This window comes from Hyperoodon ampullatus, assembly GCF_949752795.1.
Source record: "Hyperoodon ampullatus genome assembly, chromosome: 9".
Classification (NCBI taxonomy): domain Eukaryota; kingdom Metazoa; phylum Chordata; class Mammalia; order Artiodactyla; family Ziphiidae; genus Hyperoodon; species Hyperoodon ampullatus.
The window spans coordinates 102,976,746-103,111,963 of record NC_136922.1 but is presented as its reverse complement, the minus strand read 5'-3'; the positions used below and the strand labels follow the sequence as shown (position 1 = coordinate 103,111,963).

The window sequence follows — 135,218 nt, the reverse complement described above, 5'->3', positions numbered from 1 at the left end:
CCACGGCAGACAGGATCTGCCTTAGAAAATAGATTGGCCTGTCACTATCCCTGAACCTCCCTCAGACCCAGACGGCCTACCTCCCGTTCTGCCAAGAGCAGCTTCGAGGGAGAATCGAGGATTTCAATTGCCTGGTGGCCATCACCTCGACTCTAAGAGTTCAAGTTGAGTGAAATTTTTTAAATGATGTTCCTTCCCAGTTAAAATTTCACAGGGCCATTTCTAACATTTAGGGAAATGTTATTGAGTCTATTGATAAAATATAATATTGCTTTGTAACTGATTTTTTTAATGAAAAATTATGTTTTTAAAATATGCCATTATGGACTTCCCTGGTGGCACAGTGGTTTGAGAATCCACCTGCCAATGCAGGGGACACCGGTTCGAGCCCTGGTCCAGGAAGATCCCACATGCCGCGGAGCAACTAAGCCCGTGTGCCACAATACTGAGCCTGTGCTCTAGAGCCTGCAAGCCACAACTGCTGAGCCTGCATGCCACAACTACTGAAGCCGTGTGCCTAGAGCCCGTGCTCCGCAACAAAGGAAGCCACCTCAATGAGAAGCCAGCACACCTCAACCGAGAGTAGCCCCTGGTTGCCGCAACTAGAGAAAGCCTGCGTGCAGCAATGAAGGCCCAACGTGGCCAACAATTAATTTTTAAAAAAAGAATATCCCGTTATTTTGAATCTTTATAGTGTCTCTGTCTTATCATTCCAGGATGAAATTTGAGCCTTAGAAGACCTCCACCAAATACTTTTTAAATAAAAATAAGTTTTAGCAATGTAGTATCATTACTTATTAACAGGGTTTATTCTTATTAGGCCTAATATGTGTCAGTACTCACTGGATGGAACCACATTAAACCTGGATTCAGTTCATCCAGGCAGCATTTTACATCTGATAAGTTACTTCTGTGTAAATGGAATCTTGGGGCAGCCTGTTCTTGCAGCTACAGTTTGACCCTCACAGAATGTCCTCTAGGCCTAGCTGCCCTGTTTGGAGGTGACGTGGATCTCTTTACATGGTGTGGCTCAGCTGTTCATTCAGACGTTTTCTGAGCACCTGCTGTGTGCTGCACACCGTTCTAAGTGCCATGAACACAACAGAACTCTGCAACCTGTAGAACTTAGTCTGACCTTGCCCCTTGAATAGCACAGGGTGGGCAGTCCCGCTTCCCAGTGCGGTGACCCATCCACAGGACGGTTGATTGGATTACCTGATGGGCTGAGCCTGTGATGTGTTCCGGGTGTGATGTTGCCGAGAGGTGCTCTGCGGTGGCGGGGAGCACGTGACCTGGAGGTGGTGGTGGAAGGCGGTCAGCAGGTCAGCAGTACCTCTTCGGGTTTGCTTCACGTCCACCCTGTGAAGCAGGTGCTGCCCTATTTACAGTGAGGAAACTGCCTTCGAGGTGTCAGCGACAGTCATTAACCACATTCATTGTGTCAGCGATGCTAATGATGTGTTATCTGAGCCTTCTGAAGAAATTCTTAGAACTGCCGGGTTTGACTTAAATGTCATGATTTAATAGTGTATTTCATCACTCCTAAGACCTTTCCTTACATTTTAGCATTTTTCTTTTTTTTCTGATTTGAAATTTTCTTTAAAATTCGGATGGAAAATGAAGAACACTTCCGGGACTTCCCTAGTGGCACAGTGCTTAAGAATCCGCCTGCCAACGCAGGGGAGACGTGTTCAGTCCCTGGTCCGGGAAGATCCCACACGCTGCGGAGCAACTAAGCCCGTGCGCCACAACTACTGAGTACACATGCCACAGCTACTGAAGGCCGCGGGCCTAGAGCCCATGCTCCGCAACAAGAGAAGCCACCGTGATGAGAAGCCTGCGCACTGTGATGAAGAGTAGCCCCCGCTCGCCGCAACTAGGGAAAGCCCGCGCACCGCAACTAGGGAAGGCCCACGCGCAGCAACGAAGACCCAACACAGCCAAAAATAAATAAATAAATATGCTTCAAAAAAAAAAAAAAAACTAAAAAAGAACACTTCCAATTCAAAGTTCTAAGCACAAAATTCAAGTATGTCATGTGGTGGACTTCCTTCAACTGGAGGTGAACTTGGCAGCCGATGGAAAGAATCCACACTAACAAACAGCAAACTGCAAAGTGATTGTCCCTGTGAAGAAGCCAGTGACTTTGCATTTGATTTTTCCAGCTTGGCTCATCCCCCAAAGTTTAGGTTCTGGAGTCCTAAGTCTTCAGCATTTAACTAGTTTTTTGGGGGGGGGAAGGGGCTGGGACTGTCCCTCCACATGTAAACTGATCTTTGTCATAAATCACTTTTATAATGAGAGAGCAGCCAGGGCGCGTTGCCACGTCTTCCCCATTCTCCATATGTTCCTTGGTGATGCAGAAGTTATCCCCACACGGGCAGGCGTAGACGTACATCTCCGAGTCCTCGTCATATTGGAAGTCCTTGATCTCCACCTCATGAAACACTGCCATCGTCACTGGGGCCAGGAGAGGTCTTGTCACCTCCGCCATTTTAGCATTTTTCTTAGTGGGACATACAATGCAGTCTTAGACTCATTGAAGTACAGTAGGTGCGAATACAAAACTCAGTGTATATCCAAGGCTGTTTTGCAGCCCATAATACAAAGTGTAAAATCACAGGACAAATTCAAATTAATGTGATGGAATTCTGCTAAAACTGAATTGTTCACTCCCCGCCCTCTCTAGACTGCCCTGTCTCCCCGCCGTGTCACTGATGGTGCTCTTGCCTGAATTGCTCATCACCTCCTTGTCACCAAGTCCAGTAGGTATCTCCTGGCCTCTTTCCTGGCCCTCCAGCAGCACTGCACGCAGTGGTGGCTTCTCTTTGAAGGTCTCTGTTTCCGCCTTCTGGTCTACCTCCCATCAGCTCACTGCTGCTGCCTTAGTCTCCTTGGCTGTCTCCTCCTCCGTTAACCTCTCAATGGGCCATTTTTCCTTCTCCCCTTCCTCGATTTCATCCTGTCACATAGCTCTCACTGCCGTGTCTCCTGAAGACCAAAATTCGTTTCTCCCACCCTGACCTCTGTGGGTTCCAGGCTTGTCTTCTCTTAGATGTCTCATAGGCATCTGAAGTTTGTCATGCCCCAATTCTTGATTTTCCCTAAAAACGTCGTCTCCCCTGGACCCTGCTTCAGGAAATGGCACCATTATCCACTAGATACTAAAGCTGGGAGTTTGGGAGCCATCCGCTACCTCTTCCCTTGTGTCCCCTCCCAGCCAATCCGTCAGCAAATCCTAAGGGCCCTGCCTTCAAAAATCTTATATTTTGCCCACTTTTCTCCATCTTCACTGCATACTAATCTCACACCACGCCCTCCAAATCATTTACTGCAGCCCAAGTCAACTTTTTTTTTTTTTTTTTTGCCACACCGCATCACTTGTGGGATCTTAGTTCCCCGACCAGGGGTCAAACCTGGGTCCACGGCAGTGAGAGCCCAAGTCTTAACCCCTGGACCACCAGGGAATTCCCCAAGTCAACTTGTTTAAAACATAAATTGTTCTGTTACCCCCTTGCTTAAAATCCTTTAGTAATAATTGTGCCTGCTCAGGGTCTCCAGGGCATCTCATTCTCCAGCCTTTCTTGTTAAAAAAAAAGAAGAGGTTTTTTGTTAGTTTGTCAGTTGCCTCAATGTCAAATAAATTGCCACTGATTGTTTTTGACAAACACCCCCAGGGAAAAAAGGCAGGTCAAAGACAAGCCTTGCAGATGGGGTTTTCCAGGGAACTACCAGACACTGCAGATGATGACAGTTTTCTGATCAGGGGGCTGAGAAAGCACCAGCCCCATCTTGACCCTACATGCAGCTGCTAAGGAGGGATCTGGCAATAGGGCAAGTGACAGTGCCACAAATCTCGCTGTGCTGAGAAGCAGCCGGTTTCCTTAAACACCCTTGGATTGGTGCAAGCCCTTAATCTCCAGACCTATGAAAAAGTGATACATTTGGACAGTTTTTTGCCAGTGTTCTCACTGAGTTCTTGAAGGGTCTTCCTGCGCTCTCCCCGATGGCGACCCTCCAGGGTCTCCGCAGTAGCTGTTTGTTGAATGGATGAGTAGCTGAGCCCTCCCATGGGCTGCTTCCTAGACGGGTTCCGTGGAACTTGGCCCATGTCTGCTGCAGGGTAGGGGAAGTCCTCACCATTCACACAGCGCACCGGGATGACCTTTAATCTTGGGTCCACCCCTCCTCCGCTCCTAACAAGGAAGGAGTGAAGCTACCGGGCACCCCTCCCATTGTTGGTGCAGCCAACCTCGGACTCAGACGGCAGCAGTCTTCGTTAACGGTAAGTCAGAGGACGCAGAATAGCCGCTGCGTTTTACGTTTTATTTTTTGATTTATTTATTTATTTTTGGCTGCGTTGAGTCTCCGTTGCTGCGCGCGGGCTTTCTCTAGTTGTGGGGAGCGGGGGCTGCTCTTCGTCACGGTGCGTGGGCTTCTCATCGTGGTGGCTTCTCTTGTTGTGGAGCACGGGCTCTAGGCGCGTGGGCTTCAGTAGTTGTGGCACGTGTACTCAGTGGTTGTGGCTCGCGGGCTCTAGAACGCAGGCTCAGTAGTTGTGGCGCACGGCTTAGCTGCTCCGCGGCATGTGGGATCTTCCTGGGCTAGGGCTTGAACCCGTGTCCCCTTCATTGCAGGCTGATTCTTAACCACTGCGCCACCAGGGAAGCCCCATGCCCGCTGCCTTTTAGATGATCAGCTAAATGGAAACAAGGTTTAACAATTCTTGGAGAAGTCTAGACTCCAGAGAAAAATATCTCCAGCTCCTGCGGGCTGCAGCCACATGTGAGAGGCTTGCTTGCAGAAGGCTTCTGGCTGCCCTGGTGACTCCAGTTGACCGAGACTGTTGTGCAGGTGAACAGAGGCTGCCACGAAGGCTGTGTCAGCAGGAAACCAGGGCGCCTTCAGAAGCATTCTCAGAAAATTCCAGAATCACCCCACTCCCTCACCTCCCCAAGAGCGGACAGTTTTACATTAGGCCAGAAAACTTTACATTGAGTAACGTTTTTGTGTCACACATCCTTATTACCTTTCCGTACCTTTGATTGCTTCCTAGAATGACCTGGGGAAGTCAGCTCTGGAGTTAGGACTGCAAAGATGCTGAGAGCTAACTTAGCATCTGTTTTCAGAGGAGGGGCCTGATCCCAGAGAGACCCCCCCCCAACTCTTAGTTCATTGTTCACACTACTGCACGTGTGAACGCAACCCCAATACCCACAGGGAACCCCAAATAAATGCAGCCTCGGACTAAGACTCAGGACGTAGCCGTTGTGGTCCCATCTCTGCAGCTAGTGTGTATCTTTGGGTAACTTCTTTATGTCTCTGGTCTTGATTCCTGCACCTTTGTCAGGGATTGTTGTAATGGACCCAAGTATGAAAACCTTCACTGTTCCCAAAGCCCAAATACAAGTGCAGACCATTGTCCTGTGGATGACGAGCTGACCCAGACCCCCCGCCTGAGTTTTCCACCTGATGGCAGGGCCTCCACCGCTTTCTGAAGCTCCCGAGGTTCCCAATGGTGCGTCTCCCGCCATAGTCGGTGACTCCAAATTCCAGCAGTGCTGCCGTATCATCACAGGGCTGCACATCCAAAAAGGCAAGATGGAGAATCACAAATTACTTCCACAAGCAAGTTTACCACACACACAAAAAAGTTTCCTTCCGGTCTGGCCCAAGATATCAAGAACACATGATAATAAAAGACATGCGGGTCTGCCACAGTTCACGGTCACATGCACTGAAGGTCCCTCTGGACCCGCAGGGCTCAGTCGCACACCCACCCCGTTGAACCCTGTGGCCGGGCAGTGGATGAGCCCTGGTCGGGGGACAGACAGCTTGTTCCTTCAGATTCCAAGTGGGGACCTCGGTCCTTCCCCTGAGGACGTCATCACGCTCAAAGGCGCCTCCAGCTCCCACGTTCTATTACAACCTGGGAAATGGCCTTGGCTCATTTTTTTCTTCTTCTTTTTTTTTTTTTTGGCTGCGCCATGCAGCTTGCAGGATCTTAGTTCACCAACCAGGGATCGAACCCATGCCCTCGGCAGCGAAAGCACAGAGTCCTAACCACTGGACCGCCAGGGAATTCCCAGCTCATCTTTTTAAGTTATGAATTTTCTCAAGAAATAGCATAGGATTCTGGAAATATTATGGCCTCAGCAATCAAGACCTTTCACCCAGTTCTTACTGCTGCCCAAGAAAGGCCCGGGCAGAGCTTTGATTTATTTCTTCCAAAAACAAAGCAGCCCCTTCCCGGCTGCCGCTCCCACAGGGAGAGCCGCCCTCTGCAAGAGTCGCTGGCTTCCTAGTGTTTTATCATTTTAGTCCCTCCTCCTTCTCCCATCATTACCAGGTCAACGAAGAATCCAAGTAAATCCATACGGTAATCTCTGGCTTTTCTATGGGCATCACTGTGAGGTTGACATGTCCTGAAATTTACCCTAAAAGGCTTAAGCAGAGTGCCAGCCTGGTGTTGACAGCTGGTGCAGCTGGAAAGGTTACATTCCTCGGCCCTGACGTGTGGATTTGTATTATCCCAGAGCAGAAATCATTTCAGAGGCACAACCTTTTCTGTGTCTGTAACTGGAGCATTGCGTGACGTTGTAAAATAATGGAAACAGCTCCAAGTCGGCCACCGACTCCCCTGTGATGCCTGCGGGGGCGGCTTATCTGCTGGCCACTGGTTCTCAAACTCTGAGACGTTCCAGAGCCACCTGGAAGGCTCGGGAAGGCACAAGGGGTGGGGTAGGGTGGGGGGCTCGTGCCCAGAGTTTCTGATTCCGCGAAGACATCTGGATTTCTGGCCAAGTTCCAGGGCTGCTATTACTAGTGGTTCAGGGACCACATTTTGAGAACCGCTTAGGCAATGATACCTAAGAATGAGGGGGGACCACAGGGAGGAGTTCTATGACTGCAGGACGTCAGAGCATGCCGAGTGACCAACCGCCCCGGTTTGCCTGGGGCTTGAGGGGCATTGAATTCTGTCCTCTAAAAATCTGTGTTGTAGCTGATCCCCAGCACCTGTGAATGTGACCTCATCTGGAAATGGGGTCTTTGCAGACGTAGTTAGTTAGGATGAGGTCATACTAGAGTAGCGTGGGTCCTGAGCCAATGACTAGTGTCCTTATAAAAAGCGGAAATCTGGACTCAGAGAGACAGATACACAGAAGGAAGAACGCCATATGAGGACAGAGGCAGAGACTGGAGTGATGCAGCTACGTGCCAAGGGATGCCAAGGATTGCCAGCCACCACCAGAAGCTGGGGGAACATGGAACTGATTCCCCTCTGAGCCTCCAGAGAGGAACCAAGCCTGCCAACATCTGGATTTCAGACTTGGCCTCCGTATCTGGGGGGGAATACATTTCTGTTGTTCTAAGCCACCCCATTTGTGGCACTTGTTGTGGCCACCCTCGGAGGTCCCACAAGGTCAGACTTTCACTTTGGAAACCAGGACAGTCCCTGGCAAACCAGAATGAGCTGGTCACTGTAAGCATGATCAAGCGAAGTTCACACGGCTGGAACTCTCAAGTTTACAGAGGAGGAAGCTGATGCTCCGAGAAGTCGTGACCTGCTGTCCTTGGTCCACTCGGGCCATGCTCACAGAACACCACAGACTGGGTGGCCCATAACAACGGAGGTTTCTCTCTCATCGTTGGAGGCTGGGAAGTCCAAGATCAAGGCGCCGGCAGACTGGGTGTCGGAGAAGCCTGCCTCCTGGCTTACAGGCATGGTCCTCACGTGCTGGGAGGGATGAGGGAGCTCTCCGGGGCCTTCATTAGGCACAGGCCCATTCGTGAGGCTCCACTCTTATCACTGCGCACCTCCCAGAGACCCCAGCACCTAACGCCACCACACTGGGGCTTAGGATTTCAACCTATGAATTTGGGGGACGCAAACATTCAGTCTGTGACGCCTGCCAAGGGTCACCTCGCATTCGTGTGAGAACCAAGACTAGAACACGAGCCTTCTAAGAGTGGACCACGGCCACCAGATGCTTCACGTACACATGAATGCGTACACACGTGTGCACTGTTGGGCCGCACCCCGCAGGCCTACAAGACCGAAGAAAGAGCCCAGAGTCAGCAACAGAGACATCAGTGGTCTGATGGATGGGGGAGCTTACACGTCTGAAGCAAGGTCCCGGAGCGACACCCCACCGTGTGAGGCCGACAGTGGGCAGGACGCGGCAGCAGACTTCGCTTCCAGTGGGGAAGGGGAGATGACCAGTTATGGGGGGAATTGACGTCAGGTTGGCTCATTAGTTACCAGGGAAACCAGCAGAAGGGCACACCCCTCACCGCCCCTTTGATAAGAACAATCACCAGCTGGGGCCTCGGGCACGTACATAGGAAGCTCAGTCTTGTGCACAGGGTATAGGTGAAGCAGGCCCTAGTCCGGAAGGGGATGTACAGAGAGCAAGAGAACTGCCATCACGAGAGGCCTGACCATACGGCACATACGTGAGCGTGTGAGCCACACTGCAGCCTCAGGCTGGGGGTGGGGGGCTTCGTGCAGAGTCAGACTGAGTGGGTAACGGGGAGAGAGACCTAGAGTTTGCATTTCTGACGAGTGCAACGTGATGCCGATGCTGCTGGAAGCTGCCTGGGTTATATAACCCCCTCGGGAAGATGCAGCCCCTGGAATAAAGAAGTGACCTTGGGCTGACTGCTGGGGAGGGTGGAGGACCCACGTTCTCGCCCTGGCTCTGCCACTGGGGGGACAATCCACATTTCTGGATTCACCTTTTTCCGTCTGCAAAATGAAGAAGCAGTTGAACCCAATCGGTTGTTTCCACTTATGCCTGTTTCTCGAGCTGGATGCTCGTGTTCCACTACAAAATGCAAATTGTTTTAGACAAAAATTTTATTTCAATCTCGAGGTTGTTTTTCCCAACGATTTTTCTTAAACAGGTGACACCTGCAGCCAGTTATCCAAGTGACTCAACCCCAAATAACACATCTATTTTAATGGCTGCCAGTGCGTCCTGGGGTGAGGGTGAGGGTGAGGGTGAGGGTGGGGCGAGGTGGGTCTCTCTAAGTTGAGAGCAACTGGGGCGGAGCCTGAGCCCCCGCCCCGCCCCCAGGCCGCGTTTGCTCTGTCGCCCCCTGGAGTCCGAGGAAGGCACGGACTCTGCGCCCTTTTTCTCCGCATTCCTGGCCCGCCGCAGCCCGTACTGGGGTGTAGGTTCCCGAGGCCCTGCCCTAGTGACCTGCAAGCTTGTCCATGGTTTCTTCTCTCACCTTCCGAGATTCCGTTTCGGGTGTTCGGGGTGAAGGGCGATCGGAAAGCGGGGGACTCCGCAGGAGAGGGAGGGGAGCCCGACTCCGGAGGGGGGGGGGGAGGGGGAGGCCCGGTGCTCCGTGTGTTAACATCTCAAAGCTCCGCAAGGAAGGGGGTGTGAGAGGTGTCACGCGGTTGTCCCGGGCCCCAAGTCCGCGCGCACGCGCCACGGCCCCCGGCGAGAAGGGCGGCCCTTCCTCTCTCCCCCAGATCCCGGCGGCGCCGAGGGCGCGACGGGCTGCATCTTCCTCGCAGGCTCCCCGCCCGTCCCGCCACCCGCCCCTGATGGGTAACTGGCCACCAACAGCTCCTGTGTCACCTTTCCGGAGGCGCCAGTGCTGCCTGGCCGGTGGGCTGCCCACCTCCTCGAGATGCCAAGAGTAACCAGGCGCCCGGAGCCGGTTCTGGCCTCTCAGGGGAGATGCAATTCCATCCCTCTGTCTACTGGCGGCTCTGTGATGAGTTTCCAGAGCGGGGAGAAGCCCGGTGAAAACTCTGTTTGGGGAAGACTGATCTGCTGATGGGCGCCCCGGCTTCCTTTTCTGGGATGAGGTGAGGGAGGCCAAGGAAACAGAAGGAACCACGGAGGAGAGCATCTGCTGCTTAAACTTCTCTACTCCCACCTCACCCCCAGCCCGGCCTGGGCGATGCTGTCTGTTGAGGGAAAGTGGACAGCACCAGCTCTTCCCACGATGGGAACACACTCCAGTCTTGGGAAGCCGGGAAAGGGCGCCCGGAGGCTGGCCTCCTCTTAGCGTTTCCCCCTCAGATGAGGGCACCTCTGGGAGGGCGGGGGCGCAGGACGGGAAGCAGGTTAGGGGCAGGGGACTCAGATTCAACACATAGGGAACGGACCGAGGGCCACATGCAAATGTTCCATAAACTCGGATTCGAATATTAGCAGTGGAAAAAGGGTATCAGCAGATACAAACATTTAAAAATTTTAAATGGACACTATGAACATCTATATGCCAGTAAATCTGAAAACTTAGATGGATGGTCAGTGGAATGGAAGACTATAAATGACCAATAAGGACTCGAGAAAAAATACAACGCCCAAATAGAACTATAAGTGTTAAAGGAATTGAATCCGTAGTCAAAAAATCTGACCATATATAAAGCACTAAGGGGGCTTCCCTTGTGGCGCAGTGGTTAAGAATCCACCTGCCAATGCAGGGGACACGTGTTCACGCCCTGGTCCAGGAAGATCCCACATGCCGCGGAGCACCTAAGCCCGTGCACCACAACTACTGAGCCTGCGCTCTAGAGCCTGCGAGCCACAACTACTGTGCCCACGTGCCACAACTACTGAATCCCACACGCCTAAGGCCTATGCTCCGCAACAAGAGAAGCCACTGAAATGAGAAGCCCACGCACTGCAACAAAAAGTAGCCAGCCCCTGTTCACCACAACTAGAGAAAGCCTGCACAGAGCAACAAAGACCCAACACAGCCAAAAATTAATTAATTAATTTAAAAAAATTTTAAAGCACTAGGCCTAGACTATTTTAAAGGCCAGTTTTACCAAAACCTTCAAGGAACAAACTCCTCCAGAGAATGGAAATAAACAGTCCCCCATCATCTTTTATGAAACCAGCATAATTTGATGCCCAAACTAGAGACAGCCAAAGGTGACAAAGAAAAATTATAGGTCAACCTCCTGCTGAGGGAAGGGGACAAAAAAAAATCCGACACTGCAAGGACAGGTGACAAAGAGAGGAAGACCTACAGCAGCAGGCTGATCCTCATCCCTAGGGGACATGGCAGGAAAAGCCAGTAGGAGGTACATCTGCCCCTCAGGTGTCCCAGGGCCTGGAAGGGACAAAGCCAGTCCTCCCTCCGGAGCCACTCACAGCTCATGAGGGCACTCTGTCCTCACCAGCCACCCCACCCAGAGGGTGCTGGGCAGGGGCTCCACCAGTACCCCCCCTCTCCGCGGGGAATTGCCCCAGCCCAGGGCCCTTGGGGGTCTCTGCCGCTGCAGCCAGTCTCCCTGTCTGCCAAAGCCAGCCAGCCTGCACCCTGGGCTCTCAGATGAGCCCTCTGCCACCCACTGTCCTGTGACCTGTCATTCTGCTCTTCTGGGACCTGGGTTGCTCATCTGTAAAATGGAATAACTGTACAGAACCCTAGCGACATGGAGATCTGTTATGAGTGGTCACCAATTAAACAATAAGAATTTATTAAACACCAAAAAAAAAGGAAAAGGGGGGAGAGAGACTTCTCTGGTGGCGCAGTGGTTAAGAATCTGCCTGCCAACGTTCGAGCCCTGGTCTGGGAAGATCCCACATGCCGCGGAGCAACTAAGCCTGTGAGCCACAACTACTGAGTCTGCACCCTAGAGCCCGCGAGCCACAACTACTGAGCCCGCGAGCCACAACTACTGGACACCGCGCACCTAGAGCCCGTGCTGCACAAGAGAAGCCACAGCAATGAGAGGCCCGCGCACCGCAACGAAGAGTAGCCCCCGCTCGCCGCAACTAGAGAAAGCCCACGTGCAGCAACCAAGACCCAGCGCAGCCAAAAAATAAGTTAATTACTTTTCAAAAAAGAAAAAAAAAAGGAAAGAGAAAGGAGGAGAGTGGAGATCGCAGCCGGGCCCTAACTGCTCACTCTCACCTGCTGTTGAAGCCTCATAGCAGGGCTGTAGGGGAGGAGTTTCTTTGTCCCTCTCCCAGCTTAGGCGACTGGGACTCAGGGCCAAAAGCCAAGACCACAGTGGGTGTGACTCGGTGGGGTGCTCCTTCCTGCCGTCACAGCAGGCCCGGGGCTTGTGGATCTCGGGACACCTGAGCCCTGCTCCGGGGGGACAGTGGCGGGTGACACAGGGAGAGACAACACAAGCTGCCCTCTGCCCGGGATGGAGCAGACACCAGCCCTCTCCCGTCCCAAGTGGCCAGGACATCCCCTGTGGTGACATCCATCTGCGCTAATGCACAAGAGGGGACCAACGCTTCTCCCCTTGGACAGCACGCAGTAGCCACATAACTAATTCCTCGCAGGCCGGGACCCGCTGTGACAGCCAGGCTGCGTGACTCCTGTTGGATCTTCCCACGTCACCCTCACTCTTGTGGGGGCCACCCTGACCGGTACTAAGGGGCAGAGAAGGACAGTAAGGAAGGAAGAGTGGGGAGGGGGAAGCCAGGCCTGCAGGGCCCTGAGGCTCTTGGGGTGAGGGTGACACAAAGGGAGGAGAGGTTGCAGGGGGCAGCCAGGTTCCGGACTCGGGTCGCTGGGCAGGGCATGGAGTGGGTATCAGGGGAAGAAGATGGATCACGTTTTAAACATCTTGACCTTGAAGGACCGTGGCATCTGGGTGGGCGGAGATGCCCGGGAGGCAGTTGGATCCTCAGCTATGGAGCTCGGCAGAGCAGTCTGGGCTGGAGATCATGACTTGGGGGTCATGGGGGCTGCTGCCCCCTGGGGAGAGGCTATAGAAGGAGGAGGTGTGTGAGGGTGGGCCTGAAGTGGGAGGGAGGTGCAGGTGAGTTTCCAGACAATCCCTAGTGTCCCTGCTATGTGGAGAGGCACGGTACCACCCCTTCGGTCCAGCCCCTGGGGTGAGGTGGGTCCCCCTTTGAGAGGACAGTTTCCTTGGTGGGGGAGAGGGTGGTTACTGAAGCCAGAGGGGGTGGACTATTTTTGTGACAGGTGACGAATGAAAATATAAGAGAGGGTTGCAGTGTTGGGATGAAAGGGGACTCTTTCAATACAGTTGTTATTTTTTAGGTATAATTTACACACAAGAATAATTTACATACCTCTGGACCATGCACTCTCCGACCTGCCCGTCACTGAAGATTTGTTCTACCTTGTCCAAATTTCAAATAGAATCATCCAATGTGCAGTCGTTTCTGTCTGCCTCCTTCAGCTCAGTGTAATGTTTTTGAGACTTTTCTTTGCTGTTTTCTTTGCTTTTCTATGTGTATCAGTAGTTTGTCCCTTTTTCCTGCTGAGGGATGTTCCCCTGTCTGGGTGGACTGTGACTTCTTTACCTGTTGAAGGAGGCCTGGCGCTTCCACGTTGGGGTTACCAGGAGCGAGCTGCTGTGAGCAGCGTGGGCTAGTCTTTGGCGAACGTTCTCATTGCTCGCGGGTGAGCACCAGGTCACACGGTAGGTGTATCTTAACTTTATAAAATTATGTTTCTGCAAGTGGCCGCAGGATTTTACATCCCTGCCGGCAGCTCAGGAGTGTCCACCTGCCCTGCGTCCTCACCAAGACTTATAATTGGCTGTCTCTTTAAATGTCTGCCATTCTAGTGAGATATAGTGATGTCTCATTGTGCTTTGAATTTGCATTTGAGGGGGAGTTTTTAAAGGATGGGCATATTCTTGGCCTTTGAGGCATTAGATCAGGAAATGTTGAAGACTTAGGTGAAGAAGGGAGAACTGGAGGAGCAAAGTCCAAAACAAGAACAGGAATAGACAAGCTGGGCATCCTTGGAAAACTGCCAAATGCTGAAGGAATGTTAAAATTGTATATCTGTAGGGGTTAAAGGCATGGATTCTGGATTCAAATCCCAACTCCACTGCTTACTTGTTGTGTGACCTTGGGCAAGTTACTTATTCACTCTGTGCCTCACTTTCCACATCTATGAAATGGGGGTAATAATACCTACCTCTTAAGATTGTTGAGAAAATTAAATGATATAATAAGTCTTCGTTGGTGCCTTACTGTGTAAACACTATGAGAGTCATTATTACTGTCCCCATTTTTTTTTTTTTTTTTTGCGGTATGTGGGCCTCTCACTGCTGTGGCCTCTCCCGTTGCAGAGCACAGGCTCCGGACGCACAGGCCCAGCGGCCATGGCTCACGGGCCCAGCCGCTCCGCGGCATGTGGGATCCTCCCAGACCGGGGCACGAACCCGTTTCCCCTGCATCGGCAGGTGGACTCTCAACCACTGCGCCACCAGGGAAGCCCCCCCATTTTTTAATTTATTATAATTCTATGTCTTCCCACTACCTGGCCCCTAGCAATTTCCCTGGGAGGGAGGGGGAGGTGTAGTTACTGTAACCACCTCTAGGGGTCAGGCTTCAGCGCCTTTCACTTACCTAAGCGGCACAGTATTTGGGGATAGGATATGGGGGACAAGGGGATTCTTTCCAGGACCCAGGCGTCCAGCCTTTGCACTACCACCCTTTTCTTCCCTACCCCAATCCAATGTTCCCCCTTGGAGACCTCTGGCCCCTCTTTTGGGAGGGAGATGTCTTCTCATCATCTCCTAGAAGTGGATTTGAACTCGGGCAGAGCAGGGAACCCCTGGTCCGTGGGACCTCACACTGAGCAAGCCAGAGGATGTTTTCACCCCTCAACCCAGAAGGTTGAGGTCCCAGCTAGTCCACAGACAGGGCACAGATTCTGGCTAAAGGTGTTCCCTCCCTCCCTGTCCAACAAAAATGGGTCCCAGTCCAGTGGTTCAAGCCACAAACTGGGAAAGGTCTTCAGATAATAGGTTAGATTACAGGTTAAAACACACATGGACACAACAAAGGAACAGATGGCAGGTTAACACACACAAAAACAAAGGAACATATAACAGGCTAATAGACATACCACAAAGGAATAGATAACAGGTTAACACACACACCTCAGGAAGGACTCTGGAGAAATGAGCAAAGGATATGAATAAGCAGTAAACAGCAGAGCAAATGTGATGTACGTATGGGCGACGTTGAGCAGCTGAACGCTAATGCATGGGTCTGGGGGGCCTTTGCTTCATCCTGTGGAGTTGAAGGTGTGCTCATGCTTCCCCTGGCAATTTTACTAAAGGTGTGGACCCCAAAGGGGGCGAGATTGGCCCCTGGGATCTTTTGAAAATTTGAAGGTGTTTCTGTTTGTCAGAATGACAGAGGAAGGGTAGCCTTCAGTAGGCAGGGCCCAAGGATACTTGATACCCTGCAACATGCAATGAGCAATTGTCCCGCAGTTTCACCCATAAATGCAGCATTCTTGGGAATTCCCTGGTGGCCCAGTGGTTAGGACTCCGTGCTTCCACTGCAGGGGTTCGATCCCTGGTTGGAGAAGTAAGATCCAACCAGCCTTGTGGCACGGCCAAAAGAAAAAAAAAAAAAAAAGACAGTATTCTTTGCCTGATTTTAATATACACCGAATTTTCCCAGCATGCAATTTACTAACTAGATGGGAGATTTTACTTAGTTTTCTGAGGGACTTTTCCAAGAGTTATTCATTCACTGTTTCAGAAAGTGGGGTCACTAACAACAAAATAACTAATTGCAGAAGGATGCATATACAATATTGCCACATTGTAAAAATGTGTTTATTTCCCGGTATACAAACAGACAGTAAAGATGTGAAAACATGCAAAGAAATGATAAACACAAAAATCAGGGTAGTGGGGCTTCCCTGGTGGCGCAGTGGTTGAGAGTCCGCCTGCCGATGCAGGGGACACGGGTTCGTGCCCCGGTCTGGGAGGGTCCCACATGCCGCGGAGCGGCTGGGCCCGTGGGCCATGGCCGTTGGGCCTGCGCGTCCGGAGCCTGTGCTCCGCAACGGGGGAGGCCACAACAGTGAGAGGCCCACATACCGCAAAAAAAAAAAAAAAAAAAAAAAAAAATCAGGGTAGTGGGTATATGTGGGGAGGAAAAGCTTCTGAGGACTTCTTTCTTTAAAGAAAATAAATCAACCTGACATAAACATGGCAACACATTAATATTTGACAAACCTGGGTAGTGGGTGTGTCATTGTTCCTTATTCTCTAGAGCTCTCTGTGCTCTAAATTGCCCAAAAGGGAGAGAGACTTGACAAAAACAAGAGGCAGGAGGATGGAGGCAGGCAGGTGGGCACTGAATCAGCACACATTTTGCAACTTTCTGACACTGAGCAGCTACTAACAGCTTTTAAGTTTGCATGTTACTGAGATTTTCTAAAAATCAAGATAGCATCCTCAGCCTTGCTCCTTCCACTGTCACCACACTTCTGCTGAGCCCATTCCCCCAGTATTTTGTCCTCAACTAGCTGTCATATGTGGCTTAAGGTCTCACCTATTTCAAAGTACATTTTAACAATGCTTTGAAGATGATTCACTCAAAGAAATGACTCTCTACTGGTGAGGTTTTGCCAGTCTTGCATTTGCATATGTATGTATTGATAGCTATTTAGGGGAGGACCTCTTCTCAGGCACACATAGATCATGTGAGTCTTGGCAGACCTGACCTCCTTATAATGAAAATCCTGAGTGAGAATTGAAATGTTGCATTGGGAATGGGGAATGGAGGTTAAAATTGCAGAAATCTTATCAACAGGTTCATTTTTTACCAATTCTCTGAGGCTTGTGACTGGTCATTTTTCAGTATTCTTTGCAGAAAATACCCCAAATCACTGCACTGTTTTGAATTCTGCCCACATCACCTGTGTGCATTGTCTGCGGGCTCTGGCCCTGGCATAGTAACGGCAAATACAAATTAAAGATAAGACACTCTGAAAATAATGAGATCCCACTACACACCTATCAGAATGGCTAAAATCCAAAACACTGACACCACCAAATGCTGACAAGATTGCGGAGTAACAGGAGCTCTCGTTCATCGCTGGCAGGAATGCAAGATGGTACAGCCATTCTAGAAGACAGTCTGGCAGTTTCTTCAAAATTAAACATACTCTTACCATATGATCCAGAATCGCTGGATCATATTGCTGATATTTACCCAAAGGAGCTGAAAACTTATCTCCATGCAAAAACCTGCACATGAATGTTTATAGCAGCTTTATTCATAATTGCCAAAACTTGGAAGCAATCAAGATGTCGTTCAGTAGGTGAGTGGATAAACTGTGATGCATCCAAACAATGAAATATTATTCAGTGCTAAAAGGAAGTGAGCTATCAGGCCATGAAAAGACATAGAGGAGGGCTTCCCTGGTGGCGCAGTGGCCTGCCGATGCAGGGGACGCGAGTTTGTGCCCCGGTCCGGGTGGATCCCACATGCCGCGGAGCGGCTGGGCCCATGAGCCATGGCCGCTGAGCCTGCGCGTCCGGAGCCTGTGCTCCGCAACGGGAGAGGCCACAACAGTGAGAGGCCCGCGTACCACAAAAAAAAAAAAAGACATAGAGGAAATGTAAAGGCATATTACTAATTAAAAGAAGCCAATCTGAAAAGATGACATACTGTATGATTCCAACTATGGACAAGGCAAAACTATGGAGACAATGAAAGGATCAGTGGTTGCCAGGGGTTGGGGCTGGGGGAGAGGGATCAATAGGCAGAGCACAGAGGATTTTTAGGGCAGTGAAAATACTCTGTGTGTATGATGCTATAATGATGGATACATGTCATTATACAGTGGTCAAAACTCGACACCAAGAGTGAACTGTAATGTAAACTGTGGACTTAGGGTGACAGCGATGTGTCAATAGAGGCTCATCAGCTACAAGAAATGTACCATCTGGGTGGGGTGCTGATGGTGGGGGAGAGGGTATACGTGGAGGTGGGGAGGGTATGGGACCCTGCTATACTTTTATTCAATTTTGCTATGAACCTAAAACTGCTCTGAAAAATAAAGCCTATATTTAAAAAAATAATAAGGGGCTTAATTTTCCCAGGTGAATACAAGGGAAGAGACTTCCCCTTTTTCTTCCAGAATTTCTTTGTCTTTTTCACATGTATGAGCACCATTTTTTTTTAACATCTTTATTGGAGTATATAATTGCTTTACAATGGTGTGTTATGTGCACCTTTTTAATGGCTAAAGAAACCTCTTGCCAATCTAATACTCTGAAGGTTTCCTCTAGCAGCTGGGAGCTATATCTTTGAAACAATGTCCCACCTCCCAGTCTCCTGGGAGGAGAGGGGCTTAACTTCAGCTGTCACCTTACTCTGAACTGCAAAGTCTATTTTATTGCAAAGCCTGATTTTCTTGTATCTGGGCATAAAGATACGAGAAAATTAGCAATTTTATCTTGAGAACATGTACCTAATGAATATGTCTTCCTGAGTCTACGAAAGGCTGAGCTTCCTCTGTCTTGGCAGTCACTGTATCAGATCGCCTGGGACGCATCATCTCTTGGTTTAATACTTAGTCAGTAATACCACTGTTCTTTCTCTTCAACCTATATGGACAGGCTCTCTGGGTTGGGAGATTCTGTTTTCATTTCCATTTCCCCAACAGGGCCCATGTCCGAAAGCAAACGTTAGAATATGTGGTTTGGCCAGTGTGGATGCCTGTGGGGACGGCAGTCAGGCCAGGCCCCCTGGGAGGTCTGTCCTTGGATGCAAGGGTGACATGCAGGTGGTAGTGTCTGCACTACACGTGCCAGCCTCCCAGAGCAGGGACAAGGTCACCCCTGTGCCTCCACAGTCCATGACCTCCTTTTCCTGGACCTGAAGTGTCTCATCCGTGAAACGGTGATAAAAATCTTTCCTGAGAACAGCTCAGACTGCTCCCGGCACCCGCGTCCCCTCTGCCCTGTCCTCTGTGAAGCCCCCTGGGGTCACCATGGCTTGGATGAGCTCTCTCTCCTTCGAGCTCAGGTCTGGCCCCACGCCCCAGCTAACCGCCCTGCGTTGTTCTCCGCGTGCACGTCTCATCTCCCCGGCAGTTTGGGGGTGCGCATCTTGTGGCCTCAGTGCTGACTCTGTTCCTTCCACAGACAATCTGTGAGCCTCTGTTATGTGCCAAGAACGTCTGTGCCCTGAGAAAGTCCCACACTGGGGTGAGGCTGCGTGTTTCTGTAAACCCGTCCTTGCCGTCCAGGGTGGCCTCGGTGCAGAGAACTGTGGCCCACCGGCGAGTGGGGTTTGAGTCGGGGCGGGTGACACCACAACCGATCAAGGGTGCGCACGGACTAGGCAGAGAGGGGCAGAGGTAGAGAGACAGCCTTCTGGGGGGCAAAACAGCAGAAGTGGAGTCTGCAGGACCACAGCCTGGCATAGAGATGTAGGGGCAGCCCAGGGTGCTGCTGGAGCAGAAATTTTAAGGTGGGGCTGGGAGCTAAGACCAAAGTGTAACAGAGCAGGACGCTATGGGACCTTCCTGACAGACCCCTCCCCCCCATGTCTCTGCCTGGCTCTTGTCTGTAGAAAAGCTGTAGTCTCCCAGGCCTCCCCTGAGTCACAAAAGCCTGGCTCAAGAATTAATGAGTGGGGCTTCCCTGGTGGCGCAGTGGTTGAGAGTCCGCCTGCCGATGCAGAGGACACGGGTTCGTGCCCCGGTCTGGGAAGATCTCCCACGTGCCGCGGAGTGGCTGGGCCCGTGAGCCATGGCCGCTGAGCCTGCGCGTCCGGAGCCTGTGCTCCACAACGGGAGAGGCCACAACAGTGAGAGGCCCGCGTATCAAAGGAAAAAAAAAAAAGAATTAATGAGTGGAAGGATGTGAACATGTAGTGATAAAAAGAGCAGTGGGGCCAGGAGAACTGGTAAGAATTTGAAAGGTCAATCAGCCATGTGGCGTCACAGAATCCTTACTTCCTCCCTGAAGTGTCTAGATAACAGTATCTGATGCACATTTCCTGAGTTGTTTTACAGATGCTAAAATCCCCACCAAATGGAAGAAGTTAACTACTTGATGACCATGAGCACTGTAGCCCCCAGGCCTACTGGAGCCCGACGATTGATCACCGTTAACCCCTGTGACACCACCCCACTACCTCACCGCCAGCCAAGCAGAGACTTGTGCGGGAGCCGGATCACTTCGCACCCTGCCACTCCCCTCCCTCGCCCTGCCTATGAAAAAACCGTCCCTGAAACCCGTCAGGGAGTTGCAGCCTTTTGAGCACGACCCAGCCGGCTCTCCTTTCATGCCCCTGGCAAGAAACCCTTCTCTGTGCTAAACTCCAACATTTCGGCCTGTCTGGCCTCACTGTGGGTGGGGTACACCACCTTGGGATGGACAAGAGCAGCGGGCAGGGCGGCGGGCAGGGGCTGTCTTTGCCCTCTGGAGCAGGGGCCCATCCTTCTCCCTCGAAGAGAAAGCGAACTCCGTAGCAAGGTGAGCCTGGGTCCCCGGGTGGGAGAGCGCGCGACCGGAGGTCTGGGAAGGCTCTGTGGGGAGGAGGGAGGGGGAGGGGAGCCTGAGGAACCCCACCCCAGGGCAGAGGCGTCAGGGGCGGGGCGGGGCCCACCCGGGGCCCACCCGTCCTGACTCAGCAGGGCCGGCAGGCCGGCTGGGTCGGCGAGAGAGGAGGCCTTGGGGGCTGGCGGGGCTCGCGGGCGCGGTAGCACCAGGGAGACCCCCGGGCGGGGGCGGGGGCGGGGGCGGGTTGGGTCCCACGGGCCGGGCGGCCCCTCGCGGGCTTAGCACGCCCGACAGCACTAACGCGCCGGCCCAGCAAATCTTTTGTCGGGGCGGCGCTGAGCCAGCAGGGCGCCGCCCGCTATATCTGGGGCCCCCGCGGGCCGGTGGGACCGCGCACCAGGCGCACCATGGCGCAGCGCTCGGGGAAGGTGAGTGCCCACTCTAAGCTCCCGCGTCCGTCCGCCGCCGCCCAGGGTGACCGCAGGGCGGGGCCCAGACACCCGCTGTCATTGCTGTTTGTGCTCAGGATGGGGGCTGGGGACAGGGGCGGCCAACCCGCTTGAGGCCCTTTGCATCTGACAGCCCCGAGCAGAGTGGGCTAAATTTCTGAACAAAACGGGGTGCCTGGCCCCGGCTGAGGGCCTCTGTGATGTGGGTGGGGAGTTCTTCCGCCCAGTCCCTCCAGCACTGGCTCTGCGGCGCCAAGCCCCTGCCCCAGAGCCCGGCGCAGGGACGGTGCTCAGACCTAAGGGGTGCCGGGGTTGGAGTGGGGATCCTTGACTTGCCCTGCAGCCCCTGGGCCCCGCTTCTTTGCCTGAGGCTGCTCCTTCCTCGGGATCCGCTCAGGGGCACTTGGGGCAGTTCTCTGCAAAATGTTGAAATTTGAGGGCCCTTTGAATGCTGTGGGTGACCAGTTGTCCTTGAATATCTGGGGGCGGGGGGAGCCCTCCATCAGACCTGCCTTGTGCAGGAAGAGTGGCAAACTTGGATCTCTACCCCCTTGCCTGGTTCCCTATTCTAGCTAATCTGAGACTGCCTTTGGTTTCCAGGGGTACATTCGAGGTTAGTGGCTGAGAGCATTACTGTATCTGTCTGCAGGGGCTAAGTTATGCCTCAGCAGCAACCCCAAGAGCTCACCTCCACTGTGGTCTGCACACCCTCCTCTGTGCTGCAGAGGGACACCTTGATATCAGCAGAGGGAAAGGGAGAGACGAGAAATGGTGCGTGGTTTTCAAAGCTTCCACGTCCACACATCCCTTTGGCCAAAGCATCTGGCCTCGCCTAACTCCGAGGGGCCCAGAGGAGCAGTTCTACCATCAGTGACAGTACACATACATCACGGCCACAGTTACTGGGCCCCAGGTAACATTACTTTGCCAGGGCCCTTCTAGGAGCACAATTCTTGAAACCCAAAGAGTTATAGAGAGTTGGAATTTTAGGTTCCTCTGCAAAAAGTGAGTGAGTTTTGGGGTTGGTATGGTTCTTTTGTTTGTTTGTTTTTGTTTTGTTTTGTTTTGTTTTTATTGAAGTACAATTGACTAACAAGATTGTATTAGTTTCAGGTGTATAACACAGTGATTGTATATTTTTTATACATTATCAAAATATCACCACAGCAAGTCTAGTTACCATCTGGTTCATGTTTAGTTTGGGAACAGGGACCACCTATCAGTGCTACATCAACATAGGACACAGTGTCTGAACTGACCGCTGGGTTAGAAAGCTCCAGATCTGACACATGCATGTCACCCAAAGGAGAGGCCTAGGACACAAAGGGACGGGGTTACATTGAAAAAGCCCTCTTTTGAGCCGTTAATCCCGTGCCAGGCCCTGACTTCGCTTGTTGGATTCAATATCTCCTGTTAAGGGGCCCAGTCTCGGAAACCTGACTTTCTGGAAAGTGAATATTCAGTTATAGGGTTGTAGGTGAAGTGTTTTCTTTTGAAACATTTCGTTGGATGTTAATGTTTCAACAGTAAACAAAAATTGAGTTTAAAAAATGCAGTGGGAGTTTGAAGAGACCCTGTTTTCAAACGGGTCCCTGGACAAAGGGGAATCCCTGTCCCCTCATATCTTCTGAGATCTGTCTGCTCAACCATGGCCTCCTGGGGTGGGGCGAGCCGGGTGCTAGGTCTGACCTCAACCCACCATCCAGGCATTCTCTCACCCAGGCAACAGACAGTGTTGAGTGCCTACTGTATGCCGCAGGTCGGGGCTTCAGGGCCTGGGAACTGGGGTTCAGTGGTGGATGTTGGGCCCCATGTGTCCATTCCCAAAACTGACAGGAGAGAAACCCCTGACTCCTGGCTCCTCTAACCTGGGTCCTCTAACCTGGCCTTTCTAGATTACTCTCTACGAGGGCAAGCACTTCACGGGGCGGAAGCTGGAGGTCTTCGGGGACTGTGACAACTTACAAGACCGAGGCTTTATGAACCGGGTGAATTCTGTCCGCGTGGAGAGTGGGGCCTGGGTCTGCTTCGATCACCCCGACTTCCGGGGCCAGCAGTTCGTCCTGGAGCACGGCGACTACCCTGACTTCTACCGCTGGAACAGACACAACGACCACATGGGCTCCTGTCGGCCTGTTGGAATGGTGAGTGGGCCTGGGCCACTCCACTTGGCCGGGATGGGGGTTTTCCTGCTGGAGTGACCCAGGGCCCGGTTAGGCCTGGTCAGACGTGGGATGAGTAATCGGGGAGTGGGGGTGGGCAGGGCCCTCCCAGCTTTAGGAATGGATGAGACCGTGGGATCTTTAAGCCTGAGAGATGTCCGCACACAGACCCAGCCACTGCTGTGCGTGGGGACCCAATTGGAAAACCCCTGGGAGTTTTCACACTTGCGTTTTCAGCCATGTATCAGGAAACCACTTACAATTTCTGATGCCAAAATCTTGCTGAATTTTCCACTTAAAATGCTATTGAAAACATTAGAGGTTTGGATCGGCAACCAGATGGGGGAGCATTCAGCTAAAGTGAGGCTGATGTGGTCCTGGTGCGTCCACCCAGGCAGGTCATCTTCTAGTGCTTTTCAGGAGCCTTCGATGGAGTGACCGACGGAGGAAGCTTAGGTATCAATGGCCAGGCAGCGGGAATTTGGGGGCAGGAGCCAGCAGGTGGCTGCCTTTTCACAGGGCCGCCCGGTATGTGTGGGAGAGCCAATGAGACGTGTCACTCCCCCATGGCGAAGTTGCCCTGAGGGTAGGGTTTGAGGACTGGGCATCCCCATTCTTTAGGATTTTTCCACTTTAAAGTCCTAACTTTAGGACTTTAGTTAGCTCTGGAAGCTAGGGTGGGGAATGGCTGGTTCCCGAGACCAGGGGTGCACAACTTATCAGAGTGTCTCGGCCCTGTGTCTGCAGGAGGACCCTCTCCTGGACGGACATCTGAGGACCCCCAGGGGAGGGGCCTCCTGTGTGGAAACCCCTCTCTCTTCTACATGGGTTGCAAAACCAGCTGGGCATTGGCCTCTCAAATTGTAAGAATGCTTTCTTAAGATTTCCACCGGGTCACGGACATTTGGAAAAAGGAATTAACATGGCTGGCCCTGGGTCTTGCATAATGCTATTTATATGAAAACTATCCTGGGTATCTTTCGAATGCTGTTCTCGTAAGAGCTATCCTTGGGGCCAGCTGTGGCGCAGACCCAGCCCCTGCCGGCGCCAGAGCCGGTGGGGAGCTGGCCCACCTCGGTCTTTGGAAATACAGGGAATCTTATGGGGAGATGTATGTCCTCGTCCCAGGGAGCCAGCAGGGATTTCAGCAAATGAGATCCCTGTTATTTGTTTTAGCTTTTTGGCTTCGTGTTTTAATAAACGTTCTATTACAGTTTGTAAAATATTATCATTTAAAGGCTGCCAGTGGCCTGTGGCCCAGGAGGGGGTGAAGGGTAGAGGAATGTGGTGGTATGTCTGGGGCAGGAGGAAGCCCAGTGGCCCGGGCCGGTCCGAGGGCGGCCGCTGTCCCAGGAGGTCTGGCCCTCTCTGGACCTTGGGTCCTGCAGTTGAAGAAAGAAGCGACTGGACTGGTTCAGGGGCTCTGAATCTTTTTAAACTAATAGACCCCTTTCATCCAACCAAATCTCATAGACAAGAATGAGCGGCAGTTCTGGTCTGAGGGGCGTGCGTTGAGGTCAGGGTACTCACCGGCCCCCCAGCCCAGGAGCTCACGGGTGCCCTGGGTGCTGGGTGGGGCCAAGCTCCTGCCCACACGGGCTCTTGTTTATGACGGGAAACGTCACCACTGTTCACCCTCTTTCCTTCCTCCACTTGCGGGGGGCCCACAGCATGGGGAGCATTTCCGCCTAGAAATCTTCGAGGGCTGCAACTTCACGGGCCAGTGCCTGGAGTTCAAGGACGACTGTCCCTTCCTTCAGAGTCAGGGCTGGACCAAGAACTGGGTCAACGCCATCAAGGTGTACGGGGACGGAGCGTGAGTAGAACCCGCGTGGCCGCTGACCACAGTTCCCCGCCTGCCGGGCTGGGTCAGACCCCAGCAGGGGGGCAGCCTGTCCCCTGCCCAGAGACCTTTTCCCTCCCTCATCTGTCCCCCTGGCCCAGGAAGGCCATGGAGAGGGGACGCAGGAGGGCACTTTGCAGCCCTAGCCATTTTCTATGACTAGGCTGAGCTCATGGACTGCGCTTTGGTTTTCTCGAGCTGGGAGAAGTCTGCTCTGGCGAGGGTGGCCCTGCCCACATGCACACCCCTTATTTACCCCGAACTGGACCTCTCCTACCACACGCCCAGCCCTGCCACGCTGGCCTCCCGGGGAGATGATGTCACAGTGGCTCACTTCTGGGGGATGGAGAGTGGCTGGGAGGCTTTTCCCCAGGCCCAGGGGGGCTCGTCCGCCCTAGCCCAAGAGAGCCATCAGAACCCTGTGCTTCCGTCGATTCCTGCACACCCGGTTCCTTCCACCAGCTGAGGGCATCTGAATGCCCGTTGTGCACACCCTCTGTGCCAGTTTCACAGCCCCTGCTCACACCCCATCCGCCCAGCTGGGTGGAGAGCGTTTTCCCATTTTACAGAGAAGCAAGCTGAGATCCAGAAAGTTACCCCACCCCGCTGGGAGTGGCCCCGCTGGGATTGCAGCCAGGCCTTTGGCTTCAAGTCAGACTGTCCCTGATCTAGAGCTGGGTGTCTCCCCAGATCTCAGCCCCACGTCCCAGGAGAAGAGACCCGAAACGTGGGTCCCAGGAGGCTGGCTCTTCTCTCAGCAGCTACGGGATCCCTTTGCTGTCTATGTTTCTGAGGCACGGGATCAGGGTGCAAGCGAGTGGTCGTGGGAGGGACTGAAGGAAGACGTGGCTGAGCTGGAGGAAGACCTCTCCCCACCTTCCCCTGCGAGGTCAGATGTTGGCTGCTGGGCCCTGGGCCCCTGACCCAAAGGGCTTCCAGAAATTCCAGGTTTGCCCTAAGTTGATGGCACCTGGGAATCCGGGGGTAGAATTCCCAAACAACCATTTGCTGGCTAAGTTGTGTCTTGTGAGGCCAGAGTCGAACATTTGCGTAGAAGGTGTCCTGAGCCCCAAGGCCCAGTCCCCCTCCACCCACCCCCGGGACTCCAGGGGCTTGTTTAGAGAAAAAGGCAGGAAGGTAGGAGCTAAGATTTGACTGTAGGGACTTCATCCGCCACTTCACCTAAGAGGAGATGATGCCCAGAGGTGCGAGGACTCTGCGAGGGACTCCCCACAGTGGACCCGGGCTCTGGACCGCCCACGTCTGGACCCGGGTTCTGCCCCGCTCCCCATGGAGCCCTCACCCTTGGCCTCCTGTGATTTTAACTTGTAAAAAAAAAAATGTAAGCCCTTGGCAAGGAAAAGCTGCCCAGTGGTGCCCCCCAGGATCCCCTAGTGTGGACGTGACCTCCTTCGAGGGCTTTCCTGGCATCTGAGGTTGGGGGTGCAAGGTGGGTCTCCCCACCACCTCCTACCTGCCAGGAGTCATTTTCTTTGGGTCCCAAGTCGCTCAGGAATGGCCTGTCCCCACAGTCCTGTGTCCTGAAGGGCACCTGGAAGAGATGTGCCAGCATCCCGGGGCCCGCTTCCCAAGGGCGCAGTCCTGGTGCCGATGGCGGACGGCGTGCCCTTCCCTCCCTCCTTCTGCCTTCTGGCCGCCCCAAGGCAGGAAGCAGGGGAGGGTGAGGGGTTCCTGCGGAGGCCTAGCTGGTCCCTTCCTCGTCTTCCTTTTGGGGACGCCCAACTGCTCCAGGGCAGCCCAGGACACTGCTGGGGGTCCTTCCCAGCTCCTCCAGGGAGGGAGGGAGGGGCTGACTCCCTTGGAGGTGCCTCAGGCCAGGGCCTCAGCGTGTGGGCGGGAGTGTGGGGAGGTCATGGGCAGGGTGGGGGGATGCGGTGGGCACGGGGAGGCCGGTGGGGCGGGAGAGGTGGGGGGAGAGGCCAGATTGGCGCCGGCCCGCCCGGTGTTCCCCGGTGGGTGCTCCCCACTCACTCCCACTCTCCGCCTCTCTCCCCTCATGCCCGACCCCTGACCCTCAGCGGACTGTGCCAGGCTCCGGATGTGGGGTTGGGACGGGGGAGGAGAGGGACGGCGGTGGCAGGTGAGTGGCAGCTGGCCTTGTGCTGGATGGGCCCACAGATTCTGAGGATGTGTCTCCTGGGGAGAAACCTCCTTCAGCACCAGAGTGCTTTGGGGTCCGTGGACAAGAACCCTTAGGTCAGAGCACCCCATGGCCTGGGCCAGAAGGGACCCCAGCAGCCAGACCTGTGTATGTAGCCCCTTTGTCGGGGGCCTGGAGACTGAGGCCTGCTTTGCTTCCCAAGGCCCCCAGCCCCTCCGTGACTGACAGAGAAAAACGCTGTGTTCTATCAGTGGTCAAAGAGAAAGAGGCCAGAGTGAGGTGGAGAGGGCCTCCCTGGACAAAGAGCGGGTGTGGACCAGGTTGGCTTTGAGGCCCGCCGTGCTCCCCGCCGCCGCCCCCTCAACCCTCAGCAAAGGCTCCAGAGCCCGGCTCAGTGGCGGGGGGGTCCCCCTGGCCCTCCCAGCTGCCTGCTTGTCTCAGGGACAGTGAAGGGACGGGGCTGCGACAGCCACGCTCCTCACGTGTCCGGAGGCCTCTCCTCAGATCACACTCCCTCCCCTCCGTCCTCAGGCAGAGACAACTTTCAGGGTGGGGGCCCCATCCCCCCACCGCCCCTTCCGAGAGAGAAACCTCCCCGATTACCTGGGCCCTGGGGCCCTTCCCCTGCAGCCCCATAGCCTCTGGTGATGAGGGGCCCTGTTCTCTCCTGCCCTGGCCCAGAGCCCAGCCATAGGTGCTCCTAGACCAGTCCGTATCCTTGTCGGCCGGTCTCTGTTCCCTGGCCCGTTAGCAGCTGCCCCTGCCCCGGAGCTGGGAGCTGTGATGGGGAGGGGAAGGGTCCCTCCACCGTGCAGCTGCCTCCCTCACCCCTCACCCCACCGCAGGAACCTGTGCGTCTGACTGATGTGAGACTCGCCAGGGCCTGAAGCAGGGCTGGGCGCACACGTGGACCCAGGAGCACATTTGCTGAACGATGGAACGAATGAATAGTAATCGGGTCCCATTCTGTGCCAGGCCCGCTGCCATGTGCTGGGCACTGCCTGAGCAAACAGCCCTTTCCAGGAGCAGGAAGGAGTGGGGGTGGGAGGGTGGGAGGAGTGGGGGGATGAGAGTGGACGTGCCTCCTGGAACCACTCCTGGCCCTTGTGATGAACATTCTGGACTGGTCAGTTTCAAATGTCCACTGAGCACCCCTGGGTGCAAAGTGTCTCACCGAGCACTGGCCCGGACACACGGGGCAGTGAACGGACGGGCGGGAGGTGGGGGGAGAAATAAGCCAAGAACGGGGATGGGGTCACGGGCGTGAAGGGCTGGCCTGGGGCGGAGGGGCGCGGGGCGGCGGCTGCGGTGCCAGGACAGGAGCGGCCGGGCCCTGCGCTGCTCAGCACCGGGCCCCTGACCTCCGCCGCCCTCTGGCCTAGGTGGGTCCTGTACGAGGAGCCCAACTACCGCGGCCGCATGTACCTGGTGGAGCGGGGCGACTTCCGCAGCTTCTCCGACTGGGAGGCCCAGAGCGCGCGCGTCCAGTCCCTTCGCCGGGTGGCCAACTTCTTCTAACAGCCCGCCCGCCGGTGTCTGGCTGCGACCAGGAGCGGCCCGGAGAGAGGGACAGTCCCCTCAGCCCGCCCGGGACTCGGACCGTGGAAAATAAACATCATAAAAGCCAAGCGCTGAGTGATTCCTCTGCCCTTCTGACCAAGGGACAGCCGGGCGGGGGGCCCCCAGGCCCTGGGCAGGGGGCTGGCAGGACCCCCCGGCGTGGGAGGGACCGACCAGGAAGGGTGGAGGGGGGCGTTGTGAGGCACCCGCTTGGGGAGCATTAGGGCTGGAAGGGACCTACAGGTCATGGAGTTCAATCCTGTCACTTCACACGTGAAAAGCCAACGTCCTACATGGGGGTCCCAGAGCAGCTCCCAGTGGAACCAGGATGGGGCCAGGGCGCTTCCCTTTTCCAGGAACCCCACCCCCCGGCCAGTTAGGGGAGAAAGAGGGGGCGGGGAAGGCGTGATGGGGGCGGGGCAAGGATGTGATGGAGATGCAGCGGGGCAGGGGACCGAGGGGGTCTGCTGCGAGGTGAGGGCTCCCTCTGGGCTGTAGTCTCCCTGATCAGGGACGGGGGCTGCCAGGCCGCGTGGTCTGGTCCACTCCACAGCCAGGCCTGACCCAGGGTTCCTGAGTCTGCATCTCTGGGGGATCTTGTAGTTTATAGGGGAGGATCTTCTGAAAGGATTGGCTGGATCCCAGGGACACATCACCCCTTGTATCCTGTAAGGAGAGAGAAGCTGGGGGGCTTGGAAGACGAGGGGGAGTTGCTGCCTGAACAGGTGGGCTCTGGGGGGATGGAGGGGTAGGAGACTTAGAGGAAACTTTCAGGGCTGAAGGGAGCAGAGAGCATCTGCTCACCCGCAGCTGCTCACAGGGCTGCACCACCCAGGGCCCAGGCTCTCTTCATCCCGAGGGTGAATCCACGGAGCTTCTTTGTGGCCCCGGCCCTCTGCAGGACACTGGGCCCACCTTGCTGGGGTGGGTTTGATAGGGGGTCACAGCCCCAGGAGAGAGTGGGGAAGGAGCCTGGCCTGGGAGGTAGTGGGATTTCTGGGAATAAGACGCCCCCAGTGCCTCCCACCCATAGTTCAGTGTCCAGCCTCCCGTCCCCAGTGAGAGAGGGCCTGCTGGATCCTGGGAGTGGCCCAGGTAACTCCGCGCTCCCCACGTACAGCTGCCCACCAGAATCCAGAGCAGCGGCGCTCACCGTCCAAACCAACAACCGAAAACCACCACATAGCTGATGGAAAGCCGTAGTTTGGAGTAAAAATAGGCCTTTATCTGTCATATATTGCAATTACTTATTCCCAATTTATCTTTATCTGTTATTGTATGCTTTACACATACACATTTTCAGGGCTAAGGAAAATGATTTATTGATTTTTCTTGACTTTTCTTTCTTTTTATTATTAGGAACGCTTTCCAATTTCATTTTATTCAAGTTATTCTATGCTTTCCTTTTTTCCACACGTATCACTTGAATCCTTCTGAAATTTGCATCTAACTTTGACTGGCTTATTGTGTAAATGATAGATAACTACCACCACGCACCAAGCAAAAAAAGAAAGAAAGAAACCACCACAAAACTAACGGCAAACCAGTCAGATCTCTGAGCCCGGAGTACCTCGCCTTGTGTGAGTCGAGAAGAGGGTTTGTGGAAAACCACGCTCTTGTTTTCCCTTTCTCTGCCAGTTTATTCGGGGATGTGGCGCTTTCCGTGTGACCTCAGCTACACTCGTCCCCACGTGTGGGAGGCCCTGCCCACAGCCATGACCTTGTCCCTGCCTCAGCTGCTCTTTCCTCCACATCAGGCCTGGGAGGGGAGGGGTCCGCGGGTCCGGCTGGCCCCAGGCTTCCAGGACCTCACACCCCTTTCCCTGTTGTTGATGTTAATTACTACTGAGCTTTTATTTTATGCTCTGACTTGATGCCAGGCTCTGTACTTGTGGAACCTGTGTAGTTTTACTTACTGTGTGCAATAACACGAAGATGGTGATATGCTTATTAGCACCCCTGTGAACGAGAGCTAGACACAGACAGGTTAAGCAACTTGCCCAAGGTCACACAGCAGTCAGGATTCAAACCAGGTCTGGCTGATACCTTTGCTCCCAACCACCCTACTGCACACACATTTGCATATAGAGGTGTATTTTATCGTTACAATAGTTACAATAACCGTAGTCCACCCAGTAGCAATCACATACTCAAAAGCATAGTCCCCTGCCTCACCTCATTCAAACTCCCCATGGTGCATGAGGAAGGGAATCCAGACGTCCTTATCCTGGTCAGCAGGCGTCACGGGGAGAAGCAGGGCCTGGCGCGAACCGGGTGCAAAGTGTATCAGTCAGCACGGGGCTCAGATAATGGAAATGTTTTCTCTCACAGTTCTGGAGGCCAGAAGTCTAAGATCAAGGTGCTGGCAAGTGTAGTTTCTCCTGAGGCCTCTCTCCCTGGCTTGCAGGCGGCCGTCCTCTCCCTGTGTCCTCACACGGCCTTTCCCCTGTGCGTGTCTGTGTCCTAATCTCTTCTTATAAGGACACCAGTCATATTGGATTCGAGTCCAACCGAACGACCTCATTTTAACTTAATCACCTCTTGAAAGACCCTGTATCTCCAGATACAGTCACATTCTGAGGTTCTGAGGGTTAGGACTTCAACGTACGAATTTGGGAGGGACACGTTTCAGCCTATGACATGAACCAAATGGTCTCTCCAGGCCTCAGTCTCCTGCTCTGTGAAATGAGCGTGATCATGTCTGTTGTTCCAGCTGTACACAGCTGTAAAGGCCAAACAAGTAACCCTGAGAAGGTGCCGTAGGAATACTGGCGCTCAGTAGTAAGTGAGGCACTGGACGTCACCCAGAACGCGGGGGGAGCAGCGTGAAGGGCCAGCTCTGGGTCTCCGCCCCAATCCTCTCTCTGTTACTCGCTAGGATGTGTCCTTGGACAAGTCACTGCCCTGTGCCTCAGTTTGTACAGTGAAGGTAAGCCCCTCCTAGGGAATTAAGGAAGAATCCCCCTGGCTGAGGAGCTCGGTCCAGTCCCCGGTAGCCAGGGGAGAAGCCAGCCTGGCACGCAGCCCTTCCCGCATTCCAGAGGTTTCTCTAACCTCATCCAGGTCCCCAGCACCTCATTGACTGGTAATTTGTGTGTCCCCAATAGGCTTGTGCTCCCAGGTGACCTCTCCCTCACCCCAGCCCTCTGCTCTGTAATCTGTCAGCAAATCTGCTTTTTGTCTCAGGAAGAAAAACAAGAGTCCCAGCAAAGTGCTTGTGGGCAGACTTGTAATTTGTCTGATGTCGGTCCAGGGGGTCGGTGGACCGAGGGCCAGCGCCTTCTAAAGAGACTCACACATGCTTCACATACTTCTGTCTCAGCTCTGCGGTTTGGAGAGCCGGGGCGCTCCCAGAGCCATCCTCGTGTCCTCAGCCCGCAGTCCTCCCACCCACCGCTCCACGCCCCCTCCACCCGGCCCACGCCCCCTGCAGACCAGGGACGCGCATGCGCTGTTTATCAGGCCCGTCCGATCACAGGAAAAACATTCCCTTTGAAAACCCCACAGATGTTCCCACGACCTCACTGCCGCTGCCCCGCCCCCCCGTGAGCTCGGTGTCCCCTGCGCCCCTGAGGACCCCCTATGTTCCCTGACACGGCCCCCTGTCTCCACCTCCAGAGCCCTACAGACCTGTGTTCCCTCAAGAAACCACAGGGATGGCCTTCCCTGGTGGTGCAGTAGTTGAGAGTCCGCCTGGCAATGCAGCGGACACGGGTTCGAGCCCTGGTCCGGGAAGATCCCGTATGCTGTGGAGCAACTAAGCCCGTGCGCCACAACTACTGAGCCCGCACGCCTAGAGCCCGTGCTCTGCAACAAGAGAAGCCACCGCAATGAGAAGCCCGCGCACCTCAACGAAGAGTAGCCCATGCTCGCCGCAACTAGAGAAAGCCCGCGCACAGCAACGAAGACCCAACGCAGCCAAAAATAAATAAACAAATAAATTTATTTTAAGAAAAAGAAAGAAACCACAGGGATTTTCAATAAAAACCTGTTGAATGAGAGACCTTAAAAATGTAGCTCCAGGGCTTCCCTGGTGGCGCAGTGGTTGAGAGTCCGCCTGCCGATGCAGGGGACACGGGTTCGTGCCCCGGTCTGGGAGGATCCCACATGCCGCGGAGCGACTGGGCCCGTGAGCCATGGCCGCTGAGCCTGTGCATCTAGAGCCTGTGCTCTGCAATGGGAGAGGCCACAACAGTGAGAGGCCCGCGTACCGCAAAAAAAAAAAAAAAAAAAAAAAAATGTAGCTCCAGAGTTTCCGTTTGGGAAGATGAGAAAGTTCTGGAGATGATGGTGGTGATGGTTGCCCAACGACGTGAAGGTGTTTAATGAACTGTGCGCTGGAAAGTCGTTTGGATGGTAAATCGTCTGTCCCATATATGTCACCACTATAAAGACAAAGTCTGGCTTCTCATTGCTCGGGGGCTGAGGGCTGTCGAAGAGCCTCCCCAGATTCTGGAGGACAGCGTGGGTTCCACCTGCCCGCACCTGCCCGTACCTGGGGAATCTCTCACTTGCACCCTCACCCCCCATCCAGTGCTGTGCGACGGCTGCCGAGGGAATGGAGAGTGCACAAGGGGTCGCTCCTCCCACAGGGGGGCTCAGAGAGCCGGGCTGAGGACCTGGGCCGAGCCCTGACCTCCTGACCCCCAGTCCCTGCCCAGCCACACAAATGTCGGGGAGAGCCCGATGACACCGAGGGAGTGCCTTGCACTGGGGCCCGTGAAGCCTGGACCTGTAAAATGAGCTCTTTTGTAAATAGGCTCTTGGCTTCCCTGCTGCCAGAGGCTAAGCCCCTCTTTGGAATCAGTGGTTGAAAACATCCCTAAGAGTCCAGCGGACACTGTGCCCTGGCATGGCTCTGCGGGGAGGGGGCTGGGCGGCAGCTGCCCTGGACGGGCCTGTGGGTTTGGAGCCGGCCTCACTGGACGCTGAGACCAGCCCCTCGGTCAGGGTATGTGGCAGGAGCAGGTTGAGTGGTCAGAGGTGAGAACCCCGCTCCTGGCCATGCAGCCCCCAGGACTATGCACCCTGGGTGGGGGGCGGGGCCAGGTGAGCTATCAGTCATGTGGCAGGGTCCCACTTCAGCAAGAGGGGGAGGGCGTTTGTGGTGGTGCGGGCTGCCTGATTTGGGGACCAAAGTCTGGGGAGTGGACAGGAAGACAAAGCCACGCCCTCTCTCGCCGACCCCAGAGTCCACGACAGCCAGGGCAGAGACCCCAGCAGTGGGACTGAGAAGGTTTTCTCCCGGGTCCCTTTCCCTTCGAGGACTGGGGAGGCTGCCCCTGAGTGCCTGGCCTGGGGAGCAAGGCAGCGTGTCCACTTCACAGCTGGGCCCAGGCCACCCTGGGCCCCGGGGCTCCTGGATCACGTGGACAGAGAGGGCAGCAGGAATGGGGCGCCCCCCAAACGGGGCGGCTGGTGGAAATCCTTTCCTGGGGCCTGCCAGAGAGGAGCCTCTGAGACGGCAGAGCCCTTCACACAGAGAGGCGTGGGGCTCAAGCGCCACGGCACCACATGGGGGCTGGCTGCCAGGGCCAGGGAGAGTGTCCACCTTCCTCAACAAATAAGATGGAAGAGGTATATGAAGGAATCATTGGACTTTTGAAAAAGAAGAAAAAAGGTGAGGCCATGGTAAGGTTAGCGTCCACAATGCTCTATGTAGCAAGCAAACTCCAGATTCTTTGCTGGAGAGGGACCCCTGATTGGGCCAAAGCAAGCAGGGAAACAAGATCGATTCCATAAGGCCAAGTCCAAGAGATAAACCCATTTCCCCGGAGAAGCACAGCGATTCCTGGGACTCCGGCCAGAAAGGAATTTCTTCCCTGGGTCCTCAGGACCCATGCTGATCATCACAAGCTGCGTCCTCAGCAGATCCCTCCCGCAAAGAAAAGAACAAGTTTCTTAGGATTTTTTGCTAATCACATCCCATAGGGGTAGGCCAGTGGCATCATGCCAAAGTAAACTTTCTGTGGGGGAGAAGATTTTAACATCACTTGTTTACATAGGAACATTTAGCAAATTCTAAGCGAATCTAATCGGGCTGTTGAAGCAGGGCCTGGCCATACTTGGTTATCAGTAAATACTGGTAACGACAACACAGCTAACATTTATTGAGCAACTACTATGCCCAAAACACTGTGCTAAACTATTTTTTACTCATAATGAGGTGGGTATGTGACTCTTGTCTCTTTTACAGCTAAAGAAGTAGACTTAACAAGGTAGCAGTAACTTGTCCAGAGCTGCACCAGAAGTGGCAAAAGAAACAAAGAGCTCCAGCCAGCCGACTCCAGAGCCCGTACCTAACTCCTGCCATCAACCACAGCAGAGGTTTTCCCAGATTTCAGACCCAGACACGCACATCTTAAAAATATTCTTTGTTAAGTAGTGTAGGGTTTTGGTATCTGATTTATCATTTAGTCCATAGATTATAGAATATAAGACAGTATCTCAAAACAGAGTGACAGACTGAGAGAACGACCTTACGGTTACCGGGGGTAAAGGTGGAGGGAAGGGATAGTTAGGGTGGGATTGACACGTACCCACTGCTATATTTAAAATGGATAACCAACAAGGACCTACCGTATAGCACAGGGAACTCTGTTCAATGTTCCGTGGCAGCCTGGATGGGAGGGGAGAATGGATACATGTATACGGATGGCTGAGTCCCTTTGCTGTGCACCTGAAACTGTCACAACATTGGTAATCGGCTATATTCCAATATAAAATAAAAAGTTAAAAAAAAAAAAGAAAGACTATCTCGATGAGAGTGAACATGCCTCATGCTCTTAGACTCAGAGACCAGCCACACTATCACACCACTTAGGGGCATGGGAAGCCGGGTTGGCGGGGGCTCTTTGGATTGTCACCCATTGGGAGTGGGGTGATGCATGTGAGGTTCACACAGGGCGGTCCCTGGGAGGCAGAGGCCTTTTTCGTCAGTGACCATGGAGAGAAGGGTGTTTGTGTATGAGCACTGGGCAGCAGTCACAGGGTCCTGCCAGAGGGTCGCCGGCAGGGAGCGACTTGGATCTACTACAGCTGCTGCGATTCTGCTGAGGCAGCAGTCACAGGGTCCTGCTCCCAACCAAATGAAACTCGAGGTGGGGCAATTAATTCTCTCTCCTTGGAAATGAAATCTGGTACCAAATCACCCCGGGAGAGAGGAGGGCTGGAGCCAAGTAAACTCATAGCCACATCCCAGAGATGCATTCCTCAAGTTCTGGCTGCTGAGACGTTGGCTTTTCCCAAGTTCTTGACCTTCTTTAATCTGGGTGTTCATCTCTCCTTCACTCACTATCCTTCCAACAAATCCCCCTTTCTTGCTTAAACTCCCCAAACTCAGTTTCTTTCGTTTCAGCCAAAGAATGCTGACTGACACCCCTGGTCGACCTCCCTTTCTGCTCCCAGCAAAATACAGGCAGGTGTGGAGTTAGGGGTGAGCTGGCCCTGGTCTCCGCTCGAAAGAACCCGAAACTCATGTAACTACCCTTTGTAGGATTAACAACCCCGGTACGAATTACACTTGGCTTCAGAATCCACACAGAGAGCAAGCAAATGCGTGGTTTTGAGGGAAGCTAGAAATCTTCTGGAATGAGTGAAAACAGATGTTGCTAAAGCAGGCTCCCTCATTGTCCCTCCGAGTCACACACACACACACACACACACGCACGCACGCACGCACACACACTCTAACCAGGCTGCCAGTGTGTCAGGATGAAGAGCACGGGGGCCCACGTGCAGAAGCTCTGAGGTCTCTGACAGGGGAAGTGTGTCCGCCAGGAAACTGACTGTCGCCTTGCTGATCTCATCCTCAGAGAAATGCTCTTAGGGCAGCACCCACAGATCCTCATCTAAATATTCGGGGAAAGGCACTGTTGCCAGATCTTTGCCCAAGATCTCTCTAGGAAAAGTCAGCAGGACTGGAGCGCAAGGCAGTACCACAGCCTTCTATGTGGTAGCACAGAGGGTGAGCCTGTTCCTTCCAAGCCACTGACTCTGTCGTTTGGTGGACACGCCCCCAGACTTGGCGATAGGAGATATGCAGTCTCCACTCACCAGCTGAGCAACTTTGCTTAACCTCTCCAGGCTTCAGTTTCCTCATCAGTAAAATCAGGAAGATAATAATTATCCTGAGAAGTCGTTATGGAAGCCAAAAGTTATTACCCAACGTGTGATTGTGCCTGCCTTATGATTGCCACTCGATTATAGTGGAATAAAATAAAGATTACAAAAGCACAGGAATTTTTGTTTGTTTAGTGTTGTTTGGGGGGGGCGGGGAAGATGTCGGAAAGTTTCTACCACCCTTGTAAATCGTCACTTTCCCATTGGCCGGCAGATACAGAGACCTGGTTTTACCTCTTCGTAAGCTGGTGCAAGCAAGATGCTGGTGAAGAGTATGAATGATGGGTTAGTGTCAGGTAATTACTTGCAAGGAGTTGGCGAAGTTGGTCTGAAACCATAAACCAAAGACGGCTGCCACCTGCACAGGGAAAAATCAGGATGCTTGGGAAAGTCTCTCTGTCTCAACTATTTCTCCTTCTGAGGCTGAAATCTGGAATGTAGGGGAAGAGCTCCCTTGGCCCCCTTAACAGCAAATGGAAGCCTAGTAATTCCACTTCAAGACTAATTGTGCTATATTTAATTGTTGAGTAATGGGAGGGACCCTGGGCTGGGGCCGGAGAGGGTAGAAGGGATCAGACCAGGACCCTGAGGGAAGGAGAGACGGGCCCCCTGGAAGAGCAGGAAGGTCCCGGAGGGCCCCCGGCCAAAAAAATGGATGCTGAGGCAGCATTAGCTCAGCTAAACTCTTGACTTGACATCTGGGGGTGTTTCCAGTTTTGACTATTGGAAATAAAGCTGCTATGAAAATTCATGTGTAAGTCTTCACATGGACAGATGCTTTCGTGCTCTTGGCTAAAGAGGAATGGATGAGTCATATGGTAGGTGTATGTTTAACTCTCTAGGAAATTGGAAAACTGTTTTCCGAAGTGGTTGTACTGTTTTATATTCTCATCAGATGTGCAGGCACGCCTCGGAGATGTGGGCTCAGTTCCAGATCACTGCAATAAAGTAAATATAACAATAGAGTCACACAAATTTTAGGGTTTCCCAGTGCATATAAAAGTTATGTTCACACTATATTGTAGTGTATTGTGTGCAATAGCATTATGTCTAAAAAAAAAGTACATACCTTAATTTTAAAATATTTTGTTGCTAAAAAATGCTAACCATCATCTGAGCCTTCAGCAAGTCATAGTAACATCAAAGGTCACTGATCACAGATCAGTGTAATAAATATAATAACAATGAAAAAGTTTGAAATATTTCAAGAATTACCAAAATGTGACACACAGGCACAAAGTGAACAGATGCTGTTGGAAAAATGGTGCCGACAGACTTGCTTGACACAGGGTTGCCACAAACCTTCAGTTTGTAAAAGAAAATATCTGTGAAGTGCAATAGAGCAAGGTGAGCCTGTATATGAAAGTTCCAGTCGTTTTATGTTCTTGCCAACAAGAATTCTTGAAATGATCAGACTTGTTCATTTTAATCATTCTAATGGGTGTAGTGGTATCTCATTGTGGTTTTAATTTGAATTTCTCTAATGACTAGTTTATGTTGAGCATCTTTTCATGTGTTCATTGGTTATTTTGTATTCTTCTTTGGAGAAATGTTATTCAAATCCTTTCCTCATTTTTATTATTATTTTTTATTATTATTATTTTTTTTGCGGTACGCGGGCCTCTCACTGTTGTGGCCTCTCCCGTTGCGGAGCACAGGCTCTGGACGCGCAGGCTCAGCGGCCATGGCTCACAGGCCCAGCCGCTCCGCGGCATGTGGGATCCTCCCGGACTGGGGCACGAACCCGTGTCCCCTGCATCAGCAGGCGGGCTCTCAACCACTGAGCCACCAGGGAAGCCCCCTTTCCTCATTTTTAAATTGGGTTATTTGTGTTTTTATTGTTGAGTTGTTAAGATTTTTAAAAAATACATTCTGAATACTAAAGCCTTGTCAGAGATATGATTTGCAAATATTTTCTCCCATTCTGTAGACTGATTTTTCACTTTCTTAATAGTATACTTTGAAGCACAATAGTTTGTTTTTGGCTGGGTCTGGTCTTCCTTGCTGCGCGCGGGCTTTCTCTAGTTGCGGCAAGCAGGGGCTACTCTTCGTTGAGGTGCACAGGCTTCTCATTGCGGTGGCTTCTCTTGCTGCAGAGCACGGGCTCTAGGCGTGCAGGATTCAGTAGTTGTGGCACGCGGGCTCAGTAGTTGTGGCTCGCGGGCTCTAGAGCACAGGCTCTGTAGTTGTGGCGCATGGGCTTAGCTGCTCCGCGGCATGTGGGATCTTCCTGGACCAGGGTTCGAACCCATGTCCCCGGCATTGGCAGGCAGATTCTTTTTTTTTTTTTTTTCCGGTACACGGACCTTTCACTGATGTGGTCTTTCCCGTTGCGGAGCACAGGCTCCGGACGCGCAGGCTCAGTGGCCATGGCTCACGGGCCCAACCACTCTGTGGCATGTGGGATCTTCCCAGACTGGGGCATGAACCCGTGTCCCCTGCATTGGCAGGCAGACTCTCAACCACTGCGCCACCAGGGAAGCCCTTATATATTCTTCTTGATGAAGCTGTGTCTTTTGTGTTTCTTACGTTTAGGGTTTGATGAGTTCCTTGGATCTGTGAATTTATAACTTTCATCAAATTTGGAAACTTTCAGCCCTTATTTCTTCAAATATTTTTTTCTGTTCCCTCCTTTCTCCCCACTTCTTCAGGGACTCCAATTACTCACATATTAGGCTGCGTGAAGTTGTCCCACAGTTTACTGATGCTTTTTCCGTTTTTTAAATTCTTTTTTTCTCTGCTTTTTGTTTTGGATAGTTTCTACTGCTATGTCTTCAAGTTTACTAATATTTTATTCTGAAATGCCTCATCTGCTGTTAACTCCATCCAGTGTTGCTGTTGTTTAATATCAGACATTGCTTTCATCTCTAGAAGTTCAGTTGGGACTCCTTGATTCTACATCACCTTTTGAACACATGGAATACAGTTACAATAACTGTTTTCATGTCCTTGGTGCACTACTCTCAACCCCGTGTGGGGTTGGGCAGTAATCCTTTTCCCACCTTGGGTAGTTTCCTCCCATGCACGTGTTAATCTGTCTCCAGCTGCATACTGGAGAGAGACCTTCCATAGGTCTCCAGGGGTCTCTGCTCTCTGGTACTTTATCCGACCAACTCTAGGCACTTTGTTTGTCCTGGTCATTCAGCTGTTTCTGAAACTCAGGGAGTCCAGTGGGCTCCATCCAAGCTCCCCCTTCCTGCTCTGAGGTCTGGAAATTCTCTCAGGGCAGTAAGTTGGCCTCTCATAGGACTCACCTCATTTGTCCCTGTCTCTCAGGAACTGCTGTCCTTTGTTGCCAGATGCCCAGTGTCTTAAAAACCGTTTCACATATTTTATGTGTCTGGTTTTTGGTTGTTTCAGGTAGGAAGCAGGAGGGTAAATCCAATCCCTATTACTTCACATTGGCCAGACTTGAAGTCAAAGCTAGTGAATTCTGAAAGCTGTTGAAAAACTGCCTTTCCTTTGTCTAGTTAGCCTCTGATATTTCTCCAAAGCTGCCAGGAAGAGTCTGTGGGGGAGATAAAATGAAATTTGGAGGGACGGGATGTTTACCAGCTGGCTTTAATACTACAGAATAGCCATGTCTTTACTAACACTGCCCTGGTCAGACACCCAGGAAAGGCCCAGACATTCCAGTGCCGGATGTGGGGTGAACTTGGAGAGCCATGTGCGTGTTGAGTCTGTGAACCTTCCTCTGGGCCAGTCTCTGAGTGGCAACTCTCTTGTCCAGAGGGCCTGACTCCTGACTTTGGGGGCCAGCAGCGAGACAGTGGCTGGTAAAAGAGATTTTCTTGTCATGAGAGGGAGATGTGGTTTTCTAAGCCTGCTTGTTTTTAAATCTTGACCCTTTTTAGAATGGACAGTGACTCCTTGGAGCAGATTGAGATCATGTCATCCTGGGAATGAGGGGGGTGGGGGGGTGGGGAGACCTGAGCCCAGTGGTCCAGCGCATTCTGGTTCAGGACCCTTGCTCAGAGACTAGGGGACTCTCTGATATCTAATGCTGGTCCCATCCTTCTCTGGACCCTGGCAACACTCACAGTGTGGGACGCGTATATACAGGGTGCTAAGGGTATATGGCCACGTATTATTCCCCAAACAATCATTTTAATTCTCTGATAATCATCCTCCAAACATTAATTATAATAGTAATAATACTGAGGTTTCACAAAGCCCTCTTTTTTCTTCCAATAATACAATATGTTTTGTGTTTGTGTGTGGTAAAATACACATAACAAAATTTACCATTGTAACTACTTTAAATGGTACACTTCAGTGACATTATGTACATTCTCAGTGTTGTGCAACTATCACCACTATCTAGTCATACTTTTTTCATCACCCCAAATAAAAACCCAGTACCTGGGACTTCCCTGGTGGCCCAGTGGTTAAGACTCCACGCTCCCAATGCAGGAGGGCACGGGTTCGATCCCTGGTCAGGGAACTGGATCCCACATGCAGGCCACAACTCAGAGTTTGCATGCCACAACTAAGGAGCCCGCCTGCCGCAACTGAGACCCAGCGAAACCCAACAAATAAATAAATAAATAGAAGAAACTCAGTACCCATCTGCCTTTCTTGATGCCCTGCAGAGAGGCCCCTGCAGCAGTCATTCTTTCTAGCAGGTGGAATTGTGGCTATTTGTGTGGCATGTGTCTGAGCACTCCCTGGCACAAAATGGTCTCCTCCATTGCTGTTGGCGTCAGGAGTCTCCCCTGCCAACCTTCAGTCAAACATTGCCCCTTTCCTGCTTCTCCCATGAGGGATCTGGGCCCTTGGAGGAGTCTCTGGAAGATAGTTAAGTGCATGACGTGGGGGAGGGAGACCAGTGTTTGCTGATTGCACAGTTTTGCTGGCAGACCTAGCTTGGCTCCTGGGTCTCTACAGTTCTGTTTTTCTCAAGGTGGGAGGCGGGAGACCCCAGTTTCAGAGGAATTAGGTGCTGTTTTCCAACTTTCCCACCTTCTTGCACCCACCCCTGTTAGATTTGGGTGAAGTTCACCAAAGCAGTCTGTAATGCTTGACCTGGGAAGAGAAGCAGGCTCAAGATAGCACCTTTACTGCACACGCAGACACCGAGACACCCCACACCATCGCACACACACTCTCCCCACACACATAAGGAAACAGACCGGCTGGCTCACTCCCCACCAGGGGATCACTTTGGCCAAACCAATGTGGGGGAAGAAGAATAAAGGAGAAGGGCAAGATGAACAAAAACTGTATCAAGTTGGAAAGAGGAAGACAGTGGGGGTGAGCAGCACTGGACCTCGGCTGATTGACGTTGCGGCAGCGCTTCTGAATCCGCTCCGTGTGCTGGGAGCTGAGAAGGGGGCAGGTTTGTGTTGGTGGCGACTGAGGAACAGAAAAGTATGCCTCCCATCTTGCTTACTTCAATTGTGTGGGCTCCTTGGAAGTTCAACTTTTCTCATAGTGTAGCTGTCCTTTTTCAAACACTAGTAGGCAGGCTCCTTGAGGGTATGGCCATGGTCATCTCACCCTGCCTTGGACCTCCCCACTTCTTGAATACCCTCTCTTCTTGGTGTCCAAGATAACACATGCCTGTTCAGAACATTTGGGTCTCCTCTGGCTCTGAGACAAGCCTGGGACCTTGGACCCTTTGCAGTGCTGCAATGCTCGCATCTGGACACACCTCTCCTCAAGCAACAAAATACAAAGAGACTATATGGGACTAAAAATAACTGCATGCACGAGCAATTGGGGCAAACTATGGGCAAAAAGCTACAAAAGACCAAAAAAACCCCTACTGCCACTTTTGAAGAGCCCGGAGCAAAAGATGGGTGTCAGGAGCAAAAGCAGGGTGCTTATGCCACCCCTCCAGCCTGACCCCCAGACCCCTACCCTCACCCCATATAAGGAACAAGCTCACCCCCACACACAGGGAGTGAGAGGTCAAGGGAACCTGTTGTGTGTTCTCGCTCCCCCCGGCTGCAGCAGGGGCCCCAATAAAGCCTTGCCTGAATTTCTTGTCTGGCCTCTAGTCAACTTCTATTGACTGGGGAAGGTCAAGAACCCTGGTCGGTATCAGCTGTTCTCTGTGTAAACTCTTCCTCTGTCTTCTCACTATTCACCTCACCTTCCCCAAGGGCTGCAGCTCCCAGGCATGCTCATGACTCCCACCCTCTCTGCCTGGCCTCAGCTGTAGGCTACACCTGTATGGCCAGATGCCCATCAGTCTTCACATCTGGATGTTGCAATGGCCCCTTTAAGTACACAGGTCCGAAAATGTACTCATGACCAGCCTGTAGAAGCATCCTCTGAACAGGTGTCATCAGCCACCATCTACCCAGTCTCTGGGCACCGTGGGGACTCCCAGAGTCCCTCCTTCCTCCCAGCAGGCATCTAGTTTCTGAAGAGTCCACCTCTGGAATATCCCTGCCCTTTCTGCCTTCCTCTCTCCTGCTGGATCCCAGCAGCCCCCTCCTGCCTCCTTTCAACCCACCTCCACCAGTCTTTTTCCAAACGTCTCCAAACGTCTAACCCACCCCAAACCCTTCAGTGGTCCCCATCGCCTACGAAGTTAAGTGCCCACTCCTTAAGCGGAGCTGCAAGGTGATTCACAAATTTGGGGAAAGAAAGAATGGGTTTCTCTAGTTTTGACCACTTGGAGAATAAATGGCCCAATGCCCCATGGGACCCCATTATGGGCTTTTTTTTCGGAGTCTGGACATGGTCAACCGTTAGAAGGTCCGGTCGTCGTGATGAGGGCTAGCTTTCCAAAGCCACCCTGCTCCCCGCCCCCCAAAACACAGAGACACAAATCCGATCTGAGATCGCCCGGCTAGCTTCTCTAAAGAGCCCTGGAGGGTTCGGGGAAATCCTGCTACCTTTAGGACCTGGAGGATCCGAGTAGGGGGTCACCCCGCCCCCCCCACCCCCGGCCGCCGAGCCGGCACCGGAACTGCCTGATGGGAACACGCAGACCCGCGCTCCAGGAGGTCTCGCTGCTCCAGGAGGTCTCGCTGCCCGGGGAGTCGGATTCCCGCAGAGATCTCGGTGGACAGTCAGAGGTGCGCGCCGAGCCTGGGAGCGCGGGGGTGGGGGAGGTCCCCCTCCTCTTGCGGGACTTATTTAGGATTCGGGGTGTGCACGTGATTCCCCAGCGAGGGCGGACTAAGGGCGCTCTCCAACAAGCAGGGCCGACCCCAAGTGCCCCGAGAGCCCCTCTGGCAGGGTCCTTAGGACTGGAAGCCTGGAAGGAGCTGACTTGCCTGGTGGTGGCGCGCAGCCGGGGGCCCGAGTGAGTTCCCGGCGTGAGCGTCTCCCCAACCCAGACCCTGCAGTCCACCTCCTTCTCCTCCTTCTCCTCGTCCCAGCCTTTGGTCCTGGCGGGGGTGGCAGGGGGCGGGAGCCCAGAGGCGCAGGCCGGGCAGCCGGAACCGTCGCACGCCGAGCGGTCCGCAGCGTCCCCGGGGCGGGCGCGGGGACCGCGGGCTGAGGTCTGTCCCGAAAGGGCGAGGGCGGGGGCGAGGGCGGGGGCGGGGGCGGGAGCGCAGGCCAGGAAAGTGGGAGGGGACAGGTTGAGGGGTGGTCTCTGAGGAGGAGCCAGGCTGAACTGTATTGTTCGCCTCGGCCGCCCGGAGCGCGCGGAGCGGGCCGGGGAGCGTACGCGGGGCGCTCCGCTTCCCGTGTTCCCCCCGTCCGCGGCGCCCCGAGAAGAGACCCGGGCTTTCCCGAGCGCCCCGGGACGCCTCTTCTCAGGTGGGGTGCGGGTCTTCCCTGGGGGCGCGGGCAAGGGAGGCGTTCCGGGAGTCCCGAGTGGGCCGCCCCGCGCAGCGCAGCCCCCGCCGGCTCCGCGGGCCGGGAGGCCGGGTGGGCGCACGGGAGCGAGCGTCCGCCGCTTCACCCGCGCCGCGTGCTTCCGCAGGAGCCGGGGGCCGGGGGCCCCGCGATGGCCGCGGGACGCAGCCACAGGGAGCCGCGGCGAGGATACCCGGGCGCCCCTCCCTAGCGGCGCGCAGCCTCCTCCTAAGTCCGTCGCCCGACCGGCGGGATGGGGGGCGGAGGGTCTGCCCTGAGGGTCTGCGCGGACCACCGCGGGGGCATCAACTGGCTCAGCCTGAGCCCCGACGGGCAGCGCCTGCTGACGGGCAGCGAGGACGGCACGGCCCGACTCTGGAGCACCGCGGACGGGCAGTGCTGCGCCCTCCTGCAAGGTAGACCCGCTTGGCCGCGTCCTCCGACCTCTCTCTCTGTCCTCCTCTCTGCCGCTCGCCTGCCTCAGACCTGGGCGCTTTTGTCCGCAGACCCCCTTCCCCAAAGTCCAGCCCGCGCCCATCGCGCTGGGTGGGGTGGGAGTGGGGGAGGGGGCTACGATACGGGCCAGTGAGCCGAGGGGCGAGGCTGCGAGGGCGCAGATCACCTGTCAACCGCCGGGTGAAACCCCTTCCGTCACCGCAGTTTTAACAAACAAAAAGAAATCGCAGCTCTGCCGCTTTCAGCTTCCCTCGTCTCTCACTGGCCTTGTGACCTTTGGCTGAACATTTCCTCTCTCGGGGCCTTTGTAGTCACGACGGTGGCTTGTTAATCGGCCGCCTGGGCACTACGGAGTGCACTCCGCATGGTGTGGTACTGTTTTCCCACCACTCGTGCAGGCAGGGGAACTGAGGCACGGAGTTAAGTAGTTGACCAGCGGTTTACACAGCCCATGGGGGAGCAGAGTCGAAAACCCCCTCCCTCATTCGACCCCCCTGCCCTGCTCTCTCGCTGCCTCATTTCACCCGCAATTTGGCATGTTTGGAAACTCCATGAAATAGCAGGAGGTACACACAGGCGTAACTATTGTTTTATGAAACAGCCCTACCAGTCTACCCACACCGATTTATATTTGTGGCTTACTCAAGGGGAGGTGGATGTTTTTCTTACCTCGGGTCCCTGTCACATGCCTGCAGCACAGGACTGTGAGGTCCCTCTGTTATCTGAGTGGCTCCTATAGCCCCTTGTGGAAGCACCAGGCTGCCTGCACTGTGTGCACAGTTATTTTTCACTGTTGGTTTTTCCACCATAATCAGCAAATCCTGGGTGGCCTGCCCCAGGCCTCCTGGCTCATCTAGGCACAGGGAGTAAATTAGCTTCCACAGGGAGTAAATTAGCTTCCGTATTGGCTGATCCTGACCCTGCTGGTTTTCTTTTTTTCATTTTATTTTATTTATTTATTTATCTTTGGCTGGGCCATGAGGCTCGTGGGATCTTAGCTCCCCCCGACCGAGGAGCGAACCTGTGCCCCCTGCAGTGGAAGCACGGAGTCTTAACCACTGGACCGCTAGGGAAGTCCCACCCGGTTGGTTTTATTTTTATTTTTTATTTATTTATTTTTTGGCTGCGTTGGGTCTTCACTGCTGTGTGTGGGCTTTCTCTAGTTGCGGCGAGCGGGGGCTACTCTTCGTTGCAGTGCGCGGGCTTCTCATTGCGATGGCTTCTCTTGTTGCGGAGCACGGGCTTTAGGTGTGCAGGCTTCAGTAGTTGTGGCATGTGGGCTTCAGTAGTTGTGGCGCGTGGGCTTAGTTGCTCCGTGGCATGTGGGATCTTCCCAGACCAGGGCTCGACCCCGTGTCCCCTACTTTGTCAGGCGGATCTTAACCACTGGACCGCTAGGGAAGTCCCACCCTGTTGGTTTTACATCAAGGCAGTTATGGTAGGTATGTCAAAGCTCAGTAGGGATGCATTTTGGACTGCCTGCTATTTGGGAGCTGGTATAGATAATGGGGGGTTGGCCACCACACACAGATAGTCACACACACACCAAGGCATAGATCTGTTAGAAAATTTCAATCCAGTGTGTATTGCTTTCCAAACATGGGAACAGTATCTGGAGGGCTTTCAGAGATGCAGGTTCCTAGGTCTGGGTTTCACTGAGCCTTTGGGGGTAGGACTCCAGAGTTGGCATTTCTAACAAGCTGTGAGGTGACTCTGATGATCGGCTGGTCCGGGGAGCCCTGGGCCTGGGACCCCTTGTGGGAGCTCAATTTGTAGGCCAGTTTCTGCCTCAGGAAGCTCCAGTCCTTTCCAGGGTGGTTCTGGCCTGGTGGGCACCTGGCTCTGTCCCCAGGGCCCATAGCCCTGCCCAGCCCTGCCCTGCCATCCTCACCCGGCTCTGTGCCTGGCAAGGCCCCTTCACACCCACTTTAGTGACCCTCACAGCGGCTCGTCCCCACGGGACACCAGAACCTGCTTCCTAGCAAGGCCACGCTGGACCCTCTGTTGCCCTAGTTGGAGGCCTTCCCACTCCACGGGAAAACGCTATCAAACAGAAAAACTGCTGACAGGGTTGTTTCTTTTATAAGGGTTTGCACTTTAAGAACTGTCAAGGACAGAGGGGACAAAAGTAACCTTTCCTTATCCTGAAATTGCACTAATAGACTTGTGAGAGAGTCATTTTGGGTGTGTGATAATCCTTGTGTGGCCCCCATGGTAAGCAAGGACCTGCCAACTGCTCCTCTGTGGGATTTGTTTTTATTGGCTGCGTTGGGTCTTCGTTGCTGCACGTGGGCTTTCTGTAGTTGCGGCGAGCGGGGGCTACTCTTCATTGCGGTGCGCGGGCTTCTCATTGCGGTGGCTTCTCTTGTTGCAGAGCTCGGGCTCTAGGCGCGCGGGCTTCAGTAGCTGTGGCTCATGGGTTCAGTAGTTGTGGCGCACGGGCTTAGTTGCTCTGTGGCGTGTGGGATCTTCCCAGACCAGGGATCAAACTCGTGTCCCGTGCATTGGCAGGTGGATTCTTAACCACTGCGCCACCAGGGAAGTCCATAGGATTTTTTTTGTATCAGTGAAATATTAATAAAAATGTCTTGACATTTTAGTGCCCTATATTTTATAAATACCCTTCTAAGTACATATTTCTTATGTTATTAACCCTTGCAACTGTGAGGTGGATAGAATTGACAGCAGTTTAGGGACTTCCCTGGCAGTCCAGTGGTTAGGACTCTGCGCTTTCACTGCTGAGGGTCTGGGTTCAGTCCCTGGTTGGGGAACTAAGACAAGCTGCGTGGCATGGCCAAAAAAAAAAAAAAATTAAGAACAATTGACAGCAGTTTGTTTATTTATTTTAAAAATTTTATTGAAGTATAGTTGACTTACAATGTTGTGTTAATTTCTTCTGTACAGCAAAGTGACTCAGTTATACATATATATTTATATATATTCTTTTCCATTAGGGTTTGTCACAGAATATTGAATATAGTTCCCTGTACTCTACAGTAGGACCTTGTTGTTTATCCATTCTATATATAATAGTTTGCCTCTGCTAATCCCAAACTCCCATTCCTTCCCTCCCCACCCCTGGCAACCACAAGTCTGTTCTCTATGTCTGTGAGTCTGTTTTTGTTTCGTAGATATGTTGATTTGTATCGTATTTTAGATTGCACATATAAGTGATATCATATGGTATTTGTCTTTCTCTTTCTGACTTACTTCGCTTAGTATGGTAATCTCTGGGTCCATCCATGTTGCTGCAAATGGCATTATTCCATTCTTTTTGATGGCTGAGTAGTATTCCATTGTGTGTATGTGTGTGTGAGTGTGTGTGTGTGTACACACCACATCTTCTTTATCCATTTATCTGTCGGTGGACATTCAGGTTGCTTCCATGTCTTGGCTATTGTGAATAATGCTGCTATGATAACACCAGTTTATAGATGAGAACAGGAGATGCAGATATTTACCAACATGCAGCATGTTCTAAGTGTCTCCTAGACACTCACATCGTGCGGCAGGTGCTGTTGTCAGCACGCCCGATGCATAGTGTGGTTGCAGGGCTTGTCCAGGGTCTCGTGGCTGGTCGGCGGCAGAGAGGCTTGTCGCCCACTGTGTGGCCCCTGCTCTGGGCAGGACAGAGTTGCGGGGAAGCTGTGCTCCCCCGGGGCCACACGGCTGATCAGCGGCAGACCCTGCAGGTCCCCTGACTCCAAATCCAGGCTCTTCCCACTGCCGTCTTAGAAACTGCCACCTCGGGGTGAGTGCCAGCTCCTTGCATAGCTTGGGGCCCACAGAAGGCTTCAAAGGAGAGCCTGTTGGTGGGTCAGGCCTGGATTTCTCGGGCAGAGCGGCCTGGGTTGGCAGCTCCTGCCATGCGTTTTCCTTCTGCAGACGAGCTCACGGTGCAGAAGCAGTTGGGGGCCAGAGGATCTTCCCAGATCTTCCCGGACCAGGGCTCGAACCCATGTTCCCTGCATTGGCAGGTGGATTCTTGAACACTGCACCCCCAGGGAAGCCCTATTTATTTATTTATTTTGGCTGCGCCAAGTCTTAGTTGCAGCACGCGGGATCCTCAGTTGCAGCATGAGGGCTTCTTAGTTGCGGCATGCATGTGGGATCTAGTTCCCAGACCAGGGATCGAACCTGGGTCCCCCGCACTGGGAGCGTGGAGTCTTACCCACTGGACCACCAGGGAAGTCCCGTGCCTCAGTTTCTTTATCTGTGAATTGGGGGTGATAACAAGAGGAACCTAATCTCATAAGGTCATGGTGGGCATCAAGCCAGTTAATAAAGAGTTCTTAGCTCATTGTATTCGCTGTCTTATCCTTCATCCCCGAAGTGAGTAACAGCATCCCTTGGCACTGTGCCATGCCAGCTCCAAAGCTCTTCTTCGTTTGCCTCCCTTTTTTTTTTTTTTTTTTTGCTGTACGCGGGCCTCTCATCATAGTGGCCTCTCCCGTTGCGGAGCACAGGCACCGGACGCGCAAGCTCAGTGGCCATGGCTCACAGGCCCAGCCGCTCTGTGGCATGTGGGATCTTCCCGGACCGGGGCACGAACTCGTGTCCCCTGCATCGGCAGGTGGACTCTTAACCACTGCGCCACCAGGGAAGCCCCCACAACTCTTTATCATCCCGTTTTGTAGATGAGGAAACTGAGGCTTGCCAGCCCTCTGCGCTCCTCCCTCTGGGTCCAGAGCCCTTTCCCCCTCAGCTGCCTGTTGGCTTGACTGCTCTGGGTGCCTGTGTCGGATTCAAAGGTGCAAGAGTCTCGGATCCCGCCCCGGGAATTTGCAGACTGGATTGAGAGAAAGATTGCTTAACTAAGGGGCTGTGTGCACTTCAGAAGAGCAGGAACTTGGTGGGCTGGGGTGGTCAGGGTTCACCTCTTGGCCCAGGAGGGCCTGGAACTGAGACAATTTTTAATTGTTATAAAAAGCACACAGCATAATATTTACCATCTTAGCCATTTTTAATATACAGTTCGGAGACATCAAACGTTCAGAATGTTGTGCAGCCATCACCACCATCACCTCCAGGATTTCTTCCTCTTGTAAGACTGAAACCGTCCCCTCTGAACAATAACAATAACAATAACAATAACCTCATTCCTCCCTCCCCCAGCCCCTGGCACCCACTGTTCTACTTGCTGCCTCTAGGAACCTGACTCCTCTGGGTGCCTTGTATAAGTGGAATCACATATTAGTTGTCTTTTTGTGACTGGCTCATTTCATTCAGCACAAGGTCCCCAAGGCTGTAGCATGGGCCAGAATGTCCTTCCTTTTGAAAGCCGAATGCTGTTCTGCCGTGTGGATCTCATACATCTTCTTTATCCATCATCCATCGGTGGACACTTGGGCTGCTTCCACTTTCTGACCATTGTGCGTGATGCTGCTGTGAACATGGGTGTGCAAATATCTCTTCCAGGCCCTGCTTTCCATTCTTTTGGGTATAGACCCAGAAGTGGGATTGCTGAATCATCTCAGACATATTTTGAAACAGGCACGTGGAAGCACAGGGAAGGTTCTCAGACATAAACAAATCGTTATTAACTTTGTCCTGGTCAAGGAAAAATTCCATCAAAAAACAGTTTGTTTTGCGCTTCCCTGGTGGCGCAGTGGTTGAGAGTCCGCCTGCCGACGCAGGGGACATGGGTTCGTGCCCCGGTCTGGGAAGATCCCACATGCCACGGAGCGGCTGGGCCCGTGAGCCATGGCCACTGAGCCTGCGCATCCGGAGCCTGTGCTCCGCAAAGGGAGAGGCCACAACAGTGAGAGGCCCGCGTACCGCAAAAAAAAAAACAAAAAACCCCCAAAAACAACAGTTTTAAGTACGGATGTGAAGGAGGCCCACACTGGCAATTCACTGTAAAGCTCTGCAGAGACCACGGTCTGGGGCAGCTGAGCTCCCCTGTGGGTGTGGATTAAGGAGAACGGGATGGAGGCGGGAGAGAGTTTGGTCAAGGTTGTGGAGCGGGTGAAGCTGGGCTGAGGACAGGCCCTGCGGCGGCAGCAGTGAGCAGAGCATCAGCCCGGGCGGGGGGCTTGGGGGCGGGTGGCCCAAGCCTGCGTCCTCAGTGGCTTTGTCGGACCCTGTCCATTCCAGCCAGGGCTCCCGCGCTCAGACAACGGCAGGAAACAACTGGCACCTCAGAATGGTAACTCAGGGAGAGTCTAATAAAGGGACGCTTGTAAAATGTGGGCAGCGTGTGGGGAACCACTGTACCTATGGCGAGTACCAGAGGAGCTGTCACCATCCCCAGGCCTGAAGGAGGGAGGGTGGGAGCAGTCACGGCTGCCTGGAAACGGCTGGGGAGGGGGCTCCCTCCGGGGAGGCGTGACCGTGGTGTGAGGGCCTCGGCCAGCGCATCCCGAGCTAGAGACCCCTCCTGGGGGTCCTGACTGTCTGACCCCTGCGGGCAGCAGAGGAGACCAGGAGCCCACAGCAGGTGGGGGGCGCTGCAGGGCGCAGGCTGGAGAAGACGAGGACCCGCGGGGGCAGACGGAAGACTCCAGGGGCAGCAGGGCGAGAGGAGGCCCCGCTCTTCATGCTGAGTTGAAGGCGTGTTCAGCTGGGCCGTGCCCACTCCAGGCCCCTCTGCCCCTGCAGACCCTGGTCTCCAGCGCGGCGAGCTGCTGCTGCATGGGGAGGGGGCACTTGGACTCTAAACCTCCGGCAAGGCCAAGGGCGTGCAAGCCGGGAGACAGGGCCGGCTACCTTGGCAGGAAACCCTGAGCCTCAGCATATTCTTTTGAACATCATAACCGCATTTTATCTGCATTCTACGTCCCTTCAAAAATATTTATTTTTAGTTTGGCTTTCTTGCTTATTCTGCACAATTCCAACAGCTTGTGGCCGAGGCGCTGCGGTCCCTGGAGACGTGACGAGCCCTCCCTTCTCCGAGCCCTCACTCCTCCACCCCTGGTGATCCTGCCGGGGCGGTGGAGCCCTGTCATTGGTCTGTGGATTATAGTCTGTGGTTTATAGTCAGGGGCGCGCTCCACAGCCCCCAGGGCCCCTGTACTGCAAGGGCTCTGAGCCCGGATCGCTTGCTCCCTTGGGTTGTCAGATGTGAGATGGGCGTCTTGTGCTGGAGAAGGGGCTTGTGTGGGGGAGAGCCTTGATCGATGCAGGGACCTCCGCCAGCTTGGCCAGGCCCCTGAGGGGCCGGAGGGTCAGCCTGGCCCAGCTTCGGAGATGTTTTTTTACATTGAAAAACTTCTTTTTGTTATCACCTCTTTTCTTCAAGTCTGTTTATATTTCTGTTGATTTGCAATCCGTGTATATATCCTTTTTTTAATTTCTACGTATCAGAAAAGCTGTCCCACTCTCACGGTCTTGGTTAATGGCTGCAGTTTCACCGAGTCTAGGTGCCACGCTTGGATTTTCAGTGTTTTTCTTGGCCTGATTGACGGGTTCATGTGACACTCTGCCTTCCTGCTGTCAGATGCTGCTGAGATGGCACAGAAGGAGCTGGAATGGGAGTGACACCCGAGGGAGCCTCTCCTGGCCTTGGTTAGCACTGGGGACTCCTCTCACGGTGCTGAGCCCTCCCGACCCCTCCTGATGGCTGATCTGGTCTCGGGGAAAGATCGTTGAGAATCCTCAAATATTTATAAACATTTTGGGGTTGGCAAAAAGCTGGGCTGTGTTTTGCCAAACACATTTGCCCTCGACTTTTTTTTTTTTTTTTTTTTTTTTTGCGGTACGCGGGCCTCTCACTGTTGTGGCCTCTCCCGTTGCGGAGCACAGGCTCTGGATGCACAGGCTCAGCGGCCATGGCTCACGGGCCCAGCCGCTCCGTGGCATGTGGGATCTTCCCAGACCGGGGCACGAACCCGTGTCCCCTGCATCGGCAGGCGGACTCTCAACCACTGCGCCACCAAAGAAGCCCTGCCCTGGACTTTTAAACTGATGTGCACTTTGAGGGAAACAGTCTGCAGCCTCTTCCCGTGTTTACTTAATTTACGCAAATGTTGTTTTCCTAGAGGCCTGGTATGTGCTATCCAAGAAGATGGGAAAACGTTTCTTTCTTACTTTAAAAAAAATTCTGTTTCTTAGAACCCAGGAAGTTGGATTCTTCCAAGAGAAACTAAGCTTGACCCCAGGGCCAAAAAAAAAAAAAAAAAAAAAAAAATGTGTGAATCAGCTTGAAACTACCCAGGAGATTCTAAATCCCCATCTACAAGATACCAGACATCTAGATGAAATTTTAAAATCTGATCGAAATCCTTAAAGTAATAAATATGACGCTCCCATGTGTTATTATTTGAATTCATCAGTCTCCTCGTCTGTGAAATGGCTCTTAGGTCTAACATTCCTCTGCTTCCGTTGATTTTCTGGTCCCTGAATTCTTCTCCAATAGAGTCAGCTTCAGTTTGCTGTTGCAAGTGCTTATATCCGAGATGGAAACACTTTTACCTGAAAAACAGGCCCTACCGTGTCCAAGGATGGAGGACTCGTGGGCTGCTTAAGAATGGTCGAGGGGTAAACATCGCCCCCACAGCCAGGGTGATAGTCAAAAGATCTGACAACTGCCCCGTAAGAGGATGACAAGGTGCACTTGGCCGAGACCCCAGACTGCGGGGCCCTCCCTCCGTCCCAGACCTGCACCCTCACTGTGTCTACTTAATCCACCGTTTCTGCCACATGCCTGAATTCTGGCCCCAGGGGCCCCTCCTGCTTTGGTGTGTGCTAGCTTCTCTCCCAGATGCTCTTCCTGTTCTCCCGGCAGACACGGGTACTGCGTAGACCCCTCCTTGCCTGCCACACCCAGGCTCCTGCTCTGTCGACCCTCGTCATGCTCTGTCCCAGCACGTATCAAGCTCGGCTGACGGTCCCTCTTTCTGGGCTGGCTGCTCTGTTTGAAGGCAGGGAATGTGTTTTAATTATCTCTGTTTCTGTATTTGTGTCCTGCGGCCGCTGTGACCGATGATCGCACTGGGTATCCTTAAAACAAGTTTATTCTGGCACAAGTCTGGAGGCCCAAAGTCCAAAATCAGTGTCACTGGGATGAAATCAAGGGGTTGGCAGGGCTGGGTTCCTTCTGCAACCTGTAGGAGAGAATGCCGTTGCCTTTCCAGCTTCTGATGGCTGCTGCACCCCTTGTCTTGTGGCCCCATCACTTCCATCTTCAGGGCCAGCACCTGAAAATCTCTGCTCTGTCTTCACGGTGCCTTCTCTGTGTCCTCTGACTCCTCTATGTGTGTATGTATTTAATTTATTTATTTGGCTGTGCCGGGTCTTAGGTGCGGCATGAGGGATCTTTAGTTGCGGCATGAGGGATCTTTAGTTGCGGCATATGGGCTCTTAGTTGCAACGTGCAGGATCCAGTTCCCGGTCGAACCTGGGCCCCCTGCATTGGGAACATGGAGTCTTAACCACTGGACCACGAGGGAAGTCCGTCTGCCTCCTTCTTATAAGGATGCTTGTGATGGCGTGTAGGGCCCACCCTGATATCCAGGACAATCGCCCCGTCTCAAGATCCTTAATTAATTGCATCTATAAATGTGTCTTCTTCCAAGAAAGGTAACATTTCTGGGTTCCAGCAATTAGGACCTGCTCTCTTTGGGGCCAGAATTCTGCCTACCACAGTATCTCTCCCCAAATGTAAGAACAACTCACGCCCAGCATTTACACAGCCGGCACAGGAACACCATGAGATAGGCATTGTCACTCTCCCCATTTCAGGTGAGGAAATCGAGGCACAGAGAGGTGAAATAACTGGCCCATGGGCAGCCAGTAGCAGCACCAGGCTGCTAGCCCAGGCATTCTGGTTCCGAAGACCATGCCCTTGGCCTCTGCACTTCCTGCCTCTGTAACATGGGGTTTGTTGCATGACTGAGTGAAGACAAATAGCTGAAAAGTTTGAAGACTAAAAGGAGATGACTAAGAAGGGGGAGGGAGGAGAGGAGGGAGGAAGGATTCCAGGGCAGGCCAAGTGCCCCCTGAATTGCTCCTGGCTCCCACGATTCCTGAGATTCTACCAGACTTAAAGCACCATTTCAACACGCTAGTCGCTACTGGACTTGCTGCAAACACTCGCTGCCCCCTGCTTTCTTCCCTTCCTCCCCATCTCAAACATTCTCGAAGAAAAACAGGAGCTGGCATGCCCTGCTGTGCTCACGTCTCCCCCCCTCATCTGCAGGGCACGAAAGCTACGTGACCTTCTGCCAGCTGGAGGACGAAGCCGCCTTCACGTGCAGTGCTGACTGCACCATCAGGAAGTGGGACGTGCTGACCGGGCAGTGTCTGCAGGTGTTCCGGGGACACACGTCCATTGTGAACAGGTCGGTGTGCCTGCCAGGCGGGGAGGACTCGGCCTCTCCTCATGGTACCCGGCCGAGTCCCAGGGGACAGAGATGTAGGCTGTGGGGCCCCTGCCCTGGAGGATCTTAGCTTCCCTGGGGAACACGTGTGGACGTGCGGGGAGGTGGTCCGGAGCAACAGCAGTGGAAGGACAGCAGTGTCCCCAGCGCAGCGAGCGCTAACTGCCCAGGGCTGCAGGTGGGGCAGGGAGGCGCCACCAACACTTAGACCAGAGCCTGAAAGCCCTCCCAGGGCCCTGGCAGCACAGCTGCCCCCAGCTGGGCGCAGGGAAAGGGGCTGGAGGCCACAGCTCCCACCGAGGGAACAAATTCCAGAGGAAATGGCTTAATTGGTACCTGATGGTGGACTGGGGGCTCGGAGGAGGGGCCGAATGGGGGTTGCTCTGGAGAGGGTGTTTTTAAACCTCTGCTTTCCGTGTTGCCGTTGACGATATCCCAGACCCTCCGTCTCATGGAGGTTTGAATTTTTGCAAAAACGTATTGAGTTTGGGTCTGAGCTGAGCCGTGGAAATTCCTTGGTGATCAGATCAATGGGACACTATCTCTGCAACTTGGGGCCGTCGCAAACTCCCGAGGGAATGCCCGGTATGAGTAGGAGTCTGGGCACCGGGGCCCTCGTGACCTCACTGGCCAGGAAGGTCAGCTGCCCGGGCAGCGAACTAAGCAGGGAAAGGGCCCAGTGCAGGCGGGCGCTTGGCGGGGTCAGGGTCAGGGACGGAAGGATGTTCTCAGCCAGAGGGGATGCTGGCGGCGTGAGCTTTGTGGAGCCTGGGTCCGAGTGGGACCCGTCTGGCCTAATGTTCCAGTGCACGGTGGGTGGAAGCGGTGGGTCAGCCCGATGGATCATTAACTGCCCGGAGTACCAGCTGCCTGCAGACGGAATGGTGCTCCCACAGGGCGGGGACGGGAGCATCCCTGAGCAGAAAGGCAGAAGGGTCATGTTGGCTCAGGATGGTCCTGAGTGGGGAAGGACCCCAGTGGGGACCCCATAGAGCTCTGCCCCGGCCCCCGCCTCCTGCAGCTGAGCTTTTATCCCCCCTCCACCCCCTAGATAGAGCAGGCGGGGCCCGGGGACCTGGGAGACCAGCCAGCACCCCACAGGCCGGGGCGGAGGAGGGCTGGGAGGGGGACCCGGAGTTCAGCTCTTGCTGGCCTCTTCCACACTCTTTCTTGAGAAAAGTTTGTGACTGAGGAAAAGTGTGGGCCTGGGGCGCCTCCTCTAGTGGGGCTGTGAGCGGCTGGAAGGGCTGACAGAGGATGGGGTGGGTGGAAGCAGGCCACATCTCAGGTGACCAGCCGGCCCCCCGGTTGTACCTGGAAACGAATCAGTGGCTCCTCAAAAGTAAATCTGGACAATTAAGGCTAGAAGTGATGCTCTGCCAGGTGTAGACTCTCCCGAGTGCACACATGTTCACACACAAGTACACATATGCGCTCATGCACACACACACACACACACACACACACACACACACACACTGCTTTTGAGCAGTTGGCTGTTCTAAACATCTCTGGGTGCATATTTGCATTATTAAGTAACTGTGCTCACAGATGTGTGATGGCCCTGACATGAGGACGTGGACTACACTTCTCGTGTTTTCAGAGCCGGGCCAGGTGTGTGAGCTTCTGGGGGCACCGGCCCGGCCTGGCGTCCCTGCCGTCACAGGCCACACCCGGCAGGACTCGGGCCGCCAGAACATCACCCGAGGCACCACGTCGTCACTTTCCTTTAGAAACACACATGTGGTGAAACCCGTACCTCCTGGCATTAGGGAAGAAGCCATCAGTAGAGGGTGTGCTTTTCTTGTGCTGCATCCTTGATGACTTGTGGGAAGTGAGAACCGCCCAGAGGTGAGAGGCTGCGGAAGGAAGTTCTGCTCTGTTCCGTGTCCATCTTTCCTCCTGCCCGTGCTAGGCTCCCAGGCAAGACCTTGTAAAAGAGGGGGGCACCAGGTGCCTCTGAGACCGAGATGGGGGTCCTGACCCCTCTGTGGCCACACAGACGACACGCCCCATTCCAGGTTCAGGCCGCAGCCCTTTGGGGGTGGTGTGTAAATTAGGGTCCACCCTCATGCCCTTTGAAGTTATACACAGAGTTCTATGCTAGAGACAGATGTGCATTTTCTGCAGAGAAAGTCTTAGCATACATCAAAATGAGACTAGGAGTCATGAATAGTTACTGCCTGGCAGGTTCTGCTCCCCCGCCCCCCACCCCTCTGGGGGCTCTCCTGGCTCCCTCACTGTCCCTCTGCTGCAGGGGGCCTGAGATTCCTCAGCCTTGAGATTTTCTCAGACTCGGGTGTCCCAGTCACTGGGACCATTCATTCTTCTCACCCATCATGTGGGCTCGTTGAACACGTAAGACGCCAGCCTGCCAGGCAGCCCTGCGCGCTCTGACCCCTGACCCTTCCCCTCTTGCCACCAGGATCCTGGTCGCCAACAACCAGCTCTTCAGCAGCTCCTACGACCGGACAGCTCGAGCCTGGAGTGTGGACAAGGGGCAGGTGGCCCGGGAGTTCCGGGGCCACCGCAACTGTGTGCTGACTCTAGCCTACTCTGCCCCCCAGGACCTCCCTGGAGCTCCGTGCACGGAGGAGGCCGTGGCCAGGGGGCTCCTGGTGACCGGCAGCACGGATGGCACGGCCAAGGTCTGGCAGGTGGCCAGCGGCTGCTGCCACCAGACACTGCGGGGCCACACAGGTGCCGTGCTCTGCCTGGTGCTGGCCACGCCCGGCCACACGGCCTTCACTGGCAGCACGGATGCCACCGTCCGAGCCTGGGACATCCTGAGTGGGCAGCAGCTGCGTGTGTTCCAGGAGCACCAGGGCTCCGTCATCTGTTTGGAGGTGAGGTCGGCCTGGCTGCCAGGGAGGCCCCTGGCTCCTCCTCTGAGCTGCCGCCCCACCCAGTGTACCAGTCAGCTCAGGCTGTGGAACAAAGTACCACTGACTGGGCAGCTTAAACGACAGAGATTGATTGGCTCACAGGTCTGGAGGCCGGAAGTCCGAGATCAAGGTGTCAGCAGGGCTGGTTTCCTCTGAGGCCTCTCCCCTCGGCTTGTAGACGGCCATTCCCCCGGTGTCCTCACACCGTCTTCCCTCTGCTTCCAGATTCCCTCTTCTCGTAAGGACACCAGTCATACTGGATGAGGTTCCACTCCAGTGCCCTCATTTTAACTGAATTACGTCCTTAAAGGCCCTATTTCCAAAATACAGTCACATTCACAGATACCAGGGTTAGGGCTGTTGCCAGCACACGAATTTTGGTTTCCGTCCATGTGAAGTGAGGATTACGTCTACGCACAAACCGTGGTCCATAATTCCTAAATCCAAAAGTTGAAAAAAACGAAGGTTTTTTCTTAGGCTTGGCATCAAAACTCATTTTGATATGAGGCTGGTTGTAGTGAAGTTTAATCTCACTTCCTGGGCCTGCGTGTACCTTCGCTGTGGAAACACAAGTGTGTTCCTCAAATCCAAAGACTCCTGGAACACATCGGCCGAGGTTTGGATTAGGGATTACGGACGTGGAGCTGTGCCCACCCCGTGTTGTCGTGAGGATTTAGTGAGTTGACGGTGGACGCAGTGGCTGCTGCAGAGCCTGTTCTTGACGCCCGTCAGCCTGTGATACTGTTGCTATGAAGCATGTGTTGCTATGAGGATGCGTGGCCTGCACTTGGCCGGCATGTCTGCAGGATGTGGCCCCTCCCTCTATCTAGATATTAGGGTCTGGGTGTTCCTGGCCCGGGTCGTGGCCACAGCCCTTTCCCTTCTCCAGGCCAGTTCCCACACCCGAGGTGAGCAGGTTGGGGTGCAGTGCTCGGAGGCACCGAGCCTCTGGGGAGCCACCCATGAAGCGATGGGGGTGGCCTCAAGGCGACAGGAAGCAGTGTGGCCGTCCCCTGGAGAGCCAGGCCAGGAGGCCCATTTGGGGTCCTCGAGGTGAGGGGCAGCCCTGGGGCCCCAGGACCAGTGGAGCAGAGAAGGGCTCCGCTTGGCTTGCACAGAATGACCTCTGGCCCCTGGTGAGCTCCAGATGGCCCGTGTTTGTTAGGTTGGATGAATTGCATTTTTCTAGTGATGGTGGCAGGGCGGGGGATTGGTTGTTACTGAGCTGAGAGTTGGCCACCTGGTTTCTTTTTCTTTTTTTTTTTTGTGGTACACGGGCCTCTCACTGTTGTGGCCTCTCCCGTTGCGGAGCACAGGCTCCGGACGCGCAGGCTCAGCGGCCATGGCTCACGGGCCCAGCCGCTCCGCGGCATGTGGGATCTTCCCGGACCGGGGCACGAACCCGTGTCCCCTGCATCGGCAGGCGGACTCTCAACCACTGCGCCACCAGGGAAGCCCCTCTTTTTTTTTTTTTTTTAACTTTCATTTTTTAAAAAAATTTTTATTGGAGTATAGTTGATTTACAATATTGTGTTCGTTTCAAGTGTACAGCAAAGTGAATCAGTTATGCATACACATATATCCACTCTTTTTTGGATTCTTTTCCCATCTAGGCCATTACAGAGTACTGAGTAGAGTTCCTCGTGCTGTACAGCAGGTCCCTAAGCCACCCAGTATCTGATCCCGGGATTTGGGGAGGCAAAGGGAGGACCGGCAGGCACCTGGGAGGCAGCACTGTGTGTGATGGGGAGAGGTGTGCAGGGCAGTGGGGATGCGTCCTGGGCGGGGCATGGAGGTACGGGCTCTGGGTTCCTGAGGACAGTCGGGGTCTCTGGGTTCCTGAGGACAGTCGGGGTCTCTGGGCTGAGTCTCCTGGTACCGCCCAGGGGCAAGTCCATCTCCCATGTTGGAGTCAGCCTGCAGGGCGCGGAGCCCCGTGTTGGGCACAGCAGTGGGAGTGTATGTGCCCGGAAGCAGAGCTGGTGGAGCCCGGACCTCTGCAGGAGGGTGCTCAGGAGACCGTGAGAAGCACGAAGGCCAGGCCAACTTGTAGTGCGGGGTGCCACTGGGGTGGGGTGCTCCTAGTATGGGGTGCTCCCAGGGTGGGTGCCCCGCTGTGAGGTGCTCCTGGGGTGAGGCGTTCCTAATGTGGAATACTCCTGGGGTAGGATGGAGTGCTCCCAGTGTGGGGTGCCCCAGGGTAAGGTGCCCTAGTGTGGGGTGCTCCTGGGGTGGGGTGGGGAGCTCCCAGAGTGAAGTCAGTGTTGTTCCCATGAGCACACACCAGGGTCTGTCCAGGATGGGTCCCAGGCGGGGGTGGGGGGCTGGGCATGGGGGGAGGGCCCTGCTGGGCGGTGGGATGGGGACGGGGCGGGGTGAGGGTGGGCACAGTGCAGTGTGTGGAGGCCCCTGGGGTCAGAGTTGGAAGGAGGCAGGGCCCACGCTGTTGGCTTGGGCAGGGAGGGTCGCCCCCAGCGTCAGGAGCAGCGGGCCCCGTTGTAGAGGCCGGTCCTAAAACAGAGCCTGAAGGGACGGGCGCAAAGGCAGCACACGCGCTGGTGCCACAGCAGCAGTGGCGCTTGACTCAGGAAACGCGGTTATTTGGTTTGTTGGTTTGTTACTTCATTAGCTGTTAAGTCACAGCCTGCTTCGCCCCACGGTGGGACTGAGGCAGAAAAGCCCCCGTTTTTCAGAGTAGTTGGGGGATAAGATTCTGCTCGATAAGGTCCAGGGCCACCATCTCCACAGTAGATGGCCTGGCGCCTTCCCGAGAAACGGAGGACCTGCCGACCCCCGGTCATCCAGGCTTCCTTTGCTTTGATATGACATCCCCTCAGAGGGGGCCACAAGGGCCCCTGTAGCTTGGATGCTGTATCGTCGCGTCTCCCTGCTGTGTTTCCCCTGTACAAACTCAGGTCTAGGTGTACCGCGACTTGGGAGACGCATGTGCAGGTGACCTTTGGGTGTGCTGGCTTTGCCCGCTTTCCAGGCTCCCTCCTTCTCCCCACCGTCGGGTCGGGGAAGACCCTTTCCCTCCCGTCCTGATCTGCCTCTTTAATAAAAGGGCTTCCCCACGTCCCCCCTGCCATCAGAAACTTGCAGGGCCACCTGCCAGTCTCGGCCCCAGCCCGTGAGACCCTGGCCATGTGGGGCCGTCCCTGGGACCCTGCCGTCACCTCTGGGCTGAGTGTGAAGCACAGCACAGCGTCGGGGGCGCCACCCCCCGCCCCTGCTCACCTTACCTCCTCCAAGTAGATGACCCTCGGTTCACGTCTGCACGTCTCTTTCCTTCCTGTGTCCCTTCCCTGCACGTCCACATGCAGGTTGAGCCACCTACGCCAGGGAAGGATCTCTCCTTGGGGACCTCCCAGAATTCCGACCCCCGCAGCTCGGAGAGCGGTGGGCTGCCTTCCCAGACGCCCTGCAGAGGCAGGCAGGGTTCCCGGGGGTCTGGAGACCCGGGATGGTTCTGTGAGCCCTGCGGCCTGGCCTCTGGCATTGAGGAAGCACTCGTGCCGGCAGGTGGAGAGGGAGGGAGTTGTCATCCGTGGCTTCCCGTTAGGCTGAGTGTGAGGTGTCCGCTGGGATCCCGGGGGGCCTGTTCCGTGGAGCTGCGGTGTTTACACCGTCCACACCGTCCCTGGGAAACAGGTCGGGCCCTTTTGTGTGTTGAGATAAACTTGGGGGCCACCTTTTCAGAGGTTAGGGAGAAGAGAGGAAGCTCACAGAGCTATGCAGCCTCCTATGCCCGTCTCTGAACCATCGGCCCGTGTGGATGAGGTACCCACTGCAGCATCCTGCCTCCTCCTTGCAGGCCTGCTGCCCACTCTGAACATTCCGGGAGCTGAGGCGAGGCCCAAGAAATCGGCCAAGCCCTGGGGGGCCTCTGCCTTTCCTCTTCACTGTGGGATGTGTATCCAGGGTCAAGCACGCCAACCCCAGAGGGTTCCAGAAGCCAGGTGGGGGCAGAGCGGGAGTGCACAGGCCTCCTACGGAGAAGGTGGGCCAGAGCAGAGGTGAGGGCTCGCTTCCAAGTAACAAACTCAAGGTCAAGCCCGCTGACCACCGAGGGGGACCGCTCCTTTACCCCTGCTCTTCGGAGGGGCTCCCAGGGTCTGGGCTCAGCCGGCTGGTCCTTGTGAAGAAGGAGAAAGTGGAGACTCTTTCCTGTGCCTTCATATTTTTTAATTTTTAGTTATGAAACATTTCAAACATAAAGTATAGCAAACGGTAAAAGGGACAACTATGTACCCACCTTTGAAATGAGATATTAAACATTTCCAGTACAGCCAGAGAGGGACAGGAAAGGCTCTGCCAGGTGTGGGGCAGCCCAAGGGCTCGGGGCAGGCACCTGCCTGTCTGCAGCATCGTCAGGCCCTCCGTTCCTTTCCTACAAAACACTGTCCTGCCAAAGCCCGAGGGGCTGGAGCAGAGATTGCTGTTGCCTTTTAGGGATACGTACCGGCTCCCGGGTTAGATCAGGCCGCGTGCATTATTGAATTTACCCTCACGGCCACCTGTAAGGGTGTTTATTTTTTCTCATTTTGTATATGAGAAGACGGAGGCTCAGAGTGGGCAAGCAATTTGCCCAAGGTCTCACAGCTGGTAAAGGACAGAGACAGGATTTGAACCCAGGACTGAACATGCAACCTGTGCTTTTTTTTTTTTTTTTTTTTTTTTGCGGTACTTGGGTCTCTCACTGCTGTGGCCTCTCCTGTTGTGGAGCACAGGCTCCGGACGCGCAGGCTCAGCAGCCATGGCTCACGGGCCCAGCCGCTCCGGCATGTGGGATCCTAACCGGGGCACGAACCCACGTCCCCCTGCATCGGCAGGCGGACTCTCAACCACTGCGCCACCAGGGAAGCCCCAACCTGTGCTTTTAACAAGCAGCTTTCAAAAGGTGTGTCTGGGCCCATCCGTGCTGGAGCCGGGGAGCCTCTTCCGACAGGAGGCTGAGTGCCCGGAGCCTGGCTGTGCTCACCACCTGGCCCAGCTGCTGCTTTCCCGCTGGCCTGTCGTGAGTGGAGGGGAGGGCGAGGCCGCACCCCTGGGGCCGCAGCAGCAGAGCCCCAGGCCTGCCCTCTGCTTGGGTGGATCACACGCAGGGAGATGGCCCATAAGCCCCATCGCGTCTTCTCGGAGCTGCCTTGGCTGCTGGGAGGGAGTCCTGCTGGACTGGCCTTTGTGACTCGCCCTGTCAGGGTCTGTCCTGCTTTCCCCACCTGCCTTGAGCCTTTCTGGTCTCCGCGGGCTGCCCTGCTGCTCCCCGTGGGTGTCCTTTCAGGAAACCAGCCAAAGCAAGCAGTGAGGCGTCCGCCTGCGTATCAGCCTCGGGGCTCAGGATCTGTGCTTTGAAAGTGTGCTGCTTTTTAAGCACATGCGCCAGGCCCTGCGTTGTCGGGACACCCGCTATGAGCAGGAGGCGTCTTCCCTTTGTCTCGGCCGCTGTGGACGCTCAGTGCCTCCTTCACGGGGCCGGGCAGACAGAGCTGCAGAGGCCGAGTGGCCTACATGTGCCACTAGGGTCTCCATCTCACAGGCTGCCCATACCCACTCCCCTTATTATAGGTCTGGGAGCCTCAGTGGGTAGTTTGGAGAGTGTGGTCCCTGGAGGTCTGGGGCTGCCTCTGGGAGTGACACTTGGTGGGGGGACACTCGAAACACTGGGGGCCAGTGACAATCGGCCTGGGGGGGCAGGATGCAGACAGTGCTGGGCAGCCTGAGGAGGGATCCTGGAGGGCGGCTTTCCCCCCAAAGATGAGGGGGGATCAGCACAGAGAAGACTTGTAAAGGGGAGCGTGGGGGGCTTCCCTGGTGGCGCAGTGGTTGAGAGTCTGCCTGCCAATGCAGGGGACGTGGGTTCATGCCCCGGTCCAGGAAGATCCCACATGCCGCGGAGCGGCTGGGCCCGTGAGCCATGGCCACTGAGCCTGCGCGTCCGGAGCCTGTGCTCGGCAACGGGAGAGGCCACGACAGTGAGAGACCCGCGTACCGCAAAAAAACAAAAAGGGGGGGGCACGGTGTGTGCCCGGGGATCTCAGGGCACAGCAAGGACACGTGCACCTGGGGAAGCCGGGCCACATTCAGGCTCCAGGCACAGGGCTGAAGCGGGGGCCCTGAAGGCCAAGAGCAGGTGGGGATGCCAGGCAGGTTCCCCTGCCCTTCTCGATGGTGGTGCAGACGGAGGGAGGACTGGGCGATGTTTTGGACCCTGCTGGAGCCCTCGGGTGTGCGGACATCGCACGCGGCCCTGTCCTCAGGGAGTGGACCGCCAACGGGAGAGGCCAGAAGCCAGGCTCCATTGGCTGGGCCAGTCGTAACCCCAGTAGGACCGGAGGGCAGGGCCTGAGAGACGCAGGCCAGGCCTGTCGCCCACTTGGTCCACCCTCAGCCTCTGCCTCCAAGAGGTATATGTGTCCCTCGAGATTCCACCCCCTCTGCCGTAGCGATTGGCCCAAGGCCAAGTTTGACCTGCGCTGTGGCTGTGGGGTGGAAAGATGCACTGGGCCAGAGTCCTATTCTCCGGGATTTAAACTGGGAAGTATTATGGGGAAACTGAGTCAGCTGTGGGAATTGGAGCGGAAAGTGGCCAAGATGGGTAGGTAGTGTGTGCTCGAGCTAGGAGGACTCGGGATGAGTTAAGGATTCCCATTCCAGGGATTTCCCTGGCAGTCCAGGGGTTAGGACTCCACGCTTCCACTGCAGGGGGCACGGGTTCGACCCCTGGTCCGGGAACTAAGATCCCGCAGAACAAACTAGGCCCACCGCCTGCTGCCCCTGGGAGAAGGACCTCATCTTTCCTAAGCCTCCAGCGGCCCCTGGGCCCCAGCGGCGTCCTGGATGGCTGTCTCGGGGGCTTGTAGCCTGCCCTCCTCTTCCTGGGCCCTGCAAAGTGGGAGGAGGCCTGGTGCCATCAGCCAGCTAAAGGCAGCTGAGTACCCCACTCGGCCAGCCTTCGGTTCTCGTCCGTGTCTCCAATAGCCAGAGGTGCTGTGCTGGCCGGGAGCTCTCTGGGCCGCGTGGTGTTTGCTGTAGGGAAATTTGCAGAATTATTTCAATTGTCTTTGGGCTTCCCTCGCGCTAGTACCCTGTCCCTCTTGGCAGGGGTGCTCCTGGGAGGGGGGCTTCCTCATGCCCTTCCCTTGTCTCCCAGGCCCTTTCCTAACCTCCTGCAACGCCAAGAAGGGGTGTGAATGCCACTCCAGCTGGCAGCGGCGAGCAGGAAGTGGGGGAACCTGTGTCCGGGGTCAGGGGGGCAGGACCCCATGATGGCTCCTGGGTGTCCAGCTCCGGTCCCAGCAGAGGGCTACCTTACGCACACCGTGGTCAGTCAGGTTACTTCTAGAGCTTTCTCCTATCTCCCTTCCCCAAGCAGAAGTCCAGTGTGAAAGCCCTGCCCTGGGTGCCGTTTTCTCAGCTGGAACAGTACTGGGGAACAGAAGTAGCTACAGGTGGAGTCACATTGACCTTCCCGGGGGCCAAGCTGTAGGAAACTGCTAAAGAGAGACACCTGGCAGTAGTAGCAGCAGTGCTGGCCGACATTTTCTGGTCCTTGCTCTTAGGGTGCTGAGTGCTGTACGGTCATGTCTGAGCAGCCCAAGGAAGGGTCTGGCGTGATCCTTGTCTGCGGGTGAAGCCGCTGAGAGCAGAGTCACTGACATGGCCAAGGGCCGGTCAGGATCTGAAGCCGGGTCTGCCTGAGCTACACGGCCCTGAGGGGAAGAGAGGAGCATCGTGACCTTGGGTGCTGGAGTGGGTAGTGGTGGGGGGCGACCCAGGGGCAGGGGCATTTCTGGCTTGTCCACGGTGTCTCCACTGAGACCTGCATGTGCCCCTCCACGTTCCACAGAGAGAGGTTTGGAGGGGCTTCCGGGGTGCCCCCTATGATCAGCAGTACCCGTGTCTGGTGCCAACCCTCCCTTCCCCCCCCCAGCTGGTGAACCGGCACGTGTACTCGGGCAGCGCCGACAGGACGGTCAAGTGCTGGCTGGCAGACACGGGCGAGCGTGTGCGCACGTTCACGGCCCACAGACACAGCGTGAGCGCCCTCAAGTACCACGCGGGCACCTGTAAGTGACCCCGCCCCCCCTGTAGCCCCAGCCTTCCTGTCCCCTTCACGCCCCGCCCCCCAGCACGTCCGCTCTCGCCCAGACCTCTCTGCGGCTTCTGACTGCACTCTTGCCTCTTTGAGCCTCAGCTGCCACTCAGTTTGGTCAGCTGCCACTCAGTTTGGTCAGCAGCCAAGGGCGGCGGCTGTGGCCCCTCAGTGCACGTGTTTGTTCCTCCAGCAAAAGGAGTTCCAAATAAGGGTGTAGGGGCTCCTCCCACCTTTACCCCGCTAGTACGCGCAGCGACCTGCTTGTTCAGAGGACCTCAGGTCAAGAGCAGGTCTCAAGGACACATTCTAATTCTCGAGACAGTGACACCACTTAACTCCAGTCAGACTTGAGGGCCGCATGGGTTTGGCTTCGCTTGGCATTAGGTTTGACTACAGATAAGAGAAAGTCCAGACAACGGGTTTATATAAGATAGTGGTTTATTTTTCTCTCAGAAGAATTTCAGAGGCTGGCGGTCTAGGCTGGAACAGATGGCTCCACAAAGTTGTTAGACACCCAGCTTCCTTTTTTCACTTCACTTCATCATCCTTAGCATGTATCGGCCATCTTTAAGGGGGGGGCCTCATGGTTCAAGATAGCTGCTGGAGCTCCAGCCATCATATGTTTTAGGCAGGCAGGAAGAGGAGGAGGGAAGGGCAAAGGTGGTGTCTCCTAGATGAGCAGCCCCTTTAAAGGTCTTTCCTGGAGACTCCACCCGAGGACTTCTGCATACATCTCTCTGACCACTGCCTGCAAAAGAGAATAATAAAAACTCTTATCTGGGGATACTGCCGCCAGGATTAATCAGGGTTATTTTGGAAAGAAAGAAGGGCAGTGTGGCTTGCTGGGTAGTCAGCAAGCTCTCTGTCCCACAGGTCTGACTGTCACACATCTGGGCTTTCCTGGCTCTGTCCAACTGGCCAGTTGTTTACACCCCAGACACACGCAGAAGACAGGCACTGTTCTGGGGAAGCAAAACCCACAACCTCACCACACCTACATGGGAGGGGGGCTCCCAGGTTCCTGGACATCTCTTTCCTAAAACGATCCCCAATGTTATATTTTGTCATCAGCGTCCTCTCTCTCTCTCTCTCTCTCTCTCACACACACACACACACACACACACACACACACACACACACACACCCCTGCAGCAGGAAGCCAGCCCCCCTAGGTGAAGCTGAGCCTGAGAACCGTCTTCCTAGCACAGCAGTGAGGGAGCAGACTGGGGTGGGGGAGGAGCCACAGTGGAAAATTCAAGTTGACTTCACAGCACAGGTGTTAGATGAAGATAGAATGGATTTTCCGAAAATAGAGCGTGAGATGCCCTCAGGATTTAGGTGTCTGACGCAGAAAAATGATTTTTTTCCTGTTCCTGTGTCCAAGCCTGTAAGTGTGATTATGGCTCCGCTCCTGTCGGGGACCTCTAATTTAAAGAGAAGAACGTTGCCCAGAGCGCCTCCCCGTGGCAGCGGCTGGGATGAAACCTGCCGCTGCAGCAAATCCCACAGACCCTACCTGCTGCCCGCTGTTCAGGAACTTGGTCCTTGGTCTTTGCCAACAGGCTACAGGAGGATCAGACCTAATTCTGGACCCTCTTCCCACCCTCAGGATGCCCAGTAACCACAGTGCCTTGGTGGAGGGGAAGGCAGGAAAGGAGCTGAAGAGGCCGAGAAATGAAACTCCATCCAAGTCCACATTCACTAGTAGCTTTAGCAGCAAACCTGGGACTAGGCAGGTGACACAGGAAATGGGATAAGGAATACACACCCCAAGGACAGGGAGCCCCCAGGGGGTTGCTGGGTGGCTGTAGCAGATGCTATGGGTACCACGCTCAGGGGCACTTCCTGCTGCAGCACCTGAGGTCCTCTGCCCGAGGGTGTTTTCCTGTGAGGCAGGTCATGGGAGGGCTGGGAGTTGACGGATAAGTAGCCCAGTGTCCTTGTCCTTGGGTGGAACAACTCTGAGACCCGGTCCGCCCCTTCTCCCAAGGGCCCCCAGCAGTCACCTGCTCCCTTAAACACCTGCATGGGACTCCTTCCTTCCTGTTTCTCTCCCCACTTCCTGGAATGCCCTGCCAGATGAACTGTTTGTACTCGAAACCTAGTGTCAGGGTCAGCTTCTGGGAGAACCCGGGCTAAGATGGTAAGTGGACCAGGGAGTTTCTCTGGCCAGTGCCGTCAGTGTGGTCCCTGACCAGCAGTATCAGCATTACTTGGAATTGGCTAGACATGCAGGTTCTCAGGCCCCACCCCGGACCTCCTTAAATCAGAAACTCAGGTGGGCCCAGCCTGCCCTCGGGAGTTTGAGAACTCTTGGACTAAGTTATGTAGGAAAAAGCCCAAGGGAGGCAGAATCTGGAGGTTCCCCCTGGGAGAGGCTGGGCAGGGGCCCCCCTAGTGAACGCCGGAGGCGCCGGGTTGTGTTTGGAGGGCCAAGTTCATTACTGAGGAGGGGGAGGAAGGAGTTTCTGGTTGGTCCTTGCCCCAAGAGGCTGCTCAGACGGTGGGGGGGGTGGGGTGGGAGGGATGACCCCCCGAGGCAGGGGCTTCAGAGCTGCTGGAAACACCCGGCAGGGAAGCTAAGCTTCACCAAAGGCTTCCACCAAATGGCCTGAGAGTGGGAAGCTGGGCCCAGGTGGTACTCAGGAAGCACCTGGAAGGACTTGGCAGGCTGACCTGAAGCCCAAGGGCGGTGGGGCAGCCGAAGTCCTGCAGAGCCGGCTGCAGCCCACAGCGGGCGCCTCCGGGCCCCTGGGCGTCACCCTGAACTCACAGGAAAGTACTGAGATAGGGAGGGTGCCACCTCCTTCCTTTCAAGGGGCTTCTGCTGTTTCCCATTTGCAATTACGACATCCCTGGGAGGCGAGCGGACGGGTCCCGGAGAGGGTCCCCGGCACTCTCCCCGCCCTGCGGAGTCCCGAGGGGACGAGGGCTCTCGGGCGGGAGGCAAGTGCCGCCGTGTGTTCACAGTGTTCACGGGCAGCGGGGACGCCCGCGCGCGCGCCTTCGACGCCCAGTCTGGAGCGCTGCGGAGGGTGTTCCGCGGCCACGCCTTCATCATCAACTGCATCCAGGTAGGCGCTCCCGCCCTCTCCGGGGCCCCGTGGCTGGTTGGCAGAGCGAGGGCGAGCCCGCCTGCGCCTCTGCCTCGGAGGGGAAGGGGGGAGGGGGGGCCAGGCAGCAGCGCTCCCCTGCGGGCAGAGCCTCCCCGGGGCCGAGGCCCCCTGGGCTGAGCCTTCCCCGTCAGGCGGCCTGGGTGTTCGCGGCTCACGCCGAGGCCCGGGCCGCCGCTGGCCCGAGGCAGGGCGGGGCCTGCACCTACGTGACCCCGTAGCGCGGGGTCGGAGGGCGGTGACGCGCCCCCTCCAGCGCCGCCCACGCTCCGCGCCCGCAGGTGCACGGCCAGGTGCTCTACACGGCCTCGCACGACGGCGCGCTGCGCCTCTGGGACGTGCGCGGCCTCCCGCGCGCCCCGCCGCCGCGTCCCGCCGCCCCCAAGCGCAGCCTCTCGCGCCTCTTCAGCAACAAAGTGGGCTGCGCCGCCGCCGCGCCCCTGCAACCGGCCTGAGACGCCCCGAGCGGCCGCGCACGGACCCGCGGAGGGAGCGCGGCTGTCGGCACCGGGGGCTCCGAGGGCAAGTACCGGGGCGGCGGTGGTGCCTGTCCTCCGCGTCCGCTGACTTCCGAAGCCTTCGCCAAGCCGCCCGTGGGGAGGCTGTGCCTGCCCGCCACCGCGTCCCCAGCCCGCCTCTCGGTCTCCACCTCCTTCGGCCAGAGCCCCTGCGGAGCCCAGCCCTCAGCCTGCTCTCCGGCCCTCCCGGGACCCTCCCGACTCTCAGGGTCTCCAGCCCCACGGCCCCGGCGCCCGAGGTCCTCCGAGGCCAAGCCTTTCCTGCGGAGCGAAGCGGACGCTTCAGAAAGCCACACACCGGGCCTTCCCTGGCGGTCCAGTGGTTAGGGCTCCGCGCTGTCACTGTCGAGGGCCCGGGTTCGATCCCTGGTCGGGGAACTAAGATCCCACAAGCCGCGCGGCGCGGCCAAAGAAAAAAAGCCGCAGACTGTCGTTATTTTGGCAAATTGTCCACTTGTGAGGAACCGAAATACAGGTCCTTAACAGTGCTCTGCGACACGTCGTCGTTTGTTCTGCCCACGGAGCCCCAGCCCCATCCCAGAGGGAGACGGGGTGCCGGGAAGCAGGGGCCTCACGCTCGCCTGGGCCTGGCCCCCTGGGGTGAAATGAGGGGCTGCGGCCTCACAGCCCCTCCAGTGTCACAGCAGCGCCACTCGAGTGGGGAGCGGCATGGGAGAGGCCAGGGAGCAAGGAACCAGCTCCTCAGCTGCCTGGGTGACAGCGGGGACCCGCTGCTATTCCCGCCGGAATCACGGAGGCCCCTTCTCTCAGGTGTGGAGCAGAAGGGCCCCCGCACAGCGCCCCGCGTGGTGAAGGCCCTGGAGGTGTACACAGGAGGCAGCTGGAGTACCTGCCTGGAGGGGATGCAGGAGGAAGTGGGGCTCAGACCCTAAGAGGCCCTGAGGGGAGCCGCCCCCAGCAGCCCCTCTTGCACCGGGAGGGGCTCACGTTCCGCACCCACAGGGCCCTCCATGCCAGGCCCTGGCTGGCCCCCCGCCCCGTGCAGGAAGAGGAAACGCTGCAGAGGACAGTGTCTGCCCTTGAGAGCTCAGCGTCTAGCCAAGGACAAGCCTCCCCGGGGAAAAGGCAGCCCTTGATGCAGAGAGGTGGGTGCGCCAGTGTCTTCCTGCAAGATGAGCGGCAGGATGGGCTTCACCTGCTCGCTGGGGTGCCCAGGTCCATTCCTGATGGGTGGATCCCACCCCCTTGGGAACAGGTACAGGGTATTGCCACCAGGGGCGGTAGAAAGGGTTGCATACCTCTGTGATGGGCTCTAAGCCCGACCCCCAAACCCTGGAAACCCAGGGGCCTCGCCAGGAAAACAGGCTGGCTGGTGAGAAGAACCTGTAGAAGCTGCATCCCCCAGCCTTCTTTGGGTGGGGCTCAGCGCAGAGTACAGGTGAGGGGCTCCACTGCGCGGCCTGTCGTGTCTGGGAGCGCCCACTTCCTAGCGGTTCTTCTCCTCCAGGGCCGGAGGCTGCGGTTACAGCGGCAGGCCCACCCCTGAGGGGCTTTCGGGGGAGCGGAAGTGCACTTCAGGGAGGGCAGGCAGAGAGAACCACCTTGAGTACCTGCGCCGATTTAGTCACCTTCTCAGTCTGCTGTGCTGACAGAGGCGGTCCGAGTAACCAGACTCGCTCCTTGGTGCTGACAGCTGATGCTGCCTTCCTGCCTCCACAGCTCTCGCTAGCAGGGCAGGCAGCTTATCCAGCCGCTGGGGGCAGATCCTAAAACGGCTGCTGCATTCGTTTTCTCCAGCCTGCCTCTCCCAGAGAAAGAGTAAGAAGTGAAAAACCTCTATTTTGCATTTATATAGCATGACATATTTGGGTAAATTTTATTTCGGTAATTTTCTTTTTTGTGTGCTATCTTTGTCTGGTTTTGGCATCAGGGTGATGGTGGGTGGCCTCATAGGATGAGTTTGGAAGTGTTCCTTTCTCTGCAATGTTTTGGAAGAGTTTCAGAAGGCTAGGTGTTAACTCTTCTCTAAATGTTTGGTAGAATTCGCCTGTGAAGCCATCTGGTCCTGGACTTTTGTTTGTTGGCAGTTTTTAAAATCACAGAGTCAGTTTCAGTACTCGTAATTGGTCTGTTCGTATTTTCCATTTCTTCCTGGTTCAGTCTTGGGAGATTGTACCTTGCTAAGGATTTGTCCATTTCTTCTCGGTTGTCCATTTTATGGCTGTGTAGTTGCTTGTGGCAGTCTCTTACGGTCCTTTGTATTTCTGCAGCTTCTCCTTTTTCATTTCTAATTTTACTGATTTCGGCCCTCTCCCTGTTTTTCTTGATGAATCTGGGTAAAGTTTTATCAATTTTGTGGGGTAATTTTAATTTCAGTAACATAGAGGGCTTTGCTAGACGTTGAGGAGGATATAAAGACCAGAGAGCCTTTGATGATATAGTCTTGCCTCTGATAAATACCTTCAGTTGGGTAGGGGAAGGACAGGAAGTACTTATAGGACATATGAGCAGGAAAACAAGGACAGGACATGGCAGTGTCACCAGAGTCAAGAGCAGACAGAAATCCATCAAAGTGACGGGCATCAGATCTGACCGAGTGCAGCACGTTCTCGCCGCAGCCTCCCGTTGTTGACCCCGTGGGCCTCACAGGCCTGTGCATGCCACTCCTGCTCGGAGCCCTCTCACGGCCCTGGTATTCACCACTCAAGTCTAGACCCCCGCCTGCCTTTCAGGGTGCTTTGTAGTTGGACTCGGCAATCTTTCCAGCCTCAGTCTCTTCCCCCAGCACACCCTCTCTGGTGGGTCTAGAACAGCCCCTGCGACCCCGTGAATGTGGCACACTCAGCTCCTATCTCCTTTGTCCCAGGTCTGGAATGTCCTTTCCCTCTGACTCTCCAAGGAGAACCCCCCCAAACCCACCTCCCCTGTGACTTCAGGCTCAGCACACTCCCTTCTGTTTAACAGCATTTTCATCACAAATGTCCTTTGCTCCTTCTCTTGCATCCCAGAGCAGGGAGTGACACTCAGTCGCCACCTGTCAAGTTTCATACAGCCAGCTAGAGGCAGAGCCAGGACCGAAGCCCGTCACCCAGTGCGTGGAGAGGGTATAGCCGGCACTGTCCCGAGCTCAAGAACTGGCTTCCCTGTGTCTCTTCATAGGAAAGTGGAGCACTAGACCTGCTAGTGTGGCTTGAATTCCCTAGCCTTTTCCAAGATCATTAGGAAGCAATCTGGGAAGCTAGAAGCCACACCTGCCCCAAGTCCAGGACAGTAACTTGTTAGCCAGAAGCTGCAACCTAGGCCCCCAACCCAAGTCTGACACGGTCTCAAATGAGGCTAGAAACCCCTCGTTGCCTCAGCCCTCTGCTGCTTCCAGCGCTGAGGAAGCAAACCCCGCTTCCCCACTCAGTCTCCCCTCCCCCACAGGCCCAGAGCCTTTGTACACTTCATCTTTTTATATATATATATATATATATATATAATTTTTTTTTGGCTGCATTGGGTCTTTGTTGCTGTGCACGGGCTTTCTCTAGTTGCGGCGAGCGGGGGCTACTCTTCATTGTGGTGCGTGGTCATCTCATTGTGGTGGCTTCTCGTTGTGGAGCACGGGCTCTAGGTGCGCGGGATTCAGTAGTTGTGGCACGTGGCCGCAGTAGTTGTGGCTCACGGGCTCTAGAGCACAGTCTCAGTAGTTGTGGTGCACGGGCTTAGTTGCTCCGTGGCATGTGGGATCTTCCCAGACCAGGGCTCGAACCCGTGTCCCCTGCATTGGCAGGCGGATTTTTTTGTTGTTGTTGTTGGTACGCGGGCCTCTCACTGCTGTGGCCTCTCCCGTTGCGGAGCACAGGCTCCGGACGCGCAGGCTCAGCGGCCATGGCTCACGGGCCCAGCCACTCTGTGGCATGTGGGATCTTCCCAGACCGGGGCATGAACCCGTGTCCCCTGCATCGGCAGGCGGACTCCCAACCACTGCGCCACCAGGGAAGCCCGGCAGGCGGATTCTTAACCACTGTGCCACCAGGGAAGTACCACTTCATCTTTTAACAACAGACGTCGATGGTGCTTTTGAGGGCATACATGTGACTTCCTCACAGAAGTCAACGGAAGCAAACGTCTCAAACTAAATGAAGCTCTAGACCGCCCATTTTCAACACTCACAACAGTTTAGGAGTTTGAGTAACTCATTGCAAAGTTAGGCTGACAATTATTGAATATATTTTCCATCTTTTATTTCCATCTGTATCATCCATTTTAAAAGAATTACAAGAAAAGATTTCCACCCATTCAAACTGGACTGCTCTCCAAGCTTTATTGAAAATGATTCCTGAAAAAGCTGGAGCATTTCGGCCAGCCCCTTAACAGCAACCACGTGGCCCACCTGCCCTCTGTCACAGGGGCTACCGGTGACTCCCGGAGGGCAGGGAGAGCCTTGGGAACACACCTGGCACTTGATTCATCCAGCACCCGGCTGCTGCCAGCTGTGTCCTGGTGCTGGACAGGGTTTTCATGTAATACACGTTTACGGAGGGATGCAGGGTGCAATGAGAACGGTTATTTGAGCTGTTGTTAAGAGGCTACAACATACCTTTAGAAACAGTCTTCTGTAACACACCCAAGAAACCCCACAAAGACTTGGAGAAAAGATACCTTAATCTCTGACAGGTATCTTACCTTAGCCAGCAGTGAATTTATTAATAGGACAGAAATGCATCTAAAAATGCTAATTAAAAATAAGTTGCTTTGGTTAGCATTTAAGACTTTACCATTTAATAAAAGATTTTATTTTTGTAAAGAAGAACTTTGAATACATATATATTCTGAATTTCAGCCTGGAATTTCAAGTGCCTACTTTACTAAGCTAAGCACAAAACATGGACGTTTCAGGCTGAGGGCGTCTGCCACCGTTTGGTGTGGCTGCAGGAGCCGATGCCTCATCATCAGGCCCCCAAAGCACTTGCACTGGTTGAGGATCTAAAGGACATTTTCGGGACGGGGTAGAGAGGCTGAAGCAGGAAGGCAGAGCTGCATCACGGGAAGGAGGAGACGATCGAGCAGTGGGCTCAGGAGGGCGGGAGGGCAGGGCAGGATGAAGAGGAGGAGACAGGGCCAGCTTTCGCTCCCATGAGCTCCTCCTGGATCCCTTCCCTAGCAGCCACCCTATCCCAGCCCTTCCCATTTCTGGGGGGGGGAAAAAAGGAGCAGGGAGGGTGGCCTTAGGGTTGCAGAACCTGAAGGCAGCTGGGAACTGCAGGATCAGGCCAGAGGCAGCTCAGTTCCCAAGACGGACCCTGGGGACCGGCACCCGCCCCCACCGACCCCACCGCGTCTCTTCCTCTTTACATCCCTGTTCCCCACCTACCCCTCCCACCCCCAGGTAGGCAGCACTCTGGAGCAAAATCAGATAAAACGTAGGGAAAAAAAAAGACCTGCATTACACTTTTCATAATGATAGAATTTATAAGCAGAAACTTAGTGCTTGTTTCTATTCATCATTTAGTTTCTCTTCGTTGCTGACTTTATACTTTCTACATAGGATAAGTACTCTGCAATAATAATTTCTTCGTCTTCCAGAGTTGAGTCAAGGTAATCTTCTTCATGCTCTGGAATATCTTCCAGGATTTCATTCACAGCCTCTGTCTCCATATCTTCATCTGTTGAGGCGCTAGAGGTCCCTGCAGTAAAGAAGCGCAGCAACAGGGGAGCTGAGGGAGGAGGACAGAAAGAGAAGCCTCCACGGGGACCAGAGGGACACACGTCGGCTCCAGCTCGGCCCCCCGCGCCACAGCGCCGAGCAGCCGGAAACGCGCACGTCTGCGAACGCCCCTCGCGGCCCCCGCCCCGCCTGCCGGCTTCCGCTCGAGCAGACGCTCCCTCCCAGTCGGTCTTCAGAGACCGCAGACCCACCTGCAGAATCGGACGGGGATGTGGGTGGCGATGCTGAAGAATCTTCCGACGAGAGCTGCAGGTCAGGAGGAAGACTTCCACCGTTGTGGGCGAGGGTCTGGGCCGCCAGCTGGACGTTTCCCCGGAACATCCTCAGGGCAGCCTCGGCCGCTGCCGCATCGAAGCCCATGTACACCAGCTGGGAGAAGGCAGGGCGGCACTGCCGAGGGCCCAGGCCACGCGGCACGACGCGTGCCCGGCGCTCCCGCCCCCACGCAGAGCCGAGAGAGTCAGGTCGCGGGGAGACGCATTCCCAAAGCCCACCGCACGCGTGCACCACCGGCCTTCCCGCGCTAACGTGCACGCGAGGCAGTTTGGAAAGGAAGGAGGAAGACCTGAGGTGGCCACGTTGGGGCCCAGTCACCTCAGAAAGGCAGCCGGCTCGCAAGCCAGAGGCAGCGCTGCGTGCACAGACCTCATTGTCCCCGGGACCCTTAGCTAGGTCTCTGCAGCACGCTAGGCAGGCTAACGTGACGGGGGGCACACGTGGACAGTCACCACGGTGACATCCCTGCAGGTCACAGGCAGGGGAACGGGAGGTGACGCACGAAGAGGCGTGTGTAGAAAAGAGGAGAAAAGCCCAAAGAAAACCTTCCCGTAGCTCCCCTGTGTTTCCTACTCTGAAGGAAATGCCTGTGCCTGGCTTCCACCCGCTGCAACTGCTGCACGGAGGCCGCGCCCGCGGGCGGGCCGGTCACACCTGGAGCCCAGGGAGCCAAGGACTCGGCCCTGCCTGGCCGCCAGCCTTGTCCCGCCAGCCAGTCCCACACGAGGCTGTACGCGCGGAGAGGGGCACAAGGCGCTGGCACTTACTTGGTCAATGGTTTCCCGAGAAGGACTTTCTTGATGGCTGTTGGTTTCCGGACCAGAATCATTTAACCACCACATCTGAGGATGACTGAGAAGAATCTAGAAACGTACAGGGATACCCGTTACTCATCAGTAACATCTGCTCGGTCACTCAGGCAGAGAGGCTGAGCACCTGTCACATGCTAGGCAGGCACAGCCGTGGGACACGCAAACAGGTGCAGCAGACCGTGGTGGACAAGGCACAGGGTGCTGTGGAAGCAGAGAAAAGGGACCCCTGACAGGCTGGGGCTGGAGAGGCTGCTGCTCAAAGGTGGCCCCCACCAAAGGTCGTGTCTGAGTTGAGGTCTGGAGGATGAAGAAGATTATTCGGGCAAAAAGATCGCATCTGAGGAAGCAGGAAAGGATCTGAGGGAGCAGGCGGAAGGATTCCAAGAAAACAAGCTTGTTGCAGCTCAGCCTTAGGGGTGACGAGGTCATAAAGAGCTGTAAACGGAAAGCTATAAGCAGTCCAGGGCCGCCCAATGCGACTTCTCTTTGGAAGGTGACATGCTCTAGGTTTATAATGTCAAGAAGAGCAGAGTTCTCTGGACCCTTGATTTCTCTGTCACATGATACTTACTCTTAACCTTGTAAAGCCCTTTTGGGGAACTTCCCTTTTAACACTAAATACCTCTATGTCGAGTAAATGTATTCATGTGCTATTTGTATAATGAAAAACTAGTTTAGAGGCCCATCAGTCCCTCCACATATTCAGAATTTTAAAATTTCTCTAAGAAATCAAATCAGATATTCAAACAACATTTTTGAATTAAAAAAATACATTAATACATATATTTGAAAATTCAGTCGACCCTTGCACAACGCAAGAGTTAGGGGCGCTGACCCTCATCACAGTGGAAAACCCAAGTGTAACTTACTGTGGGCCCTCGGTATCCACAGTTGCTCCACATGCGCAGATCGTGTAGTACTATATATAGTATTTACTGTTGAAAAAGGTCATTGCAAACCCATGCTGTCCAAGGGTTAACGGACCGACTAATGGAGACCTCTGAAGAACAGGACGGGAGGTCTTGAGAATAAAAGGCAAAGGTAGGGCAGGCTCCCCACTGCCTGCAGGATTCAGTGTGAACTCCTTATCAGGGCAAACAAGGTGATGCGGCCCGCCTAGCCCCCGCCTACCTGTCCAGCCCCGCCTCTGGCCATTCCCCACCCCGCCCCACCTCCGGCAGGTGCAACCCAGGCCTTGGCAACCCCGGGGCTCAAATCCCCCGGCCTCAGGCTTCAGCGCTTGGCGCTGCCCCCGCTTCTCCTCCGTCTGCCGGGCCCCCTCCCGTGACCCGCCCCCCAGCTCAGCCTGCAGCCCCTGCTCCCCTGTGCTGCGCTCCCACGTGGTAGCCCTTACGCCACTGTGCTCTCTACGTCTGTCTCCCCACTAGCCTGTGGGCTCCCCCAGGGCAGGCGTCATCTCCGCTGAGACTCAGCACAGCGCCTGCCTCCTTACGTATCCTGTCTGCTCCTTGAACAAAAATTGGAAAGGACGTGGACCCGGGCAGAGTTACCACTAGTCTGGATCCCAACCTTTTTAGTCACTTCTTCTGAGGACTTCTTTAAAAAGCCCCTTTGACAACATGTACTACTGACTAAATAATAAAACTAACTATTCAAAGAAAACATTTTAATTCAAAAAAATTATATTAAAACTTCAATCACCTTTCTTTTCTTCCACCTTACTTGTTAAACTCCTGTTGCAAACAGAAACCTCATCAAAGTTCCTGCCCTGTGAGCCCTGCGGAATCGCGGACAGGCACTGAGGTGGGTGGGGCTCGTCATTCTGGCTCTGCCACTGGGTTCAAGAACCAGAGAGCTCTGACCCTTAGATCCAAACCAGGAATGAAGGCAAGGCCCGCAGTCGCAGGGCTCCCAGCGTCAGGAAGGACCAGAGAGCAGCTTCAGTGAAGCAGAGGGGGGGTGGCGCCTGGGCCGGGAGCGGGGCTGCTCAGGGAGGCTGGAGGCGGGGAGGGGTTACCTGCAGGGACTCCTCCAGGTTCCCGCCGGCCTGGTGGAGCGCCTGCTTGGCTGCGCGAGCCGAGTAGCCCATTCCTTTCAAATAGTTTATGTTCTCCAGGCGGCGTCTTTTCTTCTCTTTTTCCTCCTTCCTTATTTGGTCCAATTTCTTTAGGAAAACAGCAGAGTCACCAAGTTAGGGATTGCGGTTTTGTAAAAAGCCTTCTCAATCCATGCTCTGTAGGATTCTTGGGGTCACCAGGCAAAGTGAAAACCACAAGGTGAGGTGACCCTCTCTCTCCCCGTCCCGCCCAGCATGAGGGCCACCAGGGCAGAGACCAGGGGTGTGCTGCTCGTGGGGAAGCCCAGCGGGAGCCGGAGACGTCAGTCCAGGGAGGGAAGAGAGCACGTCAGGGACCACCACCTGGCACCAGAACAGGCCCCTGGGAACCAGCGGGCACATCCTGCGGACCCACAGAGAGGTAGACGTGCCTTCTTCTAGGAAGTGGGGGGAGGAGCTTCCTGCATGGGTGGGAGGGCTTCTCAGCCTCTGCTATGTCACCTGGGATCTTACCGAAATGTGACTCTGAACGTGGGGGCCGTGGAGGGGGTGGGTGGGTTCTTGATGGCGCCCAAGCTACCGATCCACCCACCGCTCCCTGGGTAGTAAGAACTTAGTCCACTTAAAATCCCAAGAATGCTCAATGCCAGGTGACAAAGGTCACCTACCCCCGTGGTTCTCAACCCCGAGTCTCAGAGGTGCCTGGCGTTGCTCCAAGAGCCTGAGGAAGACCACAGGTTCAGTCTCTTCTCCTCTTCCCACCCCAGCCCTCATCAGGAGAGTTCTGAGTTTGTTTTGAAAGCAAGTGTCACTGTATTTTATTTCTATTTATTTACTTATTTTTTGGCTGAGCCGTGCGGCTTGTGGGATCTCAGTTCCCCGACCAGGGATCTCCCCGGCAGTAAAAGCGCAGAGACCTAACCACTGGACCGCCAGGGAATTCCCACAAGTATCATTTTAAAAGGATTTCTGCTGATTAAAACAATAAAACTAAAACAGGTTTGAAAACCACTAACTGAATCCAACCTCATCATTTTGCCAATGAGAAGACGGAAATCTCTCAAGACAGTTAGGTGACCCAGTCAAGGTCATCACCGACAGCAGAGCAGAGAGACGGCTTCTGCACATTCTAGAAACGGTCAGCCCTCGGCCCAGCACAGGGAGAACAGCAGAGAAAATAGCTTTTTCCTTTGATGTATCTCCTCCTACCTCCATGGCTCAGTCCAAGCAACAAGGGTCCCCTCCACATTCTTACAGCAAGAACTCGGCCTCACCTCTTAGGAGAAGACAGGAATCCTCGCCATGGAACCAAACACACCCAGCTGGCAGAAGGGGTGACTGCCCACAACATTTCCTGGGATGAAGACAACCTCAGCCTGTAACTTCCTGTTTACAACAGTGGGGAACCTACCTGTGAGCGGGCGGGGCTAACGACGGCTGGGCAGCTCTGCTAGCCCGCTGCCCAGCCCCTTCCCCGGGGCCGCGGTCCGTACCCCCACCGCGCCCTCTAACTGCCTCCTCTGGGCCAGTCTCCCCGACTCCGAAGCCTTCTGCACAGGCCAGGCAGCTCACGCAGCTGCTCCAGTCCCGCAGCGGCCCCTCCCCACACCCAGTCAGGCGCCAGCGCTCCTGGGCCCCGGCTCCGCCTCCCAGCTGACCCTCCCCGCTTCACCACACGACCCACGTGGGCCGGCGTGATACGGAAGTCCGTATCACTCACATTTCCACTTTCATTCACACGTACACACCATGTAAAATGCCTCTACCCTGTCCCATCCTCTGCTTGCAGTTCCAGCCTCTTCCACTTACATTTCATGAGGCTAATAAGAAGCATGAATAACATTCAAGCAGAGAAAAGACCCTCCCAGCCAGCCAGCCAGCAGACACGGGCCTCAGAGCTGACACAAAGTTGGGGCCTCAAAGAACACTTTTTCCTTATCACAAATGCCTAAGTCACTTTTCTCTTAACCATGTAGATACACATGATATTTCTCTTTATACTAGAATTAGGAAAATAAAATAAACCAAGGAAATGACAATAAGCATTGCACTGCGAAATCTTATCGATACAGTAGGGTCAAATGTCGTGAGAGAACTGGGTTCTAGAGTCACGGCTGTGTACAGGCAAAACGACAACTTCTCTTAGGAAGGCCACCACGCTGCCTCTCACGGCCTCGGAACACTTCAGCACTGTCAAGGGACCTCAGTTTCATTAGTCTGTTTCTTTTGCCAGATGAGAAACTGGCCTGTACTCAGGGCCACGAGGTACAAAAAAGTCAAACTTTGAGGAATCACCTATTACCCTCTACTCAGTGAGATGTTCAAACCCGGAGCTTCAGGAACTGAGAGGACAGCAGATTCACGGGAGCTCACAGGCGATGGGACTCGGAGCTGGCCTTGCCACCAGCCACCCCAGCTGTCCCTAGGGTGTGGGAAGCTGACTGGTTCCCCGAGTAGGGCCTGACCAGCCTAAGCTAAGCAGACAGGCTCAAGCCAGTCAGGTCTTGGCAGTCCCCTGGCCACGGCGACAGGCTCAAAGGTGGCCAATCAGCGAGCAGCTCAGAACGTCTCTGAGGATTCTGGGACCCGGACCATGCTCTTGGTGCGATGGGGTGACCCCGGTAACAGAGGAGGCAGAGAGACAGAAACCAGAGCTCAGCAACAGGGCGAAGCCACTGAATGAGCTAACCAGAGACCCGGCCCTCCTCTGGGCTCTTTACAATTATGTAGGCCAGTGAACCCCTCCCTTACCCTCTTTATTGGGTGTTTAAGCCAATCTGAACTTGTTGCCTTCAACCAAAAGCATCCCAACTACACATCCACTGAGTGGAAGAGTGAGCAGGGTCAACTGCACTATATACACTATTGTTTTTTTATTTTCTCCAAGGGCTTACAGTTTAATTCATTAAATGCACATCTGATAGGACACCACTATTTTTTTAAAAAACACTTATTTTTGCTACTTATAAAAAATTAGGAAGTGAAGTGGTAACTTGTACCATTTTATAGTATCTTTTGGCTTTTCAGAACCTTCTGTAAAAACTCAGAATGCTATTCTCAGATGGGAATTAGAAAGTACAGGAGAAAACCAGAGCCTCAGTTCAGGTTTTGCCACCGATTTGACCCATGACCCCGGAAAAGACAACCTCTGAGCTTGTTTTCCTCATTTGTAAAACTACCATATTCGATATGGTAACATTCCTTCCAACTCTGAAATTCTAAAGTATTTTTTTTAACTGTACTTATCTCTAATTGTTTTAAATGATTATAGTTTTGAATCTTGGCTTTTATAACATAATGTTAATTGTTCATATGATCTGATTCATGTTTCCAGGCAAGAATGACACCCTGAACTGTAACAATGGCTCCCTGGAAAACACAGACACCTTTAAAATGGTTTCCAGAAATACACTATGATTAAAAAAGAGAGAGAGAGAGAGAGAGAAGACTGCTTGGATAACTGTACTTATGAGCTACCTGCCACCATAGCAAGAATAAAATGAAGGAAACTGCACTGTCTGAAAACTGATGCAATTAAAAACGACAAGTTTTTCTCCTGACTTCCAAGTCTGAAGCAATAAAGAGTTCCTTGTTAATAATACCTACTACGGAATTGTCTTTTTCTGTTCTTGCACATCTGAGAGCTAAGGCACTTTGGAAATGATTTTGCCATTGCCTCAAGTTTCACACCTACTCAAAGGCAAAGGCCTCAACCAAGCGCTGCCAAGACCACATTAAGGTACCTCTCTGCGGTTGGTGATGTGGGCAGCTGCGTGGTCCACGTTCCCGTCACATGCCCTTAGACCAAGCCGAGCTTCCTGAGCACTAAATCCCAGCTGCATCAAACTGTGAACTTTTGATGGATCAATATATAGCTCTTTAAAGAGCTGACATGCCTACAGACAAAGAAAAATATAAGAATCATGTAACCATAGTAACATTAAAGCCTAACACAAAGCTAAAACCTAAAGGAAACTGGATTGTACCCAATGTGAATTAGGGTGTGTCAGATTTTAGATAAAACCTCTAAATGTGACCTATCATCAACCAGTGCAAATGCAAACAGACAACACCCTCTCTGCTCACATGACTTATATGCAGTATAACATGAGAAAATGGGCTGAGGACTGTGGGAGGGGCTGGTATCCATTATCTCCTCCTTTTTGGTAATAAAGTCCCCTGAATTTGAGCTGAGTGTAGCCAGATGGTCTAGGCCAATGCCATGGAGCAGAAATGACAGGAGCACCTCCTGAGTCACCTCTCTAAAGAGGCTTGCCCCGGACTCTCTCCCTCCCTCTGCTGGCTGGAAGAGGCACTGACAGGAGCCACCCGGGCTGCCACACCAGCTGCCCCACTGCCCTGGCTGCTCACCTCTACAGCCAGATGAGAGAAACGGAAACTTCTAGCCAATTAAAGCCACTGCCTTTTTGAGGTTTCCTTATTACAGCATCTTGCCTGTACTCTCACAAATACAAATGTGTTTGAAGGAGAGGGAATGGGAGGGAGATGCACTTTCCTCACCAGTCACACACCACTGAGTTTATGAAATACTTAACTTCTGGGGATTAAAAAACAAAGTAGGTGAAAATGGTCACAACTTTGGAGCATCCATTTTCTTACCTTGTTGAGATATTCATAAGCCTCTTCACCATTTCCACTGTGATAATTTCGGATACCTTGAAGCAAGTAAAGTCTTAAAAACAAGACTTTCTCTTTTCCACAATTTCCCTAGAATTATCGGGGGGGAAAAAAATAAAACTGTCTTATTTCTCATTACAGGTCTGTAATACTCACATTTATAATCCCCTTCATCTCCACAGGGGCAAAATGACATTCCTAAAATGTTTCTATCCTCACTATTGCTGATGGCAAAAGTAAGGATCCCAGGGTACAACGGCATCCCCTGTCCCAAACAGAACACCTATCTCCAGGTGCCCAGGACAGGGGCGCCCCCTCTGGTCAGGAGGGAAGTATGCAAAAACCCAAACCAGGAATATCTCTTATGTTGCCCTGCAATTCCCAAGCAGAATTCTGATGACCTGTGGAAACTGCCTGAGAAAAATCCTTATTCAAAGCCCAGCTCTGGAGCTGTGACTCACTCGTGTGAACTGTCACTGTTCAAAATGTCTATTTTCTGCATTTAAACCTTTCATTAGACTCTAATGAATACAGTCACCAGCTCTCTCGGTCACAGTGATCAATGGGTTTCTGTGACTGAGAAGACTGTGTTCCTCTGGTCACAGGCTAACTTATAAGATGTTTAACAATCCCCTTAAAATAGAGCTTAAAAAGAACACATTGCACACTACTATCAAATAAATCACCTTTGGCAGCAGTCTAAACACTTTAACAGGAATAAACTCAAATTCTACAAATGGGCTCACTAATACCTAAAACTAATTACAGCAACATACTTTTATGTGGACCAGTCTCTGATGATTTTCTCCATAACAATTTTTAAAGCATTTCTGGGCCATGTTTAATTTTTTCTCTGCGTCGTCCAGGCATTCCAGCTGTCCCAAGCGGAAGTAGCACCACACTATGTCCAGCTGGAGTACTGCATAGTTGTCCACAGTGTCCAGCAGTTCTCTGCAGCACTCGCTGCCAAAGACAGGAAATGACATCACTGACAAGAAGCAGTAAAAACCTTTTTGTGAATTACTGGAATTTTTTTTTCCAGTTTTTGGTGTATTTCCAAAGACTAAGACAGAGACCGCAGTGTTTATGAAGGGAACTATATTTATAATCTGAATCCTTCCAATGGGAAAAAAAAGGGAGTCAGGGCTCAAGAATAGAAGCTCAACACCATCTGCCCTGGGAGTGGGGGGAGGGGGAGAGACAGACAGACAGACAGATGCACACACACACCCTTGCCATGTTGGGAAAGAGGCTTGGCAGGAAGTGGAGGTTGGGGCCACTGTGTGAGAACCCGTCAGCAAATGTGGGGAGACCATGCTTTAAAGCAGTGGTTTCCAACCCTGACTGCAAATTAGAATCACCAGGATGTGAGGAATTTTTCTTTCCTTTTCTAATTTTTGTTTGTTTGTTTTTAAGAAATACTGATACTGGGACCCCACTATATCAATTATAACAGAAACCTCTGGAGGTGGGGCCTGGATGTTGTATTTCTAAAATCCCCCTAGGTGATTCTAATATACAGCCAAAGTTAGAACCCCAAAGCTTTAAAAGCGCACTAAAAAAAAAAAAAAATCCTTACTTACTATGAACGCCTCAATTGATGAAGACTCTGACAAGGCATTCATGTCCAATCACATTGAAGGAGGGGAAAAACAATCCAGACAAATGCCAGGCTCTGAATGCCTAGCTGATCCTGGGGCCCAGGTGCAGGTTAAATGCTACTTGGCAGCTGTCGCAGAAGGCTGAACCCAGATACAGAGGAAGGGAGAAGACAGGCAAGGCGATGGAAGGTTGACAAAGATGGACATCGAGATAATTTATTTTGATTTAAAATTGTGATTATGTTACAAATTCATAATGCAAATCTAGATCTCAAGTTTGAACCCTCTTCAATAAGAAAGTAAAATGTGGAACATTCACAAACTTTAAAGATCTCATCTGTTTTTGTTTGTATTCTACTAAAAGACTGCTCTGGTATAAAACTACAAAACCTGCATGCCCTCAAGCTTCCCATCCTGCCCATCAAAATCTGCTTGGGGTGGGGGGCGGGGAAGAGCTCTGATTCTGTCATTTATGTTTGTTTTTTTAAAATAAATAAATAAAATTATTTATTTATTTTTGGCTGCATTGGGTCTTTGTTGCTGCGCACGGGCTTGCTCTAGTTGCGGCGAGCAGGGGCTACTCTTGCTTGCAGTGCGCGGGCTTCTCATTGCGGTGGCTTCTCTTGTTGCGGAGCACAGGTTCTAGGCGCATGGGCTTCAGTAGTTGTGGCACGCAGGCTCAGTAGTTGTGGCTCGTGGGCTCTAGAGCACAGGCTCAGTAGTTGTGGCACACAGGCTTAGTTGCTCTGCAGCATGTGGGATCTTCCCAGACCAGGGATTGAACCCGTGTCCCCTGCATTGGCAGGCAGATTCTTAACCACTGCGCCATAAATGACAGGGAAGTCTCTGTCATTTATGCTTTAAAGCAGAAGTCTCCTAAGTGGAGTGCCTGCACTCCAGGGTACGTACAAGACAATCCACTGGGGCATAAGAATAATCTCTCAGAGCAGGATTTTCATATTTATTTGTGGTTGCTTTCTTTGAACATTTCTATTCTTTGTGAATGTTTTGTAACATACACACCATATTTTACACACATGCACACACATCCAGATGTATGACCAGATGAGGGGCACCTTCTCTGAATCTTCTGCTTGGCCTGAGAACTTGACATTGAGAGGAGAGGAAGAAGTTCATGGACCATGGTCTGATCTTACACTCCAGGTGAGACTTACTGATCTACCTGTAGACACCTTCTGTTTCTGGGAGAGAAGCCTACCTCATCATTCTCATGAAAGCAGCAGACATTTAGCCAGTTTTCAAAGCCTCACACATGTGAACAGGCTTGTTTGTGTCTAAAGCATCAAGAGTGAGGACAGAAACTGCCTCCTTTCAGTTAAAAATAAAATCATGTGTATAAGTTTGATCCAGAATTGAGTATTTGTGCAGCCAAAACCAAAACCAAAACCAAAACGCAGCACAGGTCTCACATTAAAGAGGTTCATTTCATTCTTTTAGTTTAAAAAAATAACACTTTTTATCCATATATAGGGCTATAAAAGAGATCATGACATCACCTGTATATAATAATTTTGAAACTGTTAGGACTATATTTGAACCTGCTCATGTCACTCAGAAAAAAATTTAAAGACTTGTATAAACTTGTGTCTTAGAGTATATTTTTATTGATTTTGCTTTAGTAGCCTGAATAGTCAATAGCCAATAAATTTTCATGTTAAAAACATTAATTAAAATCAATGTATAACATTGATTTAAACAAAATATACTGAGCCTAGCTTTAGAAAAATTAAAGCCCATTTGGGCTTAAGTCAGTTATTTAACAGAAACTTATTACACTTGCCTCATGAGTTTTACATTTTTTATATAAAATAAAGATATTAATTTCAAGAAAGGTAAGCTAAGCTTAGGTATCTGCTTTTTTGAAAAGGAAGGTTGGCTAAAAAGTCATTTTTAGTTTTATTACTGGCTGTAAGGAACTGGATTGTCTGTAGTTCTTTTTCGTATTTCTCGGTACATGGGTTCAATAAATACCATTAAGCGTTTCTTGGGATGCAGTTAAAAACATGTTACTTGAAAAGAGCGACCTTTTCAGGGCTTAGTTTTAAGCTGTTAGGTGGGACCAGAGCAGCCTGCAGGGCAGAATTAGCCCTTCGTCCCACACCCTACTGAATTCTCTAGCCAATGCCCCGTTTCCCACAGGTTATTATCCGCCCTCTGTGACCTCTCTGCTTCCCGGAGGTGGTGCTTTCCCAGCCTGGGGGCAGGGCGGGAGGGACCTCACAGGCCTGTGCTGACCCTCGCTCAGCAGAAGACTCCAGGGGCGCCCTGTGCTCTCTCCTCCCACCACTGTGGCCTCCCTGGATTCCGAGCTCCATCTCTTCCACTCAGGGGAGACCAGGAGGCTCTGCCTGGGTTTCTCCTCTGCACACTGAGGCCTGGGAACTCCAGGCAGTGAGCTGAAACAATTCACAGGGTTCCACTTGTTTGTTTCCCCACCTCAGGGACCACTGTCCTGCATTGCCAGAAAACCACTGTTTTTACACATTTTGCCCAGTTTTTCAGTTGTTGCAGGGGAGAGGGTAAATCCAGTCCCTGTTACTCCATCTTGGCCAAAAGCAGAACTTCCATTTTTAGCTTTAAGCAGGGGAAAGAAACTACTCTCAGTCATACTACATACCATACCACAAGATGTACAAAAGAAAGCTGTGATAGAACTCTGAGCCTACTTGGAGAAGGCGGGGAAAACATCAAGGGGCAAAGGAAGAAGAACAACTTAAGTTTCTTCCACCTCCACCACTGACTTGCATTAGAGTTGATCTCCTTTACGAAGAGAGGGAAGGCGCACAAAAATTACGCTAGTAAGTTGACCTGAATAAACAAATCCCCAGTAGAAAAAACCAGTATTTTCTACTTAAAAAGGCACCGACAATTATTATTGGATTATTATGTCTACTACTCACTGAACCTGTTAACGTACTATGAACTGAAGAGGGAGTTATTTTTATTCAGGGTCTCCCTGAGACCTGAAAATGATTTCAAGGAGGTGTCCAAGGTAAAAAGATTGAGAAAGGCTCATACAGACAAATCAAGATCAACCATGTCTCAGTAACTGCTGAAGCTGGATTGTAAGTGTATGGGAACTCATTATATTAGTTGCTATTTTTATATGTTTGAAATTTTCCATAATAAAAAGTTAGAAACAATTATGGAAGGGAATAAAAAATTTACCTGAATTTGAGGACCTAACTTACAGCCTGCACTGCTACGTGTAGCAGAAGAGAATAAAACTGACACTCAGAAAAAAGCAGAGACAAAGAGGCAGAGGAGGAAAACCAGAGAGGCACCAAGCCCTTGTTCTGGTTACTTTCAGCTTTGCCCACTCCTCCCAAATATTTTAGACAATAAATCCCCCTTTTTGCTTAAATTTAAGTTTGTTCACTTAAGACATAAGGGTGCTGCCAATACAGCTGGCAAACTATATATACTTGCATTTATCTTCTTGAATGTACTGTATATATTGGGAATTCCTCAAAACGGAATAGAAAATAACACTGATGTTGTTACCTTTTGAATATTTCAAACATCAAGTCTATTTTTCAAATATTTCATCTGCCTCGATTATAGCTTCTCAGTACCGTTTCCCATTAAGAGGAGCCAGGAGCCCTTGAGGAAGTGTTGGCTGTTGCTCTGGGGCAGGAAATATTCAGGATGAGTCTGGACCAGCTCTGGGCACGAGAGAGCAGAGACTACAAAGATTACCCCAGGATCGGGTCAAAAGGATGCAGGACCACCTGCCAGCTGAAGACAGCCAATTTAAGCTCCGAGGTGTGAAGTGTATCAAGTGTGTTAAAATCCATGAGCTCATACTGATACTTAAAAGAAAAAAAAAAGGCAGGGAAACCTCACCGGTGATGTCACCTGTGGAAGATGCTAGGGAAGCAACTCATTTATTCTGAAAAGAAGAAAATAAAGGGAAAGAACCCAGCATTTTACTCTGTCTTTCTGTACAAATTGTACCTTACGAGGACCAAACAGCGATAAGGAAAAATATTTTTCAAATGAATTCCAGCAATAAATGCAGAAGGAATAATAAGTTATCACCATTTTGGAGTGCCTCATGAAACAATGGATTTGGGGAATGCTCATCAACATCTACACCAAAATCATTAAGCAAAAAGCTGACAGGGACCTTATAATGGACAGTTCAGGCTGACAACATGTCATAAGAAACAGATATGATACCCTACATGCTTGTTGTAAAAAAAAATAAGTGCATATGTTTATAAAATTCTTTACAGGGAAGAGAGACCAATTAGAAATGCGACGGGGAGAAACAGTTCACGAATCAGTCTACACCATAACTACGCTTTTACGTTAACCATCTTGGGTGAAAATCTGAAGTCTGAAGTGCACGGGGTGGGGGAAGGGTGCTGTGTATAACTGTCATCCTCCTTCAAACTGGCATTCACCAAGTACAAAAGCGCCTACCAGAAATATTTGTCAGCGTCCAACAGACATGGCAAGGCTATTCCATATTCTTTTCTTTTCAGGAAAGCTCTGCCTTTCTCATGATATCCCATAGCTAACATAAGGGCCTAGGAAAAAATAAGGATTTAAAAAAACATCACTTTAAACTATAATAAAATGAATTATATTAAAAGCATATTAAGTCTAAAGAAATCAAATATTTTGAAAACAAACAAACAGACAAAAAACTCAAGATCACAACTAAATCTAAAAGCCAAAATTAAGGAAAACAGAATTAAACCTTCATTTCATTTAAACACTGAAACCAAGAACTCAATTTAACATGGCTGAAATGGTCAGAACCGGCACGTGTCCCTTCGTTTTCATCACTTTATTTTAGTATCGGCTGATCTAGATCTATTTCTAGTATCCCTAAGACTAAACATATTAAAAACCAGCCAGTAATGACTGTATCTTTTCTAAAAAGAGCATTCATTTCACTCTCTATTCTTAATCAGGTTTTTTTCTGAAGTATTTGTCAACTGTAGCATTTCTAAAACAGTTTTTGCAAGGTGATCCAAATTTCTTTAAAGTTCATTAATATTTTTAGATTTGAATTTGTATATAATTCGATTTTGTAAAGGTTTCCCCTAAAGATCTAAATATCATCATTTAATATACGAATGTAGTATCGGCAGTGGGCAAATATTTGCCATAAAAAATCAATTCAATGAGAGTTACAAAGTTCTCTTATTAAAACTTAACTTTAATCCTTAATTTTAAATCCATAATTCATATAGTGAAACCGACTCAAAAGTGTCCTTTAAAGACCAAAAAATTAAAATTAACTTGACCCATAGTCACTGAAGCTTTTCATATAAGAAGCTACTGGACTCCAGCTCAGAGACTGATCTCATGGGCCAAGTTGTAGATGCTGCTAGAAAGACCCCCTTGGATATGTTCAAAGGTAAAACCACTTCCCCCTTACTCCAAATTAGAGAGCGGGGCTGTGGAGAGACAGGGGAAGAGATGGCAGAATCATCTGTCACACTTTTCCCAAACTACCTAGCACCCCAGCCTCCTCTTCTGATCCATCCCTTAGGGAATGTGGCCCCCAAGTAAAATAAACTACAGCAAAACAAACACTGCCACAGGAAGCCACTGCTCCAGGACAGTGAGGTCCTGCCGTTCTGTACTCAGGCACTGAAACTCACAGAGTGAGCCAGCCAGATGCAGTGCTCATCATATGGTCATGTTCTCTGTTTATGAGCTGGAGACTGAAAGCTGTTTCTAATCCTTTATAATAACATTCCAAGATAAAATAAATAGAAAACCACTTCTGTTCTGACAGGAGATCAAAGAACAAGCCATAAATTTCTTACAGTACTTACTTTTCTTTCTGATGGAGGGATTCTGATTGATCTGCCCATCTGGTTAGCTATGTCTAAGTATGGTGTGGTTTCTGGATCCACCACCATCTCAGCTGCAACAAAACCAAAAAGAACTCCATTAGTTCAATGTTAAAAAGCAATGATGGTGACATTAAAAATGTTAGACTGTAGGGGAAGAAAGGCCAACAAGAAATGTGATACTCCCCTCCCATGCACGCTCCCGGCCCATTTGCGTGATTTGCTGCCACCTTTGAGGACTTGAGTGAAAAGTCTGAAGCTCTGTGTACCTCTCTCTGCCAGTATCTCCAGGCCTCTCTTAGTCCTCTGAATTCTTTTTTCTTTTAGTTTGGCTTCATTCTGCTCTTCTTCTTCAACCTGGGAGTTTTTTCTCACATCCTCTTCAGACTGTTTTAGTTCAAGCACCATAGCTTTTACATTGTGGGTCACTCCCTGTTCCTCAAGTGTTTTCCCTGTCAAAATCAGAAATGCATGTTTTGAAAAGAGTCATTAGGGCTTCCCTGTGGCGCAGTGGTTGAGAGTCCGCCTGCCGATGCAGGGGACGCGGGTTCGTGCCCCGGTCCGGGAGGATCCCACATGCCGTGGAGTGGCTGGGCCCGTGAGCCATGGCCACTGGGCCTGCACGTCCGGAGCCTGTGCTCCTCAACGGGAGAGGCCACAACACTGAGAGGCCCGCGTACCGCAAAAAAAAAAAAAAAAAAAAAAAAGAGTCATTAAATTTACTAGGTAATAGGCCATCTTCTATGTTAAATAGAATTCTTAAGCCTGCGTCAGCACTTGCAAACCACCATGCCACATGATTGGTAAGAAGATGTTTAAATTTGGCTGTTTACCTATGTTACTGTTAAGCACTGGTTAAAATCAGCCAGTGAAAATGAGCTGACTAAATTAATCCTTTGTAATTTTCTTTATTCTCATCATAAGATCAAACTAAAGCAATCAACTGTTGAGAATCTACTACAGAGAGAGACATGAATTCTCCCACCCTCTAGCTGGAGATATAATCCAGTTCTCAGCAATGGACTGGAGGCCAGAGTGCAGCGGTGCACTGTGAGAGGTAATTTACTGAAGTGGGTAAAAACAAACACCTTGGGTTCCATCCCTTCTTAACTCTATAGCCCTGAGTGAACCACTTATTGTCCACATCCTCATATACAAAATGGGAATAGAGACAGAGGTAGAAGTCAATGGAACAGAATGAAAGAGAATATGAACAAAATCAAAAGCTGGCTCTATGAAAAAAATTAATCAAATATACAAACCTAACAAAAATTAAGTCAAAGATGCAAAAAAACAACAAACAAAACGAAAAAGGGTAAATATAGACAGCAAACATTATAAAATACCAAAATAATATTATGAACTATAAGCATATAAATTTGAACACATTTCTGAAAACTCTAGTTGGACACACATTCATGTGCATAGGTACATATACATACACATATATATATTTAGAAACTCGACAACCACTCTAACATTTATATTGAAAAATAAAGGACTTCCTTGGTGGCACAGTGGTTTAAGAGTCCGCCTGCCAACGCAGGGGACATGGGTTCTAGCCCTGGTCCGGGAAGATCCCATATGCCGCAGAACCCACGAGCCACAACTACTGAAGCCTGCACTCTAGAGCCCGCGTGCCACAACTACTGAAGCCTGCATGCCTAGAGCCCATGCTCCGCAACGAGAAGCCACCGCAATGAGAAGCCCGCGCACCGCGACGAAGATCAGCCCCCGCTCGCCGCAACTAGAGAAAGCCCGTGCACAGCAACGAAGACCCAATGCAGCCAAAAATAAATTATTAAAAAAAAAAAAGAAAAAGAAAGATCCATCAATGGCCAAGTTACCATGATAAAGAAGAGCCAAGAGGGAGACTCATCTCACTAGATTTTAAAGCCACAACAACAAACAAACAAAAACCTCTGGTGAGACTATCCGTTCGGCCCTGGGCTTGAGGAAGGAACTTCTTAAAACACAAACAATAAGGTGAAAAACTGATGGATGTGATAACATCAAAATCAAGGATTTCTGCCCAAGAAAGGACACCACAAACTAATTAACATAGAGATGAGATGACAAACAGTGCGAAGATATCCAGAACAGGTAACAGGAAATGGCTAGAGGCGATGCTGGAAAGGAAGACCAGGGCTAGGCTGTGAAGGCTGCCTTGCATCAGGCTGGGATGTGAACCGGGCTCTCCGTAGGCCACAGGAACCTAATGGAAACCAAGCAGACTACAGTGCTTGCCCGGACTGCTACAATAGCTAACTGGTCTCCCAAGTCCATTCGTGTCTCCTTCGCATCCATTCCCCTACCGCAGCCAAAGTGATCTTTGAAACACAAATATAATTGTGTCTACTCCCCAGCATCAATGGCTTCCCACCTCTCTGGAGAGAAGCCCTCTAATACTGAGTAAGGCTCAAGTCCAGGGTTCCTCAGCAGCACCACTGGCATCATGAGCTGCATTAAGTCTCTGTTGTGGGGACCGTTCGGCGCCTTGATGTTCAGCGCCATCCCTGGTCTCTTCTGTTAACTGTTATGAGCACAACCTCCCCTGGCCCCCTGCTGCCAAGTCACGACAACCCGAGATGTCTCCGGACATCGCCAAATGTCCCCTGGTGGCAAAATCACCCTTGGTTAAGAACCACCACTATAAGCTTTACAATGTGGCTGCTCTGCCTGGCCCTCCATCCTTAAAAAGCACTACCCTCTGCTCACCTACTAAACTCAGCCATACTGGACCTTTTCAATCTCTCAAATTCGCCCGGTGGAGCTCTAACACGAGGCTCTCTGTCTGGAGCCCTCCCCACCACAGCCTCCTCCCCGTCTTCACTCAGCTTTAGCTCTTCTCCCTCGGGGAGAATTTACTAGAAACTCTATTTTACTTTCAGGACGCCAAGACTTCCATTCTGTAACATTTCATCAGACCTGTACTGAGTATCTTTGGAAAAGTTGCTTCGTGCTTTACCATTTTTATTTTAGTGAACTATAAAATAATTGGTTTTGCATTATATACGTGATAAAGCCACCCAAAATTTTTGAACAGAGGAAGAGTGAGAAAAAAAGATACAAAGTCATTATTTCTCTATTGACTTGATTTAAAAATTCTGCATACTTTGCCATACCTAGTTGAAGTTGTTTCTTATTTATGACAATTTTGATATAATTTTCTTGAAATCCAAAGGTTTCAGCTATTCTGTAAAATAAACCAGAAAACTATAGGTTACCAAATTTGTTACTTATTATCCATGAAATAGATTTTGATCATGATAGCTATTTTATACATTCTTCTCAGAAACACCGAGTATTCCAATTTACTGACTCACAACACTACTTCAGATAAAGTCAGCTTACTAGAAGGTTATTTGAAACTGTGTCAGAGACAATGTCCTTTTGTAAACTATCTGTTTTACTATTTGGTTCCTGGTGAAGTAGCGACCACTGGTGCTGTGTATCTGTTGGAACAGGAGGGCCCTAGCTGCATGTCAGGAGAAAATCCATCCTCGATACCTTCTGCGGTCTCCTTGGAGGAGCCCATGATAGGGGGAGTTGTTCCATACCATCTCCTGCTCATTGTGTGTTGAATGAATGATGCTTCCTGATTCCGTCCCTAACAGCCCTGATGTAGACCACAGAAGAAAATGAGAAAAATCACTTTAAGAAACACTGACTGGCTATCCCTGGAGGTATTCAAAATACTTACCAGTTAAAAATACACAAGTAGGTGAAGTAATTGACCAGGTCTCAAAAGTTAGATTTTCACTGCTATGTGACAGGCAGGTATTTTTTTTTCTTTTTACAAATGGGCCAACAGCCTGAAACTGGCTGAAATACTTCAGTGAACACCACAGCAAGCTATTAGTGCATTAAGGAATAAGATTCAAAACTAATGATCTGGCCAATATCAGGCTGTCTCCTATTTCTATCACTCATTCATTGATTCAAACACGTATCAAGTACATGCATCCAGAGTTCCCACCTGATCTCAAGTTACACCAGGAACTGAAGGAGATTGCTGCAAGTCCTGAGTTCTCACTTTGCCCTTAAATGCCAGTGTGAGCCTGAATAAGTCCTTCAGCCTCAAAGCCTCAATTTTCCCTTCCATTCAGTGACGATAATCATACCTGCCCCATCTCTCTTACAGGATGGCCAGGGAGGATCAAATGAGCGGGTGTAAAAGAGCCAAGAGCACCTGGGGCACAGGGGACACAGATACTTACTTAGACCTCAGTTCTCTGCCAGTGACATGCAGTCGCGTCTCCAACAAGTTTTTCCTATCCTATTTAAAAATAAGACAAATAAAATGCACTTGAATTTGACACTTTTTGGAGCTGTTATTCTGCCTATAAAACCAGACAGGTTGATATCAGATGATGTAAATAGTCGCATGCCTAGCATGAAGCTATTGAACAAAACCTGACGTGTGCTGACCCTGTGACCCGCAAGTCCTCAAGGGGGCAGCAGTGTGGCACCACAGGCAGGGCTTCCGTCTCTGGGGGAAGGTCAGCTGCTCAGCGGGGTTTGTCCCCTGTCTACTCAAGGGAGCTGGCCTCTGCTCCACAAGGACCCATCCCACAACCTCTGGCACTAGGGCCACCTCAGTGAGCAAAAGAGATAGTCCCTTCAGCGCTCCCAGTGAGGGAGCAGCACGACAGGTTCTTGGAACCTTTCCTTCTCGGATGGCTGGGCTTCAGAGGAAAGCATGGGACCACCAGCAACACCTATGAGACCATGCAAGTCATCTGCTCTGATTCCATACTCACCAATCAGCTTTCTGACTGGTGGTCTGGTTTCCCAGGTACTCGACACTAGCAATGAAGAGTCCTGTATATACATACTGCCCTTTAATTTCCCGAACTGGCATTCTGAGATAGATACATATATAATTTCCTTCTTCTAATAAAGCTCTTTGTTTTTCCTAGAAATTTTTAACAGCTTTATAGAGAGGTAACTTACATACCTTAAAGTTCCCTGCCTAAAAGTCAATGGTTTTTAGTATATTTACAGAGTTATACAACCGTTATCATAATCAAATTTCAGAACATTTTCACCATCTCCCCAACCAAACATGTGCCATACCTCCTATTCCCTCCCCTTCCCCCACCACAGACAACCATGAATATATTTTCTGTCGCTATGGATTCGCCTACTCTAGATATTTCATATCAATGGAACAACACAATACGTGCCTTTTTGCATCTGGCTTCTTTCATAATGTTCTTGAGGTTCATTCATGTTGTAGAGTATCAGTACTTCGCTCCTTTTTATGGCTGGATAATATTCATTGTATGGGTGCACTCTATTTATCCACCGACAGACATCTGGGTTGTTTCCACCTTTTGGCTATTGTGAACTGAGCTGCTACAAACGTTCATTTACAAGTTTTTGTGTAGACATAGTTTTCATTCCTCTTGGAGTAAAATAGCTGGGTCATATGGTAACTCTTATACACACTTATTTTCATTTCTTCTGAGAATAATTAACATTGATCAGTCTGAAGAGGCACCCTTGGGTGCCCTGCCTCAGTAACATTTCTGGACTTCAACTACTGAGGACGTGGCCCTGACACAGGTGGCCCAGGTTACGGTGGCCCTGCTTGGGCACTCAGCTATGCCTCTGGCTTCCACTGGCATAGAAAAAAAAGACGAATTCCTTTGTGATGTGTCCTACTGCACACAGTTTTAGAAAATCTGAAGTAATCTTTTATTCCCCATTTTTGCTAAATGTTCATTCAAGCTCTAGAAAATGTAAGAATGTTGACGCACAGCTCTGTGAAGCCTGCAAGCCAGACTACTTTGTAAACGTTCCAGCTTAAGAATCCATAAAATTGATTTTTAAGTTTGTAAATGTTCAACATGTAAAGTAACTGAAAGGAATTTTATCTTTGGATTGTATCTTCAAAAAGAACTCATAATTTATTTAATCGCATCACTAAGTTAACTAAGCATTAGTAACTATGTAAATTTGGGGAAACTACTCACTTTTTTTACCCGTGGAGGTAAGAAGACTTCGATTGTAGCAATTCCTGTTGCTTTATAGTGCTCATTGCCTGTGCCTCGCTCCACTGCTTTGCAACGTATTTCTTCTATTATCTTTTCTACTTCATTTTCACAACATTCTAGCTTGTCAGAGTACTTCTTAGCAAGGTCCTATGAAGAAAAATTTTAAAAAACAGATCAATACAGTACCAACTCAAAAAAAAAAGTATAATACAGAACAGTGCACGTGGGACTCTAAGGCAAAATAACTAATGAGTGGTGGTCACCCCTGTTATAGTGAAATCCAGACTGTGGCTTGACATCTTGAGAGGTGTAGAGTTTAGAGAGGACCCAGGGAAACATCAAAACCAGGAAAGGACAGGAAAACAGGCCCAAGAGAGAAAGTAAGACCAGTTGGGATTATGCTAGGGGGGAAAAGCAAGGTGGGCTGTGACTTAAGTAACTGCAGTATATACACAATTATTTTAAGGAATAATGAACTGTTCAATACCACTAAAGGGTGGGGACAAAAAAACCAAAAACACAAACAGAGAACATTCTAATTTTCCTAACTTGTGAGAACAAGTCATGTTATATGGTGGTGTAAGTATATATTTATAATAGGGGAGATGTTCATGATACACATAAGTTACAAAACAGATCAGAGGACTTCCCTGGTGGCGCAGTGGTTAAGAATCTGCCTGCCAGGTCCGGGAAGATCCCACGTGCCACGAAGCAACTAAGCCTGTGCGCCACATCTACTGAGGCTGTGCTCTAGAGCCCGTGGGCCACAACTACTGAGGCCCGCGCGCCTAGAGGCCGTGCTCCGTAACAAGAGAAGCCACCGCAATGAGAAGCCGGTGCACCACAAAGAGTGGCCCCCGCTCACCGCAATTAGAGAAAGCCCGTGCGTAGCAACTAAGACCCAACACAGCCAAAAATAGACAAATAAAATAAATTTTAAAAAACACAAAACTTTCTGTAATCTCTAGAAAACATAAACATAATTACCCAGTGAGGGTTTTTTTCCCCCTCCTGACACCAACCAATTCTGACACCAACTGGATGTCCTACAATTCAATTCAATTCTGTCACTAACGATCTGGAGCTAGAGGCAGACCCCACAGGCTAAGGGCTCAATCCCACAAGTCTGCCTTCATTTCAGGCACCAGGTATCGGGTCCCCAGGTTACCCACACTTCTGTCTGACTTGGCTACACAGTCAAGGGTCCCTACAACCCTTACCCCTTCAGGCTTGGTAATTTGCTAGAACAACTCCACAGAACTCAGGAAAATGCTCTACTTATTATTACAGTTTACTATAAAGAGTACAAATGGACATCTAGATGGAGATGTACATATGGCAAAGTCTGGAAGGGTCCAGAGTGCAGGAGCTTCTGCTCCTGTGGAGCTGGAGTGTGCTACTCTCTGGCGCATGGACGTGTCTGCCAATCTGGAAGCTCCCCAAATCCATCATTTAAGGGTTTTTATGAAGGCTCCATCATGTAGGCACGATTGATAAAATCACTGGCCGGCCGCTGGTGAGTAGCGTGATCTCCAGCCCTCTGCCCTCACCAGAGGTCGGAGGGTAGGGCTGAAAGTTCCAAGCTTCTAATCAAAGTCTGGTCTTTTAGGCGAGCAGCCCCACCCTGAAGCTCTCTCTCCAAAGAGCTGCCTCTTAGAACAAAAGATGCCCCTGTCACCCTTACCACTCGGGAATTTCCAAGGGTTTTATTAGGAGCTCCGTGCCAGGAACTGGGGATAGAAAACAGCTTTCTTATTATGCCACACTTAGTTTCTAAGCCAAGAAATTATAACAAGTAAATGCAGAAGAAAGATCAGAAGGTTTGCAAAAACTAAAAAGTAAGTCCTGTCAGGAACAAGAGAGACAAGAAAACTCTAAGACCCTGACACAGCTATCACCTCCCAAGCATGTCATTGTGTCACACACAGGACAATTTGATGCCCTCCTGACAATCCTTAGTCCTTGATAAATGTTACACTGTTTATCTCAATACACTCAGACTGAGAAAACAGAGAAGTACATTCTAGGATATTCCAATATAATAGATTTCTATCAAAAATGATTAATGTTCCTCAGCTTCGAAAGGCAGGCAAACTTCAATTTCTAGAAGTTTCACTTATGTAAAATGATGCCATTTCTGATGATACCATAAAAAACCAAGGCATAATTATTAGGAAAATATATTTTGGAAAAATGAACAGATAGCCATAGTGTAAACAAAGCTGGGGGAGGGAAGCACTGTTTTACAGCAGAGCACAGTAGCAAGGGGGGCTGAGAACCCACCAGGACACTAACCCTGAACAGGTCACACACTAAGCTTCTGGCACTGGAACTGCCCCGCTAGAAGGAACACCCAGATTAATAAACTTAGGTAACATCGTGAAGGTATTAGAAATGATGTATGCCAAAATAATTAGATACCATTCTCATATAAATAAAATCTTTTTAAATAAAAATAAGCTTGCCAACTGCTAATAAAATGTGGGAAGCTGCTTTTCACTAATGTTTTTGGTTATGCCAAAAGTTTACCTGGTTGTGCCTGGCAATTTCTGGTGACTTCAGAATCTTACTTACCAAGGAGACTTACAACACTACTAATTATTAATGTCTTAAAAGAAAAATACCTTCAATGCCAAACCAACTTTTTTATTTTCATCTGTATATGGAGGTTTCCAGAGCTGAATTCTGTCTTCCCTTAAAAACTGGGTCAATTTTGCTTGGAGATATTTCTTTTGCGCCATCCTTGAAAGCAAAACAGTACATCACTGATACCCCATGCCACATTTCAAAGTGTTTTATAACTTACCTAATACACTGACAGGTTTTGTAGAGTAAGCAGAGGTCTCCTCCACTCCTCCTCCAGTTTAATCTAAATTACTTTTAGATTAGGTTTTAACTAGCTCCAGGCTTCTCTAAAAGATACATATATTACATACAGACTGAAGTATGTATTACATATGCAATTATATATATTACATAAAAATACATATTTCAAAGTTGCTAATATGTAGCAAGGTTTATTACACTTTTCTATTTCTTAACCTGCTATTATTCTCTAGGAGAAAAGATAAGATAAAGCCCTAAAGTAGTGAACTTAATTTGATGCAGAGCTTATCAATTCTCCTGTATGTTGGCTATTTCAACACAAAAGACCAATCACCTTGGCAGGTAAACATGAAGAAAAGCTAGCTTGAACCATGAACTATCCATAATAAATATTTTCTATACCTGAATTTTTAAAATTAAAAATTTAGTGTTTACAATACTAGAAAGTTATGCATGCTATTTTGTGATAAAGCATAAAAGCAAATCTACATATACTATTCAAATCAATACTGGCTGGGTCATCATTTTACAGATGAGAAAACCAAGGCCCAAGTTTGTAAAATGACTCAATCAAGGATGCAAAATTAGGCAGCACCATAACTAGCACTGGGACTTCTGCCTACAACACTGGACCATTGGATTCTGCCTTCTATCGCGAAATCCCTTGCTGCTTCTCCGTCCTGTGCATGTAACTACTCTCTCCCAAAGAATCACACACAGCAATGGAGCTGTCTACTCAACCTTCACTAGCACACCAATTCAAAGGGGTGAGTGAGGCTGCTAGAGAATCAAACAGCTGACAGGGGCAGTACAGCCAAAACAGACAAGCAGTAAGAAAAGTCAACAGTTATTACTCCTGAAGGACGAAGACACATTCTAGAGAGTGAAAAAATATGTAAGAGTTAATGTAACCTAGATAAGTAACTTCCTTTTTTAAATTCAGGGCCTGTATTCCACACTCCCCAAAACTCAACTCATCCGATTTTTAAATCAAGTTTGAGAACTTAAGTGTATTCCATAAACAAGTGTTTTAAAAGAAAGTTCAAATCTATTTTATATCAATTTGGAGGCAAGAAAGAGGGTAATCAGGATAGTGGGGAGAAAAGGGATAAAGAAAAAAAACACATCAGAGAGGGGGTTGTGTGCATCCAGGTAACCTACAAAAGAACCCCAGATTTTCAAGCACTAATAAACTGCTTCTCACACAGAAAAGCATATTAGCACTTACGAGCATTAGCTTTCCAAACACAAATAACTTACAGGACCACTACACAAAGTTAGTTCTCTACTCATAAATGTTCAGAAATTCCCACTAAAGTATCACTTGTGGGGAGGGGGCCATTTACTGGAGCCAAGCTATCTGGAAGGCTAAATGCACAGCCCTCTGCCATTCAAGTAGCTACCTGACCAAAGTCTCAAGGGATTTCCTTAACCTAGTGTGCGGTCCACACTCCACCCAACCAGCAAATAAACAGCAAGGAGGGTCTATGAACCACTACTTATGTTTGAAAAAAGATTACACCACTGTCTTGAAACTTACAAAACTTCACTTCCAGACAACCGAATAAACGAGGATACATATTTTAAATCAAATCAAAAGGGGAAAAGGGTTAATAAATCAGTTTCCGATTTTAACTGGAGAACTGAACGTTTCATGGATGGCATACAATGTTCGGCAACACAGCCCCCCACCAAAAGCAGAAATTCGTTAGTACTACTGCTCTAAACTGAAAGCGAAAAGGTATAAAACGTTCCTTTAAAATTTCACTTTCACTTTTGTAATAAATCGATCAACGCTACCTTTCCCCAGAGCTTTTCAAATATATAGCTATATATATATTCATTCAAAATACATTAATTTTTCTCTTAGGCAGACTATTACAAGAATATTGTATTAAAAAATAAGAATATGGGAAAGAGTTGAGAAATACAGAATCAGATCGTCAAGGCTGGAGAAAACAAAGTGTTTTCTCATTAAACAGCAAAGAAAATCTGTGTTTGCAAATAAATCCCAAATGGCATATCTGGAATTACAGTGTTATGACTCAAGCTTTTTGTATGGCTAATTAACTTTAATATATACATATATTTCTCTTTCTCCCTCCAAAGGCACTATTCAATCTTCTTCTTAAATACCCAGCACCTCCGCCCAGCCCAGAGCGAAGCTAGGGCGCGGCGAAATGCCGGCGCGACCTGAAGCCCCGGCCCGCCGACCCCAGTTCCGGCCGAGCCTCCGCGCAGGGCGCCCACCTCCCGCCGCTGCGGTCGCGCCCGACCCACACGGGGTTGGCGTCGGGGTCGCGCCGGGGGAGCGGGGGCGCCAGGCGGCGCGGCTGAGATGCGGGCCTGGGACTGGACGCTCGGCCGCCGTCTCCTCACCTGCGCCACAGCCGCGCCAACCGCGACCCGCCGAATGCCCGGATGCGGCGGCGGCAGCCGTTTGTTTTCATTCCGGGTGAGGCCGGCCCCGCCCCCGCAGCCTCTGCCGCCGGCCGCCCCGCCCCCACGCGGCGCAGCAGCAGGGTTGTGGGCGGGGGCTAAGATGGGGGCGGGGGTGTGGGTAGGCTGTGGGCGGGGCCAAGACGGACCAGGGGTTGGCGGGAGTGCGGGACAAGGGTGGGGCGGGGTTGGGGCGAGGACGCTGGCTGGAGGCTGGGGGAAGATGTGGGCGGGCAGAGGGGAGGGCGAGAAGGAGCTGGGGCGAAGACCCCGCCCCGGACTTGCTGGGGGTCGGGGGCGGGGTTGGCGGGAAGACTCGGGCGGCCAGCTGCTGTAGGCCTCAGCCCGGAGCTGGGGCGACCGCCGGCCTAGCCTCTGAGGGCTGAGGCACTGTCAGGGCGGGACTGCTGGCCCGGCCCGGTTTGCCTGACTTCAGAGGAAATGGAGCCTGGCTTCGTTTCTCCAGAAGCCTCGAAAGAGGCCAGAGCACCTGGCAGGAAGTCCCTTTTTCCCCTCGAGGGAGAGTCTGGACCTTCTGCAGCCGGGTCCGCCCCCATCCCCACCCCCCCAGGCTGGGCCAGATGCGATGTTCCCCCAAAAGTCTGGCTTTTCATCCCGCCGTCCGTCACCCCGCCGGGGCCTCCCCTCGGTGAACTTCCCGGTCCCTTGCCCTCGCGCCTCTCCGCTCATTGCTGGCCCTCCTGACCCGGTCCCCACACGCTGTCGGCGACGAGATCTGTGGAGATCCGCCTGCTGCGAAGTGCTCTGCCGTCGGATGTGGTCAATACACGTAAACCTCTGCGCGGCCGATGTCGGATGTCTAGGTGAGGAAATAAGACCAGGGTGCACGGGGCTTCCCTGGCGGTCCAGGGGTTAGGACTCTGCGCTTCCAGTGCAGGGGGTGCGGGTTCCATCCCTGGTCGGGGAACTAAGATCCCACGTGGCGTGGCCAAAAAACAAAACAAAACAAAGACAAGGGTGCATAAAAACTTGAGGGCAATGTGTGAAATGCTCAGAGGTCGAGAGCAGAGCCTGGGTGGTTGAGCACAGGTCCTGGCCGAGCTTTGAGAGATGGGTACACCCGCCCTTGGCAGGACCCAGGAATGGAAGCTAGAGTCCGTCTCAGACCCCAGAAAGTTTACTCCGGTGAGGCTGTTGGCCCTTCCATTGCGAATCCCAAGGCCCTTCCTTGGACCCGCTCTAGCACTGCCGAGGGCTGGGGCTTGAGAGCTCGGGCCCGGCACCCGGCAGCCGGTTCCAGCCCTGGGTACCTGGGCAAGCTACCTGGCCCCCACCTCACCCGGGACGACGGTACTGCTGCCCGCCGGGGCACCGTGGAGAAACCATGCGCTAGGATCTGGCCCTCTCACTACACCGGGACAATCCCCAGGACACGAGTAGCCCCTGCATCACCTTTCCCAAAATGGATGTGTTGGGTCTAGAATCACACCAGGAGCCGTGGACAGTCTGAAAGAGGCTTTGCACACGCTCTGACACCCTCCACCAGGAGAGGGAAACACGACCCCCCCCCTCCTGGTGCCCTCCCACTGTCTGGGGGAAGCCTCGGGTGGGATGTGCGCCTAAATCCATCTTCGGGCAGAGAAACGTGTTCCCAAAGGTGCCCTGTATGCCAGTGTTCCTGGCGCCCACCGGGAGGACTCTGCACACACCATGCGAGCGACATCCGTTCCCTTTTTTCCTCCGCTGACCTGCAGGCGTTGCCCACGGGCCTCACAGGGCATAGGAAGCAGGCAGATTGCTGTGTCTTTCCAAACAAGAGTCTCCTACCTCTGTAGCCTCCTTTGAGCACACACTTAGGAAAGCTTTGAAATTAAAGTTCTTTACCTTGGGCCAAATCAACTTCTTAGTCAAGGCGAAAGACAAATGGCAAAACAGGGGAAAATATCGCCAGTTCACATCAGAGACAAATCTCTTTAGTACATAAAGAACTCTCACAATTTGATAAGAAAAAGACCAAAATAGAAAACTGGGCAAAAGCTACTAAAATATGATTCACCGAAAAGGAAATATAAATGGTTTGTAAGCATACAAAAAATTACTAATCTCATTCATGATGAGATACTAAATATAAAACTACACCAAAATACCACTTTTTACCTCTCAGACTGAAAAAAAATTGGATACCATGCTATGATAACAAGGCTATGTGGAAATAGGCACCCTCATACCTTACTTGTGGAAGGTTAAATTGGTCCAACTCTTAAGAGGGCGATATAGCAGTATCTATCAAGATGAAAATGCATAATTCAACTTTTATGGTTCTTACTGTATTTTATTAATCTGCCTCTTTTCTGTTGTTCTTACATTTAGTGGCTTCAACTGCAATTTCTTTTTTTTTTGAGCAAGATGCTAATTTTGTTACTTTATTTTATTTTATTTTTTTTACATCTTTATTGGAGTATAATTGCCTTACAATGGTGTCTTTGTTTCTGCTTTATAACAGAGTGAATCAGTTATACATATGTTCCCATATCTCTTCCCTCTTGCGTCTCCCTCCCTCCCACCCCCCCATCCCACCCCTCTAGGTGGTCACAAAGCACCAAGCTGATCTCCCTGTGCTATACGGCTGCTTCCCACTAGCTATCAACCTTACGTTTGGTAGTGCAACTGCAATTTCTTGAGATGAAGAATTCTTCTTAATTTGTGTATGTGTTTTGGTTGCTGTGGGTTTTGTGGTGATAAAGAATCAGGGGACTTCTGCATAATTGATCCTGCTTCCGGTGGAGTAAAACCAGAAAATCCTTAAACATCCTTTGCATGACAGTGAAATTTAATGCTAAATGTTACCAATTCTTGCTAGAAAAAACAAAAAGCAATAGGAAGTTTTGGCAGTTCAGCTTTATTTATAGTTGCTTGGATCAGAACAATATATGTGCATTGGGTTAAGTTGTGTGGTAAACTAATTTTTTTATAGATGGAGAAATGGATTTAAAAAGAAAATAACTTCATTCTTGATTTTTCTATTTATAAATGGGAATTTCCGAGGAGTGGTTATAACCTAGAATTTTGGGGGGAATTTGAATGATGGTTCATACTTTCAGTCTGGTAAGTTTTCAGTCTCACTGATATTAGGAGTTACGGTCGTTTTATTCAGCATCTTGGCTGGATGAGAAGAATGTGGAAGGAACAGAGAAAACAAGCAGGTGGAGAGAGAGGGAGGTTTGTTCCCATCTGATTGGGAATACATAATTTCAGTCACCCTTGAAAATGATAGAAGCTGAAAGAAGTTATGAAAATATCAGATGAGAGTTACTCTGAGGCTCAGGAAACATGGGCTGGGAGGATAGATCTCAGGTACTATCAGAAAGGACTTGACCTGCTCACCTGTGACTCAGGTAGAATCATTCTAGAAGCATTTAGCCCTCATGTTCTGTGTCCTGGTTTTGAATTTCTGACATATCCTGGTCCCAGATGTTTAACACAAGTACTCCATTCATCTGTCTCCCAAAAGATGCGTCCGTAGGCAATGTACTAACTTTGAAAAATAAAATAAAATAAGGGCAGAGATGATGAAGTAAATTAAACCATGGTATCAATACTATTGAATTAAGTTCTGGGTAATCTATCTGTGTTCTACTGTTTAATCCATTTTTAAAGGTAAAAAGAATTCTATATACAACATTTGTTTTGTGATTTAAATTTAGGGATGAATTAAAACTAAGGTGACTATGGAGGCAAGAAAGTAGCTAATCATTGCTGTAGGCTTACAGTTTGAGAAACTTCTATGGAATGCTAAAATACTTTTTTTAAAATTTAATTCCAGATAACTTATAAATCACATATTATGCAAGACAATTAAAAATAAAGTCAGAGGGGGACTTCCCTGGTGGTCCAGTGGTTAAAACTCTGCGCTTCCAAGGCAGGGGGTGTGGGTTCCATCCCTGGTCGGGGAACTAAGATCCCACATGCTGTGCAGTACAGCCAAAAAAAAAAAAAAAAAAAAGAGATAAAACCAGAAATCTTCACTATCCCTGTTCTCTAAATAAAACCTAATGCCTAAAACTTTGGGGAATGTTAACAGGTTTATTTTCTTTCATCACATTAAAGATGTCATTCCATTGTCTTCTGGCTTTATTGTTTCTAAAGTCAGCCAACAATCTTCAAAGGCAATGTATCTTTTTTTTTTTTTCTGGATCCTCTTAACATTTTATGTTTATCTTTGGTTTTCAGCAGTCCTGCTATGATGTGCTCAGTGTGGCTGGCTTTGTGTTTATCTTGCATTGGAGTCATAGTGCTTCTTGAATCTATGATTTGATGTCTCATCAGTTTTGGGAAACTCTTGGTTATTATCTCTTTTGGTATTGCCCCATTCTCTTTCTTTTCTGGGAAACCAATTACATATATGTTTCACCGTCTCAGTGTCACACGTGTCTCTAATGCTTGTTTCTGTATTTTTTTCATTGTTTCCTTTTGTGCTTCAATTTGTATGTTCTCTATTGATTTGTCCCCAGTTCACTAACCCTGTCTTCTCTTGTGTCTAATATACTGAATTCATAATTTTATTTAATGTACTTTTTAGCTCTAGGGCTTCCATTTGATTTATTTTTCCAGATTTCAATACTCAAGTAAAATTCTCCATCTTTTCCTCTATTTTCTTGAACATGTTAACCATAGTAATTTTAAAGTCAGGTAACTTCAGTATCTGGCTTAACTGTGCGTCTGTTTCTATTGTCTTTTCTCTCTGGTTTTTCATATATCCAGTAATTTTTTATTAGATGCCAAATTTTGCTTGTAAAAAGTTGTAGAGGCTTCAAATGTTATTATCCTCCAGGGAGGATTTACCCCTTCCTCCACGAGACCAGTGAGAAGAGTAGCCAATCTTGTTCTAAGTCACAGCTGCATTGAGATCCTGGTAGGGCTCAGTCTACCTCTGTGTCTCCAACTTCCACCTGGGAGCCTGGAGTTTGGTCTGCAGTGACCCACCCCATCAGCACCCCAGCAGGTCTCAAATGCAAATCTTCACCTTGCAAGTCTATCAAAAGCTTCCTCTGCTTTTCAGAGGCTTTCCACTTAAATTTCAGTTTCTTGAAATACAGAGCTGCCCAGAATCTGGCACATGTCCTTGGAATTCCCCACTCGGTCTCTGCCAAAAGCTCTGCTGTTTGCCTATCCCCAGCAGTGGCCTTCTGTGGATTCAGAGTCTGGATTCTCAGCCTCATGCCTGTGTCCAGAATTGGCAGATGCCCTCAGGGTAAATGAAAGTGGCTGCAGACATTTGCTCACCCTCTGGGGTTCTCTGCTCCCTGGAGTCTTTTTTTTTTTTTTTTAAACTTATTTTATTTATTTATTTTTGGTTGCATTGGGTCTTCGTTGCTGCACGCGGGCTTTCTCTAGTTGTGGTGAGCGGGGGCTACTCTTCGTTGAGGTGTGCAGGCTTCTCATTGCGGTGGCTTCTCTTGTTGAGGAGCATGGGCTCTAGGTGTGCGGGCTTCAGTAGTTGTGGCACGCTTGTTCAGTAGTTGTGGCTCGTGGGCTCTAGAGCGCAGGCTCAGTAGTTATGGCGTGTGGGCTTAGTTGCTCTGCGGCATGTGAGATCTTCCCGGAGCAGGGATCGAACCCGTGTCCCCTGCATTGGCAGGCGGATTCTTAACCACTGCGCCACCAGGGAAGCCCCTGCTTTCTGGAGTCTTAACTCCTCCAGTTCTTGTCTCTTCAGCAGCTCTTCACTGCCTTCAAAGAGATGGATTCTGACGTTTCTTTCTGGCTTTTCTATTTGTTGTTCGTGGGAACGTTGGTCTGCTGCAAGCTGCTTTATCACCTCTGAGAGTGGACATTCAATTTATTGATGGACCACTATGTAAATTAAAAAGTAAAAGTGATGGGACTTCCCTGGTGCGTTTAGCAGAAACCAACAATTATTACTTAAGAAAATAGGGGTTTATTTTTCTCCCTTCAAAGGAGTCCAGAGGTCTGTAGTCCAGAGCTGATGCCATCACTGAAGGTTCTTTTAATCTTCCTTCTGGAGAAAAACATTTGTACTTTTATGGAAGAGTACCCATTATCTGTAACACACCCTTCCACCTGATCAGACCCAGGCAGCTATTTCACAACTCTAACTAAATGTAGGTAACTAATAGCAATGCAGAATTCCTGTCTGTAACTAAGCAGATTCTGCCCTTTCAGGTAAAGGTTCGAGTGTCTTCCCTCCTACCCTGTGGAAAGCCAGTTTTACCTCCATTTTCCATTCATTTCAACATTCCTTTACTCCATATGAATTTGTGCTTCTTGGCACCTTATAACATCTGCCTAGTTCCCTCATAAGTTCAATAAAATCTTTAACATATGTTCATTTTTATATCTGAATGTGAGGCATGATTTTACTTTTTTTCTGAAACTTACCTTTTAACACTTTTTATGCCATCAATGAAAGATGTCAGCTGTACCACCAGGCATTGTGTTTGTGGTCCAGATGAGAATAAGGGGGAAGGGCTAAGAATGAAAAGTACGTCAACTAACTCTGTCCATTTTTATCTGGAAAACTGTAGCTTGTCCAGAAGCCCCACCCCTAAACTTCCTCTCACTTCTGACTTATTAGGGAAAAAATGTCACCTTGTCACTACTAGTTGCAAGGCATGACGGGAAATTACCGCTCACCGCCCCCCACCAAAAAAAAAACCACCTGGTAATCGATTAGCAAGGAAGAAGGAGAGAATGGACTTTGAATAGACAGCCAGCAGCGTCTGGGTCAACAAGAACTCATTTAAGCAAAGTTTAAGGTAGATGACATCCATCTCTTGATGTTTACCACTTTCCCTTTCTTCCCCATCTGCCTCCTCACCCCCACCCATGCCCAGTTATCTCACAAACACTAATTACCAAGTTGTTCCAGCCTATTAAGGGATTCATCCCAATGTATCAGACACTTAGTGTGTTACCTCAAAGGGGGGATAAAATAGCAGCCAGTAATGGAATTACTATAAAGAGCGTGTCAGTAATGGAATTGCTGTAATCAGGGGTGGTCTTGTGAGGCAGCCTTTGCTGGGAGCGTCTTCCCCATGTTCCCTACAACACTGGCCAATGCCTGTGTTACCTGCACATGAGGCCTAGCCTAAGGCAACCAATCCCAATATCCAGAACATCCTAGGAATATTATTTAACAATTTTTTTCTTGTTTTTCCATTTCAAAAAATTTTAAATAAAAATTTTTTTTAATTTTAAATAATAAAGTGAGAGAAGAAAAAATACAGATCCTTCAATGTTTCATTATCTAAAATATAACCATTATTAACATTTCAATGTAAAATTTCCAATGTTTTCTTTCTAATAAGAGCTTTACTTAGATATAATCATCAATCCACATGCAAAATTTTTCATCCTTCTAAAAATTAATATACCTTAAGAGTGTTTATTATTATTTCATACCTTCATCAATTAATTTCAGCAGCTACCTAACATCTCACCAAGTGGACATGCCAATCCATTGTTTCCTGTTGATTTATGTGTGTTTTAGCTAGATGCAGACTTACCTGCTGGAACAGAGACTCAAAATAACAGAGAGGAATTCCCTGGCGGTCCAGTGGTTAGGACGCAGTGCTTTCACTGCCGGGGCCCCGGTTTGATCCCTGGTCAGAGAACTAAGATCCTGCAAGCCATGTGGTGTGGCCAACAAACAAACAAACAAAGGGAAATTTGAATTCACAGTTTTCTTATCCAAACAGACCAGCTCTAGTATGGTGGCTCCACAGTGCAGACAAAGAGGCTTTTTCCATCTCGTTGCTCTGCCATCCCCAGGGTGCTGCCCACATCAGCACAGCCCCAGGTGGCTCACGACTACATCCACATTCTAGGCAGAGAGTAGGGGAGCCTCAGTCAGAAGCCACATCCTCTCTTTTGCTTGTATCTCCATTGGCCAGCACTTAGTCACATGGCCACCTGGGTGCAAGGGAGGCTGGGAAATGTAGTCACAAATTTTGACAGCCGTGTGCTGACCTAGGTCAGGGATTCCATCATAATTAGAGAGCAAGGGAACTGGATATTGATTGCAGACAACTAGTTGCAAGGTTGTTTCTAATGATTCACTATTTACAATGGTGAAGGTCATCTTTGATGTAAAGCTTTTTCTGTACTTAGGGTTTTTGTTGTGGTTGTTGGTTGCTCTGTTTTGTTTTGTTTTGTTCGGTGACATTCCCAGAAGTAGAATGAGTAGATAAAAGGGTACAGATCTTAGACTCTCCATACTTACTGATACAGTCTCTTTACTCCCTCACCAGAATTGGATACTATAATTTTTTATTGAATAAATTTGACATATAACACTGTGTACAGCATGTTACATTGACATTTATATATTGTAATATGATTGCCATTGTCACAATATTCATCACATTACATAATTATCGTACAATACTCTTGTCTGTATTCACTATACTGTGCATTATATCCCTGTGACTTATTTACTACTCGTTGAAAGTTTATAAGATACTATAATATTTTTTTAATCTGCCTTTTCCAAGGGAAAAAGAAGGAGCAGGGAGAGGAGGAGAGCTGAGGAGGAGGAAGGAGATATTTTGGGGTTCTTGTGATGTTAGTGTGTGTTTCATACTAGCAGGGCCAGCACCTTCTGGTGTTTGCTTACTGGCTATATTTTCTTTTCTTTTCTTTTCTTTTCTTTTTTTTTTTTTTTGCGGTACGCGGGCCTCTCACTGTTGTGGCCTCTCCCATTGCGGAGCACAGGCTCCGGACGCGCAGGCTCAGCGGCCATGGCTCACGGGCCCAGCCACTCCGCGGCATGTGGGATCTTCCCGGACCGGGGCATGAACCCATGTCCCCTGCATCGGCAGGCAGACTCTCAACCACTAAGCCACCAGGGAAGCCCAGAACTGTTTTAATTTTGACAACAAGCACATATTACTTCTTTGAGGGAAGAGAGACTTGATCTTAAATTTCTATTTCTCCCATCAGTGCCTAGCACAGCAGATGCCTAGTAAATATATGCTAATTTATAATAATTCCCTAGGAACACTTATTAGAAGTTTCTGTTCTCTGATTACTCCATCAATTTCAAGATGAATCTATTTTGGACACATTACACGAGCATAGACATACCCATTGTCTTTGCTAGGAGCCATACATGCCCTTCCCATAATATGAAGAGAGTGTCAGACTGGAAGGGACCGCCTCTCCTGGAGCGGGTCTGACCAAGAGGGACACCCCCTTAGTCCAAAGAGGCTGCAGTGTGGGAGGTGAGCCAGGCAGGAGAGGCAACCAGACTGGAGAGGCTGCTGGAAGAAGGCAGGTCCCGGGATGCTCAGAGCACAGAGCACAGGGGCTTTTGTACTAGGGAAGGTCCTGCAGGGTCCTGCTTGGCTTCGATCACCCCTTTTCTTTGATACTCCTCAGTCCTGAAAGGGAAGAAGGGTGGGACAACAAAGGGAATAAAGTTTCGGATAGAGATTAGTCATAAACTTAGTAAGGGAACTCGGTTTTAGGGGGACTCGGTTTCAACAAGGGGATCAGCCTGTGGCAGGAGGAAGCCCCCCAAGTAAGACAGAGCGGTTAGAGGAGAGAGAGAACAAAGGAAACATGATGTCAGACAAGGTTGGGGGGATGAGCCGGCCTCGTGGGGCCCACCATGACTGCCTCTTGGGAGCAAGAATCCACTAAAATGGTGAGAACCAGTGTGCATGGTAGGACTGCAGAAGAGCGGCCCAAACAAAGACATAGCTAGAGATTGGACCTTCCAGGGGTTGTAAGGGATGGGCTGCAGGAAGTGGGCAGGACAGAGGGGTCAAGGTCACTCCCACGTTTCTGGCTGGGTGGACAGCAGTACCAGTCACTGAATGGGAATGGGAGGCCCTGGAAGAGAACTGGCCTGTTTCATTTCTGTTTTTTGTTTTTAGGAGGGAGGGGTTTGAAAGGACTCAAAAGTTCAGTTTTGGAGATATTAAATTTAAGTTTGGAAACGTCTTTGAGATGGGCAAGAGGGATGTCTGGGAAGAATATGACTAAAAGAGGAGAGATCTTGGCTAGAGATTTAACTATGAGACGTGTGCTCACGCACAGATATCGAAGGCATAGGCGTGGATGCGTAAGAAAGCACAAGGCTCAGAGCACAGAGATGAAACGTGGTGCAGGGGACTTGTCAGCGGCTCAGAGCTCTGACAACGATGGGTCCACCTTTTGCAGAAATAAGGAGAATGAGTTTTGAGAAACTGCTCCAGCACATGTGCCAGCCTGAGTGGTCACCAAGAAGAAAACTCTAGTGAGTGCTGAGCAAGAGCTAATTTATGCAATGAGGATGTGTAGAGGAAGCACAAGGTGTCAAAACAGAAATGAGATTCGGGCAAAAGCTAGATACCTGCACAGACATCCCCAGGAACCAACAGGCAGAAGGTGCTTTGGTGGCCGCTGAGCTAAACCTTACCCAGAAAAGTGGGTTTGAGTATTTTGTCAGTTTTTTTCTTTGCATACCGTGAAATTACTGAGTGCAGCACACACTGACTGTATGGTGGGAAGTATCAATATCTCCTCTTCACTTCGGAGGAGTGCCACAGGCTGACAGCGTAAGTGCCCAGGGAAGATGATGCTGACTCCACAGGAGCATGCAGAACCAAGGAAGGACGCAATAACTGATTGTATCATCAGCTGATAGACCATTAAAAAGAATTGCTAATGATGGATCATGGCATGATTTCTTTTTCTTTTTTTTAAATTAATTTTTATTGGAGTATAGTTGCTTTACAACGTTATGTTAGTTTCTTGCTGATCACTGCATGATTTCTGGCTTATAACTCGAGTCCAAAAACTTTTGTGGCATTGCTGTAAAAAAACCCTTCCTTTCTCTTGTACTTATCTATGTGGAAGTTTCTCAGCACCAGCACCTATAACAATAAAAAAAGGAACTGATCTGATGTTAATGTATCTTATTCCAGTAGAGAGATAAATAAACTGATTGGGAGAGAAAAACAACCTCATTCACCTCATTAAGAGATGCATTTCCAGGGCTTCCCTGGTGGCGCAGTGGTTGAGAGTCCGCCTGCCGATGCAAGGGACGCGGGTTCGTGCCCCAGTCCGGGAAGATCCCATATGCCGCGGAGTGGCTGGGCCCGTGAGCCGTGGCCGCTGAGCCTGCGCGTCCGGAGCCTGTGCTCTGCGACGGGAGAGGCCACAGCAGTGAGAGGCCCGTGTGCCACAAAAAAAAAAAAAAAAAAAGAGATGCATTTCCAATAAAAATTTACTTTTTTATGTTTAACAATTATTTACCAAAATTAGCAACCCATATATATTGCTTTAATCAAATACATGTTACTAATAATGACAATGATAACCCTAACCAAAAGAAACTTTTCAGTACTTAAAGACTTCTGATCATAAGATATAAACTTTCCTTAAATTTTAATTTATATTTATGTTGCTGAGAAACCTGATAGGAATAATTCCTAGAAGACTTCCAAACATAGCATGTATTATATTAGGATAAAATTAGATGTGGGAAGTGGTTGGAAAGACAAGTTTAGGAAGAAAAAGGAACAGTTAAAGAAGAACTTACATATTTTTATTTATTTATTTATTTATTTAATTTTCTTTTTCTAAATCCCAAGCTCCTAATTTATCCCTCACCCTTTTCCCCTCTGATAACCATAAGTTTGTTGTCTATGTCTATGAGTCTGTTTCTGTTTTGTAAATAAGTTCATTTGTATCATTTTTTTACATTCCACATTTAAGTGATATCATGTGATATTTGTCTTTCTCTGACTTATTTCACTTAGTATGATAATGTCTAGGTCCATCCATGTTGCTGCAAACGGCATCATTTCATTCTTTTTAATGGCTGACTAGTATTCCATTGTATATATGTACCACATCTTCTTTATCCATTCATCTGCTGGTGGACATTTAGGTTGCTTCCATGTCTTGGCTATTGTAAATAGTCCTGCTATGAACATTGGGGTGCATGTATCTTTTCGAATTAGAGTTTTTCTTCTTTTCTAGATATTTGCCCAGGAGTGGGATCGCTGGATTATATGGTAAGCCTATTTTTAGTTTTTTAAGGAACCCCTATAATGTTCCCCACAGTGGCTGCACCAATTTACATTCCCACCAACAGTGTAGGAAGGTTCCCTTTTCTCCACATCCTCTCCAACATTTATTATTTGTAGACTTTTTGGTGATGGTCATTCTGACTGGTGTGAGGTGATACTTCAATGTAGTTTTGATTTGCATTTCTCTAATAATTAGCAATGTTGAGCATATTTTCATGTGCCTGTTGGCCATCTGGAGGTCTTCTTTAGAGAAAAGTCTATTTAGGTCTTATGTCCATTGGGTAGTTTGCATTTCTTGATGTTGAGCTGTATGAGCTGTTGGTATATTTTGAAAATTAAGCCCTTGTGTGTTGCATCATTTGTAAGTATTTTCTCCCATTCCGTTGGTTGTCTTTTTGTTTTGTTTATGGTTTCCTTTGCTGTGCAAAAGCTTGTAAGTTTGATTAGGTCCCATTTACTTATTTTTGCTTTTATTTCTTTTGTCCTGGGAAACTGATGATTTATGTCAGAGAATGTTTTGTCTATGCGCTCTTCTATGAGTTTTATGGCGTCATGTCTTATTTAAGTCTTTAAGCTATTTTGATTTTATTTTTGAGTATGATGTGAGGGAGTGTTCTAACTTCGTTGATTTACATGCTGCTGTCCAGCTTTCCCATTGCCACTTACTGAAGACACTGTCTTTTCTCCACTGTATATTCTTGCCTCCTTTGTCAAAGATTAATTGACCCAAAATGTGTGTTTATGTATTTTTAAGTGGTGGTTATCAAATTGCTATGGTATTTAGATATCACTGCATGTATAGCCAAGAGTCACATAAGTCTTATTTTAAAATATGTTAATAGATGCACTAAATTTGGAGTTGCATCCTTTTAAACTTGTGATGGAAAATTTTAGGTGGAAGATTGAAAATTATGAGGGGTAACTTTGAAGACAGAACCTTGCCACATTTTGGAATCATCCCAAGTTTAGGGCTCTCTCTGTGGTGAGATTCAGAATTTGAGTCTGTCATCAAGCAAGAACTAAAAGTGCCGTGTTCTGAAAGCCACACCCTCCCTGGTGTATTTTTCTGGGATCATCTCTATAAATCATGAGCCAAGTAGGATTCAGTTCACCTGTTCGTGCTGGACCATCACATCCTATCTCCACCTTGGCTCCCCTCCCCTCAAAAGCAGGAAAAGATTTCACTCCTCTACCCCAGCTCGGAATCAATCAGGAGGGCAAAAAAGCAGGACAGAATAGTACCCTACACACCTCACCAAGCGGGTTGCTTGATGATCTTTCATTAATTTGCCACAGGTTTATTGAGTACCTACTATGTGCAGGCGTGATACTCAGTGATCGACTGTTAGGCTGCCATCCACTAGTAGAATCTGCCCTCTACTTCTCTTTTAAAAAGCTTAAAGAAGCACTTAAATAAAAGAGGAAGCCAGCAATAACTAACAACCATAGGTTTTCACCCAAAAAAAAAAAAAATTAAAATGATCCACGAACATTTAAAAAGATGTTCAACCCCTCTAGTAATTAAACACAAATTAACCACAATGAGAAATCATTTGCCTGCTATTAGACTGACATAGGCTGATAATATCCAAGGTTGACAGGGGTCAGGGGACTGGGAAATACACTTCGACATAATTTGTTGGTGAAGACATAAATTGGTACAAAGATTTGAGCGAAAATGAAGAATATTAAGCTTTTTTAAAGTTCATACCTTTTGATTTGTTGATTTCCCATTGAAGACTGCCGTCATGACCCTGGCCCAGCCTGCTGCTGGGATTGTCAGGACCTTTGTAAGACTTTGATTATATGTCCCCAACCACTCCCACTTTTTTTTTTTTTTTTTTTGCGGTACGCGGGCCTCTCACTGCTGTGGCCTCTCCCGTCGCGGAGCACAGGCTCTGGACGCGCAGGCTCAGCGGCCATGGCTCACGGGCCCAGCCGCTCCGCGGCACGTGGGATCTTCCCGGACCGGGGCACGAACCCGTGTCCCCTGCATCAGCAGGCGGACTCCCAACCACTGCGCCACCAGGGAAGCCCCCACTCCCACTTTTGAAGAACAGCCTTTTGGGGCTCTGCTCCCAGCACACTTTTCAGCGCCGAGAATGGGGAGGGGAGTGGACTGGTGCCGGGCTCAGCCACCCGGGGATGCAGGGGCTCAGGCTGCACTTCTCTCTCTATCCCTGTCCTCTTTCCCCACCACACACACACACACACACACACACACACACACACACACACAGGGAAGGATAGTAAGAGCACTGGGCTTGAACATGACACCCGGGTGGCCTACCCCATAGGCCTCGTTTTCCTTCCTGGCCATAGGAGATTAGATCGGATGACCTCTCTGAGTTCCCCGTCCAATTAGATTGGATGTTCCTCTCTGAGTTTAACCCTACTTCTGCCCTCAAGGAAGTTATAATGTAGTAGAGGGAGCAGGAGATATATCTTAATTCATGCAAACATTTATTGAATGCTGCTAGGCAATAAAGTTTAAAATATATATAATTTTTAATTTTATTTTTTTGGCCACGCTGTGTGGCTTGCATGATCTCAGTTCCTCGACCAGGGATTGAACCGGGGCCCCGGCAGTGAAAGCCGGGAATCCTAACCACTAGGCCACCAAGGAACTCTAAAATATATAATTTTAAAACATCATTTTTTCATAGAGAAAAATAACACAATAACTAAATACAATATTAGGAATGGAAGTAAATATTTAGAATGAGAAACGTATGTTACAAATTTTTTTAAGTTGAAAACTACCACAAACATTATAAAATCCAGAAAAATAAAATAGAATGATTAATTATCTGCTACACCTTTATAACATTGTTTCCTTATAGTTTCTGGCTACAAGTTCTTTGGCGAACTCTTTAAGTGACAATAATCTTGTCAGAGAAATTAAAAAGATGGTCTTCCCTCCACCATGGTGGATAAAAAGTTAGTGATTTAGTAATTTAGAAAAGTTTCCTTCACCTTCTGTGCCAGTTGTCAATTTATTGCTTCTCAGCTCCCAATATCTCTTCGTTGTTCTATAATTAATTAAGCTGGACCCTGGAAATATTTGTTTGCCAGCTGCTATGTGTTAAGCTTCGCCAGCAGAGGGCGCTGGAGGGACACTGGAGGAGAAAGGGGTTTCTCTTCCTGGTTCAGGTGCGTTGCTGGTGGCCATCTCCTGTAGCACAGGGGGATCCGCCAGCATCTGGCTCCTGCAAGACACAGGGTTTCCAGCAGCACGTGCGGCTTCCGCAGCACTTAGCTCCAATGATTCCCAGCAGCCAGTAGCTCCCTTGGCACCCCCGGGGCAGCTTCACGGGGGGTTGTGGCCCTTAAGGCACTGTCCTGTGAACAGATTCCCCTGGCATTTTCTCCCGTGGCTTTGGGGCAGGTTCTAAAGCATGACATCTCCCCGTGGATGGTCCCTCTGGCACCACAGGAGCAGATTTCCAGCAAGTTCTGTCAACCTGGTACCTCAGTGACTTCTCTGCCTTGCAGCGAGCCAAGCCCTCTCCAAGAAGTTCTGGATCTCAGCCCTGCTGAGGGACCGCTTCCATGGGAGCTCTATCTCACCCGGGTGATGGCCACTCCCTGTATCTGCTGTGCCTGCGTTCTTTAAGTAAGCATCTTTACTTCTTTCTAGCCAATCCTTTATTACTCTGATCCCCTGTTAATGTTAATTCTTTAAAATAATTTTTTTTAATTGAAATTGATGTACAATATTATATGTTACAGGTGTACAGTATAGTGAGTCACAGGTTTTAAAGGTTACGCTCCATTTATAGTTATTATAAAATATTGGCTATATTCCCTGTGTTCTACAATATATCCTTGTGGCTTATTTTATACCTAACAGTTTGTACCTCTTAATCCCCTACCCCTGCGTTGCCTCTCCCCCTTCCCTCTCCCCACTGGTAACCACTAGTTTGTTCTCTATATCTGTGAGTCTGTTTCTTTTTTGTTATATTCACTAGTGTGTTGTATTTTTTAGAGTCCACATACAGTGATATCGTACAGTATTTGTCTTTCTCTGTCTGACTTATTTCACTTAGCATAATGCCCTCCAAGTCCACCCATGTTGCTGCAAACGGCATTATTTCATTCTTTCTTATTGCTGACTAGTATCCCCTTGTATATATATACCGCATCTTCTTAATCCATTCCTCTGTTGATGGACACTTAGGTTGCTTCCATATCTTGGCAACTGTAAATAATGCTGCTATGAACATTGGGGTGCATGTATCTTTTCAAATTCGTTTTTTGTTTTTTTGGATATATACTCAGAAGTGGAATTTGGGGGTCATATGGTAGTTCTATTTTTAGTGTTTTGAGAAACCGCCATACTGTTTTCCACAGTGGCTGCACCAATGTACATTCTGCCAATAGTGTATGTGGGTTCCCTTTTCTCCACACCCTCGCCAACATTTGTTATTTGTGTTGTTTTTGATGACAGCCATTCTGACAGGTGTAAGGTGATATCTCATTGTGGTTTGCATTTCCCTGATAATTAGCGATGTTGAGCATCTTTTCATGTGCCTGTTGGCCATCGGCATGTCCTCTTTGGAGAAATGTCTAAAGTCTTCTGCCCATTTTTTAAATTAGGTTTTTTTTCCATGTTGAGTTGTACGAGCTGTGTTCATATCTTGGATATTAACCCCTTATCCGTCACATCATTTGGAAATATTTTCTCCCATTCAGTAGGTTGTCTTTTTTTTAAATAGTTATCAGTGTTTTTTTTTTAAGGTTAACAAAGCCGTTTTATGTATTTTTTAATATTTCTTTATATTCTTTATTTTTTTGCTGCATCAGGTCTTAGTTGTGGCACGTGGGGTCTTCATTGAGGCACGCGGGATCTTTCGTTGCATTGCGAGCTCTTCGTTGTGACACATGGGCTTCTCTCTGGTTGTGGTGTGCGGCCCCAGGGCACGTGGTCTCTGTAGTTTGCGGCATGCAGGCTTAGTTGCCCCACGGCATGTGGGATCTTGGTTCCCCAACCAGGGATCAAACCCACGTCCCCTGAATTAGAAGGCGGATTCTCTACCACTGGACAACCAGGGAAGTTCCCCAATAGGTTGTCTTTTCATTTTGTTGATTGTTTCGTTTGCTTTTGCTATGCAAGAGCTTTTTAGTTTAATTAAGTCCCATTTGTTTATTTTTGCTTTTATTTCCTTTGCTTTAGGAGACAGATCCAAAAAAATATTGATTATGTCAAAGAATGTTCTGCCTATGTTTTCTTCTAGGAGTTTTATGGTTTCTGGTCTTACATTTAGGTCTTTAATCCATTTTGAGATTATTTTTGTATACAGTGTTAAAGTTAATTCTTTATCTTAAACTTTCTTGTTCAAGTTGCTGTGAGGTTTCTATATCCTGACTGGACCCTGACTCATAACATCTTTACAACCCATTGTTGGTAAATTTTAAGGATTATTTTTGCATTTAAGGAAATCTCTATCAAATTTCACATATGAGTTGTAAGGTTTCAGGGCATTTTGAGTTATTTTGCTCAGTGACTAATCTTAAAAACCCTTTGAATTAATGACGTTTATTAACCAGAGTGTCATGGATGACCTCCCTGAAGTGGCAGTCTATGAGTTTTATTTTGTCATTGTCAATGTCAGCATTTCATGTCAAATTAACAAAGAAGTTACATTCTTTTCCAATGTGTTCATGCGATTCATTAACTGGGTTATCAAACAATCCCAAAATCTATTCATTTTTCTATTGAAAATTTATATTTTCCCCTGAATCAATTACTGCTTTTTATGTGATCTGAAAGTTGTTATAATTTGCTTCTCAGTGTCAGAATAATTTATATTGAATTTCTTTTTCATCTTTACTGCTTTTGTAGAGTCTGCTGATTTTAAGTTGAATTTAAAGATGCCAAAAGAAGGTATCCTATAACCGCAATCTAGAGTCTATAATTTCTCACTCATTTTATTAAAATGTTCCGAAACAGTTTTTGAAATTGCAGTTAAAAGACGGTATCCCAGTTTTCTCAGACATACCATTCCCATCGATAAAAGGGGGGAAATGTACACTGTACTTAATTTATACTCTGCCCAAGGGGCGAGCAGAGGGCACATCCCAACAACACCTGTTACAGACAAGTCAGAATTTACAGTCTTCTCTGGGCTTCAGAGCTGAACCTCCCTCCTTTGGACTCAGTAATCCCTCCCCCACCCCAGCATCTGAAGTTCTTCATCTCTTTTAATATATTTGTATTCATGTGTCTACAGAGACCCTTTTATCAGGCAAAAATCACCTCCCTCACCCCAAGCAGAAAATGCCAGGCACCTCACCCTTTCAGCCTCCCTGGCAACTACAGGGCAAGCACATATAAAAGTTTCCACCAATCAGCCACATCCCTCCCAGACCTCAGATGGGAAGCTAGTGACTAAACGAGGTCGGTCTATGCAGACTCATTTAGCCCTGGTACAGCTACATCCAGTGTCCAGAGGCAGCAGCAGTAGCAGCTCTAGCTGCCTGGAGCAGTAGAGTATGGGGGAGGTAACACCGGGGCACTCGTGAGGTGAGATCATAAGACGCCATGGACCTCACTGTGCTCCCCAGGATGCTCCTTCCCGGGACCCAGCTGCCATGCCGTGAGGAAGCCCAAGCCAGCTCATGTAGAGCGACCACACCAAGAGGCTTGTGTAGGAGCTCTGGCTGACAGCCGGTCTCAACTGTCAGACCTGCAGTGAGCGAGGAAGCCTCCACAGGATTCCAGCCCCAGCTGTCAAATCGCCCTAGCCTTCCAGTCTTCCCAGCTGAGATCCTGAACACGGTGGAGCAGAGACTACGTTCCTCTCTTTGCCTCTTCTGGGTTCCCAACCCGCAGAACCAGGTGCATAAAAAAAACCCCATCATTTTTGACACTCAGTTTTGGGGAGGTCGGTTTTGCAACAAGCAGACAGAAGTGGACGGCAGAGCTATGGGCAGGGTAAAGGCAACGAGCTGCCCCAAGAAGGGCCCTACCTGGACAGCAACCACACCCAGGCCTGACCTAGGCAGTCGTGTTAGCAGAGCCCATGAAGGCTGGAGGTGGACGAGGGGCCACCCGAAGGGGCAGTCGTCCTGAGGCACCAAAACGCCCGGCCTCCTCGGTCCACCCCTGAGCACCTGGGGGCACAGCCCCGAGACCCAGCCTGACAGGAAGGGTGGAGAATGAGTCTGAGGGCGCAGTGGTGTTACAAGGGGGACAACTCTGCGGGGCTGGAAGTTGAGAAGTGTGGACATGGGATTTCCCTGGTGGCGCAGAGGTTCAGAATCTGCCTGCCAATGCAGGGGACACAGGTTCGAGCCCTGGTCTGGGAAGATCCCACATGCCGCAGAGCAACTAAGCCCATGCGCCACAACTACTAAGCCTGCGTGCTGCAACTACTGAGCCCGCGAGCCGCAACTACTGAAGCCCGCGTGCCTAGAGCCTGTGCTCTGCAACAAGAGAAGCCACTGCAGTGAGAAGCCCGCTCACCACAACGAAGAGTAGCCCCCGCTCGCCGCAACTAGAGAAAGCCCGCATGCAGCAACGAAGACCCAACGCAGCCAAAATAAATAATTAAATTTATTAAAAAACGAAGAAGTGTGGACATGTATAATCTCCCATGAGTGACCAAGATGTGGGATGGTAAGCGCTTCCATGAGGTGGGATTTTACCAGCCAGTAAGGAGCTGCACATTACAGACAATCCTTGGGTGCGGCCGAGTGCAGCAACAAGCACTTCCTGCAGCTCATTTGTCTCAGAGCCCCTGTACAAGCAATGCTGTAGATCCCGCTGAGCCGAGGCCTTTCTGGCTGCCCCGAGGCCTTCCTGGCTGCCCTGATGACAGCGCCCATATATCTCGGAGGGAGGTGCGCGGAATACTAAAAAATTTAAATGCTGCAATCAGGACTCTGAAAGTAATGTCGCTGGAATTATTGAGGAAAATTTACAAGTGAAATAACCTAAAAGGCTGCAAATGCAAATGACATTAAATTAGCAGGGATTCAGGGAGCACAAGAATGACTCGTCCTTCCTGGAAAAAGAAAGTGGTCAGAGATCAAATCACAAGCCAGGAAGGACAGGGGACATCACCCGCAAACCCCGTATTCCTGACACGGTGTCCTTGGACCCCAGCCCTTAAGGAGCTGACCCCAACCTCAGAGGGTAAGTACCACCAAACCTTGCTTACCAGCAACCTTGACGCAAACCTGAGCACCTGGGTCATTTCTGAACTGAACCCGTGTTTCATCTGGCTCTGGTTCCCTGTGAGGGCTGGCTGCTCGGGACCCTCTCACAGGGGCCATCCTGAGGACCCTGACCTGGGGAATACGGCGGCGACACGCAGAGCAGAGGGATGCTATGTTGGTACACGTGCAGAGTGGACGTAACTGCCCTACATCCCTACATCCTCAACGTGAGCTTAAAATGCAGATCCTCACGTCAAATTTTGCCAACAGCAACCCCTCTGCTCTGGCCCACTGTCCCCTCCTTCCCCAGCGGGACACCCCATGATGCCCCCAGGGCTGAGCAGCTGAGTGCAGGTGACCTTCAGACCTTCAGATGAAAGGCTGCCTCTCCCGATGTGAGCACCTGAGCACAGGCAGGGAGGAAAGAGCCCAGGGCGGGGGGTCCAGAGATGGGGTTCTAAACTCAGCTCTGTGTCTAATGAACAGTGTGACCTTGGGCAGATCCCGTGCCCCATCTGGCCTCTGCTCAGTGTCTGGGTGGCTCTAAGATCCGTCCTGATGCTGAGACTCTGACTCGGTGGGGAGAGGAGGGAGGCTCGTGGAGAGTCCTCCCAAGGTGACTTACATGAGCAGAGCCCACTGCCCTTCCGTTCCAAGAGGAACCTCTACCTGCTTGGAGGCCTCAGCTGCCCGGGTCCTCTCTGGTGTGACTGGACTTGGGTTGAACGCAGCGAGGCCATTGTTGTCTCCGTGGAAAATCTCGGATAAGGAACGGGGCTCCACTACAGCCAGATCAGACTGGCCTCCATGATAGGGTCCCACCTCCCCTTCCCTTGATGTCCCAGCCAGCCTGGCCTCCTGACCCCAGCGCACAGTCACCTGTGCACACACACACGCACACCCTGCCGGTTCAGTACAAGTTCAGTGTTTCCCTGTTGTGGAACATCTAGCTCTCCTCTCTGTCCACCCATCCCGTATAATCTAGCTCAAGTTTCACCTCCTCTGTGAAGCCCTCCTGGATACATCTTCATGCAGCCAAACAGCATCAATTCTCCCCCATTTCAGCCGTAGCACTTAGTGCCCAAACTGTAGACTAAGGTCTAGATAATTTCTATGCAATATTTAAATGCAGCTTCAAACATACAAGCCAAGAAATGTCACCAGCACATGCCTTGCGTGGTCTTTTTTCATTCATCACATTGAATACTTCCAAGGACTTTTCTTTTTTTTTTTTTTTTTTGGCTGTGTTGGGTCTTCGTTGCTGCACGCAGGCCTTCTCTAGTTGCGGTGAGTGGGGTCGCTGAGGTGCCCAGGCTTCTCATTGCAGTGGCTTCTCTTGTTGTGGAGCACGGGCTCTAGGCACATGGGCTTCAGTAGTTGTGGCACGTGGGCTCTAGAGTGAAGGCTCTGTACTCAGTAGTTCTGGCACACGGGCGTAGTTGCTCCGTGGCATGTGGAATCTTCCCAGAACAGGGCTCGAACCCGTGTCCCCTGCATTGGCAGGCAGATTCTTAACCACTGTGCCACCAGGGAAGCCCCTTCCAAGGACTTTTCATCTGCAGACTTAACGATACTCAGTTCGGGGAAATGTTCCTGTATTTTTACAAATTAACTTCTTTCCTATATTTTTTGTTCCCTGTTTCCAAAACTGCAATTTGGATATTCTTTATCTTCTAATTTTATTTTCTCTCCTAAATTCCCAGAAGCGAAGGTCATGAAATACATATTGAAAGAGTACCCTAAATGCCCCATACAATGTAAAGTTAGACCCCCTCAAAAGCACATCATCATGAATTTTCAGGATACTAAGGATAAAGAGAAAACTCTAAAAGTTTCCAAAAAGAAAAAGAATAGATTTGATAGGAAAGATCATGGATCAGAATGGCCTCAGACTTTTTTTTTTTTAATGTATTTATTTATTTATTTTGGGCTGCTTTGGATCTTTGTTGCGGTGCGCGGGCTTCTCATTGCGTTGGCTTCTCGTGTTGCTGAGCGTGGGCTCTAGGCGCGTGGGTTTCAGTAGTTGCGGCACGTGGGCTCACGGGCTTAGTTGCTCCATGGCATGTGGGATCTTCCTGGGCCAGGGATCGAACCCGTATCCTCTGCACTGGCAGGCGGATTCTTAACCACTGCACCACCAGGAAAGCCCAGCCTCAGACTTCTTATCAACACTAGGCAGTAGCAGTGCCCTCAAAACTCTGAGGGAAGGTCATTCCCAAACAACATTTATATACCCAGCTCAGCTGCAGAGGGTTAGGATGAAATAGACACGTTCACAGGTGCATGGTCTCAAGACTTCATCTCTCACACACCCTTTCTCAGAAAGCTACTGAAGGATGTGCTCAGTCAAAATGGGAGGATAAAGCAAGAAATTAGAAGAAAGAGGATCCAGGAAATGGGCTGCCACCCAAGTGAGAGGAGGGTAAGTCCAGGATACCAGCTGGGCCCCAGACGAAAATACCAGCCCATTTACATCAGAGCAGGGCAGATGGCCCCAGGAAAGAACTCTTCAACACACTAAAGTTAATAGAATATCTAATATAGCTGAGTTTATACAACCTGTAAATTGGTTAGAATTTGGTGATAAAATAGTGATAAACCTATGGAGCACGAAGCAAAAGCCCACGCAAGACAATTAATAAAATCCACAGCAAATGAAACATGGCAGAGAGGAAAGAATAACCATGGCTCATCTGTGAGTAGCAGCTATCTCATCTGTTAAAGGGGAAATTGATCTAACCCCAAATAAGATGTAACTGGGAGGTGAGGAGACAGGAAGTGTACGGGGGTGAAGAAGAGCTAAATCTTCATCCTCCATCCTTAGCAGAAAACACCTCAAATGAAAAGCGGAGATTATAAATCTGTTGTTTTGTGACGTGGAGGTAGAGCATAAAAGAATCAGCTAAAAGCGCAGAGAGCTGCCCCCGCGAATAGGAAGTGGGGAGGTGGGAACTGCTGCTTTTCTTACCCATCTCCTGTAACTATTTGACTTTAGTCTGTATAATTTTGGTAAAATTACAAAAAGCGAGACCCTAAGGAGTTGAGTGGATGTGCCGTGTGCGTGGGCCGGGCCTACTGGTCACCCTCGGGGGGTCCCCCGGTGTGTCGCGTCACTTACACCCCAGAACTGCCCCTCCAGGGGACTCGACGGGGAGTGGGGAGTGAGGGTCAGAGGGGGGACTGGGAGGGCGCGGTTGGGTGGGGTGCTGAAAGGGCTTCCGTAGGTGAGGGCAGCACCGGGTGGGCCCGAGCCTGGCGTGGCGTGGGCGGCCGGCTCCGGTTTGGAGCGCTCCATTTGCCCGCGCCCGGGAAGCAACACAGGGTGTCGGTCCCGCGACGGCCGCCAGGTGGCGCCAGAGCCCGCGCGTCCCCGCCGCGCCCTCCCTGGGCGCCGAGGTCAAACCCAGCGCGGGGGAGGCAGCCGGGTCTCAAGGGTGCATCTTAGGATCCCGCCTCGGCAGCCTCAGGGGAAACTTGTTTTCAGTGGAAAGTTTAAAATTTTCAAATATATACCAAAGCAGAGCGAAGGCTAATCCAGTTTCTCCTATCCGTCCACCCATGCCTCCCCACCCATTTTATTTTTAAAGGCAACCCCCAAACATCCAATCATTTCATGTAAATTTCTCTGTTGGTAACTCTATAAAATAAGCACACTTTTAAAAATCGTAGTCACAATGTCATTACCATAAACGTTGAACAACTGCAGGTCCTGGATCAGGAATCTGAGGCACGGAGGGTTGGAACCTCCAGGATCAGGTAGAGAGCCGGCCCTCCACACAGGGCGCGGGGTGGTGGGCATATTGGCGGAGAGGGACCCCACCCCCCCGCAGTTCCTCGTGTGGACTCCCGCAGAGCTGGGTCACGTGGCCAGCGAGGGGCAGGCTGGGGAGCCCTGGTCCTGCCCACGCCCTCCCCACCCTGGACCACTCTCTCCTGCCCCAAAACAGATCCAGGTCAGCTGGACGGTGAAGGAGCAGAACGGACGACTAGTGCCTTCCGGGGCTGTCCTGTCTGGTCCCATGAATTCAGTGCAGTTCGTAAGGCTTAAATCTTGGGCCCCTTTCTCTGCCCAGCTGGTCCCGTGTGCCCAAGGAACCGAGCAGCCCATCTCTCCGCCGAGCTGCCCCCCTGCCTCCGTCCCGGGGCTGCTCCTCTCCTGCGCTGACCGCAGTGGGGGACAGGCCTGCTGTGCTCCTTCCTTGTGTCCCGCCCTCTCACGTCTCCCCCATTTCAGGGCCAGTCCCTCCAAGGAAACAGGGGGGTGACATAAGAACATGCGGGCGGCTGGCAAGGGTTGTATTTGTCCCTGATCTCCTCTGGCAGGCTGCTCCGGGCTCCAAAGCCGGGGGGGTCAAGGCCCAGCTCTGCCTGGCGAGCGGCTGGCCTTGGGCAGGCTACCTCACCTTTCCTGGGTGCAAATCTTCATCGATGCGATGGGAACAGTGGCACCAAGAATAGGTCTGAAGCTTTGAGGGGACTGTCCTGAACGCTGAGCTCAGTGTGTCCCTTGGTGATGTTCTCGCTAAATTGGCCTCTTCCAGACCCCATCTTAGGCCGGCCCCTTTCATTCATCCTCTCGACAAGTGCCTGCTGTGTGCTGGGTGCCAGGGAGCTGCAGCGAGGAAGGCAGAGCCCACCTCTGCTCTGGCTGAGCTGGAGTTCTTGAGAAGACACAGTCCAACAAGGGCCAGGCAGGTTGTGGGCCGGCAGAGCAGGGAGTGCTGGGGACCAGGGCACCGGCTTCAGAATGAGCAGGGCTTTCCCAGGTGAGATGAGCTAGCAGGTGGCCCCAAGGTGGGCTCACTTGATCTGCTCAGTGCTGTTCATCCCCACAGGACACCCTGCCCTGTACCCCCTTCCTCTGCTCTCAGCTCCTGTCTCCCCTTGGCTTTAGCTACTCTCTCCTTCCAGGCTTCCTCCCAGCCTCTGGCCCACGTGGCGGGAAACAGAGGCCCTGGGAGCTGGAGGAGGCTTGTTGCAGCCCAGCCAGAGGGGGAGACACCGAGTAGATCAGAAGGACCCGGGTCTGCTGACCTGGATCAGCTCTGGCCAGTTGGGTCACATAGTACTGGGGCCCACGGGGCCGACCTGCACCTGTGCGGTGCAGGGGAGAGGAGGGGGGCCGAGGGGGGTGGGTGGGCCCTGGGGAGTCCCCCCTACAGCCTCCTGGGAGGGTCTCTTCTCCCACCCAAAGGGGCCCCCGACGCGTTTTGTAGATGAGGAAACCGAGGCTTAGGAAGGTAGTTTTGTTTCTTGTGGCTTCTGTGACGCATCACCACAAACTTGGTGGCGTACGCAACAGAAATGTATTCTCTCTACAGCTTCATGAGGAGCTCCCTACGCCTACGCAACAGAGGAGGGAGAATCAGTCTGTCGTTCCCAGGGGGCTTTGTGCAATAGCTGCCAGTCACATGGAGGTGTGCGGCCACTGCATCAAGTCCCACTCAGGGATGGTCCTGAAAGACAGTAGTGAAGGGAGAGCCTCCCGGTGGTCCCATTTTGGCCAGTCTGGTCGTCTGCTTTGCTTTGGAGGAGAGGTGGCTGGGGCTCTGGATCTACACTGACTAATGAGCAGCGGGCAACAGACTGGCTGGCTGGTCGGGCACCTCTAATGGTCAAGACCAGGAAGTCTGGGAAAGAGGTCCATGGACGGAAGTCCCAGAAGGAGCACCAGGTGAAGACACAAAGGTGTCGTGTAAGTTCCCATCAGGGGCAGAAGAGGCTCTGGGTCATCGGGCTGATGAAATGAGCAGTCTGTCCTGTGAATGTCTGTCAGCCTCTCTGCCCTTCCCCCCGGTGCTTTTTCAGTAGGTCCTCCTCACTAGGGCCAGCATGCATATCATCTCCACTGAGGTCCCGAACTGATAAATACTGACAAAGAGCAATGCTGAATCCCCGACTTGGCAGACCAGCCTAATAACCTGTATTGTTCCTTCATGGACGGAGCTAGTCATTTGTTCCCTTAGGAACGGAGTCCTGTTCCAGATACAGACTTTCTTTCCCTGCTTGCAGAGCTTCTGCCGGCACCAGATTTTCAGAATGCCCTATCCGTTGTCATGGTAACCCACACAACATCCTCTCCAACCAAGGAACTCATTATAGAGCAAAAGATGTGTGGCACTGAGTTCATGCCCAAGGAATTCACTGGTCTGTGCACAGTTACCCAAATACTCAGTTGCAGCTGTTTAGATGAACTGGGGAATGGACTCCTGAAGGCTCAGTTTTGGCACCCACTGGAAGCCAGCACCCTGCAAGGCTAGGTGCCCTCCTCGAGGGTGTGGTGTCTCCTCTGGGAGATACCACCTATATAGGGTGCTATTTCCCCCATAGCCAGAATACACGGGGCCTGTTCTTTTTTTTTTTTTTTGCGGTACGCGGGCCTCTCACTGTTGTGGCCTCTCCCGTTGCGGAGCACAGGCTCCAGACGCGCAGGCTCAGCGGCCACGGCTCACGGGCTCAGCCGCTCCGCAGCATGTGGGATCTTCCCGGACCAGGGCACAAACCCGTGTCCCCTGCATCGGCAGGCGGACTCTCAACCTGCGCCACCAGGGAAGCCCAGGGCCTGTTCTTTGACAAGGTACCCCCAGAGATGCAAGTTGGTCTCCAGCGTAACCTGGAGAGATTCAAGGAGAGAGGAGAGGCATGAAGTAATCATTAGGTGCGTGGATGTGCAGAAGGGCGAGGGTGGACGAAGCAGTGCCTCTCTCGCTATTGCATCAAACAGCCCTCTTACAGAACGTTTGCTTCTCCCCCATAACCTTGGGCTCAGTAGGTTTGGAGGTCCTAGTGCACAAGAAGGAACACTCTCCCCAGCGAACACAATCTTGATCCCATTAAATCGGAAGCTCAGGTTTGCTACTGGCCACTTCGGGGCTTCTCGCACTGCTGAACCAACTGTACTGGTCGGGTTGACTTGTCGCAGTTACCAGGGGAGATTGGATTGTGGGGACAGAATAGGCCACGGAGAACAGTATCTGAACCAGAGGGTTTGCTGGAGTGCCTCACAAGTCTCCTCAGTCCAAAAATAATGGCCAGTGGGAAACTGGTGACTCAAGAAAGATAGGACAACTAAGAACTTGAATCTTATGGGGATGAAGAATGGGGCCACCCCTGTCAAAAGGCAAGGGAAATACAGACGGGGCAGTGGAAGAAGGAAGCTAAGAGCAGCAGCTTAGGTCTTGTGACCAGCAACAAGTGGGCTTTCTCTTTCTTCCTTTTTTCCTGTTACCTGCTGTGCAGAGCAGTGTCGGTCACTGACGCTATTCCTATTGGAATTAGGACTGACTGACAGCACCCCACTGTGATCAGTGGCTGTTGGGACCTGGTGTTTCCCCTGGGTGGGACCACAGGATTTATTCCTCTAAGCAAAGGACAGAAAGTCTCTCCTGATCCGTTCTCTGTCCTTCTCCTTCCTGCTTTGTGTCCCAGGAGGCTGACTTTGACAGACTGCATCATCCGGACTCCCTCGCCTTCTGGCTTCTAGTTGGATGTGGCCAGTGGAAGCGCTGCAGGACATCAGAGGTAGGTCAGGGGATTTATCATGGTTTCAACAGTGGCTGCGTGTCCCTACAGTCCCTGCTGTGCAGACCCTCTTCCATGGCCTTGACCCCATGTGGTCCTGACAGTGCCATCCCCTCTCCTTGCCCCCTTGGTCCCCGTCTGATGCTAGTGTCTGGATGCTGCATCATCATTATTGGTTCCTTTAGCCCTGCCCACATCTCGCAAAGAGGCCCTTCATTAACTTTCTTCAATTAAACCTTTCTGTGCCATATACTTCCTGCTGGGAGCTTGACTGAGCTTCGGACCTTTAAGTAATTCAGCTTTACTGAAGCGTAAAGTTTAAGGTGGGAGGAAATGGTAAGAGAGGAAGCTGTACAGAGAGGGTGACCAGTTACGAGAGGCTTTGTATACTGTGATAATGTCAGTTTTACACGCACGGGACAAGCTACCTAACCTCTCTGTGCCTCAGTTTCGTCCCCTATAAAGTAAGGATAATGATAGCACACACCTTTGGAGTGACTGCGAGGGTTAGATTAAAGAAGGCATGTGAAGCACTTAAAGCGGTGCCTGGCACAGCAAGTGATAGCGTAGTTAGGAACAGTGGGTGATTGCAGGGTTTTAAACAAGGAAGTGACCAGGTCAGATTTGGTGGTTCAGAAAGTGACTCTGGAGGAAATGTGGAGAAGACGTGGGGTTTGTCAGTGAACAAGTGGAATGAAACAAGACTGGAAGCAGGAACACCAGTAAGGGGACTACTGCAATAGTCCTAGCAATAATAATAATAGTAATAATAAACTTATGAAGAACTACCATCCAAACAAGGAATTAAAGAAAGAGGATGATATGGGTTACAGGAAACAGGAATTCCAACACAATACCTGGGATCTTTAGGAAGTTCAATTTTGCTGAAGCCTAAACAGCAAGGCGAGGGTGAAGGAAGAGCTGCCCCTCCCCCAGCCCCACACCTACACTGTCTGGGGTCCAGAGAGGATCCTTCTAGCTCGCTCTCACTCTCTCCACCATTGCTCCCATCTTAAAACCTGACAAGTGGACTATCCACAGAGGATACTTCCAGAATCTTGGCCTCTCAGTTTCTTCAACTCCTCTCCCGCCCTGATCCTGGTCTCCGCCCTCCCTCAGCCACTCGCTTCCACAGTCTTGCCCTAGACCTCGTCATTAACATGACTGGGATCTTCCCACGCGCAGAGCATCACCGCAAGCTTCTCCTCTCCTCAAGCCTCCAAAGTCTCCTCCGTCCTCACACTCAGTACTGAGTCTGCTCCCGTTTCACCAAGGAAGCAGCAGCAGTCAGAAGAGCTTCTCCCACAATCACCCTGCCCGCCCACCTGCCTCTGTGCCCCCAAACTCTCCCCTCCTGCCTGTTCTCTGCTAAGTCATCCCAGAGACCCCGAGTTAATGGGTTAGGGCTGTGGCCTGGGCTGGAGATCTTTAAATGCTCCCAGATGACTTTAAGGTCCATCCAAGGTTGAAAACTGCTGCCGTAGATGAATGACCCGTGCTCTCCCCTCTTACCCACACAAGGACGTTGTTCCAGAAATCGTTCCCTCCCTCCCAGCATCATTCATTTGTCCCTCCACTGGCTCTTTCTTTTTTTTTTTTTGTGGTACGGGGGCCTCTCACTGTTGTGGCCTCTCCCATTGCGGAGCACAGGCTCCGGACGCGCAGGCTCAGCGGCCATGGCTCACGGGCCCAGCCGCTCCGCAGCATGTGGGATCTTCCCGGACCGGGGCACGAACCCACATTCCCTGCATCGGCAGGCGGACTCTCAACCACTGTGCCACCAGGGAAACCCCACTGGTTCTTTCTTATCAGCTACGAACATGCTCTTAATTCTCCCAATTTAAAGAAAGCTTTTCCACCCCATTTCTCCCTCCAGCTACTGCTTCACTGCAAAACTTCTCTGAAGGGTACTTGTGTCTGTAATTCCTCTTCTTCCCTTTGCCCCATGGACCCACCAAGGCTGTTGCTATCACGTTCACCAACAGCCTCCTCAGGGCTATAGCCTGTGGCCGCTGCTCAGTCTTCGACTTCAGTGACAATTGGCAAAAGTTGTCACAGTGACCACTGCCTTCTCCCTAGAATGCGTCCTCAAACTGCCTTCCAGGATGCTACATTCTTCTGGGTTTCCTCCTAATTTGTGGCGGATGCTTCTCCTCATCCCTTCTTGGTTTCTCCTGTTATCTGACCCCTTAACACTGGACTGCCCCAGGGCTCAGGCTTTGGACCTCTTCCCTAACCATGTTCATTCTCTTGGGACCCTCATCCAGTCTTGTGGCATTAATACTTTCTAAACCTTGACTGCTACATGTACATTTCCAGCCTAAACGCTCGATGCCTACATCCAAGTGCCAACTGGACATCTCTTCTTGAATGTCTAGCAAGCATCTCACATGCGTCACGTGCAGAATGGAGCCCCGACTTCTTCTCAAACACGCTCCTCCAGGCACTTACTCCGTGCCGTGAGTGCACGGCAGCTCCGTCCTCTGGTGGGGGGGCTCGGGCTCAGTCCTTGTAACCTGCAGGACTGCCACAGCCAGGGTCAACCTGAGAGCAAATCCCAGTGGCTCTGCTTTCCAAAAATACTCAGAATGCAACTATTTCTCACCATCTCTATTACTACCTTTTATTCAAATCCGGTCTCTGTGTCACCTGAGTGATTCGACAGCCTCCCATCTGGCCTCCTTGCTCTTGCCTTGCCCCCTACCATGACTGCTCAGCATGGCAGCCGTATTGGTCCAGTTCCACGTAAGTCAGATCATGTCTGTCCTGCTCAAACCCTCCAACATTTTCCCATCTCATTCACAGTAAAAGGCAAGGCTCTCAAAATAGCCTACAGGGCCCTGCGTGGTCCCTCGTCCCCGCCCCCCATCCACACACAGGCTATTATCTCTCTGACCTCAGAGCTTCCAGCTACACCCAGGTTCCTTTAATACACAGGCCCGTAAACCCAGGGCCTTTGCACTGGGTGTTCCCTCCTGACCCTGCTCCCCTAGTGAACTTCTCATCTCCCTTCCCTAGTTTTCATAAATTGAACTTTTTATTTGGGGATAATGGTCAACTCACATACGGTTGTAAGAAATAGTACAGAGAGGCCTGTTTATCCTTCAGTTTTTCCCAGTGGTGACCTCTTGCAAAACTATTGTACAATGTACAGTGAATATGTCGGTCATCTGTGGCTACTGTAAAAATTACCACCAACTAGGTGACTTAAAGCAATAGAAATGTATTCTCTCACAATTCTGCAGGCGAGAAGTCCCAAACCAAGGTGTAGGCAGCGCTATCTCCCCTTCCGGGGGCTCTAGGATGGAATCTGCTCCTTGCTTTTTCCAGCTTCAGGTGGCTGGTCCACTAAACCTTCCTCTCCTCTGTCTTCACATCACCTTCTCCTGCGCATGCGTACCCACGCACGTGTAATCTCCTTCTGCCTCTCTCTTACAAGGACACTTGTAATGACATTTGAAGCCCACACGGATAATCCAGGATAATCTCCTGATCTCAAGATCCTTAATTTAATTACATCTGCAAAGACCTTTTCTCCAAAGAAGGCAGCATTTACAGGTTCTGGGCACTAGGTCTGGACCTACCTCTGAGAGCCATTACCAACTTCGCATAGCCGTGAAGACAGGACCATTCCCATCACCACATAATTCCTCAAGTTGCCCTTTATAGCCACACCCACTTCCCTCCCATCCCCACTCCCTCCTTAACACCTGGCAACCACTAATCTGTTCTCCATCTCTATAATTTTTTTTTTTTTTTTTTTTTTTTTTTTGCGGTACACGGGCCTCTCACTGTTGCGGCCTCTCCCGTTGCGGAGCACAGGCTCCGGACGCGCAGGCTCAGCGGCCATGGCTCACGGGCCTAGCCACTCTGCGGCATGTGGGATCTTCCCGGACCGGGGCACAAACCCGTGTCCCCTGCATCGGCAGGCGGACTCTCAACCACTGCACCACCAGGGAAGCCCCATCTCTATAATTTTGTCATTTCAAGAGTGTTATGTAAATGGAATCACACAGTATGCAGCATTCTGAAACTAGCTTTTTTCACCCGGCATACTTATTCTGAGCGTCACCTGCGTAGTTGTATGTATCAATAGCTTATTCCTTTTCATTGCTTAGTGGGAGCCCATGGTTTGGATATGCAAGTTTGTTTAACCCACCATTCACCCACCAAAGGACACTTGGGTGGCTTCCAGGTTGGGGCTATTATGAATAAAGCTGCTATGAACATTCACAGGCAGATTTTGGGGTGAACATAAGTTTTCATTTCTCTGGGACAAATGCCCAAGAGTGCAATTACTGTGTTAAGTGAGTGTTTAGTTGTATAAGAAAATGCGAAACTGTTCCAGAGGACCAGTTTGCATTCCCACCAGTAATGTATGGGTGAGCTGTTCAGTTTCTCTACATCTTCACTAGCATTATGTGTTGTCACTAGTTTCTATTTTAGCCATTCTGATAGTTGTGTAGTCTAATGGTTAGAGGTAGTGAACAGCCTTCCATGAGCTTATTTACCACCCTTAAGTCCTCTTTGGTGAAGTGTCTGTTCATGTCTTTTGCTCATTTTCTGACTGGATTGTCTGGGGTTTTTTTACCTCTGAGTTTTAAGCATTCTTTGTATAGTCTAAATACTAGTCATTTGTCTGATATGTGTTTTATACATATTTTCTCCTATCCTTTAGCTTTTATTGTCATCTTCTTAACAGAGTCATTCAAGAGCAATTTTTAAAAATATTTATTGAGCTTCCCTGGTGACGCAGTGGTTGAGAGTCCGCCTGCTGACGCAGGGGACACGGGTTCGTGCCCTGGTCCGGGAGGATCCCACATGCCACGGAGCGGCTGGGCCTGTGAGCCATGGCCGCTGAGCCTGTGCGTCCGGAACCTGTGCTCCGCAACGGGAGAGGCCACAACAGTGAGAGGCCCGCGTACCGCAAAAAAAAAAAAAAAAAAAAAAATTTTATCAGTTTTTCCTTTTATGGATGGTGCATTTGGTGTCAAGTCAAAGAACTCTTCACCTTGCCCTAGATGCCAAAGATTTTCTCTGATATTTTTTCTAAGGGTTTTATAGTTTTATCTTTTACACTTAAATCTGTGATCCATTTTGAGTTAATGTTGTATGCGGTGTGAGAGTTAAGTGGAGTTCATTTTTGTGTCTTTGGATGTCCAGTTGTTCCCACACCATTTGGTGAAAGGTTATCTTTTCTCCATTGAATTGCTTTTGCACTTCTGTCAAAAATCAGTTGAGCATATTTCTGTGAGTTTATTTCTGGGTTTTCTGTTCTGTTCTATTGATCTACGTATCTATCCCTCGGCCAATATCACATTGTCTTGATTACTGTAGCTATAGCATAAGCCTGAACATGGGGGAGAGTGATTCTTCCACTTTATTCTTCTTTTTCAAAAATGTGTTAGGTACTCTAGTTCCTTTGCCTTTTTATATAAATTTTAAAATAATCTTCTCTTTATCTACAAAAAGTCTTGCTGGGATTTTGATAGGAACTGAGTTAACCTGAACATCAGTTTTGAAAGAGTTGATGTCTTCACTAGGTCGAACCTTCCAAACCATCAACATGCTATGTCTCTCCATTTATTTTGGTTTCCTTTGATTTCTTTCATCATCATTGGGTAGTTTCAGCATATAAATCCTGCACATGTTATATTTACACTAAATATTTCCATCTTTTGAGTAATTGTAAATGGTATTTTTTTTTAATTTCGATGTCCACGTGGTCATTGCTAGTACATAGAAATGCTATTGA

At 50.9% G+C, this 135,218-nt stretch overlaps 4 protein-coding genes across 5 annotated transcripts; 2 read left to right on the top strand and 2 right to left on the bottom strand.

Annotated features, from left to right (window-relative positions):
- Positions 1–2,215: 2,215 nt before the first annotated feature.
- Positions 2,216–2,455, bottom strand: LOC307058495 (diphthamide biosynthesis protein 3-like; the record flags this gene model as incomplete). Its single annotated transcript, XM_079711979.1, has 1 exon — positions 2,216–2,455. One exon carries the CDS (start codon positions 2,453–2,455, stop codon positions 2,216–2,218), a length of 240 nt encoding a protein of 79 aa, XP_079568105.1.
- Positions 2,456–20,655: 18,200 nt separating this feature from the next.
- CRYGN (crystallin gamma N) lies at positions 20,656–28,342 on the top strand (the record flags this gene model as incomplete). The annotated part of the gene is made up of 4 exons (XM_079711977.1): positions 20,656–20,676; positions 22,593–22,841; positions 24,530–24,675; positions 28,207–28,342. The coding sequence occupies 4 exons, from the start codon at positions 20,656–20,658 to the stop codon at positions 28,340–28,342; spliced, it is 552 nt and encodes a 183-aa protein (XP_079568103.1).
- Positions 28,343–44,519: 16,177 nt separating this feature from the next.
- On the top strand, positions 44,520–69,703 carry WDR86 (WD repeat domain 86; the record flags this gene model as incomplete). The annotated part of the gene is made up of 6 exons (XM_079711974.1): positions 44,520–44,682; positions 54,861–55,002; positions 57,467–57,887; positions 65,860–65,995; positions 68,995–69,098; positions 69,419–69,703. 6 exons carry the CDS (start codon positions 44,520–44,522, stop codon positions 69,590–69,592), a joined length of 1,140 nt encoding a protein of 379 aa, XP_079568100.1. The 3' UTR covers positions 69,593–69,703.
- A 5,350-nt stretch (positions 69,704–75,053) lies between these two features.
- On the bottom strand, positions 75,054–101,788 carry NUB1 (negative regulator of ubiquitin like proteins 1; the record flags this gene model as incomplete). Of its 2 annotated transcripts, none has more annotated exons than XM_079711964.1 (15): positions 75,054–75,288; positions 75,521–75,698; positions 76,373–76,468; positions 78,396–78,542; positions 82,178–82,330; positions 83,055–83,162; positions 83,849–84,035; positions 89,123–89,229; positions 90,493–90,584; positions 90,780–90,962; positions 93,636–93,706; positions 94,731–94,789; positions 96,492–96,659; positions 99,137–99,254; positions 101,718–101,788. In XM_079711964.1, the coding sequence occupies 15 exons, from the start codon at positions 101,786–101,788 to the stop codon at positions 75,110–75,112; spliced, it is 1,917 nt and encodes a 638-aa protein (XP_079568090.1). In that variant the 3' UTR covers positions 75,054–75,109. The 2 variants fall into 2 exon arrangements, with proteins under 2 accessions (XP_079568090.1, XP_079568091.1); XM_079711965.1 differs by lacking the exon at positions 101,718–101,788 and adding an exon at positions 101,589–101,706.
- Between the last annotated feature and the right edge of the window lie 33,430 nt (positions 101,789–135,218).